Here is a 144,179-nt window from a genome sequence, read left to right as displayed (position 1 = left end):
ACAGGGCTGCGCAATGTATGTATACCCATTATTGGCTACAAGGCCTGGATGACCTACCACATTTATGGTTGGAAAAAGATCCTGCCTCTCCTCTTTCACTTTCTCAGGAGCTATTTGATAGACCAATAAGGCATTATCACACCCTAGGCTTGCTTAACACCACAGCATACTCTTGGAAAAGGCTAGCTGAGCTCCAGAATGGGACTCTTCTCTTCCTGCCTTTGGTACCAATAGCCTGGTGTATGTGGTTCCCCTTGGGGTGGTAGAGGGGGCAGCAAGAGTACTACAAGATTTACAATTGAAATGCATTGGCAACCTCTCCCAGGATGGTGTGCTGCGTGGCTGGGTGCACGTGCACGACCAGGGTGACACTCCTACGATGCTGGATTTGTTTCAGTGTTACAGAGTGACAGACGATGCAGGACCTGTCGAGGAAGAGCATAAGGCAACCCCTTGAGTTGCCAACCCTGATGTATCTCCTGCAGAGTGCAACCTCCAGCACATTATCATGAAATTATATGCTTGTTCATAGGAAGTGCGGCAGATGGGCACTACCAAGGCTAGATTGGACTGGCAAGAAGAGTTAAAAGTAACTATTAGTGATAAACCATGGTCTTACTGCTGTTCCACTGTCAAGATGGTGTCTCTAAACATCAGACATCGTCTGATACACTTGAAATACCTTAACAGAGTATGTTACCCTCCTGCCCGCCTGTTCCATTATGGGCTACGAGACAGTTCAAGCTGCTCCAGATGTGGAGAAGAAGGGGTAGGCTTTGCACATGTGGCGTGGTTCTGCCCGAATAATATGGTGCTACTGGGATGCAATACTGGGTGAATTACAAGAGATAATGCGAGAGTACATAGGAACAATGCACCTACTGGCACTGCTGGGTGATGATAAGGACCTCCTAAAGTCCTTCGATGCCTAGTGATTCTGGGACTCTGCTGGAAAAGTGCATAAGAGCTATTCAGTGGCCAAAAAGACCGCTCCCAACAGTGCAGGAGTGGCACGTAGACATGGTGTATTGTAACGCCCAGTCCGATGCATATCATGAACTAATGCTGATTCAAAGCTGACCAAGGGCTATTTGGGGACCCTACCAGACACACCTAGCCCGAACACTGGATGCTGAGAACAAGAACACAGAGAATGGTGATGAGACTGTAGGCATTACTGCTGTGGAACTAGCAGTGTAGATTTCTGAGATATTTACAGTATGCAGAGAGTTTTGAGTGCCGGGAGACTGTGCACAAGAGTGGACGCACCTGTACCCCTGACAGGATATATGGAAAAATATGAGCAATACCCCTCACTTATGTGGTTGTGGCATGGAGGGGATGAGATACAGTGCAGCAGTGGTCTACAGGAGGTCTTCTGAGAAATAATTGGCTGCAACATCTGTTGTATAGTCTGTAGATATGTACTTTGAACTGCAATATTGTGCTCTATACATGCAATGTTTATAGGGAATTTATTATTGTCCTTTGGCTGTCTAAAATTAAAAGTAAGTGTTAAAAAAAGCATTGATTCCATTTAGTCTGTACACTCTGTTCAAGGCCCAGCACACAGAATACAATGCCTAAACATTCTGGGGGTGATTCTGATAGAGGCGGGCGGCGGTAGCCGCCCGCCTCGCGGGAACCGCCATATGGCCGCTCTGCGGTCGAAAGACCGCGGAGGCCATTCATGCTTTCCCGCTGGGCTGGCGGGCAACCGCCAGGAGGCCGCCCGCCAGCCCAGCGGGAAACCCCTCCCCACGAGAAGCCGGCTCCGAATGGAGCCGGCGGAGTGGGTATGTGCGACGGGTGCAGTTTGCACCCGTCGCGTATTTCAGTGTCTGCATTGCAGACACTGAAATACACAGTGGGGCCCTCTTACGGGGGCTCCTGCAGTGCCCATGCCAGAGACCCGCCAGGAACAGGATGGCGGTAGGGGGTGTCAGAATCCCCATGGCGGCGGAGCGCGCTCCGCCGCCATGGAGGATTCTCCCGAGCAGCGGAAAGTCGGCGGGAGACCGCTGACTTTCCGTTTCTGACCACGGCTGAACCGCCGCGGTCAGAATGCTCGACGGAGCACCGCCAGCCTGTTGGCGGTGCTCCCGTGGTCGGTGACCCTGGCGGTCACCGACCGCCAGGGTCAGAATGACCCCCTCTGTGTCTGGAGACAGCTCTGTGTTTGTAGACATATCACAGCATCAAGCATACACCTGTGACACAGTGTGACACAGATGGTGCTTGTACTATAAAAACTACCCCTACGCCATATGCGATAGAGGCACTCTTCCGCTTGGCTTATCTTGGAACATGGCAACAGGTGCTCGAGATGCAGCTTGGCTGACTCTGATGCTGATTCTGAATCTGACCTCTACCCTCACAGGAACAATAGCCTGCACTACAGTAGACTGACTTCCTGGTACATCTTACCCAGATATTGGGGGGGGTCATGTTTTAACAACAGATCAGGCAGAGGGTGCTCCCACTGTGCTCTCAGCAATATAGGTAGTTATAGATAGGAGTGTACCAACAGAATCACAAAACCTTGGTTGAGCTGTTCTCTTCAGCATCTTAGTAATGCTGGTTACCATGTTTTTTTTGTGTGCCTAATAATTACTGCTCATGTTTTTATACAAGAAAAAGACTGTTGCAATATATGATCTGAAATACATTTTTGCATCTCTTCTTGTGTCTAATCTTAGGCACTGTAAGTGACCACAAAAAGGTAGAACTGTTTTCACAATTTCTTTAGGAATCTGAGTAGTTATGTTCGAAGCTGCAAACCCCATCTAGTATCCTGGTGTATTTAGCGATGCAGAGGGGGCACTGTGAGCTATCTAGGAATCCTGTTAACATTTCCCGATGGTATATGCAGACTGAGGGGGTCATTATGACCCAGGCGGTCAGCGATAATGTGGTGGTAAGTACCACCAACAGGCTGGCGGTACTTACCGCCACATTATGACACTGGCGGGTTGGCTAAAGCCAACCCGCCAATGTACCGCTCAGACTGCCATGGTGGTAACAGCGCCTGGCTGGAGATATTAATCTCCAGCCCAGCAGCCATCATTGTTCCGCCTGCGGGATTATGAACCCGCCTACCGCCATGGTTTTTGTGGCGTTCATAACGCCACGAAAACCATGGCGGTAGGCCATATCAGTGACAGGGTACAGTTGAGACATCAGCTGGGTTATGGTGCTGTTCTGAATTATGAAGGAATCATGGGCTGAACCAGGATAACGGGCACAGACATGTGAAATGTAGAGATCCGCCAACTATAGTTTTATGCTAAACTGGTTCATTGACCTGCAGTGGCACTAAGCCAACATGTGTGCCATTAATGGCCCCCACCACATGTGGTAGGCGCGCAAAACCATAAAAGTTAGCCTTCACATTGGCTAAATCCTCATGCCAGGGAAACCCGATATAGCTGTCAAGGTGTTTCAACCATGCTGAGAGGACATCCTTCAACACCAGACTGAACATAGGTTGGGACATACCAGCAGATAAGGCCACCGTATGTTGGAACGACCCTGTGGCTAAGAAGTACACTACTGACATGACTTGTACATCGGGTGGTATGCTGATTGGCTAACTAATAGCTGCCATCAGATCAGGCTCCAACTGACGACATAAGCCCACTATTGTTTGCCTATCCAGGTGATGGTACATGTTAATGTGGCATTGTTCCATGGTCTGAAGGTCTGACAGTGGACAGTAGACAGGAGGTTGTCGCATCCTCCTTCTCCCTGGGTACCTATGTATGACAAGACATGATTTGTAACATTAGTCAGTGTGTCCACAGCAACATACATGATGCATGCCAATGATCTCATGTGACAAAGCATTTCTGAATGTATAGACATGGCACTCAGTACACATCACAGCTGGCAACTACACAAGGGTCACATGTGAATCCCATGGTTTTCAACACATGTGTCCACAACATGGATTTGAACCAAACTCAAAGATGTGCAACACAATTTCCCCTCGAAATGTATATTCCGACCACCAAAATGACTTTCGGTTGTGGTGGACTGTGCACCGTTGTTAAATGCCATTTGTGCCCTGCAACATACTACAATGGAGGTTGAGTTGAAGGACCTACATGACAAGACAGGATAAGGATGTTTGTAAGGTAGCAAAATATGTTTTGTAGGTGTGACGCAGATTATAAAGCCCAGTACAGCATTTCAGGCCGCCAAAATGGTGGATGGCTGATTTATGCGACTGGGCATTAGGAACCACCCGCAAACACCGGCGGAAGTTGTCATGGCTGTAGGTGGTTGCAACAGCGGTGAACACAGCCATAGGCTAACGTTGCTGCCAGTGGCGGTCGCAGCCGAATGGCTGTGTTCGACGGCAGTGATGAACCCGTACATGACAGATGTGACTGTCATGTTGTGCAGATTCACTGACACGGCTTCCAGTAGCATTTTTTTTATGACCTGAGCTGCTGTGTATCACCTCTGGGAAGAATCATGCAACATCCAGCAGATGGTAAAGCCCCTGCCTTCTCTCCAGAGGAGCTGGAGAGGCTTGTTAATGAGGTCCTACCCCTGTATGGACAGCTCTTTGGGTCCCCAGAGGAGCAAGCAGGTAAGTACCTCATGTGTACAATGTTCGCTGTACTTCACCATCCTTTTCCTCCTCACAGGCTACAATGTGCCCCTTTGTGCCAGCTAGACTTCTTGTGTGCCTGTTGTTGCAGTCTATGTGGCATCAATTGGATGCACAAGGTGCAGGTGTACGTGGCCAGTACAATATGTTAAGTACAGTCACATTGTGTTTTGTGAAGTTTCCTCAGTCCTTGAGCCTACTTGTGTTGGATCCACATAACTAGGTAAGGAGACATTACTCCCATCCAATGACATCTCTTTCTCCATGATTGTTGTAAATGTTGGACAACATTCACACTCTGTGAGATTGACTCACTATATACATACACAGCATGAGCTGTGTATGCATATTGTATGAGTCATTTGAGAATTGAGGGCCAGATGTAGGTAGCATTTTGCATGGTGCAAACTGCGAAAATTGCAGTTTGCGCCATGCAAAATGTGCATCGGGATGCTCATTCACATTTTGCGAGTCGGTACCGACTCGCAAAATGTGAATGCGACTCGCAAATAGGAAGGGGTGTCCCCTTCCTATTTACGACTCGCACCGCGATGCTATGTTGCTTTGTGACCCCTTCCCCTTTGTGAATGTTGCCATAAATGTTTTTTCAGAGCAGGCAGTGGTCCAATGGACCACTGCCTACTCTGCAAAAACGAAACCAAATGGTTTCGTTATTTTTTTTGTATTGCAACTCGTTTTCCTTTAAGGAAAACGGGCTGCAATACAAAAAAAAAACTGCTTTATTTAAAAAGCAGTCACAGACATGGAGGTCTGCTGTCTCCAGCAGGCCATCATCCCTGTGAGTGCAGGGAATCGCTATGGGGTCGCAAAATGCAACCCACCTCATTAATATTAATGAGGTGGGTCTTTGCGACCCCATAGCGATTCGCAGACGGTGTCTGAGACACCGTTCTGCATCCGAATTTGCGATTCGGAGATTGCTACATCTGGCCCCATGTGAGCAATGTGTATAGTGCTACAGATCTTTCAACCCACACCTGGCCTTGCAAAGCGGTTGTGTAGAAGGTATATCATAACTCACTCTGCCCCTCAGGTTTACATGCAAACCACATGCCACATTGCTGAGCCATATAATGTACTGTCATGCACGGAAGTGATGGACATGGATTGTCATGTAGGTTTTGTCTGCTCAGCCTGCAGACAGCAGGGCCTGTCAAATGTGTCTCCCAGTATGGGACCTAGTCCAGGCTGTGGGAAACTCACTATGGCTTAGCAACTGTGGCACTGTGCCCACTCCCTGTACACCAGCAGATCATGGCATGTGGACAATATGATGCTATAGTGGCAAAACCTGCCTTGAATGCCTTAGCCCTTTGACTATATTAGGAATGGGTACAGAGGTAAATCATTAAACTAGTCCATATGTGCATTTTGCATCATTGTCAATGTGTGTCTTTGACTCATGAGAGGTCCCTTACTCCAACAGCTCTGATGTCACCTTCACACAGGTCATATTTGTTCTGTACAGGCATATTGCAGAAATTACAGTCCCACAGTGCAGACAGTGTGTTCATTCATTGGAGGCCATGATATGCGAGTCAGTACTTTGGTCACATAGCAGAAATTGTGCAATGCATGCCTTTGAATGTTGGATGCCATCTCTGTATAATAGACATCTATGTCCAAAGGACTGTTTTGTGGTACAGGTACATAACGCAGAACCTAACCCCTGAAGTGGGATGAGTCTGCATTTGGTGGGCCAAATGTCCACACATGGACAGGGAAGACACTTTCTGTACCTACCAATCCGGCCCCTCGATTGTCATTAAAGTGTAATAGTGATGTTTGTACTATGGCAGCTGCCTGTAGCAACTGTATGTACTGAGTCAATCTCACAGAGTGTGAATGTGTTGGTCCATTCAGGCCTAAGGAGTTCACCCTTCAGAAGCCACATAGGTGTGATCCGTTTCATAGTGGCTCACATCACAGGCAGGTTGCTAGAACATGAGTTACAGATGTCAGTAAGCTTGCTTAGACATTGTAGGGCCTGAGCAAAGTAGTGTGTTAGTCTGCAGATGGAGAAATATACACATGTAGTGATGTCCCTGTTCTTATTGGCTTGAATGGGTCACACCTGGGGAGTACTGACAAATAGGAAAGTTCTAGCCTGATGTTACTGACATGTATAGGACTCATCCATTTGTGATGAAACTTGTGATCCTGATCTCTTGATTTATCTTTTGCATTCATGCAGGTCAACACCCATAAAAAGAAGGGATTATGAAGAGCCATCGCAAAGAAGGCGCGGACCCTGGGCGTCCACAGCCAGCAGAGCGCCCACTGTCGGAGGAGGTGGGAAGACCTGAGACGGTGGGCTCGGAAGATCGCTGAGGTCCAGCTGGGGCTGTCCTCCCAACATGGACAGGGTGCACGTTGGCCCATGATGCCTCTAGTGGCCCGGTTTCTGGCAGTGGTCTACTCAGACCTAGATGGGTGCTTGAGGACAGCACAGCAGCCACAAAGGGTGAGTACAGAACATATTCCTGCCTGTCACTTGCCAAGTGAATGTTTCATGTTCTGACAGCTGCCCCTGATGATTAGGGATGAGCCATGTGTAACACAGTAGAGCGATTGTTTGTGTAGACATGTCATGTGGTGCATACTGATTTGCTTGCCTATTGGCCCAGGGACCCAGGACACAATTTTGTACAATCCACAAACAATTTGCTCTCCAGGGATAACATATGGCTGTGTATATTGATCAATTATGTACCTTTTGATGTTGTGGTGGGTGTGAATTCTATGCAACAAAGCAGTACTCCTCGGTGTTATAGGCCAAAAGAAAGGTAGTGATGGATCACTGTCCTCAGCCATGTGTCTGGTGAAATATGTATATTGTCAGCTGCCAGCCAGCGGCTACTTGTCTTCAACGTATGAAGGGTGCTGGTGCCTTACTACTGTCTGTAATATGAAGATGGCCATCATACATGTGACAGTGCATCAATTTGTTTGGAGGTGCAGCTATAGATCAAAACTTTCCCTTGGTAAGTGGGGAATGTCCATTGACATGATTTATGTGTCATCACTGTTTCCAACATTCCCTGTGCCTACATTTCAGCATATGTCTCTTTCTCTTTTGAAAAACATTTGTAAATTGCTGTTTCATACATAGTCTACCTGTGTTGAAGGGATAATTTTTGTATTCCCTTGCATATAGGTGCATGAAAAACTGTGGGTGGAATAGGACATTTACAATGGGGGTGTATTTCATGTGGTGCCACAGACAGGAGTATGTCCTCAATGATTATTGGCTGACACATACGCTCACCCTTCATAGCATGTCATTTGGCATGTACAACTGCAGCAGCACTGAGACATGACAGGTAGGCCTAGAGTTTTTAGCCACAATGTGTATTTCCATGGCATTGATGTAGAATCATGTAGCAAAGTGCTTTGGACATGTGAAATGGGGAATGTTTGTAACCTGACTGTTAGCATGCATCATGGAGTGACTTGCAGTTATGCTGGAATCACATGTGGTTGGGTACAACCATCCATCCACAGACATCTGGGTTTGCATGACCAAAATGGAAACAATGATGTAGCTTACCATTGGGCAACATGTTGAGTGCCTTATACAAGTACTTGCAAATCTCTGGGCCTCTCTAACATCCAAAGGACTAATGGTATTTACTGATGCACTCAGAGTATGTCATTGTAAGGGGTGCCATACATTATTGGTGACTTCAATGGGACTTGCAGATTCATTGTGTTGTGGATTTTTAGACATATCTCCCTGACATTTTGCACATTTTGTCTACAGTGTACATTTCCATGCCAAATATGTGGCATATCTGAGCAACATGTGTACTATCTCCATGACTCCATTGGGACAAATTTCACTTGGTGAAGTGTGCATTACTGATATGCTTCCAGTGTGACATAACCACGTCACCTTCTCCAGGCTATTGTACTGTTGTCAGCAATATAGCAGGTTCTGGGAGCACCATATCTTATTGTTGTGTTATTGTGTATGTGACAAATAGATGTCTGCATGACCTTGTGTGGGAACTATGGGAATGCAGTTGTCATTGGCCTACTATTGTATGACAATGGGTAAGTAATGTATGCTACATGAAGGAAAGCATGGAAAGGTGATGTGGTCTCCTACTTGTTCAATGGTTACTGTGATTACACAACTTCAGCAATGCAAACATAGTTGTCTGAAATCCTAATATTCCTGTGGGCAACTGTTGACAGTTCATATGGCATGCATATAGTACATTTAGGGGCCACTTAAGTGGAATTTGTTGCTGGGGCCTACTTGGCATCATAGTAATGTTTGCTAACCACAGCTGTTCAAGTGTGATCATGGGCATGTGATGGCCCTTTTTCTCTTTGTATTTGCAGCATCAGACTAGTAAATGAGGCAGGACACAGCTGGGTGGGAAAGCATCTGGCAACGGGACCTTGGGTTAAGACACCACTGACACATAGGGACCCAGTGGCCTGGTGGGTGAGGGGAGTGCCACGGGGGAGACCAGATTTACATCCTTGCCATCATCAGATTCTTCCTCCATTGGCCACTCTTTAGTGGTGGCAGATCCATCAGGACATACTCCTGTACCATCTTTGTCTGCCACCCCCAATTCTATTACCACCCTCCCTGTTGCTCCCCACACAGTTTGCCATGCCTGTTAATTCAAGAGGGTGGGAGGGTGGGCGTCTCCTTTGCCACAGGCTCCTCCGCCGCAGCCTGTGTTACCCCTGCTGCCCTGAGTGAGGAGGCTACTGACCACCTGAGGAGTATCTCTGTGTGTCAGACTGCCATTGTAAATGCCATTGAGGGGTTATTCACCCAACTGCAGCAGACAAATGCATTCCTGAAAGGCATTCATAGTGCCATCTGACCTACAGAGATCTTTTCAGGCTCTGGCCTCCTCACTGACAGCAACCAGTCACCCCCACCTTCTGTCCCCGCTCAACCTCCCACTTCCCAATCCAAATCTCCCATTCCCCTACCTATCCCAAGTACGCACCTCAACACACAAAAGCAGCACACATAAACACAAATACCACGAGACACACTGGCATGCAAGCACTCAACATACACTAAAAAAATTAACCACCACTCCCCCAGACACCCCCTACCACCACCATCAGCTCACATACCACATTAAGCATACCTGCAGGCACCAACACAACAGGCAATGGCATACCCACCATACCCACAGACATCACCCCAACAGACACAGAGTCATCCACCACATCCATCATACCTGCAGAAACCACTCCAAGAACACACACAAGCACACCTGCCGACACTACCCCAACAGACACACACACATCTACCACTCCATTACCCAGCAACTCCATCTCCGAGCCCCCACAACACACAAACGCTCCCACTCACACATGCAACAGACACCACCTAAACATAGCATACCTCACACACGCACACACCCAAGACATCCACACCAACACAACAGACAACCACTCCCTTAACTTCCAAATCCCCAACCCCTTCTGAGGACCATCCCCGTGATCCTAAGGACATTTTTGTTTGTTTGACCTTGCCCTTTCTCCTTTCCCCTGTCCCTCCAATGCTTGTCTCGAACCCCAGAGGCCCGACCCACATCCAAACCCATCCTTTCTACCTCCAAGTCCTCCCCTGTCACACCTGCTTTCCCTGCAAGCACCTATACCCCTCCCCCTAAGAGTCCACCCCTCCAAAGAAGCAATCCGCCCATCCAAAACCCAGACCCACCCATTCCAAATCCACCCCCCCAGATGATCCCTGAGGTGCCTGTCTATCCACTTGATGCCCCTTTCTGTGGAGGTTCCCTGGCAATAAAGGAGTCAAGTGTGAGCACAGTGATGTGCAGGGACAATGGAATATGGACTGGCCAATGGCTTTTTCTCATTTTCATATTGTTTAAAATAAACCCAGACAGTTGTTGCACATATTTGTCCTGCAAATCTTTTTCTACCTTTATGTTGTTCCTCAGTAACTTGTGTTGAATGCCTACAGTTGTGTGTGTTTCAGCCTGCTTGCTGATCCATCTGCTGTTGTTTGCAGTATCTGACTTTGTGGGAGGTGCTGGTGTCACCCACAACAAAGGTAGCTGTTGATTGTATGGATATGTGGGTGTTAATGCACTTGTGGTGTCATTGCATTGTGTTCTGTTTAGTATGGTAAGTATTTTGTTGTCCAATGTGAGCATGTATGGTGATGGACTTGTCCCCCTGATATGGATTGAAGATTCATCTAATGTGTGGCAGCTTGAGTTTTGTTAGTGCAGACATGGAGTGTGTTCAATTGTGCTACCTTTGTTTTGCATTTGACTGTGCATGTGTCCATTCAGCTATGTGTACCTTGCAGCTACTTCATGTAGATGTATGCCCCATGCAATTGGTTGCAATTGGAGTTATATTTGCTTTGTTGACTTGCACTTCCACATTGTTCAGATAGGCAAGTCACTTGTCTCTAGTATTATTTGTCTCAGAGATACATGTGGGGCCCATTTCCTGTGCAAATATTGTTTAAGGGGCATGTGCAAAGTGTGATATGTCCGAGTGCAGCATTCTTTCCTGAGTGTTCCTGATGCCCCCATCCTTATTGTGCAGGTATTGATTGCATAGTGAGTTTTGTATACTTGCCTCTCTGACTATTGTGCATCCCATTGTGCTTCCACTGTGTTGCAATGTGGGTGATGTGTGTGTCCATTGCAGAGCAGGTTCATGGGAGTGCTGTCTGTGTTCTATGACACATCCATACATATGTGTGTTGAATTTAACGGCAGCCCATGGCATGCATGCAATGTGTGTCAATTGTATTTGTAGATGTGTTGTTGGTGTTGTGTGACACATGGTTGTGCACACTTTACTGTCCCTGTGCCTGAGATGAGCAGGCATGTGTTTTCCTTAGTTTTGCAGTGCAGTGTAAACGACCTGCCTAAAAGGGGCATATTGCGACTGTGAATGTGTCCTTCTTTGTGAATGATTCTGAACCGGGACACAGGGAACAATATTGCTCTTACGTGGTAGTGCTGTGAGCTTCAAATGTCATGACACAGTGAGCCTGCTACTTACTACTTTTCAAACCCAAACGCTTTTCAGTTTTTTTTTATCATCTTCTGACAAATGTGCCTTTTTTATAATGAAATATCTGTATGCTTTGTCCTCAAATAGTTGAGTATCCTTTTGTGCTTCACATAATATGAAAAACTATTTATTTTCAAGGGCGTAATTACTAGGTCTTTTGTTTGGGCATATTCATTCATCATAGTATTTCCGCATATAGTACTACTGCGCTCAAATATGGACTAGGCCCGGATGGTAAACTCTGCACGGCTCACAAAGTTTTCAGAATTCAGGCACTCTGCGCTACGTGGAGTTCCCAAATTCTGCCATCAGGTACGAAGTTGTGTTCTTTGCTTCTATTTGCATGCACAAGTATTCTCAGGTCGCTAGCGAGGGTGCTTAAGATTTCACGCCAACTTGCCCGGCTTCCAATGTGACGGCACCAATATAGTGTGGCTCACAAATGCACCTCAAGTAGATTTTCAACTCAAGAAGCAGTTAAATCTACTCAAAAAGACATTTTGACTAGATTTTCCTCTCCAACGGGCCGTTCAAGTTGCTCTATAGTGCGAGAAGCCTGGTTTTATTTTATTTCCAATAGGAAGGAAGTGCTCTAGAGACTCCAACTCCCAGTTCCAGTCATGTGTTCCTTGTCCCCCATGCCTCCTTGCTTGCTGTTGTTTGACCATGTGGCTGGCAGCAATTTTGTGCATCCAGCCAGTGTGCTTTTGCCATAGGCTTGCATGTGTTATTTGTTCCCCATACCTCCTTGCTCACTGATGTTGTTGTTCGACCATGTGGTTGGTGGCCATTTTGTGCATCCAGCCAGTGTGTTTTTGCTATATGTTTGCATGTGTTCTTTGTTCCTCAAGTCTCCTTGCTTGCTGTTGTTCTTGTTTGACCATGTGGCTGGTGGCCATTTTGTGCATCTAGCTAGTGTGCTTTTGCTATAGGCTTGCACGGATGGATGTCATATCACTGTGCTGGAGTATCATTGTAGTATATCTATATTATGAATGTGATTTTGATGAACAGTGCTTATATACTACATACATCATTTTTCCTTTTGCAACTCCTTGCCTCACAATCGGCAATTATCGTTTTTAATTTTAATTTTTTATTTTTTTTATTTACATTTTTTTAACTGACATTTTTTATTTAATCCACCCTGCCTGTGGTGTACAGCAGACACAGCAGCATATTTCGTTTTTTAATAATTATTCCATTTCCCCCTAGAATATCTTTACTGCCACAGGTGCACAATAACCTTCATTTTTTTAAGGATTATTCCACTTACCCATGCACCTTCCTGACTGCCACAGGCGTCTCCTTTAGAATAGATAGACATAAATCAAAGAGCTATATCTGTATTTAGTGTTATCCCGATTGGAAATTAAAATTTATGTTATGGTTTAAAGTGGTTGATTTATTGTTACCTAAGTAGCCAACCCCACTAATATTGCCTTTGTCTGCACTAATGTCAAACTGCAACAATGTAACATTTCACTATAAGTGGTCAGTGAGAAGAAACAGCTTTCCACCAGTGGTGTGTCGACCACAACATTTTTTAGGAGACGTGTGCCTTCCACACAAGTCTTTGAGAAGGACCCTGAGACCAGTACTCCCACATCAACAGCACCACCCCAACCTGCAATCATGGCGACGCCGATGAGCAGTAACAATGAATTGGATTTGTCCCTTTTTTGCAAACTAGTACCGAATCATTTCAGGAAACAGAGCAAAGTGGACAGCAGCCACAGCCAGCAATAGTAGATCTTCCTGAAGTTGGAGTAGAACAGGTCGAGCTTTCTGCCAAAGAAAAACTTCCTCTCTTAGAATCATTGGCTCCCAGATCTCCAGCAAGGAAAAGGAAGAGTACTCCACCATCGTCTCCAAGCACCACTTCTGATGATGATGATGATGGGGACAGGGAGTGGATACCGGCAGAGTCTGGGAGATGCTAAGAGCGACAAGAGAAAAAAAAAGGTCCTGAAAGCCTTAGAATTATGGAAGGGGGTGATGAGGAGGATGATGACGACAAGCCAGTCATTATGGAAGCTGGCACAGAGAAGTTCGACATTACTCCTCCTATTCAACCTGCTCCGAACAATGTGGTACAGGTAGCACAACCAGCACCAAACCCTACCTCAGTACAAGTATGAACTGCAGAAAGGCAATCAACAACACACCCACCTACCTCCAATTCTTCTTCAGGCATTGGCCCACAAAGAAAGCACTTCTCCCCAGTTTGGGACTTTTTTACACTTAACAAACATGAGGAGAACATTGCAATATGCTTCATTTGCCACGCAAGTGTTTGGCGAGGTATGTCTGGTTCACATTATGGTACTGAAGGCCAAACGGCTCATATGAAAAAAACATCACACGATCCAGTGGGAGCAGCACCTTAAAATAATTGATGAACGTGGTTGTGATTGTGAAGGTGAGGCGAGCCAGGAAGCATCAGCTACAAGTTCAATCATAGTGAGAAGTCATGATGAGGAAGAAGAGGGTGACATCCCTAAACAGAGCAGCCCTGTCCCCAGCAGTGCACCAGAATCACCCACCGCAGTGATCTCACAATGGCACAAGAAGCCTCAGAGTGAGATGGAGACACTACAGCATTCAATGACTGTTCCAGGATGCACATTGAGTCTACCACAATGTGTCTACCACAACCTACTTCTCGAAAGTCACCTGCTTCAGTGGCTCCAGAAAAGAAGAAAATCCAAGCTACTATATAGGGGCCTTACGACAGCAACCACCCAATAGAATGTTTGTACAATGGGGAGCTGACAAAAATGTTATCATGGGACCTCCTCCCTTTTTCTTTTGCGGAAGGAGTGTGATTCTTTGAATCTGTGGCAGCCATCTGCCCCAAATGGAAGGTTGCAAGTCGGATCTAGTTTGCCAGAGTTGCTGTTCCAGCACTGCATCATGATGTGTCGCAATTGGTTAGGCAAGCTTTGCAGCAAAGTGCTTTTCACACCATCTACCTCACAACAGACATGTGAACAGACATGTGGACCAGTTGTCAGGCGACTGACTACATGTGCATCACTGCACACTAGATTTCTTTTGCGGGGGTAAGGCAACAGCTATTTATAGGTCTTAGCCTTAAAGATAGTTCTAAGAGCTTTTGGCAGCATGCAACAATAGCCATGTTCGCCATGGATAAATCACATACAGCTGCAAACATCTTGAACAAATTTAACAGCAAGGTCTCTGAATAGTGGCGACCCAGAGGTCTCAAAATTGGATTTGTTGCTACAGACAATCGAAGTGTCATAGTCAAGGCCATGGCAAACGGTGGCTATTTCAGGGACATGTGTTTGGAGCAATGCATCAACCGGTTGTGCAAGAGTTTCTAAAAAAAAAAAAAGACATAGATCCTGATTTAGAACTTGACGGAGAGGTTACTCTGTCACAACAGTGACGGATATCCTGTACTCCAAAATCTAAAGCCTGTAGGACATAATGGGATTTAGATTTCAGCGGACGGGTTATCGCTCCCCTTTCCGCTGAGTTCAAAACCAGGCCCTTCATCAGAAAAATACTGACCACCTGCAGAAGAATCTGCATTGATTTCAGCTATTCTTTTAAGTCCTGGAAGCAGATTATTCGGTATGTTAACATAGTATCAGTTTGTAGGAAACTAGCCCCTTGTTTGCAGTACCCATCCACTTTTTGCCTGATGTCTGACGCTAACTTGGCTGAGTTTGTGCTGGGATCTTGCTAAACAAGCCCCAGCACCTGCTTTCTTTCCCTAAAACAGTACCATTGTCCCCCCAATTGGCACACCCCTGGCCCACAGATAAGGCCCTTGCAAAAGGTACCAGTGGTACCAAGGGCCCTGTGACCAGGGAGGGTCCCTAAGGGCTGCAGCATATATTGTGACACTCTAAGGGACCCCTCACCAAACACATGGACAATGCCAATGCAGCTTGTGTGCGAGGGTGCAGAGAAAAAGGTACAGTCAACATGGCATCCCCCTCGGGGTGCCATGCCCACAAACTACAACCTGAGGCATAGGTAAGTCACCCCTCTAGCAGGCCTTATAGCACTAAGGCAGAGTGCACTATTCCACAGGTGAGGGCATAGTTGCATGAGCAATATGCCCCTATGATGTCTAAGTCTATTCTTAGCCATTGTAAGTGCAGGATGGCCATATTAAATACATGGGCTGGGAGTTTGTCATCACAAACTCCTCAGCTCCATGATGGCTACAATGAAGTCTGGGAAGTTTGGTATCACACTTCTCAGCACAATAAACCCACACTGATGCCAGTGTTGGATTTATTGAGAAATGAACCCAGAGGGCATCTTAGAGACACTCCCTGTATTTTACCCAGTCCTTTAGTGCAGGACTGACAAGACTGTGCCAGTCTGCCACTAAGAGACAAGTTTCATACCCATGGGGTGAAAGCCTTTGTGCTCTCTGAGGCCAGAAACAAAGCCTGCACTGGGTGGAGGTGCTTCACACCTCCCCCTACAGGAACTGTAACACTTGCCATGATCCTCAAAAGGCTCAGGCCTCCTGTTACAGTGCTCCAGGGCCCTGGAGAGAACCTAATGGGGCTAGCAGAACTGTCAGATGCAGCTGCGGCACTTGTGTAGAACTTCCACCTGTCTGAGCACTGGTGGTGGCACCCTCTCCGGCCCGACCCTCTGATGCCCTCTTCTTGCCCTTGGTGCTGATGTAAAAAAATAAAGAAGATAACAAAATGTATAAGTGGTACAGTTAATCTCCTAGAAAATATTTTAACAGGCAAAGACAAATGCAGTACCGTATTGACATTGCACTTTTCTAAATCAGATTGCATATATTATTGAGTTGACCTCTTCCTAATTTCTGAAACCTTACCGAAGCCCTATTCCCAATTTCCTAAACTACATTTGGAAATACTAATGCATTGCAACAAATGATCTTTGGATTGCAAATCACAAACCTCTTTGAGGGGCCAACTCAGACGGTATCCCTTTTCAGTGCATAGATGTATACTACACATCATTGGGAAACTGCTCGGGACTGTACAAGCTGCATAAAAAGAAAGACACAGAGGCCCTGATTCCAACTTTGGCGGGCGGCGGTGTTGGAACCGCCAATCGGCCGCCATGCGGCCAAAAGACCGCTGCCTGCATTCCAACATTCCCGCTGGGCCGGTGGGCGCTAACCAAGTTAGCGCCCGCCGGCCCAGAGGGAATGAGGCCGCAACACAGAAGCCGGCTCCGAATGGAGCCGGCGGTGTTGCGGCCGTGCGACGGGTGCAGTTGCACCCGTCGCGCTTTTCACTGTCTGCTAGGCAGACAGTGAAAAGCTGGCCGGGGCCCTGTTAGGGGACCCCTGCACTGCCCATGCCAGTGGCATGGGCAGTGCAGGGGCCCTCAGGGGCCCCAGGACACCCCTTACTGCCAGCCTCTTCCTGGCGGTGAAAACCGCCAGAAACAAGCAGCGCTGCCCTGGCGGATTCACCCAGCCGAGGCAAAAACGGCGGGAAACCGCCAGCCCCGGTTTTCCGACCGCAGCTTTACCGCCGCAGTCGGAATGGGCTTGGAAGCACCGCCAGCCTGTTGGCGGTGCTTCCGTCATTCGTGGCCCTGGCGGTCTTGGACCGCCCGGGTCAGAATGACCCCCAGAGTATGCTAACTTACTGATATTATATTACTACTAGTACCACTATCTTAGTGACCGGAGGACAAAGGAGTTATTGTAATTTCTTAAAACATCAGCCGAACAAAGGACCTACATCAAAGAGCAGAACTAGGTAGCAGTCAGCACCTGGCTCTCTCAAATTGGATCACATAATATTCATAACGTTACTTGAACTTAACTTGGCTCTGAGTGTGGCAACATGCTTTTTGAAAAAAATGAGCATTGTAGGACACAAGAAAATTTGTAATAATTACTAGCACTCATCAAGCCCCACCACCTGGATGCCCAGAAGGTCGAGCAGGTCCCGCTCCTGGATATCGGCCCAGCGGTGCATCAGCTGCTGCTGGGTGCCCGAACCCTAGTATGTCTGCAAACGCAACGGTGCACGCTCCCCCACAGCACCCGATGCTCTCACAGGCCGTACCTACTCCTGGGCCTGCTGCCTGCATGGAGGGGAGGTGGCACTGCACAAAAAAACAAGTGCAGCCAACTCTACCTCGCTAAAAATGGCACAAGGCTGCACCCCTTGCCGGCACCTGCAAGGTGTGTGGTTTGCTTCACCCCCTGCACTGGCACTGCCTGTCCTATCCTCTGCCATGGTGCTGAGGTGGAATAAAAAAAGGCAGGAGGAAAGAGAAGGAATAGAGGGGAAGAAATTAGAAAGTTAGGGGAAAACAAAAATAGGGACAAAAAGTCACAGAAAAAAAGGCAAAAATGTAAAATACACCAACACAGATACACACACTAAGGAAATAAATGTAAAACGGGAGGATAAGTAGGATAAAGTAAGGAAGTTAAAGATATGGGCCCTTATTATGAGTCTGGCAGTTTTGAGACAGTGGGACTGCCACATTCCAGGGGTCTGACCACCACATTACGACCCTAGCGGTCAGACCGCTGTCACCACCGGAAACATGGGTACCGACAGGCTGAAGCCAGGTGGACTCATGGTCAGCCGCAGTGGCATTGAACTCAGTGCTGCCATGCTGATCACATCTCCTGTTTCTGCCAGCCTTATCCCTGTCTCTGGAATGCAACTTTTAGTCTAGGGAATACATTTATTAAATCACTCTGCGAGGCTTGTAAAGGAAGTTCAGTACAACCGAAAGTGCATGTTTAAAACGTGAGCAATAATGAAATGAAAACATGTACAAAGAATCTTCAATCTATAAACAGCAAATGTATATGCAAAGATATATATATATATAAACACACACAATGAAAAGCAGATAATAGGAATTCAAAATGAATCACAATGGGGCACAGTTGCTTCATCTTTCTCCCGTCAGCACAAAGTTGTTGACCCCAGATTGACTGTGAAGAGAAAAGAGATCTACCTTCACGGGAAGGATCACAAGCATCGGTGTCCCGACCCTGCCAGAGGTCTTTGAATCACTTCACCGTCAATCTTTGGTCTCTTATATATCTTTAACAAGCCAGAGAGGAGATTTCTAGAAAAACCCTCCGGCTCCGCAAGTCATTGTTAGAAAATGCTGGCTACTTCGGGTCAGTTTTGAAAGGAACATGCTGGAACTGGCCAGGTTCCCAAGGTGCTCTCTCAAAACAAAACTGTTCCCTATCGTACCATGAACATCATCTTAGCACATCCTTATCTCTCCAAGCCCTTGGTGAGAAAGAACACGCAGACATGTAGAATAAAAACATAAGCAAAAAGCACATTGTATAACATGGGCACAGAAACATATTTGCAGCTTCTGCACTTCTAACATCTGCACCTCTAACGTGGCAGTGGCTAACGCTAAAATAAAGTCAATAGGCAAAATGAAGCTGGTGGTCACCAATGTTACAGTTTGCTTCTAGGCTAAGTGCAATGTGGAGTCAGCGGTCAAAACACAAATATCATTACAGGCTCTTAGTATAGATTGAAAAGTAGACCTACCACCATGCACAAAATCGGAAAAACAAGATGACCACACGTGCGGGTGACCACATGGTGTTGTTTACGCTCACACTGCAGCACAGAGTGCGTTACGCACACCAATCAGCACAAACGGGCAGCCAAGCACAACTCTGCATGTTCACGAGGCAGAATTCTGAGTTTTTTTGGCACTCCATGGAATTCAGCATAGTGGAACTCTGCGAACTCCGCCCTCCCGTAACATGGACAAGGATAAGAAACAGGCCTGCATCAAATCTAATTAGTCTTTAGAGTGAGAGCCTCAACAAGTCTAAAAATCAAGAGTAACACAGCTCTAAGTTCTTGTGTGTCTTTGCAATACATTACATATCAATAGGACATCAATAGGAATCAAAGAGGCCCTGTTCTATTTATAAGGAGACTTTCACTGCATATAATAACCACTTAGCATCTGAAAAATATTAATCCACCTGTGTGATGTGGACTGAAGTGAAGAAGGGAGAATTGAGGGAAGAACAGCCTCACAACTATTTTGGTTCGGGGAAAGCATCAAATGGTGCCTACAAGGCAGCATACATGAGACCAGGGTCTACAACAAGTAGCTCAGGAGCTACTGGTAGCACACCGATAGCCTGAAAGTACCTACCTGAAGAGCAGTCCTGCACAATATGTGATTCATAGGTTAAGCCACATTGCAGAAGACAGTTCTACACACCTACAGACCCTTAGATTGGGAACCAGTCAAACCAATTGAAGGGCCACAGTTTTACAGAAAAATACACACAGTGACAGTCTTCTGTACTTGCAAAATTGGCCAACTGTCTCCACTCTAGATTTAGCAAAGTCTTATGGAGATTGTCACTTTTTAAGCCCCACTTTATCATTCATAAGGTATGTGTGATAAAGATAAGATGTTCCTGGAGTGTTTTCACAGAAAATATTAAGGGCATATTTGATATAAAAATGTGTATTTTGAGAAAGTGATTGGCTGGAAGCAAAATGATTGAAAACCCAAAACAGATTTAAAACTGCTCTTTAAAAGATAATTCATGCTATTCAGGAGATTTAAAGCTATTAGTATTTCCTTGCTGTCATTTCATTAGTCATGCGGAGGCATTTTATGGTGAATGTTTTTCCTGACAATGATATTGGTAACACCATCTTTTATTCGTAAAGGTGGTCAATGTTTGATCAAAATATTGTAATTAAAATATTTACAATCACAACATCACTAAGGTAAGTACATATAGTTAAGTATAGTTTTTTTACATTCATATCTAGTATGTGTGTGTTTATGTTTATACATCTTCAAGGTAGACAGAAATAAAGCTAGGAATAATGAATGGTTACTTACCTATGTATAAATACCTTTATGATATATTTATTCAGTATTCAGAATACCAAACTTTAGCATGACAATATTTTGTCATTCTATATTGTGACAAACATCCAGCTGGTCACTACTATAATCCAGCTAGGTCTGATCATTATTGTGGTTGTATGTGATGTGGTCGCTACTGCAACTATGAACATAGTCATAAGTAGCTCTGGACCATATTCAATGACCAGAAGTAGCTGACTGAGGTGGGTTTGCTTGTATAAGAAGGGTTGGCAGACTGGTTTAGGGGGTTGCTTAATCTCTTTATTATTATTCAATGCTTGTATGAGGTTGACTTTTCTTCTCTCGGTGTTCCACTCAAGTAATTTCTTTCCTTCTGCTGTGTTTTCTTTCCCCACAGGTTTTGGCGTCTCCTCGCTGGGTCAGCTGTCCCCCAGTCAGCCCACCTCAAATGAAAGTGGAAATATTCGAAGTCAGGTAGGAGTTTGTTTCAGGAAATCTTGGGGAGAGGAAATAGGGGTGCTTGTCAGGAAAGAGGGGCCTACCACCTCTGGTAGATGGGTTATTGAATGTGTCCAGCATGCATTGCCATTGTAGGTCTAGTCTCTACCACTGTGATTTCAAGGTGTCGTCATTCTTTCTCCCTTCCTTCTCTATCCCTCACTCACCACTCCACCATTGTCCTCTAAGCAGGTGACCCTCCTAAGATATGAATGTACCTTGTGTAGCCACACTCCTCCAGGAACGTGGCTCGGTCTCTCTGTAGTTTCACCTCCTCCCCTCGGTTTCCCGACCACTCCTGGCTCTTCCTCTCTGTCTTTGCGCTCCGATAGGGTCTCCTCTGCTCCTGGGTCTTTCTCATGGAGTCTAGCTGCCTTCCACCTCTCAGCGTCCGTGACTTCCTGGTTGGTGCTATCACCTTCCAGTGTTTTGGGCCCCACGTCTTCTTCATCGTCTCCTCTTCTTCCGACCTTGTCTCCCACATCTGCTTCTTCTCCGCTCTTCTCGCCGCCGTTCTCCTCTACCTCTTTTTTGTCTGCAGTACCCCAGAAGCACTCCTCCTTGCATCCGTCGCGCGAATTCCTCAACAGGTGAGGAGTGTCCAGCAAGAACAACACACATTCAACTATTATAGTATAGAGTTAGTATTAATATGGTTCTTATCAATACAATCATCTATAAATGGTTATTTACATTTTTCCCTTTTTGTTGTTTTTTGCAACCATCACATAGTCCCCCTATAAGCCATAAGCATTTATAAAACTGTGAGTATCAGACATACATCAAACATAGAAGACAGTTTAATCACAGGCTACAATGGAGATGGGGGTCAACTAATTCAGTTAAAGTGTGAAGGTGCATTTAAAAAACACTCTTCTGCAACAAAGCAATAAACAAAGCGAGGAATTCAACTGGTCCCTTAGTAAGACTTAACTGGAAGCTGTAATTAATAACTGTTACCACATAGTCCCCATTAGTATCATGACTTCCCTTAAAGGGTGACATGGATTTTCCCATCTCTGCCTCTATTATCTTCCCTTCACTTGTGAAAATCATAACCACAAGATCAAGGAGATCATAATTAATGTCTCACTTTTTCAGTCTTAAGCTCAAAGCCATGAACTTTTCCCAGTGTGGAGAAGTGTGGCACAATGGTTAGAGCGGCAGACCCTGAAGCAGAGATCTGGCTCAAGACCAGGGTTCAAGTCCCGCTTCGGCAGATCTTGGGCTCAATTCCCTTGGACCAGATAATTCTCGCCTCGGTGCCTAATCTAATTAATGGGTCCCACTCTGCAACTCTGGGCAATAGCTTGCTTAATCTCCACAATGGCCCCAACAGCGCTTGGATGCCTGGTTTCACCCTGGGGGTGCCCAGGAGTGGGCACCTCACAGGGAAAAGCCAGGAGGGGTTCCATAGCGGTATGAGTACAGCGCCTTGAGACCCTAACGGGTGAGTAGTGCGCTATACAAGTGCAAAGTTTACAGTTCAGTGCCTGCCTGAGTGAAACAGCCAACTGGATAAAAACGAACTGTTTAATGTTGAACACAGACAAGACCGAAACTGTGATCTTCAGGAAGAGCACATCACAGTGGGATTCCACTTGGTGGCCAACAGAGCTAGGACTGACACCCACACCCATCATCCATGCCAAGAACCTTGAAATCATCAACAGCACGCTTGACATGACAGCCAAAATCAATGCTGTCACCACCTCATACTTCCATACCCTAAAGATGATGAGGAAGATTTTCAAATAGCCCCCAATCAGCATGCATGCACAGGTCTCAAGCAAGCTGAACTACAGGAACACCCTCTACGCCAGGATCAACAAAAACTCACCAGACAGCTCGGACCATTAAGTACTCAGCTGCCAGAATCACTCTTAACCTCCTGTGCCCCATTCACGTCATACCACACCTAAAGGAACTCTACTGGCTCCCCGTTCACCAATAAGTGCAATTCAAACTCCTCCCCCACCTTTTCTAGACACTCCATAACACTGGTCGAGCATTCCTCAACAATCTCATCTGCTTTCAAAACCTTTCCAGGCACCTCCGCTTGTCTGGACTCTAACATGCACAAATTCCACACATATGGAAACCAGATCTGAGGTCAAGCCTTCTCCTATATCGCTCCTAAAGCATGGAACAACCTTCTGCTACACATATGAGCCTCCTCCTCCTCACTTCTTGGATACCATAAAAAGCTGAAGTCCTGGCTTTTTGAGCAGTCAATTAGGCCCTGGGTGTGGCTAGACTCACACCTGTTCAGCACCACGATACCCTCCTGGGTGACAGTGTGCTTTACAAATCTGCATAACATATAACATAATATAACATAACTGTTGGACCTGGCATCCTTAGCTTAGTCTCCCCTGTCTTTTTGCCTCTGCTTCCTATGTTGTAACTGTTTGCTGGACTTTGTTTTTGCTGGTTTTTGGTACTCTAGGCACTTTACCACTACTCACCAGTGCTAAAGTGCATGTGTTCTCTGTGTAAACTGTAACAGTAATTGGCTTTTCCATGATTGGCATATTTGATTTACTAGTAAGACCCTAGTAAAGTGCACTAGAGGTGCCCAGGGCCTGTAAATCAAATGCTGCTAGTGGGCCTGCAGCACTGATTGTGCCATCCACATGAGTAGCCTTGTAAACATGGCTCAGACCTGTTACTGCAGTGTATGTGTGTGCAGTTTCAAGCTGGCAATTCGACATGGTAAGTGAACCCACTCACCAGGCCCAAACATTCCCTTTTTTGTACATGTAAGGCACCCCTAAGGTAGGCTCTCGGTAGTTCCAATGGCAGGGTGCAGTGTATGTTAAAGGTAGGACATGTACTGAGGTGTTTTACATTTCCTGACAGTGAAATACTGCCAAATTAGTTTTTCACTGTTGGGAGGCCTATGTCTCTCATGGGTTAACATGGGGACCTTTTAATATCTTGTAAGTGCTGTTCCCCATTGGGAGCAGATGGAGATATGGGTTTGGGGTCTCTGAATTCACAATTTAAAAATACATCTTTTGGTAAAGTTGTTTTTTAGATTGTCAGTTTGAAAATGCCACTTTTAGAAAGTGGGCATTTTCTTGCTTAACCATTCTGTGCATCTGCCTGCTTGTGTATTCCTCGTCTGGGCCAGAATGGCAGTTGGCCTGTTATGAATTCCCTCTAGCCAGTGACACAAAAGGGAGCTAGGGTGTAGCCTGTATATCCTGATGAGTCTCCTGGGCTAGAGTGGGTAGGGAAAAGATGACGCTTACATCTGAAAGGGCTGTGCCTGTCCTCACACAATAGAGTTTCCAACCCCCTGGTGTGTTTCTGGGCCCAGGCCTGGGCAAGGCAGGATCTTGTCAGCAACAGAGACTTTCTTTTAAAGTTTAACTACTTGAAAAGCAAAAAGGGGTATAAGTACTGGACCCAAAACCCCAGACTTTTAGAATACTTCTGGATCAAGAGGAACCTCTGCCAAGGAGAAGAGCTGGAGGAGGAATACTGCCCCTTTGCTGTGTGTGCTTTGCTGGGTTGGCCTGTAGTTGCTGCTTTAGAGAGGGCAAAAACTGGACTTTGCTGTGTATCCTGTCTGTGAAGTTTCTCCAAGGGCTTGGACTGAGCTTGCCTCCTATTAAGGAATCCAAGGGACAGCAAAGATTTCACCTACCAGCCGCTGGGTTCACTTGCTGTGGATTCTAACTCACCAGGTGGTGCCAACTCCAGTTTCTCGGCCCGTGGGAGTGACTGACTTTGGAAGACGCCTGAACTGATGCAGCTGCCGGATCCTGCAACGCTGCCTGCAACTGAAGCCGTGGTCCCTACTGGAGTGCGACGACCCTGACCGACCCCGCAGGCCTGATGCTGCTGTACTCTGTGAGTCCTGAAGTGACGATACACCGACGTTTTTGACACCCAACTCTGCCATGGTGCCTGCAGCCTCATGGCATGACTGTGGCCCGTGATGTTGCCCCACTGCGTCTTAACCACCAGACATCAGTCCCGCCAGAGCGCAAGGAACTGATGTTTCGCACCAATGCCGCCTCACCTCCACCGCTTCACAGCAAGGACCTGACACCTCGCACCGATGCCTCCGTTCCTCTGCTTTGCAGCACTGGAACCAATGCCGCACCAGAACCAGCAATGCCTCGTTCTCTGACTCCGTGTACCGGCTTGTTTCCTGATTCTCACAAGGTACTGTACCTGGGGCTCTCTGCAACTCCGTAACCGGCGCCATTGGCATTGGATTGTTGGGAATGACTCCGACATGATGCAGTGATCACACCAAATTGAAGCATTTGTGTTTCTAAGCGCTATATTGTAGTTTAATCTTTGAAAATTCATAACTTTGATTGTGTATGTTGGATTTTTGCTATTTTGGTCTTGTGTACCTCAGATAAATATTGGCTATTTTTCTAAACTGGTATTGTGTCCATTCTGTCTTGTTTTCACTGTGTTGCTGTGTGTGTTGGTACCAATACTTTACACATCACCTCTGAAGTAAGCTTGACTGCTTGTGCCAAGCTACCAAGGGGGTGTGCAGGGGTTATCCTAGGTGTGTATCTCCTGTACCCTGACTAGAGTGAGGTTCCCTGCTTGGACAGAGTGCATACTGACTGCCAACCAGAGACCCCGTTTCTAACAATAACATAATGTAAAATAACACTGTGTTGATTTCAAATGATAAGTCAGCTGTGACAGATTGACCAGGATTTTGCCAACTGGCCACTACGTGGCACTCACGAGGGCCCAGAGGGGTCCAGTTTTTATACCAGTGCATGACAGAACACTTTCTAACATGTTACTTTCCCAGCTCCAAGTCACAACTTAGTCTAGGTTACTACACCATCTTCCCATTGAATCATGGTCCATGTAGTTTCTTCTGATCCCAAACCATGCCCAGATCACATCCTTGTGTCTGCACCTTTTTTATATCTTGGTTCCTGGGTCCTACATTTTTCCCAGCCTTTAAAACATGCATTAAATACTTTTCTTTTTCAGCTCTAATTTGCACTCTGCTCCAGACTTTCCTGTTTCCCTTTTTGTGCATTCCTTTCTTTCCCTTTCCAAGTCTCATTGCAGCCTTAACTTCATTGGTGGTTCCCTGATTACTAGTTCTTTGGTAGCAGCTAGCTGTCTCTCTGCACCTATGCTCCTCCCCGAGCTTACAGCTATTTTTTCCCTGTGAGCTCAGTGTGAAGTAGCTCACAACTGTCCTTATTGTTGAGTTCCTTTATGACCTGATGAGGTCAAGTCACTCTGCTTCTAGGCTTGCTCTTCGATTTTGTGTGCTTTGGTTTCCTGTAGTACCTGTTCCTATTTTTCTATTTTTGCTTCTAGTCTTATCTGTTTTAGTTCCTTGTTATTTTAGCCTCTCCACCTCTGTGGTTAGCATATATTCTTTGTTAGCCTGCACACTTTGGGGGTCATTCCGACCCTGGCGGTAAAATCCGCCAGGGCCGGGGACCGCGGATGCACCGCCAACAGGCTGGCGGTGCATCCCTGGGTATTTTGCCGCGGTCAGAAACGGGAAACCAGCGGTGTACCGCCGGTTCCCCGCTGCCCTGGGGAATCCTCCACGGCGGCGCAGCTTGCTGCGCCACCATGGGGATTCCGACCCCCTTACCGCCATCCTGTTCCTGGTGGTTTTGGCCGCCAGGAACAGGATGGCAGTAAGGGGTGTCGTGGGGCCCCTGGGGGCCCCTGCAGTGCCCATGCCAATGGCATGGGCACTGCAGGGGCCCCCGTAACAGGGCCCCACCAAGATTTTCAGTGTCTGCCATGCAGACACTGAAAATCGCGACGGGTGCAACTACACCCGTCGCACCCTTTCCACTCCGCCAGCTCCATTCGGAGCCGGCATCCTCGTGGAAGGGGGTTTCCCGCTGGGCGGGCGGGCGGCCTTCTGGCGGTCGCCCACCCGCCCAGCGGGAAACTCAGAATAACCGCGGCGGTCTTCTGACCGCGCAGCGGTATTCTGGCGGCTCCCGCCGGCCCTGCGGTTACCGCGGCCGGAGGGAGTCAGAATGACACACCTTTGTGTCCTGTCCTTGTCTGTCCTTTTGTACAGAACCCTTATCCTGTGTTGAAGTGCTCCCTGTTCTGATTGCATACTTTTGTCCTGCCCTAGTTATTTGAGCAGATTTACCAGTCTTGATTTCAGCTTTCATAACTCTGTGTGCTTACCTCTAGTCCAATTGTGTTCTCAGAATCCAGTCTCAGTTTTATTTCTGCCCAGTTATGTAGTCACTGTTTCCTGCTCTAGTCTCTTAGTCCTTTCTTGTGTCTGTGCTGAAAACTTCATTATTGTTCCCAAGGCTTCCAGTGAATTTCTGAACCTTGCTGCCTCTGGCACAGACACTCACTCAGCACACTTCTTCCATAAGAGCTGCTCAGTGTTAACCAAGACCTGAGATCAACTGCCTTTTAGTTGATCTTTTATCTCACAACCAGATTGTTTTCCAAAGAGCACGCTATTTATGAGTGCCTCTATGATTTTCCTACTTGTTCCATTCAGTTGCAATTTGTATTTGTGTTGCCTTCCTAGTTTCTCTTTTGCAGGCTTTCCCAGTCCATGGGTATTTCAACAAAATATTGAGTTGTGAATATCAGGAGACAGAAATATTAGAACTAAAATATTGTAATACAAAAATATTGTGATGCAAAAATATTGTTGCAGGGATTTTTTTAGGTAACCTGTCTCCGTATGATAAGCCTTACCCTGGCTGTTCGATGCAGGGGGCATGACCAGATCATAGTTGGCAAGCATGGCTATTGTACATGGATTATAAAGGACACATACACAGTTGTTGTGTTCAAGTGTGATTTATTGTGCTTGTCAAAAGACTATCAGTGACAAAAATACTAATACTAGATAAATGAACATTAAAGTGATGGGTGAAGTCATGGTGGATGATTTAATCAGGTTAGCTGCTACACCAGTTGGTAACACAATTCCAGTGTCCTTGAACCATGGGAAAATGGAGTTGGGTTTCAGAACAGGCAACAGAATGTATCTGTGGCACACAAGGTTCACTTTCTGGCAGTGGTTTTGGGTCTTAGTATCTACTCCTGCTGGATGGACTTCCACGTTTGTGGGGTGTTCTTCAACTACAGAGGGAGGAGTGTCTGAGGTATGGCCTTCCCCTCGCAGGGCTTCCCTTCCACTAGCTGCCGCAGATGTAGAAGGGGCAGATGTTACTTTGCTAGTGGAAGGTGCCTTCTGTTATGTGGAGAAGGTAATCAGGGTGCTGTTGATGTCCCTCAGCACCCCTGCAATGTTAGCCATGTGTGCATTTTGTGCCTGCCACTGCTTCATGACTTCCTGTTGGGGTTCCCTCTGCAGCCTTTGATTTTCTCCCAACATGGTGATGATTTGGCCCATCCTGTCTTGGTAACTTTGGTAAGCTCCCAAGACTTGGGAGATGGTTTTCTGGTCAGTTGTGTCTCTTTGATCCTTTGGCCCACAGCATCACTCCGACGCACCCTAGCCCCATGTGCCCATGGCACAGTGTGCCCACTCCCAGTGGTTGCAGGTCCATTAAAGTCAGGGGTGGCAAGATTAGATTCAGGTACCTGTACTGTGGGGCACACAATAGATTGAACAGTCCTTGGGACACAGGTTTGGGGGGGGGGGCGAATAGTTGCCTGCGAAGTTGATACAACAGTGTTGGGTTGTGTTGATGTGGACAGGATGAGCCTGAGAGTTGTTGACTGACCAGGTGTCCCAGATGGGCAGGTTGTTCTTCAGTGTCCAGACATCAAAGGGTGTTGTCCTCACTGGGGCTTCCATCCTGAGAGGGACTGACAATCTCAGGTATCCTCTCAATGGTGGCAATGGCAAGGTTGCCTGTGAAGGGAGTGAGACACAGAGTTCAGGTTAGAATACGTGTTTGGTTGCTTTTGTGTGAAATACAGACAGTGGCTTGACACAAAACCCTGCCATGACATTGACAGCTGCTGCACAACATACCTTAGTTTCATATACAAGTCTGTGACTTGTTTCCCTTACTCCATGTTGGGAGCGGTCATACTAATTGGGTACATATTTTAATGCAGTTGCAATCTGATAATGTCTGATATGTGACATGCCTCTTTGGCTATGATAACTAGTGTAGAGACAGGCTTACCAGATGTCACACATGAAAGCTGCACAATGCACAATGTTGTCTCAGTGGGAACACAGTACGTGAGTATGCAGGGATAATTGTCCTGTATGTGTGTGTTGTACATGTGCATCGACTCTGCCAACTTCCTTTCCAATGCAGGTCTGGCTATTTCTGGATTGGTATCTGTGACCTGTGACCATTCGGAATGGTCACTGAGCTGTAGCAGTGTTTTGCTTTGGTTGCTGTTGTGGTTGTGCCTTTGCATTACTGTTGTTGCCATGCTGGTCCTCACTAGAACAACCTAGATGGTGTAGCAAGTATTTTGTTTATACATCATAACATGTGATGTGCACAATCCAGGTTTTCAGAATGATGGGTTGGTGCATTCTGGGAGTTTTATGGTGATCTGATCAACCTGTAGGTACCATGCCACTTCCAAGGACTATGAGGGCAGTTGGACTGAGTGGAGAGGTGGCATGCAAGATAGGGGCATTCGGTGATTAGGTGTAGTGGCTAAATTAGTTAATTAGGGAGGATTTGGGTGGTGAGGAAGCATACAAGACTTGTCAATTGTGTGACCTGAATGTTGTGGTTACTTACCAGACTCCAGTACCCCGGGTATTCAAGTCAGGCCCTCAGGATGCACTATGTTCAAGACCTTCTCCTCGAAAGATGTGAACTGTGGGAGAGGAGGTGGGGGCCTACCACCAGTCTTCTGCACTGCAAGTTGGTGCCTGGATGTCATATAATTCACCTGCCCCCGTAGGTCATTCCACATCTTCCTGATGTCCTCTCTTGTGCGTGGATGGCTGCCTAAAGAACTGACCCTTTTGACTATCATTTGTCACAACTCCATTTTCCTGGCAATTGATGTTTGTTGGACCAGTGCTCTGAACAGGTGTGGCTCCACCCTGACAATATCATCCACCATGACCCTCAACTCGTCATCAGTGAAGCATGGGTTTATGTGGGGACATCGTAGTGGTTGTGTAGACGGTGTATGGGGGTGTTGTGAGTGTAAGGGTGCAGTGTTGGGTAGTTGGTGAGGTGTACCCACACACTGCAATGTGAGTTGGAGATGGAAATTGCTGATTGTGTGTGCTAGTGATGTGTGTATTTTGATAGTTGCGCTGATGTGGCGTGTGTCCTGAGTGAGAGGTGTATGTGTGCCTATTGTGTCCAACTAGAATTTGTTTCATATTTGGCTTCTCAGTGGATGTGAGTGGCATTCTGTTTGCAAAGGATTGTGGGTTGTGTAGGGGTGTGTTATATAGGACAGTGAGTAGGTGTTTTGGGTGTGTGGATGTGTATCTGGTGTTGGGTATTCAAACTATCCAATGTGGTGCGGTGGTCTGACAGAAGTGAGTTGTGACTGCCGCAGTTCGTACTGCCAATGGTTTTCCACCTTGGAAGAACTGCTGTGGTGGTTTGTGGCTAGTAATCTGATGGGTGGATTTTTGTTGGGCTGGTGGTGCTGGTGGTGGGACCCCCTCTTTTACGTCCTCCAATGTCCTGATGGTTTCTGAAGTTTGGCTGTTTATTGGCGATCTTCTCAGTGTGAATCGTAGTACAGCGGTCAGATTACTGCCAACATGGTGACCTTTTGCCGGCCGCCACCGTGGCAAGTCTTGCCAAAGACTGCCAAACTCGTAATGAGGCCTATAGTGTTGTAGCAGGTTGTTGGGTTTGCAGGGGGACAGGATGGGAAGGTGAGTAATGATTATTACTATTTTTTATTAATTACATGATCGTTATTAATTATATAATACTGAGTTATTTTTGTTATATTTTAGAGGCATTTTGCTAGGTTATTGTGGGGTGTAAAGTGGGAAGTTAATTAAGTAATAATTAACAATTTATTTTTAATTCAGAAATAATTATTTGATTTTTATGTACCTTGAATAATATTTATATATTTTAGTTATATTTTAGGAGTGAGTTGCTAGGTTTGTAAGGGTTAGGGTGGAGAATAATAAAGTAGTAATAAATTAACATGAAATATTATTTTTTATTAATTGATCTTTAATTATATAAATTGTGCAATACCTATAGTTTGTAGTTAGATTTTAGGTGTGAGCTGCTGGGTTTGTAGGGTGAGAAGTTAAATAAATAAATCATTTACAATTAATTATAAATTGTCAATTGATTATCAACTATGCAAATTGTAATTTTATTTCAGGTGTAGGCTGCTAGGCTTTTAGTGGTATACAGTGGGAATAATTATTTTAATAATAATTTTATATATGGTAAACAAATATTAAAATCATTTTTCAAAAATAGTAAATAGTGATTAGTAATTGATTATGATGTAAATTATTTAATTGTTTATTGTTTTAATAAACATACATATATTTAATGTTAATTAATAATGTTTATATAAAGATTTTAATATTTTTTCTAAATTAATAGGGTTATTCAAATATGTAATGTGTTTGAGAGAAGTACTTTCCTACTGTTGCTTACACTGGAGTGCTAATAGTAAATTTAACCCCACTGAAGTCCAATGCTTTTCCTAATGTTGCATAGACTGGAGTGGGAATAGTAAGTCGTACCCCTCCGAAGTCCAACGATTTCCATATTGTTGCACATCCTGGAGTTGGAATAGTAAATTGTACCCCTCTGAAGTCCAACACTTTTCCTACTATTGCACTGTTTGGAGTGAAACAGTAAATGTAACCCCTTCAAAGTCCAACACATTCACGAATGTTAAGCTGACTGGGTGGTAATCTTAAATGTAACCCCTCCAAAATCTAACACTTTCCATGCTGTTGCTTAGAATGGAGTGGGTATAGTAATTTTAACCCCTCTAAAGTCCAATGATTTCTCTACCACTGCATAGACTTGAGTGGAAATAGTGAATCTAACCCATCTGAAGTCCAACACTTTACATACTGTTGCAATGTCTGGAGTGGGGATAATACATTTAACCCCTCAGAAGTCCAACAGTTTTTCTACTGTTGTGCTGACTAGAGTAGGAATAGTAAAGGTAACCCATCCAAAGTCTAACATTTCCCCTACTGTTGCCTGTACTGAAGTAGGAATAGTAAATTTAACCCCTCTGAAGTCTAACAATTTTCCTACTGTTGTGCTAACTGAAGTAGAAATAGTCAATCTAACCCCTCAGAGGTCTAACACTTTCCCTACTGGTGCACTGTTTGGAATGGGAATACTAGATCTATCCCCTCTAAGTCCAACGCTTTCCCTACTTTTGCACTGTTTGGAGTGGAAATAATACATTTATCCCTCTGAAGTCCAACACTTTCCCTACTTTTGCATATGCCGGAGTGGAATAGTAACTCTAATATTCCCTGACTCCAATACATTTCCGATTATTGGTTACATATATTTTTTTAATGTGTTTTTTATTTTATTTTATATAATCTTTTTACAGTTTTTAATGTTTAAAATGTTTATATTCTTTGTAATTGTGTTTTTTTGGTTTTTACATTTTTTATATTTTATATTTTATTTTTTGGGTAATTTATGTAATACTTAGCAATTAGATTGTGTGTGTGTATATATATATATATATATGTATATATATATATATGTATCAAACTTCCCTCTTTGTTTAAGGAAAGATGGGACACCTCCAGGTTGCTCTCAATATAAATAAAATGTATTAAGGAGAAAAGACTCCTTTGGTTTCTTCAGTGAATTTCTTTATTTTTTTTAACAAAAAGTAATTTTCATTACAAGTTGATCCAACCACTGCCGCACACAGCCTTTGCCTGTGCATGGTGGTGGTTGGCTGAAGGGCCTGGTCTGTGGTCAGGCCCTGAGGCCAACCCCTATAACAACCTAACCCCCAGGCTGCACACGGCCACTGGAGTTGGCTGCAGGGCCTGCGAGCAGGACAGCCCCAATAACTACCCAACCCTGTGCGCCTTTGGACGCACACAGTGGGGGTAAGCCTGTGGCCAACCCATGATAACCACCCAAACTTGCACCACGCATGGCCAAAGGCCATGCGCAGTGGGGGTTGGCCACAGAGCTTGGCCTTGTGTGAGAATAGGTGTAAGAAGGGGTCTTTGGGTGTGAGAGTCCGTCTGGGTGTGAAATTGGGTGCATAAGGCTCTAAGTGGTTTTGTGAGTGGGCGCATGAGGGTCTGCGATTGGGGGAGTCTGAGTGGGTACTTCAGTGTCTGAGTTGGTCTGTGAGTGGGTGCATGAGGGTCTGAGGGATCTGTGAGTGGGTGCGTGAGTGTATGAGTGGGTCTGTGAGTGGGTGGGTGAGGGTCTGAGTGGGTCTGTGAGTGGGTGCTTCAGTGTCTGAGTGGGTCTGTGAGTGGGAACGTTGGTGTCTGAGTGGGTCTGTGAGTGGGTGCATGAGGGTCTGAGTGGATTTTGAAGGGGTGCATGAGGGTCAGAATGGGTCTGTGAGCGGGTGCGTCATTGTCTGAGTGGGTCTGTGAGTGGGTGTGTCAGTGTCTGAGTGGGTGCATGAGGGTCTAAGGGGATTTGTGAGTGGGAGCGTGAGGGTATGAGTGGCTCTGTGAGTGGGTGCGTGAGGGTCTGAGTGGGTCTGTGAGTCGATGATTCAATGTCTGAGTGGGTCTGTGAGTGGGGTGTGAGTCTCTGAGTGCATGTATGAGTGAATTAGTGTATGAATGAGTCTGTCAATTTTTTTACTTATTTATGATTAATCTTGATTAATTCTGATTATTCGTGAATATCGTGCATGGTGAAAAAAATAATTTCAAACCCATAATTTGACACTCAAACATCCCTATATCACACTCCTGTGGGTCAGGGTACCTCCACCCTGACCCCTTATGTTACTTTTCATTTCGTTTTTTCATCCCCAGGGACCATGTCCCGGGACCATAAAAAGGCAGTCACAACTTTCTGTTTACGTTGTGGCCAGTTAATTGAAGAGCTTCTATTCATGAGCGCATTTGTGAAACTTTGCAAATATTTGCAAATTATTAGTGACCTCAGATATACAAATTTTTATCTCCTTTAATTTCTCGTAAACAACTGAAAGGATTTACACCAAATATGCAAAAGCGTAATCTGCATATCGAAACCTACCTTTCTGCCAAATTTCGTGTCATTCCGTCCAGCAGTTCGGGCTGTAGTCTTTTCTAAAAGTCCTATAGGAATTAACATGGGAAATACAACTTTTTTGAGCCCTCCCTTTTTCTCGGTCCCCAGTTGACGGAGTTGACGTATCACCCCAAAATTTCCCATGCGCAACAAGAGTCACTAGCATACGTTTTGGGAAAATTTCATGAGGATTTGCCAAATGGCCCCAAAGAGATAGGTAAGTCAAAAAACACTTTTTCTATGAAAACATGGTCCTAACTATAACTACCTACTGGTGACCGACAATAGGATATACATATATATATATATATATATATATATATATAATATCACACCTGCCAAAAGTCGTGACTTTACCAAATGGATGAGCGATGTTCACTAGACCAGTGTTCTGGGGTATGCGATAATGCGGCTGAACGAGGGTCAAAATTGTTCATTACTGTGAGCGATATCACTTCCCTGGAGTAATCGTGGGAGGACTGGAAAATCACATGGCCAGGATATGAACAAAGTGAATAGTACATTGTGGAACGTGTACCCTTTGCAGGGAGAAACATCTACTTAAGGCAAATAGAACCTACTAGCACAAACATTGGGATCAACTAATGTGTGAAAAACATATACTATGATGGTGGCATGTAGAGTGAATATCCTATACAGTCCTCTTCAGTTTTCCAGGAATCATCATCCAATCAGAGGGTTTCAAGTCTTACTTAAAGATTTGTAAATGGATATTGTTGGTATAACCAATGTTGAAAAAGGCACTTTTGTCGAAACGCGTCTGTTGATCTACAATAAATTGGCTATTTTAAACCTGCTGAGCGCTTCGGTGCATGTGATGTTTTGTTTGGAGAAAAAAAATTATATATATATATATATATATATATATATATATATATATAATTCACTTTGAAAACCAAAGGTTACAGGGACGTTATAACTAGGTTCTGAATTTAATCACACAAAACCTGAGAAATCCAGCAGTTATAGTTAAGAGTTATTTCAAGTTGTTCAATATTTACCTCATCCCTTTGACCCATCTAGTAGAAGTCTTAGGAGCAAATGTGGTATGTGAAAGTGTCTGTCTAGGTGTGAGAGTGTCTCCCTGGGTGTGAGAGTGTCTGTCTGGGTGTGGGTGTAGGTGTGAGAGGGAGTGTCTAGGTGTGAGAGTGGGTGTGAGAGTGTCTCTTTGGTTGTGAGCATAAGTGTGAGTGTCTGGATATCAGACTGGATGTAAGAGTGTCTGAGAGTGAGAGTAGGCGTGAGAGGGAATGTCTGGGTTTGAGTGTGTTTGTGGATGTGACAGTGGGTATGAGAGTGTCTGAGTGTGAGAGTGTCTCTCTTGGTGTGAGAGTGGATGTGAGAGTGTTTGATTGTGAGATTGGGTGGGAGAGGTTGTGTCTGGGTTTAAGAGGTGGTGTGACAGTGTATGGGTGGGAGAGTAGGTGTGAGAGGGAGTCTCTGGGTGTGAGAATAGGTGTGAGAGTATCTCTCTGGTGTAAGAATGGGTTGACAGTGTTTAGGTGTGAGACTGGATGTCAGAGTGGATGTGAGAGTGTATGATTTGAGAGTATGTGTGAGATGATGTGTCGATTTGAGAGTATATGTCTGGGTGTGAGAGTAGGAGTGAGAGGGAGTCTCTGGGTGTGAGAGTGTCTCTCTTGCCTTGAGTGTGCATTTGAGACTCTCTGTCTGATTGTCAGAGTGGTTGTGAGAGGGTGTGTCTGAGTGTTACAGAGGGTGTGAAAGTTTATATATATATATTTTTGATTTTTTGCGAAACCCGCAGAACTACTCGTTTATCTAAACCGGGGGCCGCGCCAGACCCCGCGGATGGATCCGTGGATTTCGGCAAACAAAAAAAATAGTTTTGAACTATTTCAAGCCATTCATAATTTTTTTAGCACAATTAAATAAACCCCCATCGGGTCATGGAACCTCTATCCTGACCCCTTTATCTCCATAGCAGCCCTCATTTTGGCCCCGGGGACCATTCCTCAATAAAAGAAAATGGCAGCTGCAACTTCCCTGACAAGTTGCAGCCAGCCAATCAGATTCTTGATGTCACTTGTGATTCTGCGTAGTGATCTGCGGAGTATCCGCATGCCCGGATATCTATATTTTCTGCCCTTTAATATCTCTAAAACTACTGAACGGATTTACACCAAATCACAAAAAGCACTCGTTTTGGACCAAGAGCTAGCTTTCTGCTAAACTTGGTGTCATTCCTTTCAGCAGTTCAGACTGTAGTTGTGTTCAACAATGGGAAAACTCCGAATGACATAGAATGGGGAAACGTGTTTTGGGACACCCCCTTTTTTTCAGCCCCCGCTTGACAGATCATCATGAAACTTTCAACACAGCAACTGAGCCGAATAAAGATTAACTTTTGAAAATGCGTGAAGATTTGTCAAACAGCACTAAAGTTATTGGCAAAAACAAAAAATGGCCCGTCTATGGAACAAATGGTCCCAACTATAACTACCTAGTGATAACATACATAAGTACATAAATATATGTATATATATATATATATATATATATATATATATATATATATATCACCAAATGGCCGCATACCAGATTGCACGCTCTTACTGCCTGTGCGAATGGTCCCAACTATAACTACCTAGTGATAACATACATAAGTACATAAATATATATATATATATATCACCAAATGGCCGCATACCAGATTGCACGCTCTTACTGCCTGTGCTGATGTGGGAGTTGACGGCCAAACTCTCATAAATTATTCAACAAAATTTGAACATCGCACTCCAGGAAATCCTTTTATCAGCTTATTTATTGAAAGAACATGTGCTTCCACCACCCAACAAAAGGGGTTGTGGAAGCACATCTTCTTTCAATAAATAAGCTGATAAAAAGATTTCCTGGAGTGCGATGTTCAAATTTTGTTGAATAATATATATATATATATATATATATATATATATATATACGCTTTTCATAGCATGTAATTTGAAAAATGTACCTTAATAAACTTAATAGAATGAATGTAAAATATATATTTAAATTTATTTGGTTACAATATATATATAAACACACATACACCTATGTGTGTATGTGTGTCTTTATGTAAGTATATATTTATAAATGGTAATAAGTATTACTGGAAAGCATGTCATTTACATTATATTAATGATGTATACTAAAATATTTAAGATTTACTGCTTTAAGCTATATGAGTTAAAAAACTATATTTTTGTATGTTTTGGGGGAGAGATTAGTGTTAAACAATATTTTATTTTCAACATTTTTGTAGTTAGTATTATAAAAGTATAGGGCCACAATTTTTTAATAAACAATATTTTTGACATATTTGTGTCAAAAGATATTATTTACCTCGATATTGTGTCAGTGATCCAGTTCATGTTGTTTCCTGTTCACAGTCCATTCCAACCTGCTCCAGTCCTCTGCTTCTGTCATGCTCTCCTTTCCATCTTTCAGGTGCTCTGTTGTATATGCTAAACCTCTTCTCCTGAATTCCATTGTTCCCACAGACAGCAAGCATTACCTTTTAGTTACCTCTGTCACAATCTTAGCTAGGTCCCCGACACTGTCCCACAAAAAAAAATGGTCCAATCTTTTTCTTCACTACCTGAAGGGCCATCCTAGTGTGGCTATGGTATAGGAGACAAATGATCAGTGTCGGCTATCTCCCATCTTTACTGTCCATGGTCTGATTCAATGTGCCCCTTGGAAATCCAGAGTTTCAGGAAACATGATGTACAAAAAACAAGGACGTTATCTTTTTCCATCTATTCAGGTAGTCCATAAAGACAAATGCTGTCTTTGTAAAATTTACATTTTTAAAGCTCTCTGTAAATGTGAAGATATTTGTATTTGGAGTCAAAAAATGAAGTTGCTATCCTCAGATTGATTTGTTGAAGCAGTACAAGTGCATCAAACAGAATATGCTACAGACTCAATTTAATTTACAAATGCTCCAACCTTCCCATAAAAACTAAAATTTTGATTTATTTCTATTTGTTTGTAAAGGAAGAGAGAGAGTGTGTCCCTGGGTGTGTGTGTTTTTCAGTGGTGGTCCCTAGATACCAGCAATCATTAAACGGGGTTCCACAGATGCTAAAAGGTTATGAACCACAGCTCTAATGTAATCACTTTACCTTTCAGAAATTAATTATCAGCACCCCAGTCTGCTGTTATACATTGTCTTTCTTCAACTCCTCTGTTTCTCAAATGTTTCTAGTTGTGAGTGGAAAGATGTCACCTCTGACCTCAACAAAGTCACTTCCATGGGCATGTCAGGCATAATAACCTGCAGTTTAGAAAAGGCTGTTCCTTCAGAAGAGATTTTGTCCATGAGCATTTCAAGTCACCTGTGATATTTTTTGGTTTGTCAGCTTCAGAATGGATTCTGAACTATATAGCGCTTCTGAAAACCAAAGTTGTTGCAATTTTCTTATATTAGACATGAGGCTTATACACTGCTATGGTGTCTGGAAGCGCTCAGAAAGATTAATACTTGTAGGGGTTTAGCTTGCCTGTGTTAACAATCTAGAGAAGATCTAAGTATACAGTATACCAAATGTCTTTTGCCAGCTGTTCTCATCTTCTTGAAAGTGGTTCAGATAAACTGTCAGAACCCTGTTCAGATGGCCATGGGTGAAGCAGAAGCTACTGGGTCTAACCGTGGTAGGTAAGGTCTTTTACTCATGATTTCCTAAGGCTCAGCCTACTGCGGACCCTGACCAGCTGAGCCAAGTACCCCTTCAGCACCTGTCTCTCATAATGGTAGCCCAGGTCCAGCAGTTTAAGGTTTCTAGAGTAGGATATAGATACGGGGGGCAAAGGCTCACAGCTCAAAGTATATTCAATAGCAGGAGTAAATGACTGTCCATCATATACTGGGCCCCATTTAGATGTTGGAGGAGGGAATTCTCCCTCAAAAACATGACGGCTATCCTGTCCGCCGGATTACCATCCCCATACGATATAATGGTTTCGTAATAAGGTGGACGGGATATCCGTCACGTTTGTGGTGGTGTATTCCCCTTGGCCAACATCTAAATCTGGCCCTTTGTCTTTAGTGACAAAAGTAGTATTCAGAGGTGTGGAATTTAATAAAAGATCTACTTGTCCATGGGACAGGTTGCTTCTTAAATCTACTTGTCCTGTAAAAAAATCTACATGTCCCTTTGGTGCCATGTATTGTGGCGACAAATTATGACAGCTATCTCTTTATGTAAGAGATCTGATAATATCCTCTCTGGTTATGCCAGGGCTACTACTATAGTAAGGCTTAAATGCTTGCAATTTCAATCCCTACCATACCAATTTTCTTATTTTGCCACCTTTCCACAGATCTACATACAGGGGCTGGAGGAAGCAATGAGCAATAGTTCCAGGGCTTGAATGCCTTTAAGTCTTCAAACCTACTAACTTGGATGTTTTAAGGATTTTCACCAGCTCTTCTCTAATCTTTTACCATATTGAGAACAGTTGGAAATTTACTCCTGACAATGGCAGAGGTAGAAGTTCTTTCACAGTTGGGAACAAAAAGTGGTTGGAGGGAAAGTGAACTTGTAAATGCTCAATACCTTTTCACATGAGAAAATCTAAACATGGATACTTGCTGGTGCTGAAGTACATTACACAAATATTTTCTAGGGGTCCGAATTCCTGGTCTACTTCTTAAGTTCTTGTGAATTCATGAAAGCCACTAATTCAAAGACATATACCATGGGTGCACTTTGTGACTTTCTTTAGGAATAGGGTCCCTAATTAGGTCTAGCATTAACAAAGACATTTTGTTTTCATTAAACTTCTATTTCTCTATCTATCGTCTGGCTTCACTGTGAGTTTTCACATTTGCTCTTCCACAAAGAGCATAGTGGCACACAAAGTAGTTTTGTTCAGCGCCAGGACCTACTGTGGCAATCAATCAGTGGGGTAACGAAACTGGAGGGGGCCTCCCTTCAAAGGACAGGGAGCCCTCCCCCCCCCCCACCAGACTCATTCAGGGCAGGTGCTGTGCTGAGGGGGTGGGCCTTCGAGGGGAGCTGCTTGGCCTTTATAACACGACTGGGGACAATGTGTCCTTTTTTAAACCAAAAACCTTTTTTTTCTTTTTGCCAGTGTTTGCTACAATGGTGAGGACTGGCAGCTCTCGCAACAATAAAGCCATGTCAACAAAAGCCATGTCAAAACAAGACACGCATTGACGAAACCAAAAGACTCACAATAAGATGTTGGATTGGTTGGCTTTGCCAGTGCGTATTTATTTTCATGCTTCCCATAATCTTGTTGAAAATGGTTACACTGATTTTTCCATTAGGAATATTTTTGGGAAATACTAGCATGCATCAACACATTTAACTAAGTGACGCTTCAAAGAAAAAGCTCCTAAAATTTCCTACTTGCATTTTTTTCTGAACATTTTATTTTGAAAGCAAAGTACCATAATTCTAGCTTACAAGTTTCTTCAAACATTTGCATCTAATCAGAGAGCATTCTGGGAGCATTATACTTAGTCTCATATTGTTAAACCTTTCAAGCATGTGTGTACACCTTTTTTTACTGGAATCGCTGCCAGTAGTGCAGTGACCTTAAAATGGTTATTTACAGTTCTCACCGTAATAATGAGGGCCTTTCATTAAAGAACCATAAATACAAGTTCGAACAACATTAACAAATGGACACACATTACCTCAACTGCAGACAGTTCCCTTCTCTATAAAGTAACAGCCAAAGGGTTTGTGCTGCAGGGGGTTGGGCCTACCTGTCCCAAGAACAAAATGAAAATGAAAACTTTTTGCCCTTGACCCCAAAACAATATGTCTAAGGTGTTGGGCATAGGAATTCCATATTCCTGAGTATTTATATACAAACACAAAATGAAGTATGGTATACACAACCAATACATGGAACCCCAAGGGCAGGGCTCTAGCATAAGTATTCGAGACCCACTTCCCTCTCACTAGTGGTGCTGGTTATTCCCCATTTACTATAGGCAAAATTCATATTAAGTCCTGGTAGTCCAAGTCTCAGGAGTCCCACTCCAACAGTTAGAAAGCCAAAAGTATTCCAAAGCTGAAGAAAACCAACTGCTCAACCCTGCCCGATCAGGATTCCACTGGAACCATAGCACAGAAACTGCCCTTATAGCCACCACAGAGGACATCAGAGCCATCCTTGACCGCCGTGAGTAAGCATCCCTGATCCTCCTTGACCTGTCAGTGGCCTTTGACACTGTCTCTCACCAGCTCCTCGACTAAAGACTTCACCACATAGGCAGCTACGGCAACGCCCTCAAGCTGCTATCCTCTTTTCTCATCGGACACACTTAGAGAATCCATCTCCTACTATACGCTTCCGATCCCAAGAGCATTATCTGCAACATAACCCAGGCTCCTTACTCAGCCCCACACTGTTCAATGTCTACATGACTCCACTGGCACCTACCACTCACAACCACGGTCTCAACATCATCGCCTATGACACCCAGTTCATACTCTTCCTCACCGAAGACACGGACACCACCAGAGCAAATTTCCTGAATGCCATGACCGACATCGCTGACTGGATGAGAGCCAACTGCCTCAAACGCAAAACCAACAAAACCTAAGTCCTCCTCTTTAGAAGGACTCCCCTCTCACCATGGGATGACACCTGGTGGCCCTCGGACCAGCACCCACCACCCACACCCGCAACCTGGCAATCATCCTCAACAGCGAGCTCTCCATGAGACGACAGGTCAACTCGGTTGCCTCCACCTGCTTCAACACCCTCAGAATGATTCGTAATGTCTTCAGATGGATCCCAGCTGACACCAGAAGAACTGCCACCCAGGCCCTCATCACCAGTCGAATGGCCTACGGGAATGCACTCTACATCGGAATGACCACCCTCCTCCTCAGACGCCTCCAAACAATCCAGAACGCAGCAGCTAGAATTGTCCTGGACCTGCCCAGGTGATCCCACATCGCCCCACACCTTTGCAGCCTGCATTTGCTCCCTGTCAAAGAGATGCCACTTCAAGCTGCTCACACACGCCTACAAAGCCCTCCACAATATGGGACCAGAATACCTGAACAATCGCCAGACCTTCCACCAGCCCACCAGACACCTTCGGTCTGCCTCCCCGGCCCTTGCCACCATCCCCCGCATTCATTGTACCAGAGGGGGAGGACGCTCCTGCTCCCACCTCACAGCCAGGGCCTGGAAAGACCTCCCCCTCCCCCTCCACCCCCAAACCTCCACCTCTCTTGCCGATTTCAGGAGTAGAATCAAGACCTGGTTGTTCGAGTAGCTCTACCACAGACATCGCCTGGATACCTCTCAGGGTGATTTGAACGCTTAACAAATACTAATTGATTGAGTAATATATCAGCCCTCCCTACAACTGTCTAAATCGCCTGTATTTGTAGCCATCCAGTGCAGCACTAGCAGGTGGTGGCCATCTTGATCTACTTCCTCAATGCAGCATTTTTTTAGACTTTATAGCATGATAATTAACTTTCTTGAGTGTCTAATCTAAAGTTTGTTTATGTAATCTATACTGGAATTTACTACGACCAGTGAAACCTGTATCCTGCATTGAGAGACCTAAGTAAGGAAAAAAAGATTACGTATTCTCATCCTACAGAACAAGTATCTTGTGGCATTAAAATGAAAGGGAGAGCTTCAAGTCAATGATCACCCCAATGCTTTTCACTGGGGACACTATTCTATTTCTGGAGTCAACAGGGACATAATTATAATTTTAACAGGATCCACAAGTGAGCATTTCAGTTTTTAAGGCATTAAGCTTACATTCTTTCTCCATCGTCCAAAGTTTGAAAGTCAGCAGACGTTGCAGTGTTACAAGATCATGACTTTGAATGATTGTTCTAGGTCCAAAACGATTAGCTTATTGTGAGCAGAGTTGTAATATGTGAAATTGAAGAAGTTCACAAGGCCAGTAAGATGGGCTAGGTGGTAGACATTAAAAACGCACAAAGGAATTTGGGGTGCATTCCTTTGGCATGTATGTTTTGCTATTGGTTGGGAATTATTAATATAAACATACATAGGTTTAGTATATTCTCATAGAGTGAGGAATGGGACAATGAGGTAATGGCTGGATTACTTTTCCTACCTTGCCCTAGCAGATAAGTTCCCTCTGAAATCGGTCTGTCTCTAATTACTGTGTGAACTTCACACTGCAATATAATTTGCTGCATGGGCACTCGCGAACCTTCTCCCGAGACCCAAAAAGTATGGTCTGTGGTGTGACCAACGGCACATTGATGCCAGTATAATGAGGGTCCGGTGTGTAAGTTTGGCATATTGAAAGCGAAGTGTGCACATAATGTGAACAGGAGTTGTGGAGTTATTTTGAAGGTTTCATTAATTACTGTCCTCTAAATTAAGCCGTTTCTAGAAGAGTCCTAGACTTGATAATATTGTGTTACAGTGTATCCAAGTCACTATCCCTCTACCACACCTTGAAGTAAGCCTTCTCTTCTTGCTATTGCAAACTTTGGTGAATAAAGAGTACAAAGGAATAAACTATTATTGAATTGGATTGACATAGAATCTTAGGCATCACAATTTCCCAATGCCTTTAGTCTCTTATATGTAAACATTAAGAGTGTCTAAAGACATGTTCAGTTAAGGTAGCGATCACTATAAAAAAGATTCTTGACAATGCCGCCCCCCCCAACAAGGTGAGTAATCGTGGGTAGACACAAACACCCAACCTCCAACGCTAGAAATGGGACATTGGGAAACTTTTAGCCAGTCCACTGGGAGTCCTGATGTTCAATCCTGGATTTAATACTTTGCCAAAATATGCTGTTTGTGAACTCTGTATTTAAGGTCTGGGCAGGTCCTACAGCAGCATTTCTGTTGTAAAAGTAAAACCTTACTCTCACAATCAGAACTACTCACACTCCAGTTGATGTGTAATGAGAAAGATGGAAACTATGGAATCAGAAGGCATGTATTTATTCATCTCAGCCACCCCTTATGACAATTTGTGCGCTCTAGGGTAATATTTCGCTCCTCCTTTTTTAACAGAAATAGGAAAATTTTAACTCTGTAGTAATTATGTGATAAGACAATATGGGGGTGATTCTAACCCTGGCGGTCGGTGTTAAAGCGGCGGCCAACCCGCCAACAGGCTGGCGGTAAAAAATATGGGATTCTGACCCTGGCGGGAACCGCCAACACAGACAGCCACTTTAACACTCCGACCGCCACGGCGGTACAAACAAACAGCACGGCGGTCACCGCCAACAGCCAGGCGGCAGACAATGTACCGCCCACACTATCACAACTCACCAATCCGCCACCTTTTCCGGGGCGGGAGCACCGCCAATAAAAACACGGCGGAAACAGACTACGGACGGGAAAACGCTCACCACTACGCACTCCAGGAGGAAGGAGGACAGCATGGAACCCGAATTAAACATCCTACCTGCTCTCGTCTACCTTCTCATCTACCACGAGTACGGAGTCCGGCGCAGACGACAACGGTGAGTACTGCACCTACGACACACGGGAGGGGGGAGGACGAAAGGTTACGGGCACACACATATGCGACCCCCCCCCCCCAACTATGTACACACCAATGCAGAGCAACAAGTCACAGTGACACCACCCAAACACCCCAGAAAAATGCTAGGACATAATCAAATTTGGAATAAATATTTATGTACCAAAAAGCTCCTGAAAATTATCGTACAACCATGAAAGATATTCACAAGAAAACAAATGACATACACATCAGTGTATAACTGAAGTAACAAGTCCTGCACATCCTACGAATTCATCATGTCCGTGGGCCAAAGTTTTGAGAAACAAGGGCAAAGCCCACACAGGAGACCTGAGTCCTTTGGAGAGAACACTGCAGGGGCATCAGATGTAAAAACTACAGGCACCTCAGGGGGAAGGGAAGGGGGGGCACCACAGCCACATGAGTCCACGACGCCAGATCCACGAGGAGCCACCATGCCCACTGTACCATCCTGGGGAGTGCAAAGCCACAGTCTCTCAATGTCTCTACAGTGGGTGGGCTGCCCCCTGTACCATCCTGGGGAGTGCAAAGCCACAGTCTCTCAATGTCTCTACAGTGGGTGGGCTGCCCACTGTACCATCCTGGGGAGTGCAAAGCCACAGTCTCTCAATGTCTCTACAGTGGGTGGGCTGCCCACTGTACCATCCTGGGGAGTGCAAAGCCACAGTCCATCAGGTGGATGACAGTCTCCACTGGTCAAGGAGGAGGCATGGTGGGCACAGTGAACCATAAACAGTGATTGAGACGGCGGTGCCCAGCGGAGCGGTGCTTGACAGGAAGGGCCCAGCGGAGAGGTGGAGAGACAGCAGTGCCCAGCGGAGCGGTGCTTGAGATGAAGGGCCCAGCGGAGCGGTGTTTGAGACGGCGGTGCCCAGCGGAGCGGTGCTTGAGAAGAAGGGCCCAGCGGAGCGGTGCTTGAGAAGAAGGGCCCAGCGGAGAGGTGGAGAGACAGCGGTGCCCAGCGGAGCGGTGCTTGAGAGGAAGGGCCCAGCGGAGAGGTGGAGAGACAGCGGTGCCCAGCGGAGCGGTGCTTGAGACGGCGGTGCCCAGCGGAGCGGTGCTTGAGAAGAAGGGCCCAGCGGAACGGTGCTTGAGAAGAAGGGCCCAGCGGAGAGGTGGAGAGACAGCGGTGCCCAGCGGAGCGGTGCTTGAGAGGAAGGGCCCAGCGGAGAGGTGGAGAGACAGCGGTGCCCAGCGGAGCGGTACTTGAGATGAAGGGCCCAGCGGAGCGGTGCTTGAGACGGCAGTGCCCAGCGGAGCGGTGCCTGAGAAGAAGGGCCCAGCGGAGCGGTGCTTGAGAGGAAGGGCCCAGCGGAGCGGTGCTTGAGACGGCGGGGCCCTGTTCAGCGGTGCTCTTCTTCACCGCGGGCCCTGTTCAGCGGTGCCTATCTTCACGGCGGGCCCTGTTCAGCGGTGCTCTTCTCCATGGCGGGGCCATGTTCAGCGGTGCCTATCTTCACGGCGGGCCCTGTTCAGCGGTGCTCTTCTCCACGGCGGGCCCTGTTCAGCGGTGCTCTTCTCCACGGCGGGCCCTGTTAAGCGGTGCTCTTCTCCACGGCGGGCCCTGTTCAGCGGTGCTCTTCTTCACCGCGGGCCCTGTTCAGCGGTGCCTATCTTCACGGCGGGCCCTGTTCAGCGGTGCTCTTCTCCACGGCGGGCCCTGTTCAGCGGTGCTCTTCTGCCCCGCGGGCCCTGTTCAGCGGTGCTCTTCTCCACGGCGGGCCCTGTTCAGCGGTGCTCTTCTTCACCGCGGGCCCTGTTCAGCGGTGCTCTTCTGCCCCGCGGGCCCTGTTCAGCGGTGCTCTTCTCCACGGCGGGCCCTGTTCAGCGGTGCTCTTCTTCACCGCGGGCCCTGTTCAGCGGTGCCTATCTTCACGGCGGGCCCTGTTCAGCGGTGCTCTTCTCCACGACGGGCCCTGTTCAGCGGTGCTCTTCTCCACGGCGGGCCCTGTTCAGCGGTGCTCTTCTTCACCGCGGGCCCTGTTCAGCGGTGCCTATCTTCACGGCGGGCCCTGTTCAGCGGTGCTCTTCTCCATGGCGGGCCCTGTTCAGCGGTGCTCTTCTCCACGGCGGGGCCCTGTTCAGCGGTGCTCTTCTTCACCGCGGGCCCTGTTCAGCAGTGCCTATCTTCACGGCGGGCCCTGTTCAGCGGTGCTCTTCTCCACGGCGGGCCCTGTTCAGCGGTGCTCTTCTCCACGGCGGGGCCCTGTTCAGCGGTGCTCTTCTCCACGGCGGGCCCTGTTCAGCGGTGCTCTTCTGCCCCGCGGGCCCTGTTCAGCGGTGCTCATCCAGCAGGTCAAGGGAGCCAGACCTGGCCTGGACTCCCTGCTCAGTCACCCTCGGACCGTGACGTTTCTGGACCCTTCGGGGACAGACTCCTGGCTTCCTTAGTGTCCTCCTTCCCAGCTGGGATGTGGCATGTGGGGTCCACCTTCTCCGCGCTCCTGCTGCCCTTCCGCTCCTTTGATGGAGCTCTCGGGCCCTTGCCTCCCCTAGATGGTGTGGGTGGTGAAGTGGCCGCACATTGCTCCTTGGGGGCAGCCCTGTCGGTCCTCGCACGGCGGCCCTTGTTTTTTCAGGTCCTTTTGCCGGGGGGGGGGCTGGACGTGTCCTTGCTGCTGATCGATGTGTCACTGCTGGCAAAGGGTGGGCTCCAGAACCCATGCACAACAGTAACACCCAAAGCTGGGCTGGTGGTGGCTGCGGTGCTCTTGGGACTCTTTGAAGATGGATGGGGGAGCTCATCGGGGGGAAAGAGGTCAAGGTTAGCCATGAAAAGTTTTTTAGGGCCAAGGTAAAGGGTAGGAGAAGTGGAGATGGAAGTGGAGGTAGAGGAGGTGGTTGTAGGAGAGTCAGGTGTGCTGTCATTGGGTGAAGGTGCTGGTGCTGTAGGCTGTCGTGAGGTGGATGGCTGTTGGGTGGGTGGCTGCCTGCGTTTGTGTGTCTTGGAAGAGGGGGTGACAGACACAGTGGGAGAGGACACAGGGGACGTGTAAATGGAAGTGGGGGTGGTGACTGCACGAGTGTGGACTGTACTGGAGGGTGAGGTGGTGATGGAAGCACGGGCTGATGTTGGGGTGCATGCAGGTGTGAGTGTAGACGTCACAGGGAGGGAGGAGGGAGACGAGGAGGAGGGGGACACAGGGGTGGCAGTGGCTGTTGGGATGTCTGCATCTGGGTGTTGCTTGGGTGAGTGTTTGTGGGATCTGTGGTGCTTGTGTTTGGATGAGCTGCTCTTGGGTGTTGAGGTGTGTGCAGGCTGGTCTGATGGTGTGGATGGGATAGGCTGAGGAACAGGAGACAGAGAAAGGCTGGAGGCAGTAAGAAGAGGGAGGCTGGAAACAGGGACAATGGCTGCCGTCAGTGCTGAGGCCAGAGCAGTGAACGCTCGTTGATGGGCAGCCTGACCCGAATGAATGCCCTCCAGGTACGCATTGCTCTGTTGCACCTCCCTTTGCACACCCTGGATGGCATTCAAAAGGGTTGTCTGCCCAACAATGAGCGTCCTTACCAGGTCAATGAGCTCCGCACTGAGGGCAGCAGGGGCAACAGGGGCAGGGGCTGAGGTGCCTGGGGCGAAGGAGACGCGCGCCTTCCTGGGCGAACGGGCACGGAGCGAAGACTGAGGGGCTGCTGGGAGGGCGGGGCTGGTGCGCTGGGTGGCGGCTGTACCTGTAGAGGCGGGGGGCACGGATGTTGCCGCCACCGCTAGGGAGCTCCCATCCGAGGACGTGTCGCTTTCGCTGCTCTCACCAGCGGTCCCCGTCGTGGTGCTCCCCTCGCCCTCCGGATCACTGGTGCCCTCGGTGTCTGTTCCTGGGCCCACCGGGGCCTTGTGTCCTGCAGCTCCCTTGTGCTCCGATGCCAAATCTCCTCCGCCTGATGATGCTAATGCACACATGCACAAGAAGATGAAGAGAAAGGGTGGGGGGAGAAAAAAGAAGACCAGGTTGAGTGCATGCAATGTCAACACCGTTGGCGGAGAGGACAGACACAGGAGCCTAATGCACTAAGCCGCGCATTCGGGGTACACTACTCAGTACTACTGACTAGGACAACAGGCCAAGAGACGTCAAACGCGCACATGGGAGATGCTGGACCTTCAATGGCTGTACTTGTCACCCTACCGAGGTGGGGGCCGGGGGCACAGGGCCATGCCTAAGGGAGAGGACTACACTACAGAAAGCACCCTGGCCTAATGTCACCCACAGCCCTCCTCCCCCACCCAGACGCCTCCACTGCGCAGAAAGATAGGAGAATGTGCTGATACTCACCCCCTTGTGTCTGCTTTGATGTCTTAAAACGCCCATCCAATTCTGGGTAGGCCACCGCCAGGATCCGGGACATCAGGGGGGTCATGGTGCGACTGGCACCCCTCCTAGGTTGGGAGGCCATCCCCAGCAGTGTTTCTGCGGTCTTCCTTGTTCCGCGGCGGATGTCCTCCCACCTCTTGCGGCAGTAGGTGCCCCGTCTGTTGTGGACCCCCAAGTTCCCGGACTTCCTTGGCGATGGCACGCCAAATCTCGATCTTCTGATGGGCGCTGACCTATTTGACATGTACAGGGTGGAAAGGAGGAAATCATCAATGACCTGCATGTTAGATGTGATTGGCCCCCCCCACCAACTTTGCCATATGGCACATGCTCTCATCTGTCGTGCGTTGCACTCCTCATTCGCCCCCCACCCCACCAACTTACATCCACCCCAATCCACACAGGCATAGCCCATTCCATGTGCACCCGGTGTACTCACTTGTTGGTCTGGAGGACCGTAGAGTAGCGCATACTGGGGGAGGACCCCATCCACGAGCTTCTCCAACTCTTCAGACCTGAAGGCAGGGGCCCTTTCCCCAGTCGCAGCAGCCATTGTATCTTCCAGACCGAGGTCACAGCAGCACTTGCAGTATAGGTCCTCTCCTGTGGATGATCATGTCTCGAGTGATTAAGCCGATAGAAAATGGCGGTCACGCCGGCGGCGGTGCGTACCGCGGCGGTGCGTACCGCGACCGCCGGCGCACTTCGTCATTGGCTCCTGAAACCCATAGGCTTCAATGTTAACCAATGCGGCTTTGCGCCGCGGTCTTCGACCGCCTACCGCCACGGTGTGCCCCGCCAGCGCATTGACCTCACATCCCATTGTCCCACTTCACAGGTCAGGCAGCCGCCATTTCAAGGGCCTACATGGCTTAATTTTGACTGCGACACACAGGCCTAGGCCTTGCATTGCCACACATACACGCCTTTCAACCCAATGCCATTCTTTAACTGTGCAAGCTGTCTGTACGTACCTGTGGTTTGGCTGACTCTGTGCTCCATGTTGTCCTTCCTAGGCACCGTCCGCTGGGACTTGGGATGAGAAGGAGTAATCCTCGCGTGTACCGACCGCTGGTGGACCTGTCGACAATGGAAGAACGCCATATAATACTTCGATACAGACTTGACCGTGCCACTATCCATGACCTGTGTGCCCAGCTGGAGCCAGCCCTGATGTCCCCCATCCGCCAACCCACAGGGATTCCCCCTCTGGTGCAGGTTTTGTCAGTCCTCCATTTTTTGGCAAGTGGGTCATTCCAGACCACAGTGACCATGTCATCTGGAATGTCTCAGCCTATGTTTTCAAAGATTTTGAGTAGAGTGTTGAAACTCATGCGGAGCTACATCATTTTCCCAGAGGAGGGTGACTTGCCTACAGTGAAGGGTGATTTCTATGCCCTTGGACATATCCCCAACATCATTGGTGCCATTGATGGGACCCATGTGGCTTTGGTACCCCCAAAAGACGATGAGCAGGTGTACCGAAACAGAAAAAGTTATCATTCGATGAATGTCCAGGTGGTCTGTTTGGCTGACCAGTACATCTCCCATGTAAATGCCAAGTTCCCAGGGTCAGTGCATGACGCATATGTGATGCGAAATAGCAGCATCCCCTATGTGATGGAGCAGCTACAGAGACAACGTGTGTGGCTAATAGGTGACTCTGGTTACCCCAACCTGCCTTGGCTACTGACCCCAGTAAGGAATCCCCGGACCAGGGCAGAGGAACGGTACAATGAGGCCCATGGGCGAACTAGGAGGATCATCGAAAGGACCTTTGGCCTCCTGAAGGCCAGGTTTAGGTGCCTGCATATGACTGGGGGATCCCTGATGTACTCACCAAAGAAGGTGTGCCACATCATCGTGGCCTGCTGTATGCTTCACAATCTGGCATTGCGACGTCAGGTTCCTTTCCTGCAGGAGGATGGTGCAGATGGTGGTGTTGAAGTAGCTGTGGAGCCTGCGGAGAGTGAAGAGGAGGAAGACTCAGAGGACGACACAGACAACAGGGACAGAGTAATAGAACAGTATTTCCAGTAGCACACAGGTAATAATCACCCATGCCATTTTACATTTCCTGAAAGCCTCCTTCATCTCAACTTTGTCGGTTTCCCCCCAGACCTATGAACATGATGTTTGATTTTCCCTTCCCTTTTCTGTGCTGTATGAGCCACTGCGTGACCTCGGCTTGGTTGGCCCATGGACTAATGCTAAGTTACCTCGGTATGTGTAATTCACAATGTTCACAATACGTAATTGATATGTAATGTGTCATACATTTGTAAATAAGACAGGCTGAGTCCTGATTGATTTCAGTGCAATGTGTGATTTATTATTAGTGCATAGATATTGGTACAATGATAGTGAAACAGTGATGGGTGGGGGTGGAGTAATGTCCATGGCGGAGTCCAGTTCTCAGTCTCACAGGTGCATTGTCCATATGCCTGTGGCAGGATGGAGCAGGGGCAGTTCAAGGTTTGACAGGGTGGCAATGTGGGACAGTGGGAGGACTTCAGGGGGTATGTGATGCTGGCGGGGGACTTGACATCCTACTCTGTCGGTTTTTTTGATCTCAGGCTCCTTTTGCGGGGCGGTTGTTGTTCAGCAGGAGGTGGGGTTCTGGTGGGCTGTCGTTGTGGTGGGGCCTCCTGTCCACTAGCGCCGGCGGAGGTGGTAGGCTGTTCCTGTTCCTGGCTAGTGACAGGGGCCCTGTGTGATGCCACATGGTCCCGAAACGTGTCCTCTATGCGGTTCAGGGCCTGGACTATGCTCCCCATAGCGGTTGAGATGTTGCTGAGTTGGTCGCTGAGCCCCATGTAGCGTTGCTCCTGCTGTGCCTGGATCTCCTGGAACCTGGCCAGTACCGTCGCCATCGTCTCTTGTGAGTGGTGGTAGGCAGCCATGATGGTGGTGAGGGCCTCTTGGAGAGTGGGTTCCCTGGGCCTCTCCCCCCCCCCCCTGTCGCACAGCAGCCCTCCGAGTTGCCCTGTTTCCCTGGGCCTCTGTCCCCTGGACGGTGTGCCCACTCCCACTGCCCCCAGGTCCCTGTTGTTGTTGGGTTGGTGGGTTACCCTGGGGGCCCTGTAGTGGTAGACACACCGCTGCTTGACCTGTCCTAGAGACAGAGGCATGGGCCCGCTGGGTGGGAGCTGTGCTGTTGTTCCCAGAGGGGGTTGGGTCTGCAGTGGCCTGTGTCTGGGTGAGGGGAACCGACTGCCCAGAGGTCCCCGATGGTCCGGGCTGGTCGTCAGGTTCCAGGTCGACAGAGCTGCTGTCATCACTAGTGGCCTGTTCCGGGGGTGGGATGGACATTTCTGGTCCCTCCTGACCGGTGTGTTGTCGTTCGGGTCCTGCATGGGGTAAGAGGGTATGGTTATTGTTTCTGTGTGTGCATTAGCTTGCGTTTTATGGGTGCCCTTGTCCCCCAGTGCTGGCATTCCCTTGGGGGAGGTGTTGTGAGGGTGTTTTGTGTGGGGGGGGGCGATGGGTATGTGCAGTGGTCATGCTTAGGTGATGGGTGTCCATAGTTTGGGGGTGGCATGCAGGGGTTGGTGTTGGGTGGGTTGTGCTGGGGAGACATTCTCAGGGAGGATGTGTGCTGGGGGGTTGGGGGTGAGGGTGCGGGTTAGCATGCTGGGGGGGGGGTGAAGTGGTTGGCCTTGTACTTACCAGAGTCCATTCCTCCGTGTACTCCAGCGAGGCCATCAGGATGCAGGATGTGGAGTACCTCTTGCTCCCATGTTGTGAATTCGGGTGGAGTGGGTGGGGGTCCCCCGCCAGTCTTCTGCACTGCGATGTTGTGTCGCGAGACCATCGAGCGCACCTTCCCCGTAGGTCGTTCCATCGTTTGCGGATGTCCTCTCGATTTCTGGGATGCTGTCCCACCGCGTTGACCCTGTCCACGATCCGCTGCCAGAGCTCCGCCTTCCTTGCTATGGTGGTGTGCTGGACCTGTGAGCCGAAGAGCTGGGGTTCCACTCTTATGATCTCCTCCACCATGACCCGGAGTTCTTGGTCCAAAAAGCGTGGGTGCCTTTGTGGTGCCATGGCGTGGTGTGTATGAGGTGTGGGGTGGTGTATGTGATGATGTGTGTGTTGGTGTGTGGTGCTTTGTGCTTCTATGTGGTGTGTGTGATGTTGCGGTGTGCCTCTGTGTGTCTGGCTCTCTATTCTCTGATGTGTCTCTCTCTCCTTCGTCTCTGGTTTTTGTTGGTAGGGGTTTGTGGGTGATGTGGGTGTGTGTTTTATATGGTATTGGATGTGTGGGAGTGGTTTGTGTATGTGTTTCAGGTGTGTGCCTTTCAAATTGTCCAATGTGGTAGGGGTTTGTAAACGTGTGTGTATTTTGACCGCAGCGGTGTGTACCGCCAATGGAATACCGCGGTTGAATGACCGCCGCGTCGATTTGCCGGTCATAATGGGATGGGCGTATTTCTGTTGGCGTGGCGGTGGAGGTTTGGTCTTCTCCAGTTTACCGCTGGCCGCTGATGTGGCGGACTGCAGTGGAGGGCGGATTTTCGGAGGGTTTGCAGTTGTGGGTCAGAATGTCCGTGGCGGCTGACCGCGGCCGCGGCGGTATTGTGGCGGCCTTCTGACCGGCGGTAAGCGGCTTTTACCGCCGAGGTCAGAATGACCCCCTATGACTGTAAACCAACAATCATTTTGATTTTACCCATGGACGAGACGGGGGCAGAAACCACTAGACACCAGGAAATATTTTTTGGGGGGGAAATGAACATAAGAGCAGTGGCCCCTTGGGCAAGGGCTGCTGCCCAGGGGGGCAAATCATTTTTAGGCCATTTCTGCCCCCGGGGTGGGGGGGGCAGAAAACCCCCTAGAAACCAGGGATTTTGATGTCAGTGAGAGAGATGACAAATGGTATAGGTAGAAGTAACATTTTTTGACATGATGTAGGATCTGTGGGTTTCAATATGGGATTACCTCGCCAGTAGATGTACACCTACAGTTGTGTATGTTGTAATGTGTGTATGAGAAGAATGTGATGACCCTCTCTCTCCGTCTCTATCTCTCTCTCTCTGTCAGGATACTTCAATTCGATTTCCTCAGAAGCAGAAGATAACTCCTCAGTCCCGACCCGAGCTACTCACAACGAATTTTAATCCTTCGTGCTGAGTACCCCGGAGGGTGAAAGGGAATGGGATTGTAGAGAGACTGCCACAGAGATGATGAACGTCAGTACTCAGTCTGCCTCTTCACGTCTAAGATTGGATGCAGCACCTGCAAGAGTCACAGTCGCAATTACTAGGGACATACAACATCAGTTTTACACTTTCTACTCTTAATACTTAATTCTATTATTTCTTCACTCACCCTGAGTTCTCTGTAGCCTTGCTTCTCTCTATGAATAAGCTCTTCTTAAAAATGCTTATTACTGATTCTGGAAGAACTTCTCAACCTTTGTTAGGGATTGGTTTTATGTTGCTATATATATATATATATATATATATATATATATATATATATATATATATAGTTGGTGATAATGCGTTCTCCAAATCAGCTGTTAGTTGGTTTCTACTTTACATTAAAGAGCTCAATTACGTTTATTGCAATGGTAATTCTTGCTTGTGAAAGTTTGTTTCTCCTGTCTTATTTTGACTTCAGTCAATACTTGTATTTGTAAATGCTTGTTTATTAAAGTTTGTTTCTTCTTTCTTACTTTGACATCTGTTGATAACTTGTATTTGTAAATGCTTGTTTATTAAAGTTAGTTTCTCCTTTAAACTCTACTTTGGTTTATTACCGTTGCATTTGTGAATGCTTACCTGTTAACATTAATTTCTCCGTTAAACTCGGCCTTCGTTTATAACCTTGGTATTTGTAAATACTTGCTTGTTAAAGTTCGTTTTTCTTTTGACTTTGGTATCTTAAACAGGAACCTTGTAAACATAAGGTTTATTCATACATTAAACTCTGTAGCCTTGCCAAACCTCCACTGGAACGGTCTACTATCAAACTCCTCGAATAAACCTTGACAATATTTATCACGTTTTCTGTAAAATAGTCTTCAAGGGTAATTTTACCTCACAGGAGTTTCTGCTCTGAAGAGCGCTCTCTCTCCACACAGCTGATTCCTGTCAGACCTCAGTTGAAGTGCAAAGCTTCCAGCTGGTGAGCTCGTAACCTAGCAACCAACCGACTGCAAGACTAGAACTGTAGCTAACCTTCAGGACTCACGACGACCATCTTGAATCTTCTCTTCTTAATTTTTCCTTTGAAATAAGCGAAAGATTACTCTGCAAACCTTCCAGTTTGGGCTTTGCTGTCTTCACTGAGGATATCTCTTTGCTTTTCTCAAGCATTTCTTTGATTTGATTTGGCAAGTTTGTGTGGTCATGACACTCTCCCTCTCTCTGTTTGCATGCATCAGCATTAGCAGGCGAAGGAGACAGGACACAGGCGAGTGGGGATGCTGCCAGCCACAGGACCCAAAGTGCTGATACCACTGACTGCGAGGGACCCAGTGGCCCGAAGAGCGAGGGGAGTGCCACGGGGGACACTGAATCCAGCACATCATCTTCGGAATCTTCCTCTAGTGGACACTACCTGGCGGTGGCGGACCCATCTGGCACCATCTTTGTCTACCACACCCCATTCTACCACCACCCTCTCTGTATCTCCCCACCCAGTTGGCCGTGCCTGCTCACTCAAGAGGGTGGGCGTCTCCTTTGTAGCAGTTACCTCTGCACCTGCCCCTGTCAGCCCTGCTGCCCTCAACGAGGAGGCTATTGACCTGCTGAGGTCGATTTCTGTGAGTCACTCGACCATCTTGAATGCCATCCAGGGACTGCCAACTCAGGTGCAACAGAGTAATGCATTCCTGGAGGGCATTCACAGTTCGCTGGCTGGCCAACAGAGATCCTTTCAGGCTCTGGCCTCCACACTGATGGCAGCCAGTCACCCTTTGTCTTCCATGCCCCCTCCACGTTACTCTTCCCAATCCTAAACCCCTCTTCCCTGACCCAGCCACAGCACACAAACAGACAAGCATGCACCTACATCAACATCCAAGGGTATCGCTGAGATACACAAGCACCACAAGACTCACCACAGGCATGCACACAAGCAACATCCACCTGCAGACTCATCAACAGTCACTACCTGCCCTGACACCCCCACAACCCCACAGACACAATACCTGACAAACCTGCAGCCACCACACCAACATTCACCAACCCGGACACAACACCTATCCTACCCACAATCAGCATAATAGCAGACCCTCAGACATCCACCCGTTACCACATCCGCAGACACCTGAACCACAGACACGCCTACATGCAGCACATCCACCGTGCCTGCAGTCACCACCCCAACAAACAGTCACCCATCCACCACGACACCTCCACCCGCCCTCCTCCCAAGACACATAAAGGCCCACATTCACCCACCCAACAGACACCCAGCACCCACAAGCATACCTCACACACATGCACCCAAGACATCCACCAAAACACCTCCCCGTCCCTCCACACCAAAACCCTTTTGCCATGACTATGACCATGTGTCATTGAAAGCTTTCCTCTCATAGTTAAACCTTTTCCCTACTCCTTTACCACCCTGTGAGACCCCAAAATGCCCTGTGTACCTCCCCAAGTCCAGCCCTTCCACTGCCAACACTTCCACTGCCCCCTGCAAGTACCCATGCCCCTACCCTGCCAAAAGGTCTACCCCTCCCAAGAGTTCCTAACCCTCCCCTAAGCCTCAACCTAACCCCCAACGCAAAGTTCCTCCTCCCCACCATAAGCCCAACCCCCCTCCCATCCCCCAGTCCCTGAGGTGCCTGCCTGCCCCCTTGATGCCCCTACCTGTGGAGGTTACATGGCAGTCAGTTCTCAAGTCACGGTGCATGTTGCACTTATTGAATTTGGACTAGTCTATGGCCTTGACCTTTGTTCGACATTTTTTATGATCTGTTGTTGGTTCAAAGGTTACATATTTGTCCTGCATTTATTTTCTTAGGGCAGTTTTGGTCTTGGCTGATTTTTTTTGTTTGTGAGAAAGTTTTGTGTGAGTGGTGGTTGTGCTACCAGTTGCGTCTGAGCAACATGTGTGGTTGTGTGCATAGCATTTGTCCCCCAGTGATGGGTGTGTATTGGGTGATGGGCATGTGTATGTTGGGGACATGCTGTTGTGTTGGTATTGTGTGGTGTTTGTGTTGATGTGTTATTTGCAGTGTTGTGTGTATTTGTGTAGTTGTCCTGTGTGCATGAGTGTGTGTGGAGATTGGTATGTCAGATCCGTTGTGATGTGTGTTTGTGGAGTATGACGTAGGTGACGTTGTTTGGATGTGTGTTTGTTCTCTGGTATTGGTACATTGCGTTGTATGTATGATTTGTCAAGTGGTGTTGTCTATTGTGGGTGCTTGCCAATGCTTTGGTGGTGGTGTGGTGTAGTTGTGTCATTTGGTGAGTTGTGCGTTATTGTGTGTGACTGTGCCGGTGCTGTGTATCTGGGGGTTGGTGTTTAATGTTTTCTGTATAATGATGGAATTGCTGCATTTGCCCCTTAAACCATAATCTGCAGATTTTGCCAAAACAATTTTGTTTTCAGCTTTAACGGATCAAACATTAGTAAAAACATGGCAACATGTTTCTGTGCAGTGGAAGGCCCTTTGCAAAGGTTGGCTGGTCAGGTTTGAGTTTCCTATTGCTGTATCTAGGCATTAAACTGGTACTAATAAGATGAAATATTTTCCCAGAAAGTGTTACTATATGTAAAAACAACAAAATAATGAGGTAATACTATCACATATTGCACCGTATTGGGCTGCATAATTTGCCTCTTCTTGCCACATGATTCGGTCATCCCTGTCACGTAATTTGGTCCTCCCCTGCCTTATAATTCCAGTGGTCCTATCTATATTGCACAGCATAATTAAAGAAAAAATTAGTGCTGCAACGACCAGCCAATGACAGAATGAAATGCACCATGCTGTAGCAAAGCACAAGTGTGGCTTACATTGGGCGCAAGGGCATCACATGTATAAAGTTTGAAACAGCTGAAAAAAGAAGATGGTGCTGGAAGGGGGGCTCAATTGATATCTCACAGAGAGTTATTTTTTAACAGTGTCTTATCAAGTGTTCACAAATTCCATCCTTATGAAATTGGTCTCTTTCAGTTATATTTATATTTCTTGCTCACTCTCCCTCTCTTCAATCTCCTCACTTTCTTTCTACTCTCTCACCTGTTTATCTCTTCTTTCACTTTATCTCCCTCTCCTGTGGGCACTGAGAGAAACTGAATGCAGCATAATAATTTGCCCATGTAAAATTGTGCCCACACAGAATTGTAGTGCTTTTTCACACTGCCTCTTGCCTTCCAAACTCTACTGTAGTGCGTAACCACTCAGATTTGCTAAAGAAAATAATTATAATAACTTTCCACAATGTGAATTTAATATACACTTTCGCATGGGACAGGGAGCCCACCCTGCATTGCACACCAACAATGGTATTAACTGGCAAGGGTAAATGGAGCCAGCACTGTTCATCACTGTGCAATGCAAACTGTCAAAAACCACAGGCAGTCCTGATAAAGTACTTTTAATTCCAAAGTCGAATTTAGGGTTAATTTTAACCTAACCCGAGCACCCCCAGGGGGTTTCCTATCTACCCTGGAGTCCTAAACCTACCTGCTCACACCAATAATCCACTTTCCAACACATGGGTTAACACAGAAATTCTGAACAGGGTTACAAGAGTACATTAGAACAGGGGATCAAAGTGGACCACTGCCAAGTCAGTGAGTACATGGTCAAAAGCACAACACTGAAAACACATAATTCAGGATAGGAGGTGAGAAAGGATAAGCACAAAAAAATATGAGACTGGAGCAAGGACAACATAAAGCACAGTGCCATACATGACAGCCACAAGAAGCAGAACTCTGAAAAAACATTAGCTGGAAACAAGACTCATCAGGATTTCAAAGGTTCAGCAGTGCAGGCAACTCCAAACAAACGCAGGAGCTACCAATAAAGGCACTAGAGGCACACATTCTGAATGCAGAAACAGTATTAAATCTCTTTGTCCAGCTCAAAGCCACACATTGATTTTAACATATAACAGTTTTGAGCTAGCTCCAGCATAGTGCAGGTGAGAGCAGTTAAAGTTCCTTAACCAGTTCGCCGCATGAATGAGTCACTGAAGGTCTAAGAAGCCATTAGTGGGCATAACGAAACTCCGGAACAAGGGTCATCTCTTGTTTTGGAACACTGCAGTTATTCATGTAAGGGAGTGTGTGGACATGCTCAGGGTGGTGACACAGAGTTCAAAGTCTAATAAGATTCACCAAAAGTCTCCTCTACAGCTCTCAGACTCATGTAAGGCATACAAGTACCTTAATCCATTAGGAGTTGACAAGTAAACCCTGTAATAGAATCTGAAGTTGACATGACATGATTTTCAAAGGGCTTTGTAAAGTCTGTTAGTGAACACTGAAGTGCAGCACAGGTTCCAAACTAAGGTTTGCAATGGAAGCAGGCTCAGCTTCAACTTCTACTTACTGTAAACATTTATGGTCCCCTTATTGATGTGTGTTTATGGATTTGTTCTACACATACGGTGCTAAATGATGGTCTTATGCTAAATAATCATTTTATTTTGTACTTTTCAATGTCCCATTAACGGTATATACAGCCATGTCTTGCCCTAATTTGAAGGTCTCGAGTTGAGGCACATTACCCATACTTTGTGGTAAGCATATGTTTCATCCTCTATCCGGCTTTCACTTACCACAGTTGTTTTATAGTAATGACAATCTCCACCTGCACAGTGTGCGTTTTTCATTTAAACATGCCACCACTACAGATTAAGTCGCCACTTTATCCATTTGCGTACCCTGGCCTGCATGTATATGAGGAGTATATGGTTTCTCATTGTCTTCTTCGTTGAAACTAGGGGCAGAGATATTGTTTACAAACCTCCCAAGTTCTTCCAGTGAGCACCAGATTTTGGGTCGGTATATTCCTTCTAGGTGCAGGGCAAAGGCCTGTGCTATCTCACGTGGGAATTTGACTAGTTCTCCTGTCTCCGGTTTAGCCTGCCAAACCCATTTCTGCCCCTCATCTTTATGGGCCAACAATGTCAGAGTTTCTTCGCTTTATTCTGTAGTCTTTTGCGTGCAATATTGTTTTAGCCTCACTAGGTCGCAGCTGCCTGGTTTGCAAAAGACATATTGGGGAGTTTTAAAAGTTGACTTGGGAATGCAATCTGCCCGATGCATGTCATTGGCTTTGTAGTGTGCAACTCAGGTTTTCTGGATTTTAATTTGCTGGTTTAGTTTCCAGGTTCACTTCCTCCCGCCTATGCCAAAACCATACTTACAAGTATCCGTCCAAAAGCACCCTGTTAATGGACCTGCAAATCTTGTTCTCATCTTCTAAAATTTACTGTGCAAAGACGAGGTCAAATGTCAGTCTGTGTCTTCGAGGGACCCTGGTGTTTATTCTGCTTTCGGCTGACTGCAAAGAGCGTTTACAGGTGGAAGGCAGATTGCTTTTCCCACGAGGTAGGGGGTGTCACTAGAGAGCCAAGGGAAACCAAGTGTATTGGACAATACACACAGAATGTGGCAAGCTTACAACAGGAACAACTTGAGAGAGACTCTGAACGGGGGCACCTGCTGAGCGTCTCTTGATAGCTAAGGCAGCACATTCTACATAGCACCACAAAAAGCTGGGGCACTGTGCCCCACCCCAACTGCTTTGTTCCCATGAAGTACCTTGACTAACTATTGAACCGTCATGCCTCAGTGCAGCTGGCTGGAAGTAACCCTCTTGACATGGGCCTGCTTCCAGCTACGTTTTATTTGGATGCTTAATGTGCCCTTATCACAGATGTGGGCTCTGTGCTGCTTGAGCAGCATTCTGTGCAGCAAGTTTCTTCTCCAGCTCCTCTGCACCACAATCCGACCAGGGGCCCCAGGTGCACTCCATAAGCAAGGCCCGGGCCCTCCTGCCCTTTCCTAGACAGCACAGGTGCTCCGCAGGAGGGCTGTAGGTCTCCCATTCCTCTCTCTTTCTCCACTGGGGCAGAGGTCCTGGGTGTGGCCTAAACTCCCATCAGGGTATGACGTGTCTTCAAGGCTGCCACTTTAGGTCGGCTGCCTCCTCATGCAGCAGTTTAGAACCTTGCTGGCTCCAGCACATGCCTGTCTGCTGCCCAGGCTTTAGTGCATCGACCTGGGCAGAGTTAGACTCAACATCCAAAACCGGCAGCGGACGGAGATTTTCAGTCAGAGGGCTCCCAGTGTGCTCAGTTGTGGTGGTGGGGTCAATCTACCCCTGCTTTATGACAATTTTTATCAGCAGGAACCTTTATTGGAACAGTCCTCACTCAGCACACCATCTTTGTTCGATGATTAGCCCACTACTGGCAATGTTGTCATGTTGGTAGGATGGGGAACATTTTAATGTACCTGTATTGGAAACAATCACTTTTATAAATTCCCTCTCAAAGCAATGATATAATCTTATGTAGGAATACAGTTTTTAGGTCTAGCCTACAGCGCATGCGTTGTGCTACAAAACGTTTTGTTTACAATTCAGTGAGATTACAACCCACCCACAACACATCACTATTTGTTTTCGTTGTTGCTCTCAATTGCAGTATTTCAACTGCTTAGCTCCCGTGGGATTTCTTTCATACCTTCTGTTAGCTCCTCCCTAAAGCATGGATTAAGTACATGTGTTCTTCTTCATCCTTTCGCAAAACACTAACTTTGTTATATAAGGGTTTTGGTATTATTCCCGACATGCAATGTGCTACTTTTAACACTGTAATACAGCTTCTTATTTCTGATGCTTTCACCCTATCTGCCGTCTCTATCAATGCTTTGGTAATACTGGGACACTACTCACACACATTCAATTATTCTCTGTAATTACAAAAGGAGGGTGACTAATACTTTCAAAAAGTGCTTTTGTTGTATATAGGGTTTTCTTGCTTTTATTTTGCACTCGGTTTTCTTTACTATTATTCAATTTGTGACACTGCATATATTTGCATGTCTTTCCAGCATTTTCAAATTGTTGGCTTATTTATGCTGGTTTTACCCTGCCATCTCCATTGACACTTTAGTTACTTAAACCCACAATTATACTTCTCTACGCCACTCCACCCTACTTCATGCCACTCTATTCCACACAATGTCACACCACTCCACTGTAAGCCGTGCCACTTTTATCCACGCTGCTGTACAAGGTTAAGTCATTGGCAAAGCCAACAGCTCTTGCATGGGCGAGACCTATTGGTGTTGCCAATGCTTGGTTTAATTTTTAAGAGACTACCATATTTGTGCGTTTGTTGCAGATGCAGGGCACCTTTCGTGCTTGTTTTTCTTTACCTACAGTAGAGTGTAAATAAATGTTTATTGGTTTATTTCCTATTGTTAGTACTTAGGTAAACAGGCGCACATTGCTAATGTTCTCTGGTGGAGCCACATGTAAATGTCAGAAGGGCCACAAGCAGTCCGCGGGCCATACTTGAATATCACTGATTTGGCTGTATTATACTGTATGGTGGCATGTATAAAAGCAGTGCTAGTGAAGGATGGAGCAAAAAATACTTTTTAGGTCTTGCCTACGAGACAGTGCAAGTGCTGTCTGTGGAAAGACATATTGTGGGCTTCCCAAGAAGTCTTGAAGCCAAATCACTACCATTGGTTGGCTTTCCGGTCTCTCATTTGCCTGCTTCTTATTCATGTTACAGCTTGTCAATCTTGTGTTTGTCTAATCTACGAGCACTACTCTTAATCACAACTTTTGAGTGACTGACTTCTATCCTGCTACTGCTTGCTTTTCAAGCACCACTTATTTATTTTTACTTTAGGCTGTCCATGAGCCTGCAAGTTATTACCATCTGTCTCCTTTGTGTACTTCTCTCTTCCTGTGCTCAGTAATGGTCTTTGTCCCCAAACCGTCAACGTTGCACTGGTCCTGGTCAGCCTTCCCTGCTTTCTCGCCCATATGCTTCCCTCCAGCCTGCTTCTTCATGCTGGTTTTGCCTCCTCGCCTCCACCATTTTCAAATTCCTTATTTCGGCCCGTAAATGCTACTCACAGGTTTCCCCAATTGTTGGTTAATTTGTGAGGCGTTGTTACCCTCTGGGGAGGGGGAAAAAAACAAAATTCCTACTTACAGGGTTTTGCACCCAAACGGATACAGATCCATCAGTTTTCCTCTTAGTATTACGTTATAAACGGTGTGACTACGATATCCTAGTTCGAAGATTCCCACCTAGTCGGATACTTATAGTCCTGATCTACGTTTTACGGCATTGCAAGTTTAAAAAAAAAAAAAAAAAAAAAAAAAAATGGGAATAAGCAGTAAAATCCAATTTATTTAATAACGGCCTTCACTCTAAAAACTTAAAATATCAAACACAAAGAAATCACTGTAAACGCGTTTGAGGGACATATTCTAACTGATTATTATTACAGAGGAATAATCAATTGCCATGCTACAAAAATACTGCTAATTTTACATAACTTTTTCCCTGCCAACATTGGCCCTTTTGGTGTAGCAGAACATAAACAAAAGGCCAGTGTTTTTTCTGAGAAATGTAGCAACCCTTCGTAGGTCACGCAGCTAACAATATCTCCTAAGACGGGTGATTCTCGCGCATTATGACACACACAAGGCGCGCGGGTCAATTTGGCCACTGGGCTGACCTCGCCAGAAGAACATATAACGGAGGGGGGTGGGGAGTCGGAGTCGACTTCTGCGCTAGAACACAGGGCCTTCTTCCCATGTCTAGACGGCTTTCGTCAGCAGCTTCTTCGGATGGATGTGGAGTTGCTGCGCTGGCGATACAGCAGGAGCGGCGGCAACTCCTGCAAAGACACCTGCGTCTCTTTGAATACCCAAGGATTGCGGGATATCCACCGGAGCTACCGAGAATCTGAACACAACCAGCAACTGCAACGCCACCGCCACACCTCCAGGTAGATATTATCAATGCCGGAGGAACAACCCTTTCCGCCGGAAGAACGTCAACCACCTGAGGCCGAAGAGGTCCTAGCTAGTGAATCATGCATCGAAAAAAAAAGCCAGAGAAGCGCCGCCTCCAAATCCTAAAGTGGCAGAGATGTCAAGAACGGAAGGTACACAGGGCTTTAGTTAAGAGGAGATATGTGAATCGCTTCTACTATACGGGAGAACAATAAATATTACTTATTATACAGAGTTGTATTCCTAATCAATAGTTGCCACAGGTTGCCGCAAATATATTTATCTTGTGTCAGCTTATATTAAATGTTAGTGTATCTTCCTTCGGTGTTACATAGTTCGTTGGACTGACGTTTCTTCTTGGGTTTACGCCCAAAGGAAGCTCTGGCTATTGAAATGGCTGCCATGTTTTTTTTTCACCCGGTGCCTAGACAGCATCTGACGGGGCAGCCATTTCCAAATCAGGCATGCGTCACTCGCCTGGTAAGCGCGTGGTGAAGCTGTCGCAAACAATCTCCTGGTAGCCGGTAAAGTTCGCCTCCCTGGCTTTCTTGGACCCTGGTGTCTCGGTCGGCGAATAATGGCTGTTTTTCATGATGAAGTGGAGATCGAAGACTTCGAATACGATGAGGAGACGGAGACCTACTTCTACCCCTGCCCCTGCGGTGACCGATTCGCTATCAGTAAGGTACGCAGCGCCTGGCACCAAGAGGAATTAAGAACATGCCTAGCCGTCAAGTACATGTTTGTAGGATTTGAATGGTATTGGCTGTATAGGGCACAGTTGACCATGGCCGCCATATTGGAATAGTAAGGTCCGTATCCATCTGAACGGTTTTAAGAATGTAAGCGGAGCACAACAAGTGTGGGAATTCCCAAGTGAGCTGGGGTACACGGTTGGCTAAGAAGCGAATTTGTATGCCGTGCTTTGTGCTAGGCGCTTGGTTCTGCAAAGCAGGAGGCTCTTTATTACCACAGCCATTAGTAGTGTCAATAAGTCCTGTTTTAATGTGATGCAATTGTAATGATTTCCCACTCAAATTCCAGTGCTCAAATCTGTCTTCAAATTTTAACTCAAGGGGGCTTCAACATCTAGGACTGGGAGCGGTATAGTCCCGATAGGGACCTTGGTTCTCCCCGACTGGAATCGTCACACTTCTAGTTGGGGGGGAACCCATGCGACTGGAATCGTCACACTTCTAGTTGGGGGGGAACCCATGTAATGATGCTCAGACATTCTCTTAAAAATGACAGACAAATATTCTCGTTTCAATGCTTTATGTAAAGAATAAGCAAGGTAGAGAAAATGTGCCATGAGTAAGTTCAGCTGCAAGTCATGTAAATCATCAGTACAAACAATTCAGTACAGTTCTGAATAAAATCCGACATAGATTAACCGTTCTAAGGTGGAGAAAAGGGGAGTATTCTCTTTACAGAAATCCACACACCTATATAGGGCTGTAGATAAAGACTTTCTTACATTCCATGGGAATACCTGGTTCCTCGCTGGCTACTTGTCTGCTTTAACTTGCATTTGAGAGAATAATTGTTTTTGGATAACTTATCATTTTTGGGAATGATTAGTTCTTGGTAAATTTGCATTTGTACAAGGTACCATTTGACAATTTGTATTACACGTGTTTTTCTTGTTTGAGTAATTTGCCCAGGCCTGGAGCAATTTGTAAGTTGGTAAATATTTGAAAAAGGATTCTCTCAGGTTAGTAATACATTGAGATTCTAATTATTCTCACAGTCTTAGCTGTACCGTTAGGCAGATACATTATTTTAACATACGGAATTATTTATAGGACTCATTACATTCTGACCCAGTGGAGGTTGGTTTTGTTGCACCCCATGAATATCGTACCAAGCACTGGCCCACTTATGATGAGGGCTGTAATAGTGCCTTATCTCTACCGTGGTACAGGGTATGTATGTATTGTTGACTGGAGTGGTAGAGAGTGGAAGGTAGGGATTTGGTTTGACCACCTGGGCAGTGCATTTATATTCTGGTTGATGAGAAGGCCCACCAGAATGATGTGATTTCGCATCAGTGGTTTTTACCACATAATTATGGATTTGCCTCTTTTGCTATGCAATCCATAACCTGCTAACAAAAAAGCTGTCCCTAGCTCAAATGGATCAAAAGTTACCAAGTGTTGCAACATGTGTTTCTGTGCAGTGGAAGGCCATTCCCGAAGTCATCATTGATCAGTCATTTTTCAGTTGCTTATTGCTGCATTTGATTATTAACTGATGAGCTGAACCCTTTGACCAGACAGTGTTACCATGAGTAAAAATGCCAAAATAATGAAGGAATATTATCACAAAATGCTTTTTTTTTATTTTCTTTGTGTTTTATTGCTGCATAATTTAGTCAACCCTGCCAAATGATTTGGTCCTCCCTGTGGCATAATTCCAGTGGTCCCGGTGATGATGGATTTGCCTTGATAAAACTTGCACAATGCACTACGCCTTACAGCGTTGGGGATGGAAGTGTATTGGCACTGCCTCTGGAACAGTGTAATGATCTCAACCACTGGGGCAGGAGTACTACTGGAAGTGCCCCTGGTACAGTGACCTCACACTAAGGACACAGGGAAGTGTTGGCAGTGCCCTGTTACAATGCATTATCATATACTCCTGCAGTAGTGTAATCTTAGATATTAGGACTACATGTTCTGCGATAGCCACGTGACACATGATTTTCATGTTTTAAAGTACAAACAGGTTATATAGTACTTCTCCTCTCTGTAAATGAGCATTGGCCCAAAACTGATGAGATGATGTTGAGAAAGAATAGTCAAAGAGCTGCCTCTGTACCTCACACTCTCACCAGCAGGGTTGGGCTGAAGACTTGCACCATTCGTGCCTTCCTACCTACTGCCTTCTAAGAGCCCAGGGCCTGCCACACACCCAAGCCCGTCTGCAGCATTGCCATATAGCTGCAATCTACCTAAAACAAGGTTTTTACCACCACTGGTGGTGTTCCATACGTCTCTTGACATGCTTCACATGGGGCAGCAGAACTAGATGGCTCCATATAACTCCTGGACTGCTTCCTCTTACTACAGGCCACAGGATGTTGCCTGCCTCCTCCTGCTCCTGGGGGTTCAGTCCGTGTCGGACTGGGATTGAAAGTCTGCCTGGCCACTGGAAATAAAAGTTGGCCTATCAGTGAATTGAATAGCTTAAAAAGGGCCCATGCTTACTAATTGGAACAGTTTTGAACTTGTAGAGACACATTGTATACCTGTTTTGCAAGGGATGGAAGACTGCATGGATTTGAGTTTGCTTCAGGCCATGTTTGTTTTTAATATCAAGGAAATCAATAGCAAAAGCTGGTACAGCATACCATAAAACTGGTCACAGCCAGCCATAAAAAAACTGGCTCCTACACTGACTGGCAGATAAGCCCATAGGCTAGTCCGACCATTGGGTCAGTCAGGCTTTTGGCTCTCTCTGGCCCTGAAATAAATCTGCATGGGTCAAAGAAGCCTCTACTGCTCAAGCCTGTACCTGCCCCGGAGCAGACACTGAAACAAAACCCTTGCCCAGCACCTCCCCTTCCCGTCCTTTAGAAATGGTGAAAGCTGTCAGAGTGCTGGCCATATACTAATGATTGTGCTCCAGATTCAGTCTGATAACTGTGCTAATATTGAATATGGACAAGGGTAACAAGGATACTCACCAGATTATGTGTCCGTACAGAGACAGTTTAAAATTGGTTGGAATGGGCTTCCTTTTTTTGCTCACACTAGAGACCTAGGCTCTCATTATGACGTTGGCAGTAATATGGTAGAAAGTACTGCCAACAGGCTGGCGGTACTTTTCCCCCATATTACGACAATGTACCACGTCCACCGCCACGGCGCTAACAACCGCCAGGCTGGAGATATCAATCTCCAGCCTGGCGGCTGTCACTGTACTGCCTGTAGGATAATGACCCTGCCTACCGCCATGGTTTCCGTGGCTTCCTCACCGCAACGCCAGTAGGCACTATCAGTGACAGGGAATCCCTTCGCTGTCACTGATAAGAGTTCTCCCCCACCCCTTCTCCAGATACTTCCCCACCCCCCTTCCTCTCCAACCCCCTCCCTACATTCGCACCCCCCTGCACACACACACCCATTCCCATATGCATCCACACATGCATACATCCATTCACACACATCCGCACACACTTTCATACATACACGCATTCACAGAACACAACATACACACAGTAACACATGCACACACATCCAACACGAAACACCCACCCACATGCACGCATGCACAAACGTTCTCACACACACACACACACACACACTATGCCCCCCTCCCCTGTCGGAGCACCCACTTACCTGTGTTCAGGGAGTCCTCCGGCAGGAGATGGGAAGGGGTGCTGCTACCACCAGCAGCATCCGCCAGCCGAACACCCCCAGGCCGTATTATGGGTCATAATACGGCTGGTGGCGGTCTACTGGCGTGGCGCTCCTGGTGCCAGCAGTGCCACCTTACTGCCATCCTCCGGCATGGCCACAGCTGGATTTCCGCCCTTATTTTGGCTGAAATCCGGGTGTGGTCATAATACGGCGGATGGCTGGTAGCCGTGGCAACGGTCTTTTGGTGGCTGTCGCTCCGGTGGTGGGCATTTTTTACCGCCAATATCATAATGAGGGCCATATTTTCTAGTTAAAATTACTGGTTTTATATGTTTTTAATGAGCACCAATTGTTCTAACTGGGATGGGCTTTTCAGTGTATTAACTGTAACAAAATGGATCCTCAAAAGTAATTTATTGGTGAAGCAAAATGTATAAAATCATCACTCTAAGCTTTCACATTTTGGTGCTATACATGACAGCAGACACCATGCAAGAGAGAAACCCCCCTTTAATCAACAAGGGAAGCTGTATAATTCCTCTCTCCGTGCTAGATGTGTGTGGCAGCCAACCTGCCCGAGGGAAACATTTTTATATGTAAGGAAAGCTGTATAATTATTCTGTCTGTGCTTTAAACTCTGTAGAAATAACCAAAGCGGGTTTCTTCTCACTCACTGTTGCTAGAATTTGAGACACATCTTCTGGTTGGCATAGAAACACAGAGGAACTACTTTGAATGTAGACTACACAACTGCTGCTCAGAGGCAAACTTGTAGAGAAGATCGATAAATGGATATAGCCAAAGCTCCTTTTTTGATAAGGCTGCTTAATGATTTGGTTCTGAGTGCAGGTGGCAGCTGTACTGTCAAACTAGACCTAAAAGTGCTGAAGTAAACAAAGTTGGACACTAACTGCTCCTGCACATGTCCTAAAGCACACAGGGCCTGATTCACTGAGATTTTTCATTGCGCCCCCTAAGTTTATTTTAGTTGCACAAAAAAATATTTATTGCCCTGAACAAATTGTACTTGACCCTGCAGGATGCAGGAAAAACAGTCAAGTTTTATAAAGTTGTTTCTCTAATGAAAAGGTTCAAATTCAGGCTAATTTAAGGCTTTTCTTACAATATGTAATATATTCTGAGCACTATAATGATTTTTCCATTGTTTAGCTTGATGCAGACTTTTATTTGTGTTTTCTAGAGTACTTCAGACGGAAGACTGTACACACTAAAATTCTAGTAAAATGCTCTTCATTGGAACATTGTGACATCAGTTCTTGTGGTTAGGGAGATGAGCAGAATAGTGCACAGAATATGTCCACAGTTGAGAGTATATAATCATCATGCTGGTTCCCACTCATTTGACATTCAATATTTGTTCAGCAACTAATAAATAGCAGTATATATATAGAATCAACCAGATTGGCTGACATTGTGAAGTAATGATAGTTCGGGGGCACTATGGAAGCGGATGGTGGTCCCCACCTGAGGGATTCTGCAGTGTACTGGGAGGCACAGTAGTTAGCAATAAATTCACAGTTTAGTAGATTTATTACGAATTAATAATTGCTCTAAAATATGCGCATGTCAAAATCAAACTGTAGAGAATCAGAACCAGCAAGCTGAAACGCCAGAATAAGTTCAGTCTCACTAGTGTAAGGCATATAGACATTAAAGTCACAGGACTAGAGATACAAGGAAAGAGGAATTGACATTCCTTAAAGGAATATGGATTGGTCCCTCTCAGCACGAATGGATTAGAAGTCATCCAGATTAGGTTCTAATCAAATGAGAAAATAAGGACAAAAGGGGTCTCAAAGGTTTAGTGAATTGAGCAAGGTAGGTGTCAACATCGCAAAAACTCCAGTAGAAGTCTTCAGAAATAAAGAAACAAGTGATAGCATGTTTAAGGGGAAAGGGTGCTGCAAGGTCTGTACCTCACCAAGTCTAAAGGAATCTGCCGTAACTCTAACAATAGGAACACTAACTTACACAGAAATGCATCCAGATCTCCCACGGCACCAAAAACCCAGTTATTTCTCTTTCGCACAGAGCGCACTTGCAGCATTGGATAAATCTCCCATCCCACAGAGCTCCAATGGCCAGGTTAACCTCAGATCTCCTCATTTCAGATATGCAATAAATAGAAGGATTCTTCTGATCATTAAATCGTCCAGTCTGTACCAAAATGTATCTTCTTGGCCTCTCTGTCTATAACGAACAATACTCATTCCCCTAGCTAAGAAATCACAAATGTGCACTTGCAAAGGAACAACATGCAGAGAACAAAAAAAATCTCATATTTAAATGGAGGCCTAATCATGCTAACTTAATAAATCATTGTCAGTGTGCACTTCTAACACAGTTATATCTGCAAGCATAATGTCAGAATAAATGCAATCATGAATACATTCATTTATGATTACATATGCAATGGGCTTTCAGTAAATGAAATAATTTAAATATGAATGTAAATGTCTTCATGTTAAGGTTAAACATTATAACTCGTGTATATATGAAACTATAATTCCTACAGTGAATGCTCCTTCAATTGTGCATTTTTTTGCTTCATTTACATTAATAAGGTTAAGGCACACAAAACATATGTTGTCAATTACATTATTGTGTTACTTCTGTAAGGTATAGGGCTGAAGCTGCAGTTATGCTGCTCCAGTAGGATGAGCACTGGAGCTGTATTGACTGGAGTTTCTGTTGGTGGAAGATGCTTCTTGAGCACTGTATTAAAGGCCTGGAGAAAAGGTGGGAATCCAAGGCAAGAGGTGAAGAATGACTTTGGTGGAAAATGACTGTAATATGGATGAATGACAAGGGGTCTTGTGAATGGAAAAGTGTAATTAAAATTTAGGTTAGTTTAGCAGATGGCAGGGCTTAGAGAGTTGATCTGAGTAAGGTAAGAAGGTAGCACAGTCATCAATTAACATATAAAAGAGGCTGAAGAATGTGTATATGTATTTGTTTCATGCGGAGATCCCGCAACTTTATCTCAGAAAGAGGAAGTGTGATCAAATATGGGCAGGATGAAGAATGTAAGGCTGCCAGAGTTAAGCATTCTTGTAATCCAGTGAATGAGTATTGTGGGAGGCCAAGCCTCAAGATTGCAGTATGACACCTTTTGAATGTTTTTGTAATGTAGAATGAGCGATGCAATGACTTCTACATATACTGATTGGGTAGTTGTGCTCTGGCTGCTGTTTCTTCTTTTCAGTATAGTCAGTCATGTGTAGGTGTCAAAATTCCTGTACAGTAAGATGATGATGATGATAGGGAATAAGAAAAGGTCCAGCCAGTTGACTTCCTTAAGTTGCCAAATTGATTGAAGTTATTGTGAGAGCCCCAACCGGAGGCCTGGACCCTAAACCTCCCAAATGTTTAGGTACTGAGTTTAGTTGAAGGTGAGCTCCCACTTTCAAAAAATTAAGATACTGAGCACAATGCTTCAATGGTGATATATTCGCAGAATCAATAAAAGTTAATTTCAAAGCTTTTTATTTCAATTACAAAAATGGACTTCCTTGAGTTGAAAGAAAAAAAGGAAAGAAATAAATCCCAGAATTGACTGCTTTGTCGTCCAAGCCAAGTTGGTCAAGATTGGAAAAAGGATGAAGAACAATGTTCGATGGAGGACAGCCAACACGTGTTTCACCCCTTTAGCGAGTTAGCGGGGGCTTTCTCAAGGCTGTGAAAGATATGTATGGACAGTTATAAGTTACATGTCAGTTCTTACCCAAATGTGAGCATGCATTCCATGCATATCATGCAGGACATGTTGTGCTGCTCATCGTGATATATATAGAAAAAATGAGATAGTGCCATAGCAGTCTCCCCAGTGTTAACCAAGGATTGGAACCCATAAAAGTATTAGTAGAGTGTAATGATAGATCAGTTTAGAGAGCTCCACTTTTCTTTTTCTTGTTATAGAAGGAAATAAGGTAATATAAGGTAATTAAAATCCTACTGAATAATAAGTGAGAAGAGGAAAATCTTTACAAACTGGCACTCTCGTGGTGTGAGTACATGCTAAAGAAAGGAAATTATGAACAAGTGCTATTATAAAGTCAAGTTGTATGAAAAGGGATAAAACTTGTGATATATACACATTTCTGAAACAAAGAATAACGTTACCCAATTCAAAACATAGTAACAGACTTCAGACATCAATGGTCTCAATTGTCGGTGCAAATCTGAACATAAGAACCAAGTGGTAAAAACATACTTGTATAACCAATAAGTACAATACAGAAAACAAAGATGACAACTTTTCAATTCTTGGGGAAAGCAACTATCCTCCTCTGACATAATCAAACAAAGCCCATTATTGTCATGAACCTATTTAAATCCCCCAAAGAAAAAAAGGAAGCTTCGTTAACACAGAAATTCTAAGTTCACTCAAAAAAAGGTAAGATATATACCCCAATCAAATCAGTAAAGAAGCATCATAATTAGGGATAATATAAGAATGGTACAAGTAATCAACAGAACCTTGTTTATACCTATAGTGCCATACATGCCATGTGAAAGAGCCAAAGGCATTAATCGAGATTTTTATGAAAAATTTTTTTTTAGGCCGAAGAGCGTGAGTCTTAAGCTCACCATGAATCATAAATGAAGTAAACAGTGGTACCTGAAAGCGCATTAAGCGCATGAAGAAAACGGCGAAAAATCGCCGACAGGTCCTGCGTTCAAACGCTGCAGGCGCGTTCTCACTGCAGCTTGATATGCGTGATCGAGTGTACCCTCTCTGTTTCGGAGGTATCGAAACAGAGAAGGGACAACAAGTAACCAGCACACACAAAAACGACGGCGGCCATGTTGGATATTGCCGGGGCAGCAGCTGCACTAGTCGTAATGAAATAGTGGGAGGCAAAATTAAAAGAAGAATATTTAAGGCAATGTACTAAACTTCAAAATGACAAAAAGGCCTAATTGGGCATTTGCAAAGGAGATAGATAATGGTAGAAAAAAGATAGTTAGTAGAAAAATAATATAATTGAAAGAATTGGACCCATAATAGATATTAAAGACAGAACTCAGGAAAAACAGGGAGCTTAAAATGAAATGGGAGAAAGAAAAAGAGAAAGGGCTTGGACGACAAAGCAGTCAATTCTGGGATTTCTTTCTTTCTTTCAACTCAAGGTAGCTGATGATGATGATAGGGCTGGAATATTTTTGTAAAGTAGGTAAAGGTAAGTATATTGTCTTAAGTTTCACTAGATCTAGTAGGAAACTGTTCAGCCTGTGATAGCATTTTATAAAATAACCAATTGTCCAAGGGACTACCTGATTCAGAAATCTACTTTTCCTGTAACAAAATCAATTTCCCCATGTGGTGCTATGTAAAACATTATGGCAGCATTCTAATTTTCAGAGTGTCTCTGATTATGTCAGGGCTCATATAAGGCCTGGATATAGCAAGGATTTGATTTTACACATTTCTGACTGCATCAAACTTTCAACACTCCAGGATGCTATTTATCTCGAATCTTTGAATGTCCACAGGGTCTCCTTATGGAGAGGCTTTTTTTTTTTTTTACGAATGGGCCCAGTTTAGGCTAGCTTTCTGATCCTAGTAAGGGTCTGAGTATACGATCTTTAATTTTGTCAGATTTCTGATTATACCCAGGTTCCCAATATTTCATCGCCCTCTTTCTTCAGTTTCAAAGAAAGTATTGTGTGGCTCTCCATGAAAAGTGTATTGTTAAATGTGGGTCCCCAGGGACCAATAGTGGCTCGGGGAGGGGGGCTGCGTGCCTCGTTCCCTCCACTTTTTTCTTTTCTTAGCTCAGCCCCGTGGATGGGGTTCCCAGGGCCCAGTAGTGGCTCGAAGGAGAAGGGGAGTGGGGGTCATGCTCCACTCTCCTTTATTCAATGTTCAGCCATGGGAGATGGGATCCTCGGAGCACAGTAGTGGCTCAGGAAGTTGGTCTCCATCCAACCCCCTCCCCAAATATTTTATAATGATGACCACCGTGCCCTGGGAGTCACAATACAAAAAAAAGGCAGTCAGCATTTTTCTTATATATATTTTTTTAATGCTGCAGGCACGCCCTCTAGCCCCCCCCTTCACAAGTGCTAACCCTGTCCCCTTGTTCTTTTTTGTAAAACAATTTCAGGGCAGGAGATTTGGTGGGGGGGGGGGGCTGATTTAGAGTTTGGTGGATGAGGTTACTCCATCACAAAAGTAACAGATATCCCGTCTGCCGTTTTACAATCTCTTTATATCCTATATGAATTGTAATACGGTGAATGGGATATCTGTCATATTTGTGACGGAGTAACCAGTCTGCCAAACTATAAAACAGGCCATAAGTCCCCGAATCCTGTACTGGCTGCCACAAAACTTTAATGCTGCTGCCAGCCAATGAAAGCACTCGCTGAGGAGTTACGAGGCCCAAGGGGGAAAAGCTCACTAGCCCAATCGGAACACTGTATTTTTTTTTTTTACGTTGAGTTGTCCTTCAAACCCACCCATCCAGGTATACACATATATTTCATCTTACATTTCTTTAAAACTGACTTGATGTACACCAAATTACAAAAAGATACCTGCCAAATTTGGTTTAATTCCCTTCAGCAGCTTTTATGGTATCGCATTCTAAATAAACCTAAGGAAAATGCTTGGAGTTTTTGTGTTTTGGGTTCTCCCTCCATCCTTTTGCTTGGTCCTGGCTTGGAAAGTTTTGTGAAGATTCCTTAGACAGTACCAAAGTTATAACATTATTAGCAAACAAGAAAAGGCATTTGATTTGGTAACCCAGACCTAACAATAAGTACCCAATGGCAATCAGCACTGGGTAATATTAAAATATAGATTAATGTAATTTTAAAAAGCTAACAAATGTGGAGTAAAAATATATTTGACTTATGCTGTAAAAGCAGTTATCATTTTTAATGTAACTGCGGGGTAAAGGCATGCGGATTAAAATTTGTGGAGTAAATGCATGTTGAGTAAAACTTTGTCGCCTAACGGCAGATATTCGCTCAAGGTTAATCACTAACTCCGCTCTAACTGTTCCCACCCCGTAAAAGGTTAAAATGTACCCCTAAGTAATTACTTTCCATAGTAGGAATGGAGTTTCTCAACGGGTTAACAATATTTCCCACCTGGAGAAAAATAAAAGTAAATTTGCACTTGCTGTTCCGATTTTCTCATAAGCAAATGTACCCATGTATATTTACTCAAAAATCGATTGACGGACCTTTACTAGGTGTACTCCTTGAACCCTGTAACCATTCCCGACTTTCAAGCCTACTTCTGTAGTGAATTCTTGAGTCGTAAAACATCACTACTGCAGGGTCATAGAGCTGAGGGTGCAAATTTGTGACTTTAAGAAGGGTCCATTATTGGATTTACACTGCCCATGTTAATTTTCAACCGATTCCCCACAATTATTTTTTTAAATTATGCCATAGATCAAACAATTTTACCTTATGGTGCCTTAAGGAAATGCTATTTTAAAATGTGCTTTAAAATGCTTTATAGTTTACTAAAACTGTCGTCAGTATGTTCCAAAGTGCAAATATTTTTGGGTGTGCTCTTCCTTTAAAAATTTTTTTTTTTTTTTAAAGCAATCTAAGTGCACAAAAATTTTGCAAAACTATTTGCAGTCTTCGGCAGTTTTTTAAAAGTCGCAAATAGTTTTATGAGTACATTGTTTGCTTTCAAAACGTGATCACCAATCTTGATTCCATTCTCATGCATGTTACTGCATCTAATAAAGGAGCAACCTCGAAATATAACCACAAATTATTAAATTTTGCAGTGTGTGCATAATTTTATATTGAAACCACCGTCATTAATGCCAACTAAGCTTACAACTCGCTGTAATTACTTGGAGCGCACTTCCTAACAAGCTTTTGCACTCATGAACCATGTATTCCATTTGAGCATCGTCTACATATTGAAGCATATCTTGCCTTAGCAGTAGAAAAACCCTTTCTCGCAAACATACTGTAGCACTATAAACACCCAAACAGCCAAAGGGTTTGTCCTGCACGCGGCTGATCATAGTTGCCTTGCGAATAAATTGGAGATGCAAACTTGTTGCCTTTGGCCCAAACCATATGTCCTGGGCTTTTGCAGATAGGAATTCCACACCCCTGGTTCAGTACCTTCAGATGTCGGTGAGGCAGTCACAGAGTTACGGTGGGCAGTTTTTGATGACCGAGCGGAAGGAGAAGATTGTTTGAATTTCATCTGTATATACTTGGTACGAAAAGCTGAATAAAGAGGTGCTGCTCCTTCTGGCTGATTTTGTAGAGCAAGAAGAGTTCGGGACCCCTAGTGGCACCTGGGCTATGTGCATTGGCAATCCTAATGGTTTGTAGTGGTATAGTTTTGTGGCATAGAAATAGGAGATTTCAGTTAGGTACAAGACCAACCTTTGTGGTGCTGAACAAGTGATGCCAAGTTTGTGATGAGTAGAGAAGTGATAGATATGATGAACCAATGTTTACCCTCCGAATAGACACTAGAAAGTGTTTCGTAAATTAAACTAGTCATGCATGGAAAATGTGGATTCATTTGATTTTGGCCAGTGTTTTTTGAACTGTATACAAAGACACAGGATTGGCAGTTAGGATGACATGGGGCGAATTTCATGAGGATAGTTGTATAAGGTAGGATTGTCACCCTATCACTGTACTTGTTTGACATATCTATTGATATATTCTCATTAGCTCTGTGGCAGAACTTACACGTCCTTTGAATTTTTGGTGTTGGGAGTAGGCAGGTTACTTTGGCATGTGGTTGGCTTATTACTATTTGCCTTTCGCCATGTGGAATCTTGTGACCCCACTCTTGAGACTCTAACAGTAAATTCTGGCTGTATGTTAAAATAGTGAGAAATGAAGGCACTTCCAAGTATATTCTTCTAAATTTAAGGAAAAGTTTCAAAAGTGGAACGTGAAATAGACTAAGGATATCTTGGGGGTCAAAATACATAGAGGTCTGACCCTCAAACGATCCAATCTAACATAGCCACAATAATGTTGCTGTTGGTATCTTTCTGTGGGAGGTTAAATGTAATGCTCTGGACGAAAGTTAATGGTTTTAAAAATATTGCTCTACCAAAGCTTATGTAATTGTTAATTGGTGAAGCCGGACAAACAAACAACAGTAACCTGTTAGAGATTTTTTGTGTCTTGGGACAAATATACAATGCTCCAGTTCGTACTTTTCAAAAGAGTAAAGGCAAACGTTTTGGATTTCCATTCTTAAACAAACATCTGCAAAGTTGATATATCTCACCAATGAGAGCTAATGGCTTTGGCAGGGATTAGGGTTGAGCGCAAAGCGCCCTGTCCCTAGTGTAATCTCTCTATGGGCTTTTAACCACGCCCATCAGTTTGGTTGGTTCGTGGACTTGCCTCTTACAATTCGCTTCATTTTATTAGTAAAAGGCATGCATATGTCATGCCTTTTCCAGTGTTTAGCCCTCCTCGAGCGCACCAGCCAACTACTGAAAACATACGAGGCTCCATGTTTTCCGTATGTTTTCTGAGCTACTTTTTGTCTTTATTTTGCATGCAGCACAATCTCGCTGGGCAGCAGTTGTGCGCTTTGCATGACATCGACCCTGTTTCTTGGCTAATTGCACTTTTACTGGTTACATGGATAATTGCACTTTTGCCGATACGTTTCACTGCGAGCGAACTTCTGTTTCCTTTTGTGTGTCTCAGTCACGCTACATGGTGGCCCTGGGCTCGCTTATGTGAAACTGTTTTACTTTTCAGTTTATGTGGCAAGAAAAGTCCGGTTAGGAGTTTAAAACGCAAATAGCTTTAAACTCGAGCAAACGTGAGACCCGTTGCATTGCAAATGCTTGTTTTTAGCCATGCTGTGCAGAAATGCGGCTGCTGCTTAGCATGGCTTTGCATCTTTAAAAAAAAAAAAAAAACATAAGTGCTATGACGTTGCATTCCTAATGCACTTTTTTATTTAAAAACACATGGAAGAGTGTTTGGGGAGTGAGGCAACATGGAGGACGAGCAAGGACACCGGGGAAGAGAGAACGTATGAGACTCTTTGTAAGCACTCAGACAGTGGATGGTGAGCATGAGGGGCTGGGGGACAAGCTGACAATAGAGGGTGAACATGAGAGGCTTGGGAAGCAAGCTGACAAAGGATGGGAGGTGATGGGAAAGCATGCTGACAATGAAGGTAAGTGGGAGGAGATGGGGCAGTATGCTGACAACAGAGGGTGGGGGATGGGGAAGCAAGCAAAAAAATGGAAGACAGGTGGGAGGGGATGTGGAAGGAAGCTGGCAACAGGGAGGGTAGGGCTGGGAGAGCAGGGTAACAACAGAAGGCAGGCAGGAGGGGCTGGGGCAGCAAGCTTACAATCGAGGGCAGGCTGAAGGAGCTGGTGAAGTAAGCTTTACAGTGGATGGTGTGTGCTAAGGCAGCTACGTGTCAACTGCACGCAAGGGAAGGGACTTGAAAGCAAGCTTACAAATGAGGATGGAAGGGGCTCTGGCAGCACACAGACAACGAAGGGGAGGAATGGATGGGGAAGCACTGGGATAATGCAGGGTGTACAGGAAGGAATGAGAAAACGCAGACAATGGTGGGTGGTCGTAGCTGGGCTGGGCAGACACATGCACAAGGTGGTAGCGGAGAAGCAAGAACGGTAAGGGAAGCTTGGAAGGAAGCAAGAATGGCAACTGACGGAGGAGAGAGGAACACAGAGAGGGAAAAATACACAACGGAGAAAGCTGGAAAATGCACACGCTCTCATGGAGTGCTTAAAAAAGTAGCCCCTGAGCAGGTTTATTCTAAGTACACCCACCCTTGGCAACAAACGGAAGCATCGAAGTAAGTTCCAGTCCATGTTGTGCCTATGGTGAACTACCCGGGCGGCTAATAGTTCCAGCCGGGGTTAGTTAGTTAGTCCAAGACTTTAGCTCCCCACCTGATATTGTGTGTGTGTGTGTATGTATATATGTATGTATTGCACCCCTTTCATTTCCTTCGACTTCTTTCACCCTGCTCACTTATTTAATGGGAGAATTCTATATTCTTGACAATACACATACTCTCCAACGGATGATTTGCAAGGCATATATTTAAGTTCGTATTGATGTAGAGATTTTTAGACGATTGTATGTTAAAAGTTTAGGCTGTTTAAAATTGTTGTCCTTTTTTACTCTGTATCAAAAAATCCTATCTAAGTTTTTAAACTTGTAAATCTTTTCTTGGGGTGTGTCCCTTGGACGTCAAGGCAAAAGTGTTTTAGTACATACCTTCCAGATTCAGATGGGCCTCTTTGAAATGATAGCATTTCAGTGTAAGATCCGATAATGTGTTTCAGTGAACCCACTTAGCTCACAGAAGTGGCCTTTACGTTACCATTTGATGGAAAGTGTCTTTTAAACAATGTAGCTGCCAAGCATTTTTGCCACTATTTAATAACATTTATATAAGTAAGTGCGTACGTAGTTGAATGGGTCAAAGTGGTCCTTTATTGATATATATTTATTTTGTGTAGCGGGATAGTTCATCATGACTAAATCCAGGTAGCCCAACGTTCCATCTAGATTTGTCACTGCAGGTCAGCAACATGCAGGGATGTGGAATTTATTAAAATATCTACTTGTCCAGTGGACAGGTTGCTTCTCAAATCTACTTGTCCTGTAAAAAGATCTACTTGTCCCTTTGGTGCCATGTAGTGTGGCGACAAATTATGGCAGCAATCTCATTATGTAAGTGCTCTGATAATAGCCTCTCTGATTATGCCAGGGCTACTACCATAGTAGGGCTTGAATAATTGCAGTTTCAATCCCTACTGTAGCAATTTCCTTATTTTGCCACCTTTCTGCAGGTCTGCATACTGGGGCTGGAGGAAGCAGTAAGCAATAGTTCTAGGGCTGGAATGCCTTTGAGTCTGCAAAACTACTAACCTGCATGTTTTAAAGATTTTTACCAGCTTCTCTCTAATATTTTCCCATAATAAGAAAGGTTGGACATTTACTCCTGACAATGGCAGAATTAGAACTTCTTCCAGGGTTGGGAAGAAAGTGGCTGGAGGGAAAATGAACTTGCAAATGCTCAATAGATTTTTACATGAGCAAATCTACACATCGTATTTACCCATGCTAAAATACAGTTCACAAATATTTTATAGGGGTACGACATATACCATGGGTGCACTTTTGTGACTTTCTTTAAGAATTTGGGGCCACATGTAGGTAGGTTCAGATTTGCGACCTGCAAATTGCGAGTCGCAAATCCGAATGTAGGATGGTGTCCCTGACACCATCTGTGATTCGCAAGGGCTTCGCAAATGCCCACCTCATGAATAATCATGAGGTGGGTCGCAATTTGCGACCCCCTCGCGAATGGCGGCCCTCACAGTGATGGTGACCTGCTGCAGACAGCAGACCACCATGTCTGTGACTGCTTTTCAATAAAGCATTTTTTTTTTTGTATTGAAGCCCGTTTTCCTTAAAGGAAAACGATATGCATAACAAAAATGAAAAATGAAAAGTTCTTGTTTCATTTTTTCAGAGCAGGCAGTGGTCCGCAGGACCACTGCCTGCTCTGCAAAATTTTTTACAGTGACATTCACAATGGGGAAGGGGTCCCATGGCGATCCCTTCCCTTTTGCGAAAGTGTTAGCACCCATTTGAAATGGGTGCAAACTGCGATTGGTTTGCGCCCGCGGTCACAAAACAATCCTACATTGCACTGCGAGTCGCAATTAGGAAGGGAACACCCCTTACTAATTGCGAGTCGCAAACCCGTTTTGCGATTCGGTAACCAAGTTACCGAATCGCAAAACTGGGTTTGTGCATCGCAATGTACTTTTTGCATGTCGCAAACAGCGAAAGTCGCTGTTTGCGACATGCAAAAAGCTACCTACATGTGGGTCTTGGTCCCTAATTAGGTCTGGTGTTAACAAAGACATTTTATTTTTATTAAACTTCTATTTCTGTCTCTTTCGGCCGGCTTTACTGTGAGTGATCACATTCTGCTCTTCCACAAGGAGCATATTGCCACACAAAGTAGTTTTGTTCAGTGTCAGGAACTACAGTGGCAATCGGTGACGTAACGAAACTGGAGGGTGCCCCTTTGTAAAGAACATGGAGGAGCCCCCTCTCCAGACTCACTCAGGGCAGGTGCTGTGCTGAAGGGGCCCCCTGGAGGGCGGCTGTGGGGCCTTTGTTATGCCGCTGGTGTGCTTTTAGAGTTCAAAACTTTTTGGGCGGGGGGTTTGCCAGTGTTTGTTACAATGTTGAGGGCCTGGTAGCTCCCACAACAATAAAAGTGTTACAAAAGCCATGTCAAAACAAGACACGGATTGATGAAACTAAAAGACTTATAAAAATATGTCAGATCAGTTGGCTTTGTCAATGTTTGTTTATTTTCATGCTTCCCATAATCGTGTTGAAAATGGTTACACTGATTTTCCATTAGAAATACTAGCATGCATCAACACATTTTACTAAATGACACTTCATTTGCATATAATCAGAGAGCATTCTGGGAGCATTATACTTAGCCTCATAGCCTAAACTTTTCAAACATGTGTATACACGTTTTTTTTTTTTTTTGTACTGGAACCAACGTTAGTAGTGAAGTGTGACCTTAAAGCATTTATTTACAGCACTCACCCTAATGATGAAGGCTTTCAAATAATGAACCATAAATACAAGTTCGAACAGCATTGTTTTTGGAAACACATTACCTCAAATGCAGAGAGTTCCACTCTCTGTAATCAGGCAACCAAAGGGCTTGTGCTGCAGGGGGTTGGGCCTACTTGTCCCAAGGACAAAGTAAACATAAAAACTTGTTGCCCTTGACCCCAAACAAGATGTCCCGGGCGTCGGGCGATAGGAATTCCACAACCCTGAACGTGTTTTGTGAAAAAGGGCAGATCTAATTATTGTCCCTCACTGCTGTGTTTTAATTTTTTTTTTTTTTTTTTAATTAAACCATTCTCTTTTAAAATGTTTCATGGTAGCAAGGGTTGCTCACTCTATCACGAAAAAGCAGCCCCTGGGACTCTAGTCAAAGGAACAAGCATTGGGAAAGCCAGTAGGTCTCACCTGTGGGAGAGCTATTGGCTGTGCCAATGTCTTTTAGCTATACTGTAGAGCATCATGGCTAAAAGTTAGAAAGAAGTGCTGGTACGCAGCTTGCACTGGCTGCTTCATAGCACTTTTTTTCTCATGGTTGGGGTGATGGGCAACACAGACAACAGGAAGGTGGGAGGGAAGAAGCACCATGGACAGTGGGCGGGTAGAGGTGGGAGAGGAATCGGCAAAACTAACAAGGAAGGGTGGGAGTGGAAGAAGCAACACAGAAATTGGGGTGTGGGAAGAGGCAACATGGACATTGAGAGTGCGAGGGGAAGAAACACTGACAATGGGGGTGGGAATAGATGAAGCGGCATGCAAACGAGCGGGAAAGGAAGAGCTACACAGACAAGAGGGGTGGTAGGAGCAAGTAGCAACACCGACAACATAAAAAGCAACACGAGGGAAGAACAAAGAAAGTACCTCATTAACAGTACGAGCAGTGGACTCTGCCGCTTCCACTTCTGCGTTGGCTGTTTTTTTGTTGTGTTTGTGCCCTGGAGAGAACTGTGCTCTGTTTAACCCTGGTGGTGTGCTTCCTGAGGTTGCGTTCCTTTAGTGTCTGGGATGCTGCTGGAATTTGTTGATCTGGACATGCTGGGATCCTTTATTTACTGTACTACACCTTTGGCTGTCCCTCACGATATTATGTGCACACTACTGACCTTCTTTTGTTAACTATCCAGCTCCTGGGGCTGTTCTTGTTGTTGTATGGTAAATTTGTATAAATAAATAAATAAAAATAAAAAAAATCACACGATGTTCTGTTCATAAATACTAACCAGGCTAAAAACTTTGGTCTGCATGTTAAAACCGCTACACTTGAATATGGTAATAGAAAAAGCTGCTATACTAGGAGATCAATTGAAGGGACACATGGGTAGTTGCCATGCCGTCTTCCCACTGCTCCATTCTCCACCAATACATTTGCTAAATACAGCTCTGAAAAAAAAACGGGAAAAAAACAGTACGAGCCGCGGAAGGACACTAATCAAGATGAAGCAATTAGTACTCGGTACATGCTCCACACAAAAGAAGAGGAAGTGAAGCCGTCACACGTTGGCCAATTAGGAGACCGCAAATAGGAGTGGTAGTGAAGCCAACAAATGTCAAGCAGTGGGCAGGCTACAAGCACATTGTTGTATACAATATCGCTTGCAAGCGACGGCGCATGCAAGCTGTCTTACGTGAGACCTAAAATGTGCTGCTTGTTATAGGCTATGGGTACTGGCCGGAAAAATCTTAGTGATGTGCCAGGGATCTCCGAAGGGAGGGCTTTCACTAGTGTTTGAGACTGATGTACTTAGAAACACAGCAAACTTTGTTATACTGGCTTGAGAAGGGCAGGGCTACTTTCAGAGGAACTGCAAGCAAATGTTAAATTTAGCTGTTTGCAAACATAAAATATATATATATATATATATATATATATGGTCTGGAAAATCAGCAATGGTTCATTTGATTGCAGTATTATATTATGTAGTATATCTTATTGATATTGTTGAATAAAAGCTTGCTGTAGAAAATGTTTTCAGTCTTGAGAAGGGCCTGGTTATTCAGATTTATGGGGAGATGCTCTCTGATATGTTTCTCGTGGTTGTTTGTTTTGTCCTGTCAAGTGACCATTAGTATAGTGCCTTGTTAATACACAAGAAGGAATGGTGGAGTTTATGAAGGTATTCTGTCTTCGTGTTCATCAGAGGTGCATGAGCCTCTCTTTATTCATTCGTTATGTTTTTTTTTTTGTGCTCGTATGCACACATAAGCTTATGGTGAGGATGATCAGTTGGCTGCTACCTGTCATTCTTTTAAAAAAAGCATGACAGCTGGTGTGCAGTTGGTGGATGTATGGGCTGTTCATTTCTACTCTTAAGGAACGGTCCCTTCATATCACGTTGGCAATATTATTGTACCTTAATAGCCACAGCTAAAATATTGAGGACAAAAATATTGACAGGCAAGTGTGTATAGATTTTCCATACTATTCCACATATATGTACTTTGACAATATAAACATCTTGAAGGAACATAGATATGGAGTTAAGAGTAGTAAATCTGTACTTCCTTCTATGCATTTATATTTCTGTATTTTGACCCTTGATTTTTTTGGCTATGATCTTAAGCTGTCACAATATTCTTGTACTCGATAATACAGATTGGAACCTACTTATAAATAACTTGCATTCTATAAGTGCCCAATGTCTATTTTGTTCTTCAGCTGTACCTTTTTTTCTTAAGTATTTTCTTATGTCTCTCAAGCTCACTAGTGACTTGGGGCTAGCGAGGTGGGAATGTCGGCAGATAAGAAGCTTTAGAGGGGTTTTTAGCTGCACATGGAAGTGCTTTAGAATTTTGTAGAGCCATTGGGGCTCCGTGTGATACTTAAGTGCTTCTTAGGTTACATTGGAGGCTGGAATTTTCCCTAGTTTCATTATCGTTGCCTTGATGCTACTGACAATCTCTGTGACTGTGTATATGGAAAGTACTCAGTGGGGGGTTTCATTTAAAGAATCTTCCTAAAACCGCTGTAATTTTGTAGAGAGAGAAATCTCAAGTCACTAATTTTGACACAGATTTGGTTAAACGACTCTCATGCTAATCCTCTGGTGTGAGGTGAAAGTTGAACACTATAATCACAGAAAAGCAGGTCAACAAAAAGGATCCCGAGTTAAGTAGCGTTAAAGGCAGATTGAAGTAGCCAGTAGGACAGTATGCATGCGTAGAATTTGTGGGTGGTTTTGTTTTTTCCTGGTGCAAGTAATTCATGCTTAATACTACAGTGAAAGGTTAGGAGAGATTCTTAATTTTGACCTCAACTAAATATTGTCCAAAGATGGAGGAAAGAACAACATTCAGTTTTGGAACAGCAGAATTGCGAGTAATGATTAGAATCGAATACCACCTGTTCATGGATATTGGAGGATTAGTTTATGTGGTGATAATATAGTTTATCCACTCAGATACACATTCCTGATTAATGCCAATCCCAGATTAAGGTTTCATGTATAGACTAGGGATGGGTTGAATTCCCATTTTTTCATTCTTGACTAAAGATGAATAATGTAGTTTTTATTTATGTCTTTAGTGCAAAGTGAATGATTGTCGTTTGTTCACAAACATTAAACATACCCCCTTAGCCAAATATAGGTCAAAGTGATTGGGTGAGCTGGAATAGGTCGAATTCATTTCAGTATGCGCACACAGTGAGCGAAAAAAAAAAAAACTTTCAACTCTAGATGGCAAAGTTGACTCCTTGTTGGAGCTTTAGGACTTGCTGATATGCAAGTTGTCACCGGAGAGCGCGCAAGGTTGGGTTGCCTAGCGTGATATTTCTTTAGGGTATGGGATTTGCAGCCTGTTAAATTCTGCAAGGTTTCTTTATGAGGGATTCCAAACAGCATTTCCACATACAATCTTATTAACCTCTTAGCTACTGGGCCTCTCCCCCCCCCCCAAGTGCTGAGCCCTTTTTTGGCTATGTGGGGTAGTTTGTGCTTAGGCCTTCATAACTTTGTGTCCACATAAGCTGTCCACGCCAAATTTGCGTCCTTTTTTTTTTTCAACATCCTAGGGATTCTAAAGGTACCCAGAGTTTGTGGGTTCCCCTGGAGGAAACCAAGAAATTAGCCAAAATACAGCTAAAATTTAGTTTTTTTTTTAAAAATGGGGAAAAAGGGCTGCCAAAGAAGGCTTGTGTTTTTTTTCCCCTGGAAATGGCACCAACAAAGGGTTTTCAGTGCTAAAATCACCATCTTCCCAGCTTTCAGGACCAGGCAGACTTGAATCAGAAAACCACATTTTTCAACACAATTTTGGCATTTTACTGGGACATACTTCATTTTTGCTATTTTGGTGCTTTCAGCTTCCTTTCAGTTAGTGACGGGAATGGGTGTGAAACCAATACCGGATCCCGGAAAGCTAAGCATTTCTGAAAAGAATAAAAAACTCTGAATTCAGCAAGGGGTCATTTGTGTAGATCCTACAAGGTTTTCCTACAGAAAATAACAGCTGAAATAAAAATAAAAAATATTGAAATTGAGCTGAAACAGCCATTTTTCTCCACGTTTTACTCTGTAACTTTTTCCTGCAACGTCAGATTTTTTTAAAGCAATATGCCGTTACGTGTGCTGGACTCTTCTGGTTGCAGGGATATACATAGGGCTTTTAGGTTCATCAAGATCTCTACGTACCTAGAGCCAATAAATGAGCTGCACCTTGCAATGGGTTTTCATTCTATACCGGGTATACAGCAATTCATTTGCTGAAATATAAAGAGAACCTTTGTATTTCCAAAATGGGCATAAGATGAGGTATTGAGAAGCAGTGGTTATTTGCACATCTCTGAATTTCGGGGTGCCCATACTAGCATGTGAATTACAGGCCATTTCTCAAATAGACGTCTTTTTTTACACAATGTCTTACATTCGGAAGGGCAAAATGTAGAAAAGACAAGGGGCAATAACACTTATTGTGCTAGTCTGTGTTCCCCCAAGTCTCCCGATATAAATGGCACCTCACTTGCGTGGGTAGGCCTAATGCTCGTGACAGGAAAGGCAACATGAACATATCACATTTTTACATTGAAATCTGACGTGTTTTTTGCAAAGTGCCTAGCTGTGGATTTTGGCCTGTAGCTCAAAGGGCACTTGGGGAAACCTACCAAACCTGCGCATTTTTTTAAACTAGACACCTAGGGAATCCAAGATGGGGTGACATGTCGGGCTCTGATCAGGTTCTGTTACCCAGAATCCTTTACAAATCTCAAAATGTGACCAAAAAAACACTTTTTCCTCACATTTCGGTGATAGAAGGTTCTGGAATCTGAGAGGAGCCACAAATTTCCTTCCACCCAGCATTCCCCCAAGTCTCCCGATAAAAATGGTACCTCACTTGTGTGGGTAGGCCTAGTGCCAGCGACAGGAATAGATCACACTACAGTCAATGTTGGTCCTTACATGAGGCAGCTGTTGACCCTGGGGTGATCCATTCCTGATGCAGGCACTAGGTATAGGCACTCAAGTGGGGTAGTGTTTTTATCAGGATAGGTGAGGAATCACTGGGTGGTAGGAATTTTGTGGATCGCAGCATATTCCTGTAGTTTGTGTGACAGAAATGCAAGAAAAATAGTTTTTATTCAACATTTCAGCTTTGCAGGGTATTCTGGGTAAGAAAACTTTGGGGAATCCACACAAGTCACACCTCTGTGGACTCCCCCTGATGTCTAGTTTCCAGAAACGTTTGGGTTTAGTATGTTTCCCTATATGGCCGCCAAACCCAGGACCAAAAACACAGGTGCCTGCTTTGCAAAAACAGTTTGTTTTGTGATTGATAATTTTGATGTCTCCACAATACAATTTGGGCAGTGGAATTTGGGGCTGAACTAAATTGGGGAGCTCCCAAGAGAGCACCCGCTCTGTGCTTGCTGCTGCATTCACCTGCTCTCTGGGTTGTGCTAACCCACTGTTGCCCCGTTGCACAGACTGTGCTTGCGAAAGAACAACAGGACTGCCCTCATCACCTCCCTCACAATTTACTGGAAGAGGAGTTATCCAATGGGACTCCTCCGACTGAAAAATCACTCCTGCGCCATTGTCCTATCCCTCAGATGCTGTCTCAGTATCTGCTGTCTCAGTCCCTGATCCTATATCAAAGCTGTCCTCTATAACCCGAGTGATGGCATCAGCAGCAGTCATCCATCAAGATGCCATTTCTGCTATTGGCTAAACTGTTGCTCTAAAACACTAGCCTATGTACACATTCACAAAATTGCTGGTGTGTGTGTGTGTGTGTGTGTGTGTGAGAGATACGTGCAACAGTAGAGGCCACCTTACCTGTGCTTCTTCCCTTAATCAGCACGTTCTTTCAAGACACTCAAAAAACACCTTTTCACATACCATTCGTCACAGTCTTTAGCACCTCCTGCGCCCAGTCCAACTATCGTTATTGGTGCTCCCACTCCCATGTCGTCCTCCTCGGATTCCCTCATTACCACCAAGCAAAAGTGCTCTTCATCTCTCCATAGCCCCCCCCCCCCCCCCCCACACATACATTTCATTTGTATTATAGCGCAGGTAATGGCTGACTTTACTAATGTACTCAGCTATTTACATAAAATACAGGTTTGCTCTTTGCAGTAGGCATATAAACCTTCTGCGCTTCTTTATGGCACTAAAACTGCCACTAGAGAGAAGTCTGATCCTTTTGTAGCAGAAATAAAATCACAAGACTTACTTGACTTTTTTTATTGCTGCCTAAAGGCTACAGTTGAAATGCGTCAGTTGAAATATGTACATTGCTTTGAAGACGCAAGCTGCAACTGCAAGACAACTGGTGGCAATATATATATATATATATATATATATATATATATCACTTTTATATGTGGGTCGATCTACATGGATTGAGATATATATAATTATTATTATTATTTTTTTTTTTTTTGGTAGTTGTAGGGTTTCCTTGGGGACCAAAATGTCCCCCCAGGGAAACCCAACAACTACTTTAAAAAAAGTATTGCCCCCACAGGGGGTCGCCCTGCTCACGGATGACCCCCTGTCAATTTCTTTATTTAATAAAAAAGAAATTGCCCCTGGGGAGGGCGCGATTGAGCACGATCGCACCCAACCATGGGGCACCAACCTTCAAATAAAAAAATATGGTGGGGGGTGGTATGGGCGGGGGTGGCCCGTTTTCCGAGGGGGCCGATCCCCCCCAAGTGAAATCTCTGGTGTCTAGGAAACGCGTTCAGGAAGGCCTTGTATGAAAGGGGAGACTCTTGGGGCCGTTTTCCTCATCGGAGCAGGAAGCAGCCGCCTCACGTCACAAAGGGGTTTAAAAAAAATTAATCCTTGGGTGCGACCACACCAGGCACCAGGGAGGTAGTATGGGCGTCGGCCAGTGGCCGACGCCGACACCAAAGGGGTTAAGATTAGTAATTTTGTGCGTAGTATTTTGTTTTGTTTTGTTTGCAAGTACCTTTTATGTTGAAAAAAAAAAAAAACATTGACTGGACAATTAACTATTGCGTTTTTTGTGTGCATTGGTGAGTTCTGAGTTTCTAGCACACTGTGCTTTTCTGAGTCAGCCTTGGAACTTCTCTGCTTCTGTACCCTAAAAATTGTTCTTGTTCCCCAGCTTAAGGGACTGAATATAGTAGTTCTCAGCACATGAGAAGTGTAAGACACCTGTTCACACAATTAGGGCTCCGTGACAACTTATTGCCATGGTTCCTCCCAAGCCGGATTTCTATTAGTAATAAAAAAAGATACTGTGATGTGTTTATCATCCAGTCAGCACAGTATGGTTATTTAGTTATAAGACGAGTGACGGTACTGCATTGGTTTTTAATGGCATTCTGAGAAGTAGTCAGTAACATGGCGCTTACCGAATACTGTAGCACAGTCAGGATCTTTGTGTTAAACGAACTAGAGCCAGCTTAGCCTGAGGAATCTGAGAGTGATGTCCTCACTCACTGATACAATTTTAGAGTGCTGTGGGGTAGCTGCACTATATTTCACCAATGGTATAATGCAACCAGTCCACCCATGGAAGTGTTTAGTCCTTGCTAGAGCTTTGGAAAGAACAATATAAACAACAAAACGATGTAGAGAGCACAGCGGCGCAGTGCCTTTTTTCAGTGTTTGCCACAAGGGAGGACAGGGGGAGAGCAGTAACACACGGGTGTTGGTGCTTGTGATCCATTACCACTTAAGTCAGGTGTCTGTATAAATACAGGTGAAAATGTTGCCACACTATGGTCCCGCACATGGTGTCAAATGGCAGACTTGTACAGCTTCCCCACACTGCATAAGTCCTAACATGCAAGATCTATGACTTACCAATCTGCAAATTTCAACATTACAATTTAAGGGTAATGTTTGAAAGAAACACTAGTTTCCTGGTCAGAATGCTTCATTGTAGTGGTGTTTTATGTCTCTTTGCTAAATAGCTCCCTACGTCTGTGCTGCTGTCGGCCTCTAAACACTAGATTTGCCTTGAACTCAGTGTGATGATTGTTTCAGACACTAAAGTAAACTAAAACAGACTATTTCCTCCTGTGCCCATTGAATCTTCAACCCAGTACAAGTATTTCCAAGTAGTTCGACTTGCTCAGCCCTCTTTCTAGCACCCAGGTATCAACAAAAAGTTGTCTGTCTCAGGTTTTGGGAAGAGTATTGGCAAAGCATTGACACTAGCACACATTTTGTAAATGTTCAGTTGCATAAATCCCTCTCTGTGTTTGTGAGGTTCCCCTTCAGAGAAGGGCTGGGAATTTACATGTGTCCTTAACATCAGACAGTAATGAACATCAATTTTCTCAGACATTATTGCATCAGTGGTCCCTGATAACACAGTTCATCAATGGCCTCTCATCAGGAGATGTAAACAGTGAGTATGGGGTGAAAACACAGCTTAAGTTTTTACCCTCACTCTGCAATAAAAGCAAATGGATCATCTCTGTAAATGGTCACTTAAAAACAAATATTTGCAAAGCTAGAAGATCTGGCTCTGGCAGCTAGCATATTTGGCTTTCTCAATTCTCGTTTCAACATATTCATGTAAATCTTTGTTGGAGGAGTTGCGTGGCCCATGTCAATATAAAAAACTGCTAAAAGGAAACCTATTTTTGCCCTAAAAAATAGAAACAGACTCAATAGTCCCTGGCGCTGATGGGAACCTCTTTGTGTGTGCATGTGCTCCTTGTGAAAGAGCAGAATGCTGACACTCAGAGTGACCTAAGTCAGTGGCTTAAACAGGCTAGTCTGTTGCCCCATGTTGTATTCTGTAGTGAGCAGAAGATAAAACATGAACGACACAGCAACAGACCAATGAATGAATAAAAAGGGCTGGCTGGAAAAAAAAAACTTTCAAAAGTAAGTATGTTTAAATATAATTGTAATTAATCTTGGCTAATGTCAGACCTAAATAAATAATTCCATAGAATGACATTGGTTGGGTGTGTGTTTTTTTGACAGTGAAGCTTTTAGCAAGATATTCAACTCGAGGAAGCCTGTTTAAAGGTTGGTCAACTACAACTAACATTTTACGTCATGTGGAACAATATAATGCCTATAAGTTCGTTTGATAGCTGGATGCTCAGTGTTTCTGGTAAAGTTCACTTCCCCTTGCAGAGTAACTTTGAAACAATTCCTTATGTTACACCTGAGTCCAAAACAGTAAACCGTGATGAGTTTCAGTCCAGAGTGGGATTTTATGCTGAAGTTTAGTCCATAATGGTTTCCCTGCAGAGAATGTAATTCTGGTGAAATATTCTCTGCTGATTAAGGATCCTCAAAGATTTTAGTCTGAAATGGCCCCTGGTGCTAACCGTAAACCAATTGCAATGCTTACAGCTTGATGACTGACACTTTGGAGTGGTGCCTCATGCCAGATGGGAGGTCAGACCGAAGTTTCATCCTGCACTGTCAGTTTATAGTGATGACTCGTGGGGTGTGACTCTAGAGCTGTACCCTTCGCTGACCTTGTATCTACAGGGGTTCCCAGTGCTAAGCATGAGTTTGCAGGGGCACCCTGTGCTGAGGGTGAGTTCGTAGCTGGACCCTATGAAGAATGTCTGCTTAGAATGGAATCTCCTGCTGAGCATGGGTCCATCGGACTGAGTTTGAATCCAAATCAATGTTGTGTATTGAGACAAGGCTTTATCGGTGACTTGTGTGTCAGTGGTGTTAGTATCATATGATCAGTGAGACTCTGAAGTGGTGCTCCTAGCATGTTGTCTCCAATAAACTCTGTGCCCTCAGGAATGCCATTTTACAGTTGTTGTTTTCAGGCGTGCCAGTCTAATTTGTTCACTTGAAATGAACAAGTGCTGTATATTCCAGATTCCATTAGAGTGATAAAGTCCAGGACTGGAAAACAGGACTCACTTGGCAATCTTAGTCTAATAGTAAACTTTTCAATTGGTCCACCTATGCACTTGGTTCACTCTGTCATATCCCCTCAACAATCCAATTGTAATTTGACTCAAAAGGCTGATTCTTGGAGGCAGCTGTCCATAGTCAGAAATTCAGCTAACCAAATCTTGCTGGTAGGCAGGGCAAAAAAACTAACAGCAATTTGCTTTAATTCAGATATACAGATAAAAAAATCTCCAGCGTAGTCCATCTAAGAGAGTTATTTTTTTTACTGCCTGTGGAGCATTAAGTTTCTTGAACATTAAGTCTCTGGTGGTACCCCAGCTGATTATATGTCAACTTAGCTCACTACCTTTGCTCATAGTTGCTAAATCTTACTGGGGTGGCTTGGGCTGCAAGGGCCTTGAATGCTTAGGTTAATGCCTGCAGCTTTATTACACGTTAGTTGGCTCTGCTGCCCATCATCTCAAAGCCTCTGTTTTCTATGCATTTCCCTACTTGGCCCTTTTTTCTGTCCAAGTCAATGCCATTGTATTGCTTCTGTACCTGAAATTACCACAGTATTTGTGTCTCTTGGTGCCCCCCCCCATCTAGCTCTGCTCTTTCTTTACAGGCAAGCTGCCAGATCCTGTGCTCCTGAGAAGTACATGTGTAAGCCACCCTAGACATATACACCACCCTCCTTTTGACAGCCTGGCATTAAACTGTCTCTAATCGAGAGCAGACACATACTCTAGCAAAATTTGCACATTGCTATGTTTAATCTTTTACAAGATTTCTCCACTGTGCTGGATTGCGCAGCCCCGGTCTGATGAAATCTAGGAACTATTCTAACCACATCAATATGATCACACACAGAAGCTTTGTAATGTAATCATGTCTACTCTCATTGTCGTTAAGAATCCCTTTGTTCCAAGGATAGTTTAATCGTGGTCCCTGTTATATGGCCATAATATTTGGTCTGACTTGATTAGTTGGGCGTTCCTTTACTCTTGGCACTAATTGTCCCAACTTCGTACCTGGTGTTCCAAACCTCTTGACTCCTGTCTAATATAGCTTACATCTGAAATGTCACCTCTTGTTTGGCCATTTGTGTGCCCTGCTAATAAAAGAGTAGCTCATAAACTATCTGTTATTTCTGCTTAATGTTAAAATAGTACCCATATATAGCGACTACGAGTGGAGAATTATAGCATGCCATGCCTGGTATAACTTTGTAGTGCTATCTTCCTGTTTTCATGATCCCTCTTTTGGTAGGCTGCATTGCACAACTGTAGGTGCTGCTCCTGTGTGTAAAGAGTGGGTTCTGAATTGCTTGGCTGTGAGCCTTGTCTTGTTTAGTGACAGGTATCACTTCTGTATATTGGGAATTACTAAGGTATAAAACATCTGTATTCTTGCAGAGAGTTTATGTGTGGGCTTGATGCTAACATAATCTCTTAAAAGGAAAATTAGGCAGGATCTAAACCGAGCTGTACCACAATACCCTGTACCTCTTGGTCTGTCTTGGACTTCTGATCTTCAGTGTCACTGACTCATTGCCCCATTGAACATCCCCCTGTGGGAGGAATTCTTCCTGCATCAAAGGTAGATGGAATCATGACCTCCCTCTTCCTGGCAGCACCTCATCAAATTTTGAGCCTGTTACAATTCCATTCGCTCCTAGCAATGCGGCTTGCCTGGTAAAGTCTGTGTTCAACATTATCTTTTGTTGGCCCCTTTAAGTAGGGTTTTTGTTGGATCGCAGCCCACCTTTGGCCCAGTGAAGCATACCAACAGAGCTATGTGGGCTTCAATCTCTGTCCTGGTTTTACCGCTCCAGGATGCCCACCACATGAATTGCTCCACTGTTCCCTCAGTGATGAGCTATGAGTTCAGCTATTTTATGACTGTGATTGTTTTAAGTATCGACACATTCATCAGATATTTCACTGCCATCAAAGTTTGGCCAACTAGATGTCACAGGACAGGTCTACCGGGTTCCAGGGATCACCTCAGAAGACCTCATCATCTTCTCTTCTCAGCAGAGGCAGCGCCCCGAATCTTACCAGCTACAGGCAACAAAGCGAGTCCTCAATTAAGTTACCAGTGACTTGTACACGCCCTGATCTTACCTCAAGATGTGCCCAGAGTTGCTTTTTTATCACATGACACACCAGCCTCTATGTGATGGGGCACTTAGCTGACCTGCAGTTAGTCACCTGGACCACTGCCTGATTGTCAGACCACAAACAACTTCTTGCTTTTAAACCTGACTGACCAGATATGCAGTGCTGCCACTATGGGCAAGAGCTCAATTAGTGTTGCATTGGTGGTCAGGTTTGACTTCTTCCACCCAGTCTTTAACCTCTTGCAACACCATGAATCACTTAATGCCTCACTGTCTGCTCTGTGGAAAGCTGTATTTGTCTCGAGGTGACTCATGATTTCCTCCATATCCGTGTGCCATTAAAGGGTGTGAGGACATTGTGCCATGCCTCGAGGTCATGCATTATTTGCCTCCTCCTTCAGCGGGTGTGGTAGTGCTTTCTTTTGAGGCCAGCTGCGAGTTACACTGGTTTTCTCATGAACACATTGCCAGCTGGGATGACCTTGGATGCGAAGTTACATTTGTCTAGCACCATTTGATTCTCGCCTAGAGCTGCCTTTTCCTTGACTGTCATTCTACTGGCATCCCTCTTAAAGGTTGCCAGTTTGTCCTCGGTTAGTCTGCAAATCCCTTCTATTGAGTCTAAATTAGTGCCTAAGAATACCGAGTTAGTTATGGAACCCACCGTCTTCTCTTGCTCCATTTATACACCCAGTGAGACTGTTAGTTCTGAAGGCCTCCAGTAGTGTGGTGCATTGATCTGAGTCTGTCTCTGCCACAGGAAGAAAATCATTTAGGTAATGTTGTTTCCTCCCTTCCAGGTGCTGCCTGTGCAGAGCCTATTACAACATACTTCTGAATAGTTCGAAGTATGCTGATTAAAAATAGTGCCCCTTTGGCATATATTTGTCAAAGTAGTAGTGGCTGTTTATGTAGGAGGGAGTAGCTTTTGGATGGACTAGTGAAGTGCTGACTCTATGCCTGCCGTGGCCATTAGCACCCTTTTCCCCTGGCCTTCAACAATTCAGTGACATCATCAATGAAAGTATAAGATACAGAGAAGTGCATTTGGTCAATCTCATCATTCACTGACTGTCCCCCTCCAGAAATGAGAAGTGGTGTATTGGTCAGTGTACTGACCAGACTCTTCTTCATAGAGCTCCTAGCAGTGACAACGTGAAGTTTCATAATAGAGCCTCTTTTTGAAAGGACCCTCTTTCTGTTCCAACCATTATCCTGTTTTTTGCCTTACCACTGAAGGGTGGTCAGGTGCATATCTAAGGTCCCTGCTGACTCTACTAACAGTCTGGTCTTCATGTGGAATTATGAAGCTTGTCTCAAAACCTGTCAGCAGTTGAGCATCTCTCTTTGTTCAACGATTTTCTCAATTAAGTCTTCAAAATTGTTGACACTGCCAGTTTAAATTCTTGGGGGCATCAACCTCCTCTCTGCCTAGCACTCTGTTTTTATGTCACAGTCTGTGTCAAGAGGCCACTGTTGCACATCTATATGGATTCGCAATTTTTGTGGAAGCTTTGTTTTCAGTGAATGCCACGCCTTTGCTGCACTCTAAGATGCTCTGGCTTCCCTGGCACGTAGAACAAACATGCTGAAATTTACATTCTGGACCCCATTTACATTTGCCTTCCAGCATGTTGCGTTTGTTCCTCTGCTGCCTTTTCCAGTGCTGATAGGGTTTTCTTTTAAGTGACACTGCTTTCTCATACTTTCCTTTGCCCATTTTCTGATGAAAGTGCTGTTCTGGCTTATTCGGTCACTCTCTAGCTACCACCATTGTGTGCACTTAACCTGATACGTCATCATCCATGTTTGGCCACATCTGCGATTTTCAACTGAATTCTTGGTCGTATGTAAACCATTCATGACCCCCTATACACTTTCTGTACCTGCTGTATTGTGATTTGAGAATTGGGTCTCTAGTTGGCAGAGGTATGCATCCTGTCCAAGTAGGGACCACAATCCTGGTCAGGGTAAGTCACAACACAACCCAAATTATCCTGTGCTTACCCTCTGGTAGCTTGACACAGATCAGGTAGGCTTAACTTGGAAGGCAATGTATAAAGAATTTGTGACTATAACTCGTACAGTAACACAGTGAAAATACTACAAACCTACACAACACAGGCTTAGAAAAATAGATCATATTTATCTGAATAAAATAAATCTAATATGCACAAGTCGAGATATCAGATTCATTGGCTACATCATTGTAACACACAGTACCTGGGATGTGCAAAAAAATAAAGATGCATCAGGGCCGTAGATGCATTGAAAAATAAGGCGATGCTTCGGATTTTCCAGCGCGGCACAGACAATGCATCATTTCTTTTCATGTTGCTAGGTGATGTTTTTCAGGAATGCAGCGTTGGTTCCTCATTGCGATGCTGGGAAATTTTGATGCCCAAGGACGATGAGTTGAAAACTTTGACATGCTGGTAGACGGAGCAGGCACTCTGTTGATCTGGTATGTGATGTGGCAACATTTCAGCAAGTGCCAGGCACTGTGTCAATTTTCTGCAAGTGTTGCATCAATTTTCCGACATACAGGGATTTTCTTCTTTTTGGTGAAGTCTTGGTGTACCTGAGACTTCAGAAAAGGAGAGCAAGCTCAATCCAAGCCCTTACAGAGCACTTGTGGGGAAGGCTGAGTCCTTCTAGCATAGTCCGAGGCCAGCAGACAGCAGGGCAACAAGCAGGGCAGAAGTCCTCAGCAAAGCAGCCCAGATGACTCCTTTGGGCAGCCATGCAGTCCCTCTGACAGAGTCCAGTTGTAGATCCAGAAGTGTTTGATTTAGTGGGGTCAGAGACCCAGTATATATACCCAAACGTGTCTTTGACGTGAGAGAGAAACTTCACAGAGTAGTTTTGAAGTGCACACGTTCCCCTTTCAGCCCAATCCTGTCTGGCAGGATCCCTATGAGGGTTATCAGTCCTTTGTGTGAGGGCAGGCCACTGGCCTTTGAGGTCTAAGAGAGAGCCCCTCCACCCTTTCTGCCCAGGGAGACCCATTCATAATGCAGATGTAACTGACTGTCCTGTGTTTATGGCTGTCTGGCTGGAATGTACAAGGGGAACTGTCAACCAGCACAGACCATATGTGGATTGGAGACAAGCTGTAAGACACAGATGGTACTAAGTGCAGATAAATGCCCACTTTCTAAAAGTGGCATTTCTAAAATAGTAATAATAAAGGTTTGGCGTCCGGTGGGGCAGCCTTTGGTACCAATACCACTGGGCTGGATCGGGGACTGTTGGAGGTTTCCATCACCCCTAAAGCTAGCATCTTCACAACTTCCTCCTTGATACTGGCTTTCACCCTATCTAACGACCTGTACATTTTGTTCTTTACAGAGGGACTGTCTCCCATGAACATGTCATGGGCACACAGATGTGTGAGTCGAGGGGTGAGGTAGAACAGTGAGGCAAACTGCCCCAGCAACTGGTAGCAGTCACCCCTCTGCTCTAGGGTCAGGGAGTCGGGGAGGTTGACACTTTACACACTGACATATCACTTTCCTGTGCAGAGAGGTGGTCAGGGAGAGGTTCAATCTCCTCCTCCACACCCTCATCTGTCACAAGAAGTGTGCTGACTTCAGACCTCTCAAAGTGAGGCTTGAGCCTGTTGATCTGGAGCACCCTTTGGGGTTTTCTAGGGGTCTGGATGTCCACTAAGTGGGCTCCTCATTACTTTCCTTTTTTTCGTATGGGGCAGTCCAGCATCCCATACTTTGTTGTCAGGTTGAAAAACCGCCAGAGTGGCCTTCTGGTCATACCACCATTTAATTACTTCTTGACTGGCCTCAAGGTTGCTTTTGGCCTTTTTCAGAAGCGGTGCATCTGGTTGCGGAGGGCCAGTATGTAGCTGACCACATCCTGGGGGACTTTTGTGGGAGCTTTCTCCCACCCCTTTTTGACAATGCTTAGAGGCCCCCTAACAGGGTAGCCACAGAGAAGCTCAGAGGGACTAAACCCTAGACCCTTCTGGGTCACCTCTCTGTAAGCAAAGGGAAGGCACAGCAAGAGGAAGTCCTACTTATGCATCATGGCCTACAATCATGCCCTTCAAGGTTTTGTTGAATCTCTCAACTAGACTGTTGGATTCAGGGTGATAGGGTGTGGTGAACTTGTAGGTTACTCCACACACATCCCACATGGACTTCATGTACGCATACATGGAAGTTAGTGCCTATGTCAAACTCTATCTCTTTGGAGAATCCCACATGGATAAAGTTTCCCCCATCAAGGTCCTGGTCACCACGTGCAGTTACCGTCCTCAAAGAGATTGCCTCTGGGTAGTGTGTGACATGGTCCACCAAGACCAGGATGAACCTGTTGCCTAGGGCTGTCTTGGGGTTCAGTGGACCAATGATGTCAACGGTCACGCTTTCTAGGGGGGTGCCAATGACGGGAAGTGGGATCAGCGGGGCCTTCAGCTTTTTCTCTGACGTCCCACTGGCCTAGCAGGTGGGACAGGATCTGCATAATGTATCTGAGTCTGTCTTTATTCGGGGCCAATAGAAGTGGGTGACAAGCCTAGTGCAGGTCCGGTCTTGTCCTAAATGCCCTGCCAGGGATGTCATGGGCCAAACCCAGTAGGAAGGTCCAGTAACACTCTGAGACCACCAGCACATATGCTGCTCCAGGCTCACAATATAGGTAATCATTCTCCCAGTAAATCACGTGATCCCCAGAGGCTTCACCTGCTGCATGAGCTGAGGCCTGTCTCCTCAGGCCCTCAAAAGTGGGACACTTTCTGCACTTTGCAGGATTCCTCCCTGTTGGGCCCACCCTCAACTTGCCAGCCAGCAATCTCAGGTAGGTCACCTAGGGCGGCAGTTTTCTCCCTGGTTGGCTCAGGGACTTGGGACTCCGCCAACCTCCACCATGGAAACGTCTGGGACTGGTTTTCTGCACCCTGTGCTCCTCTCCTTGGCAGCTGTCTGGGCCATTCTTCCAGGCTCCAGACGCCCTTGACCCCCCTCCTGGGCAATCATGGACCGTGTGGTCATACAGACCCACTTAAGCAATCCCATCATCTCCTGGTGAGACCTGAGCTCTACCTCCCTCCAGGTAGTGTGCTCTAGGTTATTGTCTGTTAGGCAATCTACAGGCATTGCTGGATTCACAGCTACTTTCAGAGTATCAGAGAACCCTTTCTTCTTAGGATCAGACTAGGACTAGTTACCACTATTCCCTTGGGAATTATTTATGGGACCTTTAGAGAACTCCTTATTTTTAAGTTTTTCTGCCCCCTCTTTCTTCTGTTGAGTACCCTGACCACCTTTGTGGGTGTTCCCTCCACCCCAAGCCCCCCTCTCAAGTTACCTTTTTGGACATTCTGGTGCTAGCCCAGAGTTCTGCCTACTCAGCAAACGTCCTGGGGGTCAGTAGGCATTCTGTCAACTAGGTGCTGGTGCAACTCTACAAAACAAATACTGAGCATGTGCTCTTGTTCAACCCAACATAATCACTGACGTTGCTGCCCTGCACCCAGCCATTCAGTGCATTACTGGAATAATCAATGAAGTCCACCCAGGTTTGGGTGGGGAGCTTATTACTGTCCTTGAATCTTTGGCCATATTTCTCAGGGGTCGTTCCAAATGTGGCAATCAAAATGGCTTTCATTGGAATGTACTTGTTCTGGTTCCCAACCTCTAATATCAGAAGTGTGTCCCTCCTAAGTGTAGACATGTTTCCACAGACCCGCACCCATCCCACCCCCACCCCCCCCAGTGCTCTTCAGGAACCCCATGTGCCCTTAGTGCAACTTCATAACCTGAAAACCACTTATCAATGTCATCTCCCACCACATAACTGGGCACCAAATCCTTGGGTATACAAACCTTTTTGTCTCCAGCTGTCCTCCATGTATGCTGTCACCACCACTGCTGTATTCAGACTGCCTAGCCTTGAGCTCCAGCTCTTTCAGACTCCGTTCATGAGCCAATAGAAGTTTCTTCTCAGCAAAGGGTCTTTCAACCTTAGTTTGTTTGGCTTCCCTCTCAGCTTTCCTCTCATCTGCCTCCATGTTTAATCTTGCCAACTGCAACCTGAATTCTCTCTTCTTTCATTTGCGGTAAGGCCTTGACTTGAGACACTGCTCCCTGGTCTTGCAGGGGGTGCAAATCTAGAGACGGCATCCCGACTGCTGTTGGCAGCTTCCAGGAGAGCCATTCTCTTGCTCCCCCAACTCCTCATGCTCTTGGTAATGGGTTTCTGCCCAGGCACTCGGTGCCTTTTGGTGGTAATCCTTCTTGGAGGCTCCATGGGTAGGTACCCCCATCCCCTTGCAAATGCCCTTCAGCTGTTTAACTGTTTACTCCTCCAGCTTAGCTAAGTCAAACTCCGGAGCTCCACTAGTGGACCCAGCCAAAGACATGATGTATAGGATTTAAAGGATGCAAAGAAGGGAAAATTGCAGAAAATAAAACAAATCAACCTGACCTTTGACTGTGGGTGTGTAGTGTACACATAGCTATTTTATGGCACTGCACAAAAAACAGTTGTATCCCACCGCTGCTACCAATGTTAGAAATTGGGTCTCTAGTTGGCAGAGGTATGCACTCTGTCCAAGTAGGGACCACAATCCTATTCAGGGTAAGTCACAACACAACCCAAAGTATCCTGTGCTCACCCTCTGCTAGCTTGGCACGGAGCTGGCAGACCTAACTTAGAAGACAATATGTAAAGCATTTGCACAACAAATCATATAGTAACAGTGAAAACACCACAAAAAAACACTACAGAGGTTTAGAAAAATAGATATGTATTTGAATAAAATAAGATCAAAGCAACATAAATCCAATATGCATAAGTCTGAGAGATCTCTTTTTAAAGGTTAAAATGAGTCTCAATCCTTTAGAATCAGGGGTTATATCCTTGTAACACAAAGTGCCTGGAAAGCAAAGCATCAATAATAATGATGCACCGGGAACGCATAGGAGGTGCGGTGCTGAAAAATATGGTGCTGCACTGGATTTTCCGGCGCGGCACAGATGATACATCGTTTCTTTCCGCACTGCAAGGTGATACGTCGATTTGCAGGAGCACAGCCTTGGTTCCTCACTGGGATGGGGGGATATTTTGACGTCCAGAGACGATGCATTGAAAAACCTTGACTCGCTGGTAGAAGGAACAGGCGCTGCGTCGATCCGGTAAGTGAAGTGACAGCATTTCAGCCGTCAGCTAGGCACTGTGTTGATTTTCCAACACACAGGGTTTTTCTTCTTTTTGGTAACGTCTTTGTGTCCCTGAGACTTCAAGACAGGCGGCAAGCTCAATCAAAGCCCTTGCAGAGAACTTGTGGGGAGGGCAGAGGCCAGCAGGAAAACAAGCAGGACAGCAGTCCAGATGAGTCCTTTGAGCAACTGTTTGGTCCTTCAGACAGAGTCCAGGTGTAGATTCAGAAGTGTCTGATTTGGTGGGGTCAGAGACCCAGTGTATATTCCCAAAAGTGCACAAGTTCCCCTTCCAGCCCAGTCCTGAATATCAGTATCCCTGTTGGGGGAGGTTATCAGTCCTTTGTGGAAGGACAGGCCACTGACCTTTGAAGTGTAAGAGAGAGCCCAGGGAGACCCATTCATTATGCAAATGTGACTGAGTGGCCTATGTTTATGGCTGTCTGGGTGGAATGCACAAGGGGAGCTGTCAACCAGCACAGACCAGCCATGGATTGGAGACAGGCTGTAAGGCACAGATGGCATTAAGTACAGAGAAATGCCCACTTTCTAAAAGAGGCATTTCTAAAATAGTAATATTAAATCCAACTTCACCAGTAAGCAGGATATTCTATTACCATTCTGGCCTTAATAAACATGACTGGGCCACTCCTTCCAGATCAGAATCTACCACTTAAAAGTATATGAGGGCAGTTCTTATGCTAGTCTATGAGAGGAGCAGGCCTCACATTAGGGGAGAACAAATTTGTGAATTATTCCAGTCAGCCCTCTCTGCCTGGGACCACCAGCATTTGTTTTCTTTTGTGCAACATTCTTGTGCACACTACATCTTTCAATTAGACTCCTGGAGCCTCCAGCAGCTCTATCCTGCTGCTCCCTGCATAGGCAGTCCCTCAGTATGTCCCGTGAATGCCAGTCTTAATTTATGTGCTGGGAACAGTACCTATAGTTCCCTATAGCTTGGAGTGTTATGGAATGCTTAGTGCAGTTTAGATGAGTAGTGTACCTATTGCATGTGGAGCATTAATCTGCAGCTGTAGATGTAATAAGTGAAGAGCAGGAGTACAACAACCAGAATGCGTTCAATGTGAGCTTTATATGTACTGGGCAAGCAGTTTACTCCAAACTTGGTCAGTGGGGCAGTAAGAATACCCACCTTTTTCATACCATATCTGCTTTATAGGCAGGGGTAGCATAAGCTTTGTGCAATAATATGTTATGCATATTTATAATACTGTTCCAGTATTGGCGTAAAATACCTTATTTCCTGACTCATAGTTCTTGGCAGGGTGCAAGGTTCTTATAATGGAAGGTCCCGGGCTAAATTTGGAGTAAGCTGAGGGTGGCTTCAAAGAAACGGAGGTGCCAGAGCCTGGATAGCCAGCTCGGGGTGGGTGATCACCTCCAATTGAAAGGTAGAAATGCCACCATTTTATTCAGCTTAAAAACATTGTCCACCTAGTGGGTGGACAATAAACAGATTATAGAAATCCCCCATATATCATTATGTTACTCCAACCACGCACTTAAAACCATTACATTCAGCTACACAGTCATTTTCTGGATTCCTTTTCTTCGTTCATGATTTAAAATGCTGCAGGCCAGAAGTCAGACAAAGGATTATGGGAGTTGGAAACCTCATTCAGGGTTCGAAGCCTGGATATTCTGTAAATATTTAACAGGCTTTTCAAAGTTTAATTTAAATAGTTTGTTTTATTATGAGCAGTATGCATGTTGGCACGAAAAAACACTGTCTATGATTACAGCCTAGACATGACTTGAGGATCAATGAAGAAAGGTTTCCCTATTAGCCAGCTGCAAAGCATTTGCTTCAGTTTACGAGTGTGTCTTGAAACCAGGAACTCTCACACACGTTTTATTTGGTGCTGCTGTTTGTTTTTTGCCACTGGAGTAACTCTGTCTCAACTTAAACCTGTGGTTTCTTTCGATTTCCCCCAACTTTGTCTTAATGAATCTGATAGCCAGTGGAGTTTTTCCTCCTTGCCAGTATTTGGAACCCTTGACATGTAAAACATCTGACTTCTCAACAGAAATTTGGTGTCTTAAAGGTTTTCTGGATATAACAGCAACTCCAGCTCCTACAACCCCAAGCGTTTAGCAGGTAACTACATCTCAAGAGACATTGGTGGATGGGTTCTCATTGATAACATTTGATCTCTTGGTATCCTCATGATAATATTCATTAGTTGCCAACCTGTGAATGTTATTGTGTTGGTAACTCTCCCTGGCTCCAGATCAAAAAGGAAGTGTTTTCTTCAGTCCTCAGTGTCAGTGGGGCTGAGGCATCCAAGCAGTCCAAGAGAGGGAGAAGAACAGCAGCAGAAGGCTTTGGCCATTAGCAGAAGGAGAGCATAGTCCAAGCCCTACTTAAGGAAGCCTCTGGGAATGGTGGATTGCTAATCATTTGAAAGATTAAAATGTCAGATCTGATGATGGTTTGAGTTCAAAATGAATTTTATTACAATTGATACGTGAGAAGGGCACCACGTGATCCAAAATTATGTCAGTGGTCGTAGAAGATAGTTGACTGGAGAAAGCTTTGTGGTAACCTGGCCAGGGAGGAAACATTGGTTATATATGGTGGTAGTGCGACTGCTAACAGCCACCTGGAAGTTGAGTGTATGTTGGCGGGGGCTGCATAGCCACGGTGCCATATAATTGATCTCTCTAGAGAAGACATCAGCACTTAATGTTGAGAATGTCACTGTTAGAACTAGTTGGCAGTGGTTTGCACCCTGTCCAGGTAGGGACCCTCACTCTAGTCAGGGTAAAGGAGTCACACAGCTAAGATAACCCCTGCTCACCCCCTTGGTAGCTTGCCTTGAGCAGTCAGGCTTATCCCAGGGGCAAGAGTTGACAGGTCTAACATTCGCTCTTTGGACAAAGAACAGTACCTCCCACAGAACTGCTCCAGTGCCAGATCTGTGAGAGCTGCAGGGCTCCTTGATGATGGATGGAATTCGGGTCCCAGGCTCATTGTGCCAACTGGATTTAAGCTAGCCTGGCTGATGAGGGGTGATGCCCCAAAACCTGTCCCAGGATGCTTGTTTTCAGTCCAGGGAGGACTTGGCCAGGCAGCTTGGGCTAGACTGCTCCCATCGGGAGCCAGGGTCAAGATGGATTTGCATATGGCTGGGTCCAAACTGGAGTGTCATGGTGGGCAAAAAATACTATGGATTGGGATGCCGCCTGATTGATTTCCAGTGGCTGATATTAATTCAAGCATTCATTTCATCACCTTGTTGTTTTTGCATTTGCTGCCCTGAGTACACAGGATATGCCCATACGTGGGTCCCAGGGTCAGCCATACGTGGGTCCTGGGTTCACTATGCAACTGGATTCAAGCTAGCCTGGCTGATGAGGGATGATGCCCCAAAACCGGTCCCAGGATGCTTTTCTCCAGTCTAGGTAGGACCTGGCAATTCAGGCTGGACTGTTCCCATGTGGAGCAGGCTCACGTCTGATTTGCATATGGCTGGATCCAAACTGGGGTGGCATGGTAGGCAAAATAACAATGGTATGGGATGTGGGCTGAGCGAATCCCAGTCTCTGATATGAATTCAAGCATTCCATTCATCTCCCTGTTGTTTTTGATTGTGAGCAGTGAAGGTAGTGATGTGGGTGCAGTGATATTATGCCACCATAACGTGGGTGTGGGGATAGCTGTTGAACAATGGGGAAGAATGATGGCCCCAGAGACCCTTTTGTCCTTTTCACTGCTTTATGGGAGGAAGAGCAGCTGCATGTTAGTAAGACAACACCAGCAGTGGGTATATGCTGACTACTTCGTGAACAGGCTGATTTGCGGCAGGAATCACAGTTTTTCCCATAATGCAGTCCTGACAGATTGTGGTTTTCTTTATATTTTTAGTTTGCAATGCCAGTAGAATATTTTCTTTCCTCTCTTCCCAGTGATTGGCAGTTACTTTGTTTTCCTTTACGTCTGGATTGGCAGGTCAGCTACAGGGGAGCATTTTCAGGGGAAAGTTTTAGAACATCCGGCATAAAATGCACAACCGGGCAGCTCCATTAATGTTAGTCCTACGTTTAAAAATGTACTCTCCACTAGACTATTACTCCTTCGTTCTTCCCCATGGCACAACACATCTTCAGACCTAAACCTCGTCTTTCTAGCCTTATGTGCTCAGAAATCCCAAGTGCTCCAACAACCCTTTGGTCTTCAGACTAGTAAGGAAAGCTTACTGTTCGACTGTGCTGGCCATCCTAAATCTACTTTTGTTTCTCTAAATGCTCCAAAAAGTACATGAACGTATGCATCATCAAGCGAAACGCTTAATAGGTCTGGTGATGTTTGTGCGACTTTTTCTACTCTACATCTGTGATGCAGTTTTTTAAGTTTTCTTTTATGCGGTGTTCTTATTTCATTGTACACGTTAACACGGAGATCATTTGCCGTTCACCTTTATTGCAGGAAGATTTGGAAAATGGAGAGGAGGTTGCTACATGTCCAAGCTGTTCTTTGATCGTGCGGGTAATTTATGACAAAGTAAGTATTTATTTTATTTGCATTTAGACTGATATTTTTTTCTAGGTTTATGTCCTGTCTGTCCAAGACTAATAATATGGAGAGATCCAAATCCTCTTTTTCTGCGAATAACATTTTGATACTTGCACAGTCTGAGAATACACTCCAGCAATTACTTGGAGGAGGTGAATGGTAGAGCGAAAAAGAAATATGTAACTAAAAAACCCTTACTCTGCCGACCTGCTTTTCCTACTTTCAAACTGGTTGGGCATGTTAACCGTGGTGACAAGCTGCACATAGAAAAAGCTTCTCAGAAACCTGGAGCACTCATGCAGGTGACTCATTCCTCTGTGTGTCACAACTCCCACACACAGTTGATACACGTTTTCTCCCACATTGAGAGTCGTAGAACAGCAATTGCTGTTTGAGGGGGTGGCTTAGTAGGTGCTGAGAAAAGAGTTCCTGAATCCTTGACTCTAATTCTTACTCGGTTAGCCTTCCATACCTCATTCCAAGTGTTTGTGCAGCTGTCGACATCAGCCGTTTTTAACTTTTGAATTCCGTGAACCCCCCAGTGAATCACTGCAGGAAATCTGGGACCCCTGCCTAAGCAATTTCTATGTTTTGAACCCCCAAACACAGCACACATACGTCGAACAGATACACAAAGCACGGAAATGATTGAATTCACAAAAAATGCACAGATATTTAAGTTTGACTTCTAATGAGGAAGTTAGAGCTTTATAAAGTCTAGTTTTATTTCCAAAATACGAAGCGAAAGGCTAGACCCTATTAGGTTTTAGCATATTACTGTCTTTTGGGTTGCTCCTAAAGAATGCTGTCTTTCTGTCAGTGCATGATTGCTGCTTCAGTTGAGGCCACCAATAGATTTGGTGTTCTTGCACTTTATGCATACATATTTTGTTAATTTGCTAATTTTATTTTACGTATAGCTGCAGACCCCCTAAATAGGTGTTGCAGACCCCTGGTTAAGAACCACTGAGCGACGTAGCTTAAACCTCTGGGGGCCCAAAGGCTGCATATGCCAATCCAGGCTTCAAGCAAACAAGTTGAGCTGAACTGCCTATTTGAAAAAAAAAATCCGTACATAGTAGCCCACGTTAAGGCCCTAAAAAATGTTGCAACAATGTTATGCTTTTGCGAGGCTCCTAATGCTGTGTTTATTTTGGTGGAATGAGCATGTTTCAGAGAATAATGTCCACTGGGCGATTGTTGTTTATTTCACTTTATCTGACTTACTCTTATCACATCAGACTTACAAATGTTAATGGGCATGGACCTCAGTGTCCCTGGGAGAAACTCCTAGAACTTCACTGGTTACACATCTAGGGAAAGTATTTTCTGTCTGGGCAATTCAAGTAGAAAGTGTTTTGTACCCAACTGAAATGTGACACAGGTATATCTAGTTTTAAGGTCAATAAAATCCTGCTCTGGAGTAAGGGACACAAAGACAGGAAAAAAAAGCAGGTGTGGAAATTCCTCTCCAAATATCTAATTAATGAAAATGTAGTACCCATTTAACCAGTGACTTCTCTGGGGTGTTTTAGTGACCAAATAAGAATCACTTAAGAGAAATTTGCAGCAAAAGAAAGCATCATTGTGATGATAACTTGGCAGTGACCCTTCCCTTTCCCCATCCTGGCTAGTCTCTCTTCCACATCACCCACTCCCAGTTCTGTATCTGCTTGAAGGGCTACCATTCACACTTTTTTCTTAAACACTATCATTGCGATAGACTTTTATTGGTTGCTATATTCAATCCATGCCTTTTAGTGGTATTTATTTAATACATTTTTCTGTAAATTTGTAATTGCCTGGAATCTAAATTCTTTGTTAATTCTTATTTTGCATCACACTTGCCGTTTCATGAATCCCTCAAAACCTTTTTGGAATATGCAGCTTCGGATTCAACCCTGGTTCCAGGAGAGCGAAGGTGTGCCTTTGAAAGTATTTAGCCACTGTTTGTGAACAGCAAGGTTGATATGTTGTGAATGCTCAGCTAAACTGCATTGACTGGATTGAAACATCCTAAAAATGAAAAATGGTACCAGACCTGCAAGTCTAGTGACTTGAATAATCTACTTGACCTAACTGTAATGCACTTGACCCATAAACTTCACTCAAATTGTTATCCTAGGCAAATATTTTATTTTACAGAGCTGCTTTTTTACACATTATCACATATGAGAAAACTTTTAAATATGCGAGTTGAGCATTTCTGCTCTATTGTTTGATGTAATAGACTTTTGCTACATGTATAATAAGGGTGCACATGACACCTGACTTGCCTCTTAGTTTACTAATAGCATGGTCATTAGTGCGGGGGCAAGAACGGTTCTCAGGTCATTGTTAAAAACTCACTCTTAATAAATATATTACTAAAGCATTATGTGATAGCGCACTTTTTTATGTACAAACGCCACATTTTCCATTGAAATGGCCACAAACGTTCCCATTAACACACGATTTTACTGATGAAACCATATACCATATAAACAATCTGTGGAAATTGGGTTTCAGCAAAAATATTGATACTTTGCACATCACGAAGTAAAGTGATCCGATTTGTTTTCACCCTATTTGAATCTTTTTTTCATCACACAATTACAAAAATGTGCTTTTATTGCTACTAGAATAAAAATAAACTGATATCCCACAGCCTTTCATTTCACTCTTTGTACAGCACTGTTTTCAAACTGTTATGTTATGAAATCCTCTAACTTTGCAGTCCAAGGATGAAAGATGAACACAACCTTCAGTATAAAATAAACAGCAAATTGTAAGAAGACATAAGCTGACATCTCACCTTGTCGCGTGGGCTCTCATTATTCTAAATGAGACTACTGGATTTCTGGGTAGCAGGATCTATAACGGTGTGGGGGACTGAGTCTGACCCACGTGTAAAGAACTCTGTCACCCTAAATCCGGTTTTTGCTCCGGCTAACTAGCAGTGCCTCATTTCTCCCATGTGGAAGGAATGATTTGGTAGCCGAGCGCATGACATCTTTGGAACTTCTCAGGGAAGTCGTGGTTACTCCGATCCAAACCAACTCTCTTATTTCCAATATGATCTCATATACAAATGACAAAGACAGTATACGTTTTATATAATGTTTTAATAAAACAACTGTATTTTAGATATTAAGGCGTGAGCCGCAATAACCAGAACGATACAACACAGTAGGATTGAAATAGTCACCAGGAGAGTAAAACATAAGAACAAAGCTATCATATTGTCTAACAGTTTCTACTCTCCCTCTGCTTGTTCTATTTAGAGCACAGCATGTTAAGCTTCTAGCTTGCCTATTAGAATCACTGTGGAGACATCAGCCCTCATACCTGAGCAAAGACCTGTGATCTTGGTTCAGCATCTGCAACGAGGCAGTCAGCGTCTAGTTGTGGTTCCCTGGTCGGAATCTCCCTCTCGCGTGTATTGGGACAAGGAAGTGATTTTATAACTAACATGTCATCGTGATCACAAAATGTCCCTACGCAGGAATGCCAAGTCTAAACTCTTACCACGTCTATCGGCAATGTACCAGACTGTATCCTTGACTGAAGCACAGAGTAAATATGTTATGGAGAACTCCAGTGCTGAAGTAGGCAAAACAGTGTGATATGAATAAAAAAACAACACCGTAGAACTGGCTATTTGAAAAATAACAGTACGAAGCCTAATAAAAAGCATGTAGAGCAAAGTGCACAGAGGCTCTAAGCTGTCAGCAAATGAATAAAATATATTCAGGGCAAAGTGCACAAAGGCCTAAAGCCTGAAGCTAAAGCGCAATGAATACGTAAAACTAACCACACTACACCCTCCCCTTGTCGGTAGCAAGTGGTTCCAATAATATAAAAGGATGCCCCAAATATAAACAATACCTAAAACAATTATTTCGACAAAGTGAGAAGACAACAAAGTCATAAATTTAGGTAACATGTGACCATAAAGCCAAATTCAATATAGTGTCAATTTCGTAAAAATCCAATCGTCAGATAGAAGCAATAGAACGCAGGAGTTCCTCCACTTCGATATATGTCAATATCGGAAGATCCACGCCACAAAGCACCATGGAGCAGGTGTGATCCAAAGCCCCAAAACCATTCAGGGCGGCACCCCGTGCAGGGCCTATGAAAGAGACAATACCATCTTCCTCCAGGAAGGGAATCTCATAAACTGCCTCACGAAGCAAGCGCATCCGTAGTGCACAAGTCTGGGAATGAGCCCTAATTGGGAACATCAACAGATCAGTATCGACCATTGGAGGGCGCTGCAATGAGAGACAGAGAGCCAGTGCATGTTCAAACGAGCACCAAAGGCACCGAAACACGGGTTGCACACAATCCAAAACCGGTCTGAATGACAGAGACCAGTCACACTCCAAATGTCCCAGAAGTGTCGCTCCAAAATGCTGCATCATGCGTTCACGACACAGCTGCGCTGACGGGAGCAGCAATACAGGATCTCGTGACGGGACAGCCATTGCGAAAAAATAGCAACAACAGCAAGACTCCAGCCAATAAAGCCAAAGTAATCGGGGAAACCCCCAAAAATGCTTCCGAAAATAGAATGTATAGCCGAAGGTATCAAACCGAATATGGAAGAGAAGGTGTGAGCGAAACCAACACCAACGACTTTGAAAAAATGTGCAATACCAGCAGTGCTGGATGCAATAAATATACATCCCACAAGTTCACCGAAGTGATTCGGAAAGTTAGTATTCAAAAGGGACTGTATCTCCGCCGATGACCTTGCCACCTGAAGTGCGTCGGTCTCGCTAGCAGATGTAAGGGCCACATGCTTTTGAAACAATAAAGCTTTTAGCCGACTCAATTTGTCAAATTCAACCTTGGAAGTAGCAATATGAGGCCAGATGTCCGCTACCTCCCTAATTTGAGTGGGGGGAAACAACACATTCCCGCAGCACGTAACGGCCTTGTTGACAACGACAATGTAAACTATTCCGGCACGCATGCCACAGCAGCGTTCGCTGTTAAGGACAACGTAACTGCCGTTAGAAAGCACCTGGAAAGTGTTTTTAATAACCGGGACTGGAACTCCCTTCAGATAACAAGCTAAGTTAGCAATCAAAGCGTTACACGCCCCGTGCAAGGACAGCTGTTTACAAACCATTGAATGGCTGACAGAAGCTTCGCATTCGCTGCCGCTAAGAAAAACCTCCTTCAAACCATTAACACATCTGTACTGAAAGGGAAGGTCCCACACCTCGTGTATGTAACTGTCTCCCAGTAGTTCATATCTTCCCACCGGAATGTGTTTCAAACACGAAGTAAATTGCAAAGTAGAGATAGGCAAATTAATAACCCCATGAATCAACCATTCAGCTGACTGAATCTCAGCTACCGTGAAAGGCAGTTTCTCTAATTTCTCAATATTTAACATAACATATGTCGCTTCCTTTTTAGCCATCAGTTGTTGTTGACGAGTCAAATTAAAAGAGATAAAGATCTATCTGGCACGAACGTGCTGCCATGGAACGCGACCCGCCTTCAAGGTCTGAAGAGTCCAACCCAGCTGCATGATGGACCGCGTCTGACTCTGCCCATGATATAAAGAAGACATGTCCGATTTCATAATGTCAATGGCAGAGGAAACAATGCTGTCAATCGTGTAAACACGGTCAGAAAGGGTATGCATGCCATTATCAACAACAGACAAAGTCTGCATCAGATTTTCTTGATCAATCTGCCTCAACCAGGCTGCAGCCTCCTGTTGTGAAAGCTTCCAAATCTCATTATAAACCTCGTATAAGAACCTTTTCTTTCGTGGTACTTTGGGACCTGACAAAAAATCTTGTAAATCAGTATCATTAGACAGTAACGTGAGATGTGACTTAACTGCATCCAGCGTGGATGACTTCAACCATTGCTGACAAAGCTTCCCCACACTGTATGCAGTTATAATATCAGCATGTTCTGGTGAAACGTAACGAGGGTCTGCCCTACTAGTCCTGAACCCCCCTGAAGAGGTGACAAAACGTTGATGACACATATTAGTGTCCACAGGCCATAATAACCACCCGCCTGGATGTAACGATGAAGTGTTAAGCATACCATTCTGGACCCAATGTGTAAAGTCACTAAAAGTAGCATTCACATAGTGCTGCCAATTTTTTAATTTAGAAGGGACAGGTATACTAGGCAAAGTCAATTCCCTAATTGTCGCTAAGCCCAAACAGCTAGTCTGTTGTACTGTGTCATTGAGGAAAATCATCTGCACAGGGATAATGCATGCTCTAAATAGCGTGTCCCTGCCTTGCATGTGCCAATTTTTCGAACCCCAAACACTTTTCAAGTCAACAGTTTTAAACCAGTATTCATATCCCTCGACCGAAAGTTTAGATACAAACAAATTGGAATACAGTAATTTGGTATCGGTCAATAACATTTGCTTATTAGAATACGGTGCAACTTTAAAATAGTAGGACTTAGCATTTCGTTGATCATGCCCAGAAAAATATGCAAATTTATCATAATACGTTTTCGAACTCCCTTGTGGAGGAGTCGAGCAATGTTCCCATTGCACATAATTAAACATGGGCTTAGGGCTACTAGCTTTATGAATAAAGTGGTGTCCATAATAGTTGTAACAAAACATGTCACCATGATTATCTCTAAACTGGTAAGCATCTTCATCGTCATAGACAGTATAATATTGCAAATCCATTAGCATAGAATCTACTGTCTTCACATCCCAATCATCAGAAACAATGCCAGGTATAACAATATCATTAATTGATAATTTGAGGACATACGGTATTTGAATCAATTCAGTGGGACCATATATATCAAACATTACTTTATCCCACACAATTCCATCCGGAACTGGTATAGCAGAAATGTTTACTGTGGACAAGTCTCTTCGAACCATATGAGACGAAAAATTCGGTTTTAACACAGTCTCCACGTGCTCAATGTCAGATTGATCAGAAAGAAAATGACCATGTATGATCAGAAAAAAAGTAACCACAAATCCCAACCATAATAAAATAGTCATCACGGCCAAAAACAGCCAAAAATAGTTCCAAGGAAACACAAAATATGTGCGTTTAAGCCAACCCAGCAGCCGTCGTGGACCTTGGACAGAAGACATCGAGGACGAAGAGCCAGACCCATCATTATCCGCGTCGTTGAAGCAGCCAGAAGCAGTTCTAACAAAAGGTGCAACTGTGAACGAAGAAGCAGATGGAGGCTCTCGCCGTGGCACGCTATAAACCACATGTTCATAAACGTCAGTAGAACGTACAGCAATTTGATCACAAGATTCCATATTAATCGCCGTCGGTGGAACAATCGCAAGATCATCATCCACCCTCCCCAAGCTCGGAGAGGAAACAGTGTAGGTGAAAATCACCTGCAGCGGGACTTCCTCCCCAGTAGTGAGAGGGATTCCGGAACTACTGGGTGTCCCTCTTGGTCTGCTGTGCAGAATCGGCCACATGTTGTAACTTGACATTATCAATGGAAACAAAGCGATTTCCTTTGGCCCCTCGCAGCGGCGGTAAAATCACAGTTCTCGTGCCGCTCACCCCCAACACAGGGACAGGTTCTCGATAAGAAGGACCAAATTCTTTTTTAACTGCGACCCTTTCACGCACTAGATCCCCAATCCTGGGTATCCAACCACTAGGTGTTACTGGCTCATCCTTAATTCCTGAGGAGGCAGCACTGGCAGAAGAGTTATCTTCACGGAATTGTTGTAAATCCTGCAAAACAGTGACACAATCATTTATGTCAAAGGGCGTATCTGCCGCCTCCACACCAGGACCATCTAGATCAGGAACATACATTCGTGTTCCAAACAGGCACTCATATGAAGTACGACCCCCCAGTGACCTTCTAGGAAAGTTATTAAGTGCTCTCTGTACTCCATATAGGTGGGCTAGCCAACCACGACCCGTACCTATAACTCTGGCCGTTAAGGACTGCTTTAAATCACGATTTAAACGCTCCACGACAGAATTTCCCTCAGGATGAAATGGAGACGAGAATTGGAGTTGGACCCCCAACAAAGCCATGGTGTCCCTGAATGCCTTAGAGGCAAAAGCAGGGCCCTGGTCCGAATGAAAAGCCGCAACTGCAAATATATCGACAAAGATGCGCAAATCTTTAATAACAGTTCGAGCGTCAACCGAGCGTTGTTGCCATACCCATACAAATCTGGAGCACGAATCTACAGCAACCAATATATATTTGTATGCACTATCTGGTGTCAGCGGACCACAATGATCCAAGTACACACACTGTAATGGTTTATTTGAAATCAGAAGGGGCGTCTGCTGCGGGCATCTAGCCGACGATGCTTTAATTTGTTGACAAACGTCACAACAAAGGACATATTGCTTCGTCTCTTTATAGAGACCAGGCCACCAGTAACGAGCCTGTAAAAGTGAAATCGTGGCAGCCACCCCAGCATGTGCAGAAGCCACCCCCTCATGTGCTGCAGAAATCAATCGAGGTCTCTCAATTTTATTGGGAATTTCATGTACACCAACGCCTGGAATTGTAACAGTAGCATTCAGCGCACCATTCAAGCAGTAACTATATTTTGAAGGAAATCCTTTAGGAAAGGGCGTGCCAGCAGCCGTAGCCTTTATGGCAGCCGAAATTTCTGTGTCTGGTTTGGAACTCGAACGAGTCACTGCGGCCACAGTGGCGACAGCCACTGCCGATTTCGCGGCTTCATCAGCCAAAGTATTCCCAGCAACGTGTATTCCAACGCGCTGGTGTCCAAGTGTATGCACAACATGGACGTTAGGAAGTGTTTCCTTCAGATCCGCAACCTTACCCCACAACATTTTATGTTTAATGGTGTTGCCTTTAGAATCTCTGAACCCATTCATCTTCCAATAGTGTAGATATTCGTTGAAAGACTGCACACAGTAGTAGGAGTCACAGACCAGCAAGGTTAAAAGCGCCGGATCCGCGTGCTCCAACGCTAACAATAGAGCTTTGAGCTCAGCCAGCTGTGCCGTGCAATCTCCCAAGGTTTTAGTATAAATATGTCGGGGGCAGAACACTTCCCCCTCCATAGTGCCGCTCACCACCGCACATGCAGCAGAATACTGTTGTTTAGTTCCAACCGCTGGTTGCGCAGAGCCATCGGTATACATGACCACTTGATATTGGTCAATAGGCAACGTACCAGCAGGAACAGGGTATTCCATTTCATATTGAAGAAATTCTTGAGTCTGCAGTTTAGGGTCAAATACATAGTCTACATCAGTGGCTGTCAAAGACGTAGCCCATTGTATCCATTGCGGGTGTAAAGCTTTCGAATTAGGAACACTCGCTTTTGTAACAGCCTCTAAGGCCGGAATCGGGGAAACGACAACGATGCGTTGACCCTGGGCCAGCGGTCTTTCTTTAATAACAGCCATCTGTACTGCAGTGAGAATTTTCTCAGTTTGTGCAAAACGTTGCTCTGCAGCAGAATACAAGTGAGACTTGTATGCAATCGGGACTGTCTCCCCTTCATTAAAGGTGACATAAGTAAACCCAACAGCCCCAGGTATCACCCTGATGACTAAATGTGTCTTATTGTCCCGTGTATGTAAGTGTTTAACTGCTAAGAGATCACTCTGTAACTCTCGCAGTATTTGTGTGTGTTCAATCGTCCAAAATCTACTCGTAAAATTCGGGCGAATCAACTCGTATAAGGGCTTTATACGCGTCGAATATTCAGGAATGTAAGTTCTGCCAAAATTCAGAAACCCCAACAATGACTGGAGCTTCCGAACCGTATTCGGAGGCTGCAATAAAGCACATTTCTCCAAAAAATGTGGCGCTAGGCTCTTGCCCTCACTCGACAACTCATATCCCAGGAAAATGACGCTGAGGAAGGCAATCTTTCATTTCTTAAAATTAAACTTATAGCCAATATCCGCAAACCCCACAACAATGCGCGATACACGCCTCAGATGTTGCAGAATCTCATCATCTGTCAGATATATGTCATCAACATATGATAATGCTTCAGGGTCGAACTCATGCAGCATTTCAGTTACACGAGCCGAAAACAGTCCTGGGCTATTCTTATACCCCTGAGGCAAACGACAAATTTTTTTATGAGAGCCAAACGCACTGAAACAGGTATAGTCCCGACTCTCGGGCGCTATATTCTGGCAGAAAAATCCATTCGAGATATCCAATGTTGTCTTGTATTTTTTACGCACTATATTATTCATAAGCGCTGCGCTATGTGAATTTTGTATTGCATATGTGCGTGTATGACTATTCAAATGTCGGTAATCCACCACTATCCTATAGGAATGGTCCGGTTTAGCAACCGGAAACAAGGGATTATTCATCGGCGAGACACAGGGCTCAATTACACCCTGGTACTCCAATTGTGTAAGAATTTTCCTAACCGATGCCCTTGCTTCAAATTTGATAGGATACTGCGGTTGTGGCTGAGGTTCGCCCTTTATCGGAATTACATGATAAGGTGATTGTCTGTCCCACCCCACATTATTTCTATACAAGGCGGGAGCCTGTGCTAGAGCCCATGATTTACTATAGGACTCCGCTAGTTCTCTCGGAACAAGTGGCGAGAAGGAAGGTGTAATAACCACCTCCCCAACCGGACAGTCGCGAACAAAGTCAGGTGGCCAATCTTGTTCGGCCAGCAGAACATCATATGATTTTACCACATGGTCCCAAAAAATGGCGTTTATAATACGGTCAATGTCCCCTTCCAATCGCAGAGTCACTTCATATACTCTATCAGGATCAGAGACTCGCATATCCGCCGTCTCGACTTGTATGAAGTCATCAGTTGCTTTCACCTCCAGATGCTCTAGAAGACTCCGGCGAACTATTGTGACCTCTGCCGCGCTGTCTAACCGTGCTAACGCCCATGTCTTGTTCGTCAAGAGAACTCTCTTCTTGAGCGGCATGTCTGACTGAGACAGCTGCCACTTTCTTCTTTTTAAATTGCTGTTTCTGTTGCAGCGGTTTCTCTTCTTGTTTAATAGAAACCTCCGCTGAGCGTTGTGAATCCTGTCTCGGTTTCACGTACTCCGTCCTCCGCTCTGACCGCCCACCTCTTTCACTTCTCTTTTCCGAGGAGTCCTGAAAGGAACAAGATTGGCGTGTATCCGTATATTGATATCTATCAGGCGTCCTCAAAGTATCCCTATTCCTGAGATTATACTTATTCTGTGGGGTCTCCGGTTGCGGAGACTGCCCACCATCTTTCTTAGGTGTTTGCTGTTTCTTTTCCCAGCGCTTTTTCGAACCCTCAGGTTGTTGCTGTTTAGCATTGTCTTTATTATTTTTACCCTGTAACTGGGGTTTTTGTGGTCTAGCCCTCAGGCTATCACGACCAATACTAGAATATGTTTCCGCTATTATTCTCGGAAGCTCCCGCTCCTGATTAAGCTGCGGAACATCCCGAAGATGCATTCGCACTGCTAGTGCTACTGCCTCTCCTTTGAGATTACTCAAAATAATAGAAGAAACTGTGGCAAAATTGCCCAGCAACTGCATGCCCAAATCCAAGGCAGGGGCAGCCCCATATTCATCCTGAATCTGTTTAAGTACGTCCGGTAAATTAGCTAATGTCGGTGTACCGTGTGCCGTAGTGTAGAGCGCGGCAAATACCGTGCCCCAGGTATTACAAAGGTCCACCGGAGGAACCATCCCGTACGGCAAACACATCGTCAAAATTCTATGTTTATCCTGAGGTCCCGTATGGGGAAAGACTGCTTCCAGCGTATTAATTTTTTGCGCCAGCCAAAATGGAGTCTCCTCTCGTTTAGCCGGCACTTTACCCATTACCGAGTGCACAGTGGCCGGATTAATATCCGGAACCACAGCCTGTGGGTGCGCTGGAGCAGCACGCGCTGCATTCGTATTTAGTGTCTGCATGACAAACTGAACTAATCGTCTATATGTAGCCGTTAATTCTGTATATAAACGACAAACTTCAACCACTGCCAATTGAGCAACCGCAGGATGTGGTGTATATGTAGCCAATAAAGGCCAGGTAGGACCATCATTACTCAGTGGACCTAACCTAACTTGTGCTACTGTGTGTGGGAGGGCGCCATCAAGCCAATTATGGTGTTCTTGATAAGATAGAGGTATTTCTAAATAAGCGTAAGCCCTGTATTGTCCAGGGACATTCGCAACTGTGTATTCGTGAAAAGTATTTGTTCCCCCATCCACTGTTGGAAATCCGACCCAAGAATAAAAAAGTTCCGTTCTATAGGCTGCATGGGCGTCCACCACAAAAGTGACTGGACCCCCCTGGACTGTCAGTCCATGTGTCAACAGATGTCCCGTGAGCGGGTGACGCATATTAATTGCTATATTCACTACATTAGGATTCGCCATTTTTTATAAAAAATAGCTTCAGGTCAGAGAAGGCACACCAATATCGGGGTTTTCCTTTTCAAAGTTCAAGCTTGAACAACCAACCACTAAGCAACAGGAAGCACCTATGCCGTGGCGACGGAAACCCTCAGCCCCACGGACGTCTCCGTATACGGAACCGAGGAGTCAAAATATATATGAGACCAAGAGAGTCTGTCGTACCCAATCATTAGAGCCAGACCAAACGTTGGCGGCGCCATTTCGTGTGGGCTCTCATTATTCTAAATGAGACTACTGGATTTCTGGGTAGCAGGATCTATAACGGTGTGGGGGACTGAGTCTGACCCACGTGTAAAGAACTCTGTCACCCTAAATCCGGTTTTTGCTCCGGCTAACTAGCAGTGCCTCATTTCTCCCATGTGGAAGGAATGATTTGGCAGCTGAGCGCATGACATCTTTGGAACTTCTCAGGGAAGTCGTGGTTACTCAGATCCAAACCAACTCTCTTATTTCCAATATGATCTCATATACAAATGACAAAGACAGTATAAGTTTTATATAATGTTTTAATAAAACAACTGTATTTTAGATATTAAGGCGTGAGCCGCAATAACCAGAACGATACAACACAGTAGGATTGAAATAGTCACCAGGAGAGTAAAACATAAGAACAAAGCTATCATATTGTCTAACAGTTTCTACTCTCCCTCTGCTTGTTCTATTTAGAGCACAGCATGTTAAGCTTCTAGCTTGCCTATTAGAATCACTGTGGAGACATCAGCCCTCATACCTGAGCAAAGACCTGTGATCTTGGTTCAGCATCTGCAACGAGGCAGTCAGCGTCTAGTTGTGGTTCCCTGGTCGGAATCTCCCTCTCGCGTGTATTGGGACAAGGAAGTGATTTTATAACTAACATGTCATCGTGATCACAAAATGTCCCTACGCAGGAATGCCAAGTCTAAACTCTTACCACGTCTATCGGCAATGTACCAGACTGTATCCTTGACTGAAGCACAGAGTAAATATGTTATGGAGAACTCCAGTGCTGAAGTAGGCAAAACAGTGTGATATGAATAAAAAAACAACACCGTAGAACTGGCTATTTGAAAAATAACAGTACGAAGCCTAATAAAAAGCATGTAGAGCAAAGTGCACAGAGGCTCTAAGCTGTCAGCAAATGAATAAAATATATTCAGGGTAAAGTGCACAAAGGCCTAAAGCCTGAAGCTAAAGCGCAATGAATACGTAAAACTAACCACACTACAACCTCTGTCTCTGAACACAGGGCAAATGTAACAATGTGCAAATAAGATATAAAGGCATTTGTATTGCTCATTCTCTTTCTAAATGATCAGAACACCTGTTCTTTGTCAGCTCGTCGGAACAGGCCAGTAGGCCCTAAAAATAGTTTGCCCTTATAAAATTTGACTCATCGTTACAAGTGGGTGAAGATACATTTTAAGGCCTGATTGAGCTCTACTTTTTCTTTAGCCCTTCTTCAGCTGCTGACAAGCTGTTTCTGTCCAAGACAATTTCGTTTCTAGAGCTTGGAGCTGCTAAGGAGTTTGCTCTTTACTTGGTCGTATTCTTGAGCAGTTTACTACCCCAAGAATCATTAATTGTACTTTAACATAAAGCTTATCACACAACCCAATTTCCAAACCCTATTTGACAGGATAAATATAGGATTAACCAAGTTAGGCAACAGTGCTATATTTGATAAATTTCTTGTGAAAGATTATTATATAGATTTCCTGGACTTTGGTTCTTTATAACCGTTGTGAATTGTAAATATTTGTTCTAATATCCCTCTACTACCTCTTCAACAGCAAATACGTTCTTTACCTTTTAATATGTTGCATATTTCAGAGTTGTCCCCCTTGTAGTAGTATCAAAACAACTTCTGCAATTTGATCTAGCCATGCCACCTAAGGCTTCCTCTTTTTTGAAGTTTGAGTGGCTCCCCTGTTCATAATTCCTTCTGGAGTTGAGAAACCAGTATCTTCTTGCTGTCTTCGTTATCCTGCCTTTGGAGTGTCAAAACTGACTTCAAGTTCATATATAGCCTAAACCCTGTTTACTGTTAAAATAATTCTTGGCTGTGTTCACTTGGATCTCGGCATGTTACTAGACTTTCCTTTGTGCCCAAAACCTGCTGCACCCATCCTTTTAGATATACCCACCAGACCCTTGTAAAGTAATGAGAAAGAGTTAGGACTAGCAGGGGTTAGTTGAGACAAGGTAAAGTCTGGGTGCTATGTTAGGGCAATGCCAGACACCGGGCATGTCCAAAAACCCAGGGCATTCCTTAATACAAGCTGGGAGCAACCACCAACTTATTCCATCTTTGCTACTACTCACGCCCCCTCAAACAGTAAAACACACCCCACCAGGAAGCAGACAGCAACAAGTAGAAACCGAATCCCAGGGTTGACCGCATTCAATATAGATATGAGCACAAAAGAGAACAAGATGCAAGATAGTGAGCATGATGAGCACAGTAGGTGGAAATCTGCAGTGACCTCTCTCAGATCTTACTGAAGTTCCTATTAAAAATCATGTGAGTTAGATTCTTCCTGCTCCCACACTTGCAGGAGCATAGCAGCTATATTGGATGAGGCTTTTCTCATGGCTTTGTTGTGGCCAAATTTCATGCCTCCGCTTAACCATCATCCCACCCCAAACTCTGCATTTGACTCTACTTTCAGGGTGCAGCCATCATCCTAGTACTGCAACCAGTCTCCCTGTCCTCAGTCCTCTTTTTGCCAGTGAGAATAATGCTTTTTTCAGCCTGTGGCCTTTAAATGCCACTCTCTCAGCCACTATCTCAGATGAACCCTAAATTATTTTAAAGATGCAGAGAACCTTGTATGCTGTTCTCCTATCTTGTGAAATTAGTCCCCTTCTTCATCACAGTCATTCCAAAATAGTGGTGGAGCTTGTGACCTGAATTGTTATAATTTCTAGACAGGGACCTGATTCCTGTTATCACTTTTGGATCTGCAGGCTGATGGTTATTGGAAACATTTGAAAGTAGTGAACCACCACAATTACCATCTTCTTATGGAACACATGTCTTTTGTACATCCCAGCGAGACCGTGAATCCCTTTTCCTAAAATGTGGAAAAAAATTGTGTCTACTATGCCCCACCACTCCCCGCCCACCTCTGCAACTCTCTCCCCTCCCCACTCATTTCCTTATTCTCCAGTGGTTGGGGTGTACTTCTTTCCCATACACCACCTATTCCTGATTTCTTTGCAGTACATGGCCAACCATCCCCATGAAATGCAAAGAACTGTAATTGAGTGAACCATGCCTCTGCCAAATTTTGTGGAGATTTGTCAGACCAAAGCATTTTATAACAATCCAAATATTCAATATGCTATGGAATAAGCAATGTAATCATAACTACAGATTCTCCATCATAAACTTTGTAATAATCTCTTAAAAATCAGGTGATGTGATTGTATGGGTACAGTCTAAAATTCACAGAAATTATCCATTCAGTTTGAACTCTGCAACCATAACATTCTTGCCACCACAATTTGGACCACATTTGTGGGATGACAAGTTACCTCATCAGTGGCATCTCTGAGGATTTACTGTGAATGCTTATGGCCATGCATCAGATTAACCTTCTTGGTAAATGTTTGTACACATTGCTGGGATGAAAGCTGTTAAAGAAGCATTTTGTGAAGCTGTCATGGAACATTCAACCATAGTTGCATCAATGGGATCGTAAACGTTCTTTCTGGTCCTGCTGCAGGCCCGCATGTGAATAGAAGACTGCTACAAATATGAGACCCTACACTGATAAATTTTTATGCAATCCCAAATGGTATTTAAAGTAAATGTTCAGTTTATTGAATATAGTGAGTAATTTTGAATTTCTAGAATCGCAACCTTACCCGTAAGGCATACATTAGTTAGTAGCAGCCGTTTGAATATCCTTAGGTTCAGGTACATCAATGCATGATACACTGATGAATATACTTCTTGTGTGCCTTACAGTATTTGATTGATTTATTCAAATTCTTGAAATGTATAACTGTTCATTTTGTTAAATCATTTTTATTTTGCTTATATTGCCTCAGTATAATGGCTGATAGATTAGTAAAAGCATGTAAATGATGTATTCTTATATTCTAAACTGTTGAATCATTTTGGGATATTGTTAATTTCATACTTTCTCAGTTTAGCCTAATATTTCAAAACATTTTTGCAGCATGACAAAACTTAACGTTTCAATTGCAGAATATGTGTGTTTGCCAATTTAACAATAGCAACTCATGGATGCATGTATTTTTATTCTAGGAATTGTTCATGAGCGGTGAAGTCGTCTCTGCACCCTCATCCAGCAAAGCTGATTTGGTGAAATGTTAACCATCCTTTAATTCGAAAAAAAACTTGAAAAGTTAGCTGCTGGTGACATTCGGGTTGAAACAGTAATTCTGGCGAAAGAGGCAAGGAGACTGGAAATCCAGAAACTAATGTGGCAAATCGACTCCTTGGAAACATTATTTACTCGCAAATGACACATGGAAATGTAGCTTAAGAAGCGGTGGCAACGGTTCTGCAGTTGTACTTTATCAGACAAGGCTTGATATTACTGTGGAGTTTTGACAGCTTATTTTCCTGTTTGGCCTGTTATCCACAATTTCTTTATGCTGATATTTTTCCTGAAATAGGAATTTGAGTCCATCCCAAGTAAAGATTGAAAACGTTTCCATTTTGTGGTTTGGGTACACATATGGAATGTGTTATTCCCTGCTTATTAAGTACTTTGTCTTTTTTGCTCAAAACACATTTATCTTTCAACTACAAAATGGCCAAGGAGTGTTTTTAGCAAATAGATTTTGCTGTATCATGAAATAGGAGCTTGCCATCTATTGTCTTGAGAAAGCTGGCAAGGAATGTCTCCTGCATATAATCTGACTGGGTTTCCATCACACTAAGTTAATGATTCTAAGCATCACTATGCCCCCATAAAATGCCTGATGATTTATTTTATTTACAGAACTGGTCTTAAAGTATATATTGTATATGCATATTTTACAACGTTGTTAGACGGTCGTCAAAGACGTATGGTTGTATTTTATATTTGGGACCACCTTGGACACTCTTCAGATTACTCTGTTCGAAATGTACAGAACGAAAACAAGAAAAACTGAATAAACGCTATGTATGCCTTTTAAATTTGTTTTAGTTTGAGATGCAGTTAGGGTTTTTATGTTGAAAAAGTAAACCAAATGTTGTTTCAGAGAAAGGGAATATAAGGTTCAAGCAAAGCTATCATTTCTTAATTTTCCCACAGAAGACTCTTGGTTATGTTTGGATTATGAGATATTCAAATGACTATAAAATGCATTTTCTTATTAACTAAAATGAATAGTGCTTGCATTTAACAATCAGTCTTGCCTAGAATAGGTAATTCAGACCAGAAAAAAATATTTTCTTTTCCAAAAATGTTTAGTGTTTCTTTTCCTTTCCTTTTACTTGTGTTAGATCTCTTTCAGCTTCAGTTTTAACTTTGAAGAATTTGTTTTATAAGCATATTTATTTTGCAGTATGTATGCCTCTTTGCTTTCTAGAGAAAGATTTTAAAATATGGCTTTTCAGTTATCTGCTGTGCAGTTGCTGTTAAGAGACTGCATTTTTAAAAAGTGTGTATCTGGTTTACAGACATCATGTGCACTGTTATGTAAATGGTTTAGGATTATATTCCTTCCCTGTTTCAGATATACTAGGATCTTAATTTTGAAAATAGTGCATGTGCAGCTACATGCACATTTAAACTATGGAATAGCATGGATGCACAATCTGTGACTAGAAATCCTGATTTAATATTGTTGCAGGTATCTTGCTTTTGGTTCTGTAGACTACAACGCAACTCCTCCCACGTTCAGAGTTTAAATACCATTGTTCTTAGTAAATAAATGAAAGTGTAACATGAAAATAAAAAATCCTTTCTGAAGAATTGTTTAACTAAAATTTGTATTTTTTTATGAGTATTTTTTTTGCTAATTTGGACGTGCATTTGGCGAAGCAAAATGGCTATGGGTAGAATATTTTGTCAGTGGTTTTTCTTTTTTTTTTTTTCCATTTAGTAAATGGATCTACAGAATGAAAAATTTTATTTACTTTTGGCTGTGATCTTCGTACGTTGTGACTCCACCATTTAACAGAAAGTACAGTGGCTTATACATTTAAGTATCTATATTTTCACATGAAAAATAAAGAACATTTAATAATACTGAACATTTCAGGTATGTGCATGAACCTCTGTTTTTGATATTGTGTTTTCCTCCAGGTTTTTGTTTCACTTATAGGCTCCGTGTTAATGTCTATGAACGCAAATGGGTCTTCACTGTTTCTCTCCATTAGAATTTAGGAGCCCTAGTTACACGGCCCATTACTTGAATGTCAGAAATATGTGTTAGGATTACTCGACATCTGCAGCAAATTCCCAGATGCTTATTGTTTAACAAAGAATTCTAGGAGTGCTCAATAAAACTAGTCCCTGGGAAAATTGAAATTGTGCCAGCATTCATGGAATTTGCTACTCAAAATTACCAAAATTGCGCTATAATCCCACTTTGCATAATTCTGTTCCATTTGTGCTAAAAACAAACCCACCGGAACATCAAATTGTGAGTGGCTGTTTACACTGCTTTTGTTTTTTTGCTCTATTTGTGTTTCTACAGATGCGTCCTTGCATCAAAAAATGGACGTAAATACACATTTTCTCTAAAATATAGGGTAAAGGACAGCTTTTCATTTCAATCAATTACGGAAAAGCAAAATACACAGATTTCGCACACCCCTACAGAAAACCTTGAGTTCTCCAAGGGCTAAAATTTGCAAATGCAGATTTTCCACCAGATGTGAAAAATCTGTGTGCATAAATTTAATGGAAATGTGTTTACACATTTAGGGCCTCATTCTGAGGCCGGCGGGTGGCAGTCGCCGCCCGCCTGGCGGGAACCGCCATATGGCCGCTCCGCGGTCGAAAGACCGCGGAGGCCATTCTGGCTTTCCCGCTGGGCTGGCGGGCGGCCCTTTCCCGCTGGGCTGGCGGGCGACCGCCAGAAGGCCACCCGCCAGCCCAGCGGGAAACCCCTTCCCACTAGGAAGCCGGCTCCGAATGGAGCCGGCGGAGTGGGAAGGGTGCGACAGGTGCAGTAGCACCCGTCGCGAATTTCAGTGTCTGCTAAGCAGACGCTGAAATTCAAAGTGGGGCCCTCTTACGGGGGCCCCTGCAGTGCCCATGCCATTGGCATGGGCACTGCAGGGGCCCCCAGGGGCCCCACAACACCCCTCACCGCCATCCTGTTCCTGGCGGTCGGAACCGCCAGGAACAGGATGGCGGTGAGGGGGTCGGAATCCCCCATGGCGGCGCAGCAAGCTGCGCCGCCATGGGGGATTCCTCAGGGCAGCGGAAAACCTGCGGGACACCGCCGGTTTTCCTGTTCTGACCGCGGCCATACCGCCGCGGTCAGAATGCCCTGCGGAGCACCGCCAGCCTGTTGGCGGTGCTCCCGCCGACCCCGGCCCCGGCGGTCCTTGACCGCCGGGGTCGGAATGGCCCCCTTATTGTACTTTTTATTTTTTATTTCTTCATGGTAAACACATGTTCTTCTGTAGACACAATTATATTTTCCCTCCTATTAAATGAGGTTTCCTTCTTACTGACATCCTGCAAATACATTTATTCCTTGCTTTGACAGGAGTACCTCTGTGTGCGTTACAGTGTAGGAAAGTGCTGGTCACTACACCAAAATCTACAAATGTTTGTGTGTTTTTCAGGAAGGCTCATACCTTACTAATCCATAACAATCCTACATTTATAAATGTGAAATATCCACCATGTTGGCAGAATTTCTGCATTTCAAATGCACTACACAAACCTAAAACTTCACCAATCCCAATTCTGGTAATGCAATTCTTTTCCGTCTTTCTGAGATGTTTTTGGAATGTTCGAGGCACCAAGCTTAATCTTGTTTTTTCAAGCAACCCAAACAATCTCAATGCCTTCTAGTGACATCAGTATATAGGAGCTGTGTTAGTCGCCCTCAGTGGGTCTAGTATTTCGGGGTCAAAGACTGTAAGGCCCTCAGTCCTTTTCCCACTCAAGCTTGTTGAATTGTGTGTGCCTCAGAAAAAGAACCTAGGGGTACAAAGCCCTGTTGAGGGGATTGGTCATCTGCCCTATGAAGTAGTGGCCTAAGGAGAAAGACCTAGCCCCCAAACATAGTAAGCAGAGATTATAACATGTCCTAGCTATTGTTAAGGAAAGCTTCAATTCTATTAAGGACACAGAGGTGAGGATTGTGCTTTACTCGTTTTCTTTATTCACACAACAGCCTTAACTGTAACCATTTTAAGCCAAAGACTACAAATCCCATGAGTGATTTTACAACAGAAAACAAGCCATAACAACCATAGAGCCAGCCCTGTAAAACCAGCAGCAAGGAAATGTAATTCCTCTTTTTTCGTATGCAACCATTTGATCCAACGTTCTGAACAAAACTCATGCTTTTGGTTTGATCCTAAGGAAAAATAAGACAAAGCGGGTAAATCCAACATCCTAATCATCATAGAAACACAGCATCCAATCTATGAACCGTACACAGTAAGAATGCATCACAAGAAGTCTTATCAGCATTTGAATACCACACGTCACAGATTATATGCTTATCCCCAATGTCGAACCCTTATAGAATCCAGGGTGGGTGCTAGAATGAATCATGACGGAAGGGACAATCCTCCCCTCCTTTTCCTTAATAGAATTGAAACTTTCCTTCACAGTTGCTAGGAAATCTTATATTCCGTGTCAGGACTGGAGGCCCAGATTATGCTAGTTTAAAGCTGGTTGATAAGCACAGGTGCCATGCCTGTGATCAGCTTGAAATAAAAAGTCTTAAAGGTGCAGAGTCAGAAGACCAATCTGCTGCTCTGAGAATATCTTCCAGCCAGCTGCCCAGGGAGAAATCCTTTGAGCCCATACCCCCCGAGTGGGCTCCAAAGGCAGAGCTGTCAATGACGGCTTCCTGTAGAACCCATCTCGCCCATGGTGCAATTGTAGCTGCTGAAACTCGTTTGAAAGGTTTCTTTGGGGGCTATAGAGAGCTGTGACACCCGTAGAGGAATATATTCCCTGGTCAAAGCTTCGTAGGCTCTCAGACCACAAACCACACACAATTTTGGATGGTGGGGAAAAGCAGGGTAATTCTAGAATTAGACTTGGTTCATCTAGAAATAGTAAATGATACCCCTTCCGAAGCGAACATGCATGCTGTAACATCCAATGCTCTCACATCCGACACTTCTGGACAAGAAATGACACAATAGCATCACCAACTTACCTGTTAAAGAATTTCCTAATAGAAAATGGTTACCTTGCCATGATCGCAGCATGAAGAGCAACACATTGAGAACCCAAAGATAGGAGTACCATGGTTCTAGTGGAAAAGACAACGTATGCTACTCAGATGATGACATACCATACGGTGTTCACTTATCGGTACGTTATGAAGTGTCACATGACCGTCAGAGATGGCTGATAAATCAGTATTAATCATATGTAATGCCAAACCATTTGTAACCAGTTCAGACAGAAAGTTGACAATATGCACTATATCTGCCCCCACAGTAATACAGATCCCTTTGCAAATACCAGCGTGCCCACCTGCTGAACCGTATCTCTTGACTGTAAAGTCAGCCCAAGCCCTTCTGATGAGCGACTCAGCCTGCCTCGAAAGCCGGGACTTTCCATCATCCCCTGTAATCTTCCAAAACAACAGTAGTAGAGTTCCCTCTTGAAATAGTGGGTGCAAGCTGCCATGAGTGTTCATTAAAAGATGAGGAGTCTGGGGAAGGGGGATTGGAGAATCCATATAAAGTTCCAGAAGAACTGGATACCAAACTTGCGATTTCCACAGCGGTGTTATCAGGACCACTCCCACTTTCTGTCGTCTGACCACTGTCTTGAGCCTGGCTATCATGGAAAAGGGAGGAAACGCATATCCCCGAAATGGAGTCCAATCAGAGGAAGGCATCAATTGCTTCTGCTAAAGGAGTAGGGCACCAACTGCAAAAGCGCAATAATTGATGGTTGAGGCGTGAAGCAAAAAGGTCCACCTGACACAGACCCCAACACGCCTTAATCCTTTGGAAGAGGGAGAGATCCAATTTCCATGCGCTGGAATCCAATAGATGCCAATCTGCTGCTGGGAATTTTCCCAGAAGATACTCTGCTGTCACTGACAATTTATGTTGCAGATAATGATTCCAAAAATCCCTGGCTAAATCCACCATCACCTTGGTGTGTGCCACTTAGACGGTTTATATACTTCACTGGTGAGATATTGATTGTCCATCTTTATTTTAAGAGAATGGAGCAGGAAACGCTGTCTGCCACCAAGCTGCTCACCCCAAAGAAGCCTGCAAGTAATTCCAGGCAGTTGATGTCTAAAGTCTCCTTGAATCTGCCTGTGGTAATACTGCCACATCGTCCCCCTCATCCTTGACGACTAGCATCTTTTTCGATAACCAATTCCAGGTCCGACCCGAATATGGCCCGCCATTCCAGGCATTCATGTGGTTGAGCCACCAATGCAGTTCTGTTCAAGTCTCTTGAGAGAGGCTCATCTCCTGTGCTTACAACAAGCCTCTTCTGAGAGTGGTGTACCTGGAAAAATCACCTGAATGGGGAGGACAGTAGACCAACAATCCTGGCCAGATGTCTGAGGGAGAACTTCTCTCTCTCCAGTGTCTTGCTTGGTTCTCTGCGTATAAGTAACTTCTTCTGGAGAAGCCAGAGAGATTGTTGTACTGTATCCATTTCAAAACCTAGGAAGGTTAGTAGCTGTGTCGGGACAGATTCCAATTTCTGAACATTCAGGATCAACCCCATGTCTTAGAGGAGGGAGTTGGTCATCTGAAGAGGAGAGAGTAGACTCCTCCTGATGCATCAAGAGGATGTTGTCTCGGTATACAATGAGTCTGACTTCCGTGATGTGAAGCCATTCCATGGCAGGACGAAAAACCTTGATGAAGCACCAGGGTGTGGAGGATAGACCGAACAGAAAGCAAGCCAATTAGAAGACTTGTCCGCCCCTTTCAAACTTCAGGAAGTGTCTGTGCAGTGGAAAAATTGGGACAATGAAGTATGCGTCCTTTAGATCGAGCCTCACAAGCCAGTTGTATGGAATAAAATGTCCCTGAGAAGGTGAATAGCCTCCACCCTGAAGTGTTGGTACACAACCCACCTGTTAAACTCTTTCAAATTTATTATGGGGGCAATAGAAAGTTGTTGCTCAGAAACCCTTTGGGATGAAGAGGAGAATGGATTATGGCCCCTTTCTGTAGGAGCTCTGCTTCCTCGTGATTCTACCACCCGCATGCCCTCTTGAGAAAACACCAAGGGTCTAGAATGGACGTATTGATGGGGAGTGCTGTAGAATTCTGTGTGGAAGGCTCGTACAGTCTGGAGAACCCAAGCACCCCCGTAATATAAGTCCATTTGTTACTGAACCACTGCAACTAGCCCCCCCGTCAGGAAGATGGAATAGCTCTTACCAGTGGTGCCACCTGGTGCATTGTTAGTTCCTCAGACGTTGCATTTGCTTCTGTGGTCTCTGAAGAAATAAAAGCCTCTGAATCTCTTTTGATTCTGCCACTGGATGCAACCTTTGGTATGTAGTGGGTGGGACTTGGCTTGGAATGGTCAACCAGACGAGTGCCCCCTACCTCTTCCGGCCCCTCCCAAAAATCTTCTGGCAGAACACTTTGCGAATGGAATGCTGCACTTTATCAAGTGACGCAAAAGTGCTAGGAAACCGGGTGAGTCCTTAAGGAAAGGTTCCTCAATGAAAACCCCATTCGCCACCTGGCCGGCCTCCGTGGTTGCAAACTCCCCTAATCTTGATAAGGAGAAATCTTCGATGCTCAAATGATAGGGCACAGTTAGCATTGCCCAAAAAGCATAGTGCTTGTTGCGCCTAATTGGAGAGGATCAACGGATCATTGAAATGTCCTGTTTCTTTGGCCTCCTAAGCCATATCCAGAATTTTTGTCAGAGGCCCCCAGATATCAAGGACCTTATCCTGTCAAGATCTCCAGGATAGGTCAACGCCCTTCTTAGGGATCTTAAATATTGTGTGATAAATGTCACAATTTTATTCTCTCTTTCTGGGGTACACGACACCTTACCCACCAGAGACATCCGAGTGCATTCATCCTTGAGGAGACTCCTAACTTATTTTCCATAGACTTCCTGATACAGCTGGCTACGTATCTAGCCACCTTAGTGGAAGGAACCCAGTCCACAGACCGGGTATGATATAGATTCTCCAGTTTGAACATATCTAAGTCCTGCACCAACCTAATGGTGCCTTTATTGTCCAGCTTGGGTTTCTTGGCACTGCCCTCTGGTCACCACAGTCTGCTTGGACCTGGTTTGTCATCGGAATCCTCTTCAGGTGGGTCCATATCCTCCCTGGCATTGTCATCTCCCCCCTGTTGGGCATATGAATCATCATCTGTATCAAAGGACTCAAGAAGCCAGCAATAGGATGGGCCAATGGTTGTTTACTGCAGGTTCAGTGAAGTGAGCAATTGAATAGGCTAATGATTATTTATTGCAGGTCTTTATCGAGCAGTCCCTCTAATTAAAGTCTGAGCAAAAGGTGAATGCTCCTTGGAAGGCATCTTCTCTGAAGCCAAAAACCTAGTGTTTGCTGTAATTAATCACACAGGGATCGCCTCACACACTCTTTGCAACATCCTTCCTTCACTGAATAGCAGAAGGAGAGGACAACAAGCTGCACGAGTGACAAACATGAGGAATGTCAAGACTGCAAGGGGTGTGCCCTGTCACACCCCCTAGTGGGCCTACGCCTACCGCATGACTTGCACAAGTGAAGGTGCAGGCAAGCAAGAGAATATACAATGAGGACGCCTTCTCAGGAAGAAGCCGCACCTCCTCACAGCTCCATAGTCTGCTGCAAGGGTTGCGGCCAGAAGTAGAATAGAATTACCTCATGGCCCGTCAGAGACCACTGCCCCTACTGGTACACCGAGTGCACCGCAGTACATGAGAACAACGCGGCCATTGACAAGCAGATCAAAGGACGGGCACGAAGTACAAGAGTAACTACCATGAAGGCGAGCAATACATATGAAGTTAGAAATGGTAAACAGTATGGAAATGCAAGGCCCAAGACCAAATAATAAGCTTAAAGGAAAGCACTTATCTGTATGCTGAGCAGTGAAGAAAGAGGAAGCGCTTTTCATTGTTGCTGATTATATCAGACTGGCTCTATGGTTGTAATGGCCTATTTTCTTTTACAGAGACTCATGGGATTTGTAGTCTTTGGCTTAAAATGGTTATTGTTAAGGCTGCTGAGTGAATAAAAGGCAAGAGTAAATAATAATCTGAGCCTCCAGTCTTGACATAGAATCTCTTCGATCTGTGCTCCATGTCCTAGTTTCTAGCCATTATGTGCACTCCCACCAAGCTGTCTTGTACATCTCTGTCAAAATAAAATCATATGGGTGGCTAACAATACCACAGTGAAGATGAACGCCCAAAAACGGAATGCATGCATTGGGGGTTTTGTATTTGCTGCTTCTCACTGAGATTTGAAAAGTAATATCTAATGTTTTGGTCCCTTGGTTTGTGCTCCTTCTAGGGAAAACTTGGTGACTAAATACCTGTGGCTTGTATACACTGTACAAGCTCCCCTTACCCATTATGTTTGGAAAATATTAATGAAAAGTAATCATCACTCACATCAATGTAGCAGTGAACACTTGATTTCACAACCAAAGCTACAGACCATGGGCTTTTCTGAAAGCTAGAGAGACCGAAAAGTCTGGGGTGGTTTGGCTTGCAAGCATCCCATCTTGTTTTCTTACAAAAATGCCCTGCAAATGGGAAAGAAAAACACATTCTCACTACCACTTTTATGTTGTGGAAACCTGAACAGATTAAAACAGTGACCATTTGGAGGTCACTGTGACACTGCATTCACTTCTCTCACAGATGTGTCCTGTTCCTGTCCTGACTGATAGGCCAGCTCATGTAACTGGATACCGTTTTAACTGGGAGAAATCAAGAGACACTGGATGGTAGGAGTTTTGTAATTGGGCACTAGCTCTGTACACCAGGGCAGCTCCCTGTTCTGTCTTATATGACTAGGAATATAGCTGAAAGGGAACCATCTCAACCAAACACTCGCTAAGCATATTGGTGGGAGTATCAAACTCTAAACAATCTTGTGAAGGATGGCAGAGTGAAATTTCACCCTGTCCTGTCCAAACAGATTAGGGGACTGCAAGGGATATTAAGGCCAAATAAACTAGTATATGAATGTTACCAAATCATAAAACAAGATATCTTCATAGTTTCCAATGAACCAGTGCTATAATCGGACAAATCATTTGTAGCCTCTAAAAAGTGATTCACAACAAATGGGTACTTACAATAATCTTTCGATAACGTTGACTGTGTGCAAAAACAACCATATCCTGGATACCCTTTTACCCAAACCTGTCTTGAATGGTACTTGCTGTGTCATCAGCATTAAGACCGAATAACTGTTTTTCTCACCAAAAAAAAAAAAAAAAAAAAAAGGATTTCTGGTGAGAGCTAAAGGTCTGGTACTAACTCTCTTCCATCATCCAAAATGCTGCTTGTAACGGCTAATTATATTAGACCAGTGGTTTCCAAAACTCCTGAGGACCCCCAATGAATCATTACTGGAAGCTGGAGACCCCCAAGCAGTTTGTACGATTTAATTTTCAAACATTAACACAGTAATTTGCAAAAAATATAACAAGTACACACTAAACAAATACTCAAATTGCTAAAGATATAGGCCCTCATTCTGACCTTGGCGGGCGGCGGAGGCCGCCCGCCAAAGTCCCGCCGTCAGGTTACCGTTCCGCGGTGGAAAGACCGCGGCGGTAATTCTGACTTTCCCGCTGGGCTGGCGGGCGGTCTCCTTCAGACCGCCAGCCAGCCCAGCGGGAAAGAGGCTTCCACGATGAAGCCGGCTCGGAATCGAGCCGGCGGAGTGGAAGCTGTGCGACGGGTGCAGTTGCACCCGTCGCGTATTTCACTGTCTGCACAGCAGACAGTGAAATACATGTAGGGGCCCTCTTACGGGGGCCCCTGCAATGCCCATGCCAGTGGCATGGGCACTGCAGGGGCCCCCAGGGGCCCCGCGACCCCCCCTACCGCCATCCGGATCTCGGCGGTCCGACCGCCGGGATCTGGATGGCGGTAGGGGGGGTCAGAATCCCCGCGGCGGTGCAGCAAGCTGCGCCGCCGCGGAGGATTCAATGGGGCCGCGGTACACTGGCGGGACCCCGCCAGTGGTGCCGGTCCGACCGCGGCTTTACCGCCGCGGTCGGAATCCCCATTGGAGCACCGCCGGCTTGTCGGCGGTGCTCCCGCGGTCCTCCGCCCTGGCGGTCAAAGACCGCCAGGGTCAGAATGAGGGCCATAATTCTTTCATTTTGAAAAATATGCAAAAATCAAAACATTTTATTGGGAAGGTTGGCGCTGCATCTCAGCGACTAACTTTTCAATGTTGGGTTTTAGTTAGGAAAGGTGAATCCTCAGGTCAGATTCTACATTTCTGGAGCAATTTCTGTTTTTATTTTTTAGATACGTAAGATCTGAGAAGGCTTTTTCACATAAATATGTGGTGGGGAAAGGAAGTAAACCATAAGGGCTTCTCTTCTCTCCCCAGCCTCTCTGTCACATGTAATTAATTTGTTTTATAGCATCTCTCATATCACTACAGGGTGTCAGAGCACTTTACAGGGGACTACAAGGTGTAGGATTCACATGTCCTCCACACTCGTAGTCTTTTTTTTAAGAGTGCTTGGTCTGGAGAACCACAAACTCAGGATCCAGAACACAACACAGTGGTTAGCAATGACTTTAAAACTAGGAATGTATTTCTACACAAGCAAACCTTTTTCAGCAGCTTAAGGAAAATGAAAGACTGGGGAAACAAACAACTTTCTAATTCTTGCCATGCAGTTTGCATGCAGCACAGTAACAAAAGAATCTCTGTGACAAAAGCAGGAACACCCTATTCTATGTACATAAAATACTGTTCTTTGCAGCAGGCATATTGACTATCTGGGCTACCTTTGAGTCAAAACTGCCACTACCCAAAACTCTCATTCCTCTCCAGCAAGTACATTAACCTCTAGAATTATCTTGACACTTTTATTTTTGCTGTACAAGGAGCTTTGTAGTGCTTTTAAAACTGCCGAACAAAGGAAGTAATGAATATAAAAACACGCACATGTTTGTCCGAGCCCCCAGCTGGAGAAGTGCCCTCCTCCCAGCCCAGGCCTGCAGACCCCCTGGGAATGTGTCACAGACCGCTGGGGGTCAGCGGCCACATGTTGGGAACCACTGTATCAGACTACATTGGTTGTAGAGTTGCCGAAATGTCACAATCAGAGAAATGTAAGTTTCACCCATTTTTAATTCATTGTAAGATTCTGTACCTATTTGTGACATATTGCAAATCACTGGTGAAAACTGAAGTTTAGAACTGTAATTGTTTGCTTTTCTTACAGTAGGAGAAAGGGAACAACAAATTGAGGAAGAGAGATAAAGCACATTTTACACCACTATCATCACTCATATAGTAAAAAACATCTAACCCTAACCTTCAACACATAATGAGATGGGTCATCACATATGCGTACCAACAACACAGATATCAAGTATCCGATTCCTCCATTTGTTTTCCCATCAATGGAATACTTTCTCACTCTGGAAGATTACAAGCAGGTTGCAGCTGTACAAAACTGTGCGTTCCACACTTGCAAACCATTTTAATTGGATTTGGAAATCAGAGAGATGATTCATGACAGAGTGCTTTTTTTTTTTTTTTTTTTTTTTTTTAGATTTAAGTCCCCCCCCCCCCGTTCTTGTGTAGCAGGGCTGAACAAACAAGATTAATGCCTTGAATGTGTGGGAGTTCAACACGGTACCGCAAAATCAGGACACCCCTAAATTTACCTCAAACAGTTTTCCCACATTTATTTAGATTTGACATAAGACAATGTGTCCGTGCAGCAAAGCCCCTCCAAAAGCATCAAAATCAAGAGAAATATAATACATTCAATTTGAAATTGATTAGACATTAAGTCTCTGGGAAACTCTTCTAAAAAGAAATCTACCCTCCCCCTCAAAATCAGGGCCTTTTTTATACATTGTTTTTGCATATTTAAACAACATTTCTGAAGATTCATCATGGTGTGAGCAAACATAATTTCTTCAGCAAATCAGGGCACATAAAAAATTAACATCATATTGCCTTAGTATTCTCCAATGTTATGAATAATTATGCAACACTCTCTATGCTAATGTTGTCCAGAGATGTTAGAACACAATATGATACAGCAGCAATAAGTTTGTATGTGAATCAATCAACCTCAGACCTTAGTTTACCAGTGGAAGAAAAATAAAACATGTTACAAATTATAGCTGAACTTGGGGAGGCGCCAAGTAAGCAAAACAAGAGGATGTGCACTGGGGGGGACCGGAGAAGCACTGAATGGGTGACAAACGACTTCCATCTTCAGTTTACACAGAAATGCTACATAGTTAATAATCTTTAGGAAAATTCACCTTGACATGTAGGAAATTTGTTTCAAAATCAATCATATTATATTAGTCTGGACATGTAAATTTGTGTGCAAACTTTACACTCCCTATGTTGCACAAACAATGTGAAATCATACACAACCCTTCCCTATGTCACTAAAACGGCAACCTACAATCGCCCGTTCTCCATGCTCCGCTAAACCTTGGACTTCATGAGAAATTTAGTCACATTGGTTATATATGCATTAATAACCCTGCTGTTAACTGGTATGAATGTTTAACATTCTTTAACTTTCAATATGTTGCAAACATTGCCTTCTTTCACAAGAAGAGTATCTAGTGCTAAACAGTTCAGCATTACCATAGCATGCATAGCAGTCAGCTCAGTTTATTTGGGTTAATGCTCCAGCAGTATTAGAAGCAAGCCTGTTCACAAGTATAGACAAATGTCTAATTTCACCATAATTCAGTCATGCTATGGGAGAAATAATAGCACCTAATATTTCTAATACTACCTATCCAAATCCACATTTCACTCTCCTCAAATCAACTGCATCATCCACTTCACTGTTTTGATAGATTCTAGAAAATTCCAAAGCAACATAACAAGAGCTAACCCAGTTAAATGCAGTATATTGAAAGTAGAAGTCTTGCTATGCACATAATAAATTCCTTTAATAATCAGTGCTTCACCTATTAAAATATCACCATTTTTAACATTCTTTCACACTCAATGTTGCCCACATATTCAACCTTGTGTTGAAATCTGACAGATAAGGAGACAAAAACCTATTCTTGTTAAATATTGTAACAAACACAAATTGTAGTTATCCTGAACCTTCACTTGCAGAAGAGGGTAGGAAAGTGAAGATGTTTTTAACGTTCATGATATCAACATATTGCTGATAGCAAAAATATTATTTTAAAAATCCACTAAACTTCCCATATGTATCAGTGTATTATGCTTTACTTCATATTATACAGTGCTTAATTCATCTCTTTTTGACAGTTTTTTTTCAACTTTTTATTGACTAATTTTGATAGTGTCAAGAATGTCCTCCAGGAAAACAGGTTTCAAACCGTCTGGCGCCTGTCACTATGCCAAGTTGGCAACGGACGTGCACTTGATGTGCTTGTGGTCCCTTGAGCGCGACCGCGATTCAAAGTCATGCTAGGTCTACAGGGCCATGGCGCTGAAAGCTTTGAGGGAGCAGTCCCTAAAGCTGCTCATGGCCCGGCGTTCAGCGCCAGCTGACACGACTCCTAGGTGGTCTTGGTCCCGTTTGAGAAGGTGGTCGCGGAACAACTCCAGGAGGCCCAAGTCCTCTTCCTCCCACTCAAAGTCCTCGGGACACTTGGGAAAGAGGCAGAAGAAGAAGAAGTCTTAACGGACTTCAAGTTTGCCTCGTCCGTCGGCTGACGCAATGCGTGAGGAACATTGGCGTTCCAGGCAGGGTTCTGTGGAGCCGTTGCCAGGTCAGACTCCGAGCCTCCCCTGTTTCCGGTAGCCAAAGCGACCCCTGCTCAGTTAAAAGACTTTGAGCAGGCCCGACTCCTCTGGAATGCCTTCGGGCCCCACGGGGTCAGAGGAGGCCCCATCAGGTTCTGCACAGACGGTTCCTGCCTTTGCTCTGATGGGGTCTCACAGATCTGATCCAGATCAAGCCGGTCGTGCCAACGTGACTTACTCCATTGCTGATGCTTATGCTCCCTGCGCCCACTGGCAGCGCCAGACCCATTTTCATGCCCGATTACTCTCAGTCGGAATGGCGTCAATTGATGCTGATTCCGGGGCCGGCAGGGCACAATGGTCCTAGGTCGTTGGCTAAGTGTTTTCTGGAGCAGCCAGGCATGGTCTAGAGTGAGACCCTTTAGAATACCAGTTAGAGACCCCCAACTTTATTGGACTGATATGAGGAACTAGGAGATGCCAGTGGACTGGACATTAACTGCAAAGGTGGTGAAGAGGGCAGCAGAGTGCCTTGACCTCAAAGTTCCCTCGATGGAAGTCAAGACTAACCTTTTGACAAAAGTGCTTCAGCCTGGGGCTTCCTCACTCCTGACGTCCTGCTGGGTACTTGGTCCAAGCCCAGCACAGGGGCTCCTGTAAACAGGAAGTTTGCCTGCCGCCATTGCCTTGCCCCGGGTGATCCTAGTTTCCTCACCCAGCACCCTACCCTTAAGAGGTTGGTAGTTCAAGCCTCGACTTCCCATGGCACATTCCCTGCCACTCCCCGGACAGGGAATCCAAGAGTCTGGATAGCTTAGGCAAGAAAAACATTTCTACCATCCGCCTAGCATTGCGGTCTGTGAACACGGAATGCCTTTTGGGCCACTAGTCCCATACCCTATGGGATAGTGTAACGTAAGTGCTGCCACCGGTCCCGGAGGATGCCTGAGCCATCCTCGTCCAAGCAGTAATAGACGGGAGAGATGCAGCGCAGTTCACCATTAGGTGTGGTTTCATATGACTGACTCGCTGGCAGAGTGGTTTCTTCGACAGTGGCCTTGAGGTGCCACGCCTGGCTGAGAACATCTGGCTTTTCTGGTGATGTCCAGGCCAACCTCATGGACATGTTTTTAAATGGGACTTGTCTCTCCGGAGAGAAGGCAGACTCGATGCTGGAGCATTGCGGGCTACAGCCAAGTCCTTGGGCCTCACAGTGACACTTCACCCATAGTCTGCCTTTCACCCCTTTATTGGCTACAGAAGGAGCATGCCACCTACACCAGCCACAATCCTACGCAAGCTCCCCAGACTGTGCAAGGACATGGACACAGTGTGCATTCAGACTCTGTGGGTCTGGTAGCCAGAAGTCCTCTGCCACCAACTCCCTGACAGCTGCAGCCTCTAAGCCTTCCTAGTCTGGTTCTGCAAGACCATGGGTACCCAGTTGGGAGAATCCAACATCATCCCCTCCACTGGAAGTCCATCACATCGGACAAATAGGTCTTGCACATTATTCAGAGGAGCTATCCCCCAATACCGCCAACACAAGAACGGCAGATGGAGGATCATATGTCTTTGCTCAGAGAGGAAGTTACAGCTCTCTTGACCTATGGAGCTATAGAGAGGGTTCCAATATCAGAAGCAGGCAGTGGTTGTTATTTCCGCTACTTTCTGATTCCCAAGAAAAACAAGAATGTTCGTCATATTCTCGACCTGCACTTCTCTTTCTTAAAAAGGAGAAGTACAAGATGCTCAGTTTGGCTTAGGGCTTGTCTGCCCTAGACCAAGGAGACTGGTTGGTAGCATTGGACTTGCAGGATGCATATTTCCACATTCCTACCCTGCCTGCCCACAGACGTTACCTGCGGTTAAAGGTACGCCAGGAGCACTTTCAGTTCATCGTACTCCCCTTTGGCCTTACCAGCGCCCCTCGATTGTTCACCAAGATGATGGTGGTGTTCGCAGCTCATCTGCATAGGTCAGGGGTTTCAGTCGACGACTGGTTGCTTAAGGCGGGCTCCCCACAGGATGTTGTCACTCACCTTCAAACTACAGCAGACCTTCTGCATTCGCTGGGGTCACTATAACTACGCCAAAGTCACACCTTATTCCTTCTCAGACGCTCCCTTTCTTTGGAGATGTTCTGGACAAAGTACAATTTCAGGCTTATACTCCCGAGCACTGAGTTCAGATATTCAGGCTATGGTATCGATGTTTCAGGCTCTGTCCTGGGTTTCAGTGAGAATGGCTCCGAAGCTGCTGGTCCTCAGCGCCTCCTGCATCCGGCTAATGAATCCTGCCAGATGGCACATGCAGGCTCTGCAACAGGACCTGAAGTTCCAGTGGTGCAGCATCAGGGGAATCTCTCCAACATGGTCCAGATCTCAGAAGAAGCTGCAAACGAGGTGGATTACGAAACGTGATGGGGTCAGAGGCAGACTTCTCTACCTTCCCCAACCAGATCTGACAGTAGTGACAAATGCGTCACTCCTGGGATGGGGCGGCCATCTGGGAGAGGTGGAGATCGGAGGACTCTGGTCTCCAGCAGAATTCGGACCCTCATCAACCTGCTGGAGCTCCGTGCGATGCGTCTAGCACTGAAAACACTTCAATCTGTCAAGGGGAAGTTGGTGCAGATGTTCATGGACAACACCACCACCATGTGGTACTGCAACAAGCAGGGCGGGTGGGGTCGTGGACCCTTTGTCAAGAGGCCCTGCATCTCTGGATATGGCTGGAAGAGCACAGCAAAACCCTGGTGGTTCAATACCTAGCAGGTTCTCTGAATGCCAGGCCGGGCCAACTCAGCTTTGGATGCTTAGCTGATCACAAGTGGCTTCCCCGTTCAGATGTAGCACAAGGACTTTTTCAGCAATGGGGAGAGCCTTGGTTAGCTCTGTTTGCCTCCTAAGAGAAGCACAATGTCAGCAGTTTTGTGCCTTGGAATTTCCAAGGTGGAAATCACTCAGATACTATTTTCGTCTCAAGTGGAGTTCAGACCTCCTGTACACCTTTCCGCCCATACAACTTCTGTTGAGAGTTCTCAAGAAGATTAGGAACGACTAGGCCCAAGTTATCCTTGTGCCTCGGGACTGGGCGTGAGAGTCTGGTATCCCGGGCTACTGAAAATTAGCATTGATCCTCCAATCAGGCTGCCGCATCAGGAATATCTTCTGTTGCAGCAGTAGAGGAGGGGTTCTACACCTGAACCCATCATCTCACGCCTCCTGCAACTTGTTATAGTCTCTACCAGATAATGCGTTACCGAAGGTAATTAACTTGTTCGTCCGCATGAGCAGATGTGCCCCTGTGATGCCAAGCCGTATTGCTAAGCATTAAGAGTGAACAGGGAAGCCATATTAAGGTATGTGCTGGACACTCGTCAACACGAGTGACCCAGTCACGTAATGGCTTCACTGATCCTATGGTGTTTGGTATCAAACCACTCATCTTAATAAATCCTGGTTGACGTCAGCTTTGGATTTATTATGACATGCACCCAGAGGGCACCTTAGAGATGCCCCCTAAACCCTACTAGTCTCTGAGTGTGTTGACTGACTGCTCTCGACCAGCCTCCCACCACAGACAGCGTTCTGCCCCCCTGGAGGTGAGAGCCTGTGGTCTCAGTGGACAGAAACAAAGCCTGCTCCGGAGAGGGGGTTTGTCACCCACACCAGCAGGATGGCTAGCATATCTGCATACCAAGGTGAGGGGCCTCAAAGGGTCTGCCACCTTTGTTATGCAAACCCCCTCCGGCTTCCCCAGACCTTGGTGTAGCCCCCCACCCCCAGGTCAATTTAGCACCAGGAACAGCCAGGAAAATTAGTTAGTCAGTAGGTGTGTACCACCGCTGGGCTAGCCAAACCCCTAAGGTGGGCTCCCCAAGGTGGACGCTCGAGGAAGGGTTCCACCATCTTGTTTTCGGTTGGAACTAGGCCTTCTGAGATAGGCACATGCCCACTCCCCACATGAAGTCGTCATATAGGGTTTTGGCTCCCCAAGGTTAAGTAGCCTATTGGCTACTACCATACACACTCCTAAATGCCCCTAAATTTAGTATTTAGGTGGCCCCCCAACATCAGAAGACTAATTCTCTGGACCTAAGAAGAAGGACACCGAAGAGCTGTGAAAAACAAGAACTGAGGAGCAACTACTGACTTGGTCCCTATTCTGCCAGTCTGTGTGCAGTTCTCAACAATTGTGCCAAAGTCGACTCGTCCTGCGGCTGCCCTGTCTCCAAAAGCCTAGATGGACTGCCTGCAATTCCAAAAACACCAGGATTTCCTGTTCAGTAGCAAAGTTACTTCCCTGCACCCTGCAGGCACCCAAGAAGAACCTTCAGGACTCTGGACTGCCAAAAAGCCAACACTAGAAAGCACCACTGCACCCATGCCCCCTAGCCTGAGTTGAAATGGGTCAATGGTGCCAGCATGGTTCTCAGGCCCTCCAGGACACGAGCCCACCTTGAGTTCCTCAACTGTGGACTCCCCAACACCACCTACAGCCTCTTTGTGCAGGCCCCCTCTACTGTGACCATCTCCAGTGACAAAGACCCGACTCCTCAAGACACTTCTGCACCCAGCGATTCTAAACTGAGAAGAAGAGGACCCAAGGTGTCCCTACATCCCCGAGCATTGCAAGACCTGAATCCCCCTGTTGGTTAAGTTGGACTGGACCTCCAGTCCTCACCTGCAGCTCCTTTTCCCCAGGACTGTCTCCTATTGGAACCAATGGGACACCCAATGTTGTAAAGCACCTCTGCGCCCAGACACCCCAGAGTTCCCAGAGGTGACCTTTTGCTGCTGCTTTGGACAGTGACCCGTACTTGCCTTAACTCCTGGAGATTGGTTCTGTAAGTCACTGTTGAATACCCATATGCAATACATGTATTTTTCTCCATAGGATTGCAAAGACACTTCAAATATTTTGCTTGTTGTCTTCAAACTGCATCAGTGTTTATTCTTTTAACAGTATTCTGGTGTTGAAACATAATATAAATAAAAGTAACTATTTTTCTAACAATAGGTCCAGAGTTCCTTCTTGAGTGTGTATCTCATTTAGTGCCTCTGTGAGTACAACAAATGCTTGCACTACCCTCTGATAAGCCTAACTGCTCACCCACATTACCAAAAAAGAGAGCTTTTGGGATTGTCAATTGTAAAATTGTAAACCAATAAGGGTGGCCTGGACTATATGCAGAGTGCTCCCATACATTGGTGCACTACATAGATAGCCAGTTTCCTACATTATTCTCCTGATTTACCTTCAGGTTCACTTCCAAAGCTGTATTGGCAACAATTAATTGTGCTAATAATCTCTAGCTCTGGTACTTCCTCTTCAGATACAGTTGCTATATCTACCCATTAAGGTGATGCATACTTTCTATTTGGTGTTCTCTTTCTTGCTGGTCTTTTGGCAACTGGTGAATCACATTCACTGTTTTTGATTGGGAACGTTCAAATATTTCAGCTTCTTTATTGATTGGTTTCAGTGTTTCATTGTACTACTACTTTCTTTTACAGGTTCTTGTTACTCACTTATTTGCTTCAGCCCTTATATCTTCTGTGACCTGTATCACTGCTGGATCCTCTCCACTCACTGATAGACTTCCTTTGTTCAGCATCAGTAGTGTGATTAACTGTAAATTGCTTTCTTTCTCTTGGGTTTCTTTTGACTCAAATTATCAACTGAACTTTTTCACTGCTTGGATCAGAGACTACTTGCTGCCATTCATGCCTTTGACTCAGAGATTGCACCAGCTCTTCACTCTGATCCTCACCTTGAAACTGGACCGCATTACTGGTACCTTCTACTGGATCCTCGCTTTTACTTTCATCGACCAGGACTTCTATGATTTCATTGTCTCTAACAGTGTTCCCAGTTTAAATTTTTTCATCTCCTCTGTATCTGCGCTGTGAACTTCAGTTTGACTTTGATAATCAGTGATTGATTTCACCACTTCTTTATCCACTTCTTTCACTCTTTTCGTGTGAAAAGATTAGATCTACTGTTGAAATTCCAGCACACTTCACAGCAGTATTAGTCACCAGAATTATTTGATAAAGGCCTTTCCAAAGGTCCTCCAGGCACCTCTAGGTTTGTCATCATGATCTTTGTCCCTCTCTTTACAGCCTTTGTTTGAAATGAGAAGCAATGTTGCAGAATTCAGTAAAATACACCTTTTGATTGGTACGTTTTCAGATGCCAGTATTACTTTTTCAGATCTGGTATAATAAGTATTAGTTCCTTGTTCATGTCAGCAAAATGTCAATAGTGTGGAACAAACACAATTAAAGTGTGTCACAGCTACTAGATCCATCAAAACGGAAAGGTAGGCTACAGGTCACTTAATCACTCTGTGTTTCTGAGTCAGTATGGCGAGGGCACACCATCCTCTCTCATGGCATTATAAATAAAAATTCTAATTTTAGTCAGGCATTCCAAGGTTGGGTGCATTGTATAAACATTCTTCTCATACCTGAAAGCCTCTGAACACTCTTCATTAAATGGTACTGGGTCCTTTATGTCACTATGGGTCAACCTTACCAAAGGATTTGCAAAGAAGGAAATGTTTGGAATCCACTGAT

The 144,179-nt window shown here is 44.9% G+C and overlaps 1 protein-coding gene across 1 annotated transcript; it reads left to right on the top strand.

The window, feature by feature from the left end:
• Positions 1-64,437: 64,437 nt before the first annotated feature.
• Positions 64,438-124,756, top strand: DPH3 (diphthamide biosynthesis 3). The gene is made up of 3 exons (XM_069204453.1): positions 64,438-64,694; positions 106,087-106,161; positions 122,813-124,756. Exons 1-3 carry the CDS (start codon positions 64,587-64,589, stop codon positions 122,879-122,881), a joined length of 252 nt encoding a protein of 83 aa, XP_069060554.1. The 5' UTR covers positions 64,438-64,586; the 3' UTR covers positions 122,882-124,756.
• Positions 124,757-144,179: the final 19,423 nt, after the last annotated feature.

The sequence above is a fragment of the Pleurodeles waltl genome, chromosome 8, assembly GCF_031143425.1.
Source record: "Pleurodeles waltl isolate 20211129_DDA chromosome 8, aPleWal1.hap1.20221129, whole genome shotgun sequence".
NCBI lineage: Eukaryota > Metazoa > Chordata > Amphibia > Caudata > Salamandridae > Pleurodeles > Pleurodeles waltl.
This window is presented reverse-complemented; position numbering and strand designations above follow the sequence as displayed.

Coding starts and splice junctions, on each gene's coding strand:
- DPH3 (XM_069204453.1), top strand. CDS start 64,587: ATGGCTGTTTTTCATGATGAAGTGGAGATCGAAGACTTCGAATACGAT. Junction 64,695..106,086: donor ACCGATTCGCTATCAGTAAG/GTACGCAGCGCC, acceptor CCTTTATTGCAG/GAAGATTTGGAAAATGGAGA. Junction 106,162..122,812: donor TGCGGGTAATTTATGACAAA/GTAAGTATTTAT, acceptor TTTTTATTCTAG/GAATTGTTCATGAGCGGTGA.